Source organism: Brachionichthys hirsutus, chromosome 3 (genome assembly GCF_040956055.1).
Source record: "Brachionichthys hirsutus isolate HB-005 chromosome 3, CSIRO-AGI_Bhir_v1, whole genome shotgun sequence".
Classification (NCBI taxonomy): Eukaryota; Metazoa; Chordata; class Actinopteri; order Lophiiformes; family Brachionichthyidae; genus Brachionichthys; species Brachionichthys hirsutus.
The window spans coordinates 6042567-6164462 of NC_090899.1; the positions used below are offsets into that span (position 1 = coordinate 6042567).

Sequence of the window (121896 nt, forward strand, 5' to 3'; positions counted from 1 at the left end):
ACACACACATCCAGTGTGATACACACGAGTGTGACGATAAGGAGACCGCAGGGACTTGAAATGACCTTGTGGTGGAAGAGACCCCCAGTAATGTGAGCAACTTGGTCGAATATCGACCCCAGCTTTTATCTTTTTGCAGCCAATGTCTGATGAGACTCTGATACCTAATAGCAGTATTAATAAACCCTTCAGCATCAGTAGCCGCCGTTCTGTTAAATACAGAGCTGGGTCTGCACAAATGAGAGGAGATGCGTTCGCGTTGTGCTTTAAACATAGAAGGGGACATCCAAATAAGCTGTAAATGCTTTTCCATTTATGTCTGCTATAATGGACGGCCTCTTGTGAAGCCAGAAAGGCAATTTCCTGGATAATAGAGTTAATGCTCCTATTTCATGGTTTATGATCTCTTCTGATGACATGTTTGTCACTGTTGAGGCGTATTACAAACTGCCTTTGATTCTGACCTTCACCTAAACATTTCCAAAGCCCACGTTTTCGTTATTTTTCCATTGTAACCGCACTGAAATCAGTGGAAAGTGGGGTACACATTGAGGCTGGACTGAAAGGAAAAGGAGCCCGTGTCCAACTTTAGGGCTGGTTATTTCAGCAAACCCGCAGCTTTTATGTAACAGTATATCAAGTTTATCTTCTGTTTTATGTTTCATTCTGGAGAGGAAATGCTTGAACAATCCCAGCAAAATAAAAAAAACGTAATATTTTCAGAATGACTTTGTACTTGGACAGCCTTGATGTTTTGAACAAGTCTGCTGTGTACCAACGTGCTAAACCCTGAAACCGACCTCGTCCTCTAAAATAAACATCATTATGGACAGATGTTATATATTACCCAAATAGAGGTTTCCAGGAAAATTCCACGTCAAGCATTCCTCTGATTCTTTCTGGGGCGGTGTCTGTGATCATAAACAATTACTGGGTTACTTTTTTAAATATGACGGGAAAAGAATGCTACAGGCAAATTCTTGTTGCGGCTCTCATTTCAATGACACTGTAATTATAACTGATCAAACTTCAACACCGCAGGTTTTGTTGCTGGCTTATGTTTTTATGACTGTGCCGTGTTGATTACATCCTCGGAAACACAAAACTCTTGGCTATTAATAGGGAGGAGCCGTGTTCCTACATTCAAGGATTTAAATGTGGTTTACTTACAAGTTCTCTCCTTTTAAGAGTTAAAAGAAAAATAAGGAATTCTACAGTGTGACGCGTTTGCTTGCTAAATAAGTATTTTAGCTGCACAAAAGCTTTTTTAGTGTAAAACAACTAATAAAACTCTTCTTTCTCAAGCCCGTCCTTGGATTTCAGGAAGACGTTCTTCACACGTGGTGTTTCCTGCCTGTTATCACTGCAGTGATAAGTAGCACATCCTCACTGTGAATCCAGATCAGAGAATATTTCAAGCACTTCAGAAGGAAGGAGGGCAGGAACTAGGAAAGTGTTTGGGCCATGGGAAATGGGCTACAAAAAGTCACTAATATTGGTGCTTTGTGCAACTTCAACTATAAATGCCTCCTGCAGGGCACCACCGACGCCCCCAGAGACCCCTCTGGAGCCCCTCACAAAAAGAGAGCTATGGCAGAGCCCACGATTATGACTGAACAAAACTGCCTCAAAATAATGAAAAAAAAGATGCTTTTAAATGTTTAGAATTCATTTGTTTTAATTGTATTTAAGTAGTTCATACAGAAATGGCTTTTTCATCGTTTTAGGGCAGCGACATCATACAAAGTCAGTTCCGATGCCTGTTTCTCCAGACAGCCGTCATCTTAAGATGCTTTTATTTTCTTACGTGGAAAATGTTTAGCAGTCACATTTGGATTGATGATGGCCTTTAAATATTGATGGCTACCAGCGGTTCAGCCGGGAGTTCGATTCAACAGTAACTTGTGCTTTACTGAACTTCCCAGTTCATTATTTATGTATTCCTGCCTTAACTTCCTGCATCTCTCTACTTCACAAAACGTTTTGCATCAGGAAATATGACCAAATCCCTGTGAATTTTCCTGACCTTCCAAAGCTCACAGCTCCGGATGTTAAGGCCTTGCATCTTCTATGATGACAAAGCAAGAATCTGCACCACGGTGTTGGGTTTCATCGCTTCCACCCACCAGTAAGCAAGCGCTGAGTGTTATTAAAGTCTCAGGCTGAAAGCTCAGTTCTGGGTGCTGGATATCGTCCCACTGCAGCGCTCTCGAATAAAACCGTGTGTTAGTTCCCCGACAATCAGGAAAAAGATCGACATCTCTTACATATATTGCATCGATGTTTTCCAGCGAGTTGTAAATCGTATGCAGGATCCAAGTGATGTGAATATCTGATCCTTTAAAGGCAAAGTGTGAAGTGGAAACTGCAGATGTTAAATCAGTGAAGTGGGTTCTATCAAGCAGAGGCGCTGCTTAGACACCCGTAGATTTCCTCAGAATAAAAGGACCATCCTCTCTCGTTTATTGTGGGAGGTTTCATTTTCCCAGGGACACATTCGGGAGTCATTTTAACTTCGTGTTCAAAAAGTCACTTAAAAACCTTTCAGGAGAACACGGTGGAAGAGGTGAGTGTTAAAATATCACATTTTACTTTACACTTTATTTTACTTAAAATGCCACATTTCAACACACACAACTTTGATTTTTATTTTTTATTTTTTTATGGTATGTGCATTTATTAAATTATACTGCGTAAAGAGTTATGCTAGAAGCAAGGGAGACACCAGATTGCACGCATAGCTCGATGGTTTTATTTTAAGGGTAGGAGGGACGACTTCAGGTTGGAGACCATCTGAGAATTACAATTGATTAATTCTGCAGTAATATGTATTATATATACTTTCAGGTGATGCTTTTGTTTCCTTTTTGAGTGCAAGCGGAGTTTGTTTGTTCTAAATAAAGTCCGAACTAATGGTGGCTGCTTTCCGTGCTGCTATGCATACCCTTAACTCGTGTAATTATTGCAAAACAGCCGCTTCCAACGTGTCGCGTGAAACTGAGGTAAATGTGGATGGGCCACATTCTGCTTTGCTTAAAAGTCAGGAGAAATATAAAGTACAATGTGTGTGTTCTCATAAATGTTCAGTTGTTTCTCCTATACTTGTACATCACTGCAACCCAAGAGAAAGCATTAATTTAGGATTAACAGTAGATAACTGTCAGAATGTTGACACGCACATTTCATTTCTATGCCTCGTCTTGATAGTTAACAGTAATTCATAATATTATCCTCAGGAAAGTATTTGTAGGATGGACTGAACTCCTATCAACAAGTCCTTAAATGTTCCAAAGAGAACCCAGCCGATTGGCTGGACCCTTCTGAACATGTCTCAGACCTCGTCATTTTAACGCTGTATTATGTTCTAGCTGTTCTGTTCAGTGCAACTTATTCCCTCCCTTCACAGAACCGCATCCCTTTACGTTAAAGTGAACTTTGAATGCTTCCCGTGTGCAGCTATAAGCTGAGGGTCTGTGACCGATGAAGGACCAGGAACTATTTCATTTGTACACATAGCCCAATTTAATGAAACTTCACTTCAGCATCCTCTGTTCTCCGTCACGCCTTCGTTCGTTCTCTCTTCCTTTCATTCACTTTTAATGTGCGACACTTTGATACCAAACATCCCCCCCCCCCGTGTTCCGGCTTTACAGATGGGTTGGGTAATTTGCATAATCTCAAAGGTCTCCCTTCCCTCCTGATGCGCCCTGACAACCAAATGTCTTTTCATCCTCTGCGTTACGCATCCCTCTCAGGCCATTTCCTGAATTGCTTGTCTCACGCTGCTCAATTCTTGTTTTACACTACAGGAACTGCTGAGGAATTGGATTAGGAGCATCTATTCCTTTTGAGAAAAGCATCCCAGTCACCAAAGCCGACTCTGAAACGGGTAGTTCGCGTCAGCACCAAAGCCTTTCGTGTGTTTTTTTCAAGCGATGCTCAGCCACACTGAGTCCATCTCCCCAACACCGTTATCCGTGCCTTCTGATCCACCTCCAGAGACCTCCGCAGGGTTTATCAGCAGAGAAGTGAAGAGTTATGGAGCTAATGAAGAGGAGGTCACTCTGATCAACCCAGCTCTTCTTATCCTCACATCGCCTTAAGTGTCTTTGGTGGTCATCATACGTCAACCGGCCGAACCTAAAATCTGTCTTTGGAGGACCAATTAAGTTAAAATAAGAGGGAAATAACATCTACGCCTTTCTTTTTTTAGGCCAGCTTTTTCCACTTTGTCTCAATTGACTCAAAGGATTGTTCCGTTTGCAGTTTTGTAGATTTCAAACAGCTCAATTTCAAAGGCACAGCAGTGTGGAATGAAACAAATATATAAATGTGCAGCGGAGAAGAAAACAAATACTTGAGTCCTCCCCTGTCAATGCCCACATCCTTCTGTGATGTCACGCAGATGTTTTCACTGACTCGTTCTTCAGCATTAAAACCAGGATTCACAAGGACGAACGTCCAGTAATATAGACAGGGAAGCGAGGAAGGAAGCGGTGTGAAGCCTACAGTAGACGGTGAAGCAAAGGATGAAACAGGCGGGTGATAGCGATGGAGCGACAACCGAAAAGAGGATAAACTGTGGAATGCAATGGAACCAAAGGACAAAGGTAACAAACTAAGAGCTATCGTATAAATGTCCAAATTAATTTAGCATCCCTGGCAGTGGTGCAAGAGCTATCCTGATCCCTGTACCTTGTCTTAAGGCTCTCAGCGTGGATCTGATTCCAGAAACTCTGCATCAATTGTTTTGAGCAAGTACCTTAAAATAAAATAAAAAGTTCTGGTGATTAATAAAGTAGCATTTAATACAAGCAGCTTGGTGGAGCAGCAATAAGTAATAATAATTATTAAAGAGTAATCGAAGTATTAAGTGATGTACAAATACTCCAAATACTTCAAAATGTGGCTAATCTGAGTTAATGGCTCGAGGATGCACCTTTACTGCATGTCCCTTAATCTGCTGGATGAAAACCGCTGTGCGTGTTTTCTGCGCGTCTGGCCACGTCACAGGAAATCACGCAGTGGGCGCAGATATTATGCAGATACTAAAAGGTGCGCAGAGAGTTCCAATAAACAGTAACAACGCGTGATGTACTTAAGATGCTTGTCCCGTTATGAGGGGGAGTCCGCCTCGGAGACGCAGTCAATCTATTAGAACATAACCCCCCCGCACAAACATCATCATTGCAGCCAATGTCCCGGTGTTTGGATCACATCTCCGCCGTGATCACGGAGCGTCTGTTCAGCGTCTCCTTTATTACTGTTCTGATTAATAAATCAAGCGAGCCGTAAAGCCCGGACAGATTAGTTCGGGGGGGGGGGGGCTGGTGTAACACAGTGTGCAACCCTGCGGTGGCCTCGTAAGCGACCCGCTTTATTAGATCGGCGGGTATCGATCCTCTCTGAGTGGCGGTGACTAATCTCAAGACCGGGGCGGGGGGGGTGGATCGATGAGCCCGGATTCGGTCATGACTCCAAACAGAGGGATCTGTTGGGGGGGGGGGGGGGGGGGGGGTTACTGGAGTTTAAAGGAAAATAAAAAGTGAGGACGCCCCCGTGCGGCTAGGAAAGGGAACTACAACCCGAGGCGCTGTTCAACACGCCGCACTCCGGGACTGCGTGTCTTCAGCGTCTCCTGGATGACCTTCACGGGTCCGTCGTTGCTGCTGCTGCGGTCACATTCTGAAACATTGGTTTTTCTCATCTTGACAGAAAACCCCTTCCATTTTATTCACTAATGCGTTTTGATAGAGGCTGTCTCATCTGAGCAATCTGCTCTTATTGGATTCAGAACACAAGACAAATGGACTCAATAAGAGCAACAGAGAAAGGCGTGCACACGCCGCCGTCTGTAGGGGGTAAGAGGTTACTGCTAGAGAACAAAGGAAAGAGAAGGCCCGGGTCGATGTTTGATTCAGCAGCACAGGCAGCCGTTACTTCAGACTGAGAGTCATTTATAAACAAAGTGCACGCACACACACACAATCTCATTTTGCGTCTAAAACATCCTTGTTGTGTTTTTAACATGGAGGCGTCTGCCCAGGGAAGATGATCCGAGTTCTGTAAATCCGACTCCACCAACAGGCTCCATCAGGCGCGGGAGTTTCTCTCCTCTTCCTCATTTTCCAGGAGGTGGGCCGGCCCGTATCGCGTCACCCCTCTCCCATCGACCACCCGCAGGGCTGCATTTCTCCGCGTGTTGTCCATGCTGCCCAGAGACGTGTACCTGCAGTTTGACGGAAGGATTCAGGTGAACAATTCTCGACTTCAGCCGTGAACCTGAAGATGGTTCTACGCTTACCCTTTATCATACAGAATACAATAGGGCACGTATAACGTCCTCAAGAACATCCAGATGTCGTGATAGTTCCAGTCCTGCAGGACACGAGGAGACATCACAATTGGTTCAATTTGTTTCAGAGTTTTATTGGACACCATTATCTTGTGCAGGTGTAATTACTGTTTGTCTGTAAAATATAATGGCTTCTAAATATTCGCAACACTTTACAATATCAATTTAAAGCTTCATAGATGCAGTATTTACTGCAGGGCTGTTGATGTGCATTTAAAAGGTGCTGTGAGATTCACGCTGCTGCAGATCTGCACGATGAAACTTCAGTCAGGATGAAAAATAATGTCAAAAAAATATATAAAAAAATATATATAGCAAGGGGGGGAAATGTATTCGCTAGGGAAGTGAAATCAGATCAGGATTACCAGTCAACATTAAAATATGAGGAAGACTGAAGGACTGCTGGGGGGGGGTGGTTCTAACCAATGCCTGCAGGTGCTCGGCAGACAAAAACTGATGTAGCTGCTTTGATTTTCAACAGCTGCTCGAGTCTGGACTGATTTATTGCTCTTGTATTATAGGACAAGAACCCCCCCCCCCATTAGAATATGAATATCTTCGCAGTCTGTGTGTCTTACAAGTAACGGGTTGACCCTCATGTAGTCTGGCCAGCCGGGGTCGGTGGGACACATGGGGGTGAGAGTGAGAGAGTAAGGGTCACTCCTCCTGGTCCCCATCAGCACCGCCTTCAGCTCCGGCCTCCTCTCCTGCACCTCGTTCAGCGCCTGCCGTATACTGCCCTCCACAGAGAACACCTCCAGGTCATACCTGTCGGAGACAACGCTGCCAAATGGTGAGCCGCCCCGGCTGCGGCACTCAGGCCCGGGACACTTTCTGGCAAGGGAACCTAAAAGACGCCACTTTCCAGGGAGAGGGCGCCTGTTGAGTGTTTGCTGACGGCGTTCAATAAGACTGATTGGGTTTTTTTAACCTTTTTATTGTGTCCTGCAGGAATCTCTCCATTTCTGGGAATGGCGATACGATCCGGATGTAGAGAGCGTTCACCTTGCCTTTACTGTCTGGATAACGTCTGAGAAGGGTGGGGGAGGGTCGAGAGAGAGAGAGAGAGAGAGAAACTGCAGCTAAAAAGCAAAGACACGAAGTTCCTGATTATCCTCAGCACCGTTACCGTTTCAAGGCTGCGTAGTAGAGGTGCAGCAGCGCCGTGCAGTCTTTGCCTCCGTTGAACCCGATGCAGACCTGCTCTGTTGAATACCGAGTTAGTGCAGCCTCGACAGTTTCCAGGGCAGACATAACTTTCTCACCCAACGGCGTGCCTAAGGGAACAGGAAACCCGGGGCGAGTAGTCATTTTTATAGTGAACGTAGTTAAATTTAATGTTCTCATTCTTATATAAAATATCTGCTTGCACACGGTCTTATTTGATGGATTCTCAAATCTATCCTCTGTTTAGTCTCATGCCAGTTACAGCTTCTTCTTCTTTCTTTTGTTTTTTACAATCTACTTTGATTTTATTGTGATAATTACTTTCATCTTTTTGCTTCCATTGGTCCCAGTGCCCGTGTGAAGTGGAGCTGCCCGATATTAACTTCACATTACGTTGTCGCAGTTAAACGACCCTCTTCCCCCACTCACTCACCGCTGTGGGCCAGCCTGTACACTTCAGAATTGGCGATGGACACGGGGTCGGTCACTAAGGGCACCACGCTACCCTTGGGCAGCTCGTCCAGCAGCTGCGCCCGGGCTTGTTGCACCTCCTCTTGGCTGTCCGAGTCCAGGACCACTTTGACTTTGTGATAGTTGCTCAACCAGTCCGGGTAGGAGCCGAGGGACACCTTCCGGCCCCAGACAGCCTGCAGCTTGGTCAGCACGGGGGCAATCGCTGCTTCGTCCGCATCAACAAAAATCTGATGCAAAAATCTGTGGTTAGCTTTTAGCATAAAACGCAGAATTCAAGCGGGTTGTCCGCGGCGTTACCTCACGAGAGTAAAACGTGGTCCCAGATCCGGCAAACAGGTGCTCCAGCCCCTTGAAGGCTTTCTCCATCAGAGACGGAATCCCAGGAAAGAGGAAGACATTACGAACGCTGACCTGGCAAGACAAGATGGACACATCGTGTACTGCAAGAGAACGAAGCTGACGGTTCTAAACTTCTAAAATAACTACAATTCTCCTTTCTCTTCTGTTTTTTTTTTTAAAACAACCCATTAGAATGCAACTGTGCGTCCTCATCATCCCGACTGTCATGTCAGCTTGCATCTTCCCTCAAAAAGCTACTGAAAAGGTCAATACAAAGCACGGGGGGGGGGGGGGATTTAAGGGAATCCGTGTAAGGACAGACTACAGGAGTAGTGGAGCAGCGAGTAGGTGGACGGCACGAATCCCTTATCCAGGGGTGTCGAACCTGTGCCGTGGAGGGCCGAGACACTTTTCTTTCCAACCATCCCTCCAGCAGCTGATCTCACTAATGAGTTCGTTCTCTCAAACTGAAGGAGGCGTTATCTATTAAAATCACTTGCTTGAGTGACCGGCTGGAAGGAAAACCTGCAGCGTCGCGGCCCCCCAACGGCACAGGTTCGACACCCCTGCCTCATACCTTTGGTATAATTTGTTCTAATCCAGTGAACTCATGATCGCGAACATCTTAAAGACAGAACGAAGACGATCTCCCTCACGCTGTGCCCGCTCACCAGTGGGTAGCGGAGTCGTTGTCCAGTTCGATAATCAGTCCCGTAGTTGAGTTTAGCTGAGCGAGGCACCATGGCTAGCTTCATAGCGGCATTATTCGTATCCACCACCCCGTAGAACTCCTCGACCAGCCGGGCGAGCTCAGGGTGGGGGTGCAACTCTTCGTGGAAGGCCATGGCGACGCTGGCGAAGGTGACATCATCATGGGTGGGCCCAATGCCACCCGAGGTAATGACGTGTGTGTATTGAGGAGAAAGGAGAGCCACCTCGTTAGCGATCACTTCCTGTATGTCTGGTATCACGGTTATGCGCCGCACTGACACCCCCAGTTTCCGTAGCGCCCGCGTCAGGAAGGCGCTGTTAGTGTCGGCGGTGTGACCCTGGGAGATAAACGACAAGACAACGATCACTCCGAGGTCCCGCTTGACAACATTTGAGGCTCCGCGGTGATCGTGTAAAGAGGGAGAGGCGTGGAACAGGACATGTTAGAATATATATTAAAAAAAAAAATACATTGAATAAAAAGTGAGGATTTATCTTCACAATCCACAAAGAATTTCTAAGGATTCTCTTTGACTCGGCAAACAGCGAAGACAAAACACGAGTATCCATCAATATAAAAGGCTACCTTGAGAATCTCATCTCCAATAATGAGAATGGCTGCAGTGGAAGCTTCCTTGGTGGCTTCAGGGAGGGGACTGGAGCCCGGGGGGTTCGTGGACATGGTTGCTTTACAAAGATGAGCTGCCAGTGTCCTCAAACGCACCACTGCTCTGCTCAGCATGGGAAAAGCAAGCCTAGAAAACAAGATAAATGGTTGTGAGACTGGTCATTAGGCATTTCCCGTTCTGTATGTCCGTTTTACTTTCTAGTGGAAATTTTCTGGGAACTACAAATGTCTGTTTGTGGGGGGGTAGCAATGCTGTCATGATATACAGCAAAATGTGATTTCTTAAATGAATGTGTTCGTGTTCTGAGGGTGTGTGTGACACTTTTATAATTCCTAAGACAATTTGTAAACGTCCTTTTGAATCTTACATCAACAAGTGGAATCCATATTGAGTATCTCAAAATGTTTCATTACAGTAGAACCCATCTCCTTCTTAAGTTGTCTCCAGTCAGAGAGGGTATCTTGGAAAGGGACACATGAAGAGACAGATTAGGGAAAGAAATAAACAAAGGGTGAATTAAAAACATCCATATAATGAGCATTGCCATCAACAATCTTTAATGCGTCTTCATGGATTGCTTGATAACCAAACTATAAGCTACTCTCCTGTTGAACGCTCTCTATATTTAAGAGAAGACTTGAAATGCTCCTTATTGATAAACCTTGACATTAAGGCTACCTGAGGTTCCCTGTAGTTTTTATGGTTCCTCATTCCACAGGTTACCCTGGACTGGGATTAGACTAACTCCTGGGAACATGGAGGCAAACCACGAGCATCATCATTATCGTTCTTGTTGTTATTGAAAACTACATTGAATAGAATAAAAACACAAATATATACTAATTTGAAAATGAAAATTTAAGAAAAGCAGCGCAAAATCGACAAGCCACGCCCACTAGTTGTTGTCGCAAGGGTTAATTTAGTAAAGTGACACACCGGTCTGGCCAGACTGTCATCTCTTTGCGTTTACTATAACTGTCTATGTACGTTCATTTCCTTTATGCCATACATACGAATATTCCACGGAAATTACTCAGTTACGAAAAGAAACACGCTATTATTATTATTAGCGTGTCATTCCCACTTGACTGCACTTTGTCTAGTGCTTTAAATGCAAGTTAATGGGATCTAATCTGACGAAGATTAAGTGGACTATGTTATACATTCTCCATCGCATAGATTGCAAATAATTGATAAATGTCAACATATCAGGTACCCTTATAATAAAGCTTAGGAGCTATCGAATCGACCTCACCGGTAATGGCTCTAAACGAGACGCACTGTAAATGCACATAACGGTTTACGGAAAGTTAATCCCGTTACCGTATTCTGTGAAAACACACGCAACATAAAGTTTTAATAATTTGGTTACAACACGTTAAATCAGATAAATCTTACTTCTATGTTCTCTATGTCCGCGTTACGTACGCCACCGTCTGCGGCTACATGTCAATCAAAGATATGTCTTTGGTCCTCCAATCACATGTGATTACAAGCTTCGCGAGAGTTCATACAGCCAATCAAGTTAAAGGAAGGGTCCCCTCGTCACAAGCCTTTTGAAGAACACGGAAGTTCATAAAGCAATAGCGCTGCATCCGGCCGGAACAGTACGGTCTTGGAATAAACGGTGACTTTCCGGAGCAATATACGCCGCGTGTTCTAAGTAAACACGATAAAAGTTAGCGAAACGGATTTCGGCACGTATCTTTTGCATCAAGACTCGATTTCATTCTTCCTGTTTATTTCACAAGCGATATCCACATCACCGTATCTTGTCTGCCGCCTGCTGGCTGGAAGAGTACACAACGACAAAAGTTCCAAACTTCCGCCTTTTTAATAAACTGTTGCTGCTCCTCATTGACTAAAGGTGGCGCATAACTGCTTGTTGTGAAATGAAAAGGCGAAAAGCTTACTTTCCAACTTGATCGCTTGAGATGCAGGTGGTACATGACATAGGCATAGTTATGAGGTAGGATGTAAATATAGGAAAAAACAAAGATGTTTACTTGCTCCGCAATCTTGACAGTGGGGAATAAGTAATAAACAGTGAATAGTATCCATTTAAAGTGTATTTGTGCCTGGAAAAAGTAATTTAATCTGTGTCAAATGATACGTATATGAATAATGACAAAACCACATAAACATATGTGTAAAATTGCATTTTCATTTTTTTCCCAGAGCTATATCCTGAGAGCAACCTTTGAGTATTTAAATGTAAAATACCATTGGAAGTACCGTACAGTAATCCCTCCATTGTGTGTATTCTGGTCATATTGGCCTAAATCCAATAATTTTCAAGCAATGGAAAATAATTAACTTAAACTAATTTAGTGTGGTCAGTGTGCAATTGTATGCTTTACAAATAGGTCAGTATTAATGAATCAATCTATGTTTCTTTAGTAAAGACTACAGTGCTGCTACTCTACAGTATTAAATTTAGATAATTATAATAACTAAATTACTTGTTTTGACCTTTTGGTAACTAAATGTGCTATTTATCTTAGAAACGTCGATGAAAGTGTTCAAACCTTTATCTTAAGGTGTGGGGTTTCTGCTATCGCGCAATGTGTCCTGAATGAGCCAGGTGCGACGCAAGGCCAAACGCATTACGCACGCACGCGGCCAGATGACGTCGCCATTTGTTCGCGGAAGTGGCTTCTGCCGCGGCCCGGGAGGAAGGGAGGGGGGAGGAGGAGGCGGAGGAAGGGGGAGGAAGAGGAAGAGGAAAGAAGTTTAGCTCCTTTTTAGTTTAACAAACTGCGGTGTCCGTCGAACTAAAATAATTGTCTCCTGTCCGGTGACATTAATCTGAGCTTTGAGCAGCAGCAGCAGCAGCTCGGTGGGGAGGAGGGGCCGCTAGCGAACCGGGGGGGAGAGAGCTGGTAAGTTGCTCGTTAAAGTTGAACACACTTTTTATGGTTTTGGGTTCTGTTGTACATAAGAAGAAGAGGAACTAGTTAGCTTGCTATCACTGTAGCAGCCATGGGGAGACATTGCTCCTCCGTTGTGCAGTCTGAGGTATTTTAAGACACTGTAGAGTGTAAAGCATGCAGCTCAGGATCAGGACTGGGTCGTTCACATGCTGGATAAACTTGTACTCTTTCCGTTTGGGGTTTTCTTATTTGAATTTAAACTCTCTCTTTCTGTCTGTCGAATAAAGTCACTGCCAACGTTGATTTAAAATGGCTCATGATGAGAAGTAAAAACGAGTCTCTCCGTGATTAATGCTCCTTCCAGTAAAATGGATGGAGTAAGTAATTGGCATGATTTATTAGTACGCTTTAGTTACTCAAATGAAATCAGAGCTGCAATGATCGGGAGATTGAACGCTGAGTTAATTGTGAATTCGTGAGCAACTGTTTGATGTGACTTGTTTTTCTTGACCTTTTTTCTGTAAACTGAATATCTTTATATCATCAGCGGTTGGCTCGACAACGCAAGCATTCCAAATAACGAGGATTTGGGATCACCCTTGTTGTGTGTTTATCCCATTGTCTGTGATATATTTTAGAGAAAGTAAAGCATTAACTCATCATGTTCAGCACATATTATGATTATTAGATGCCCATTTTGCCACTAAAGAAGCAGTAATAGGTCGATCATAATACCAGTAGCCAGGCATCGACAACTCATAATGTTCCACCATAATGTGATTTGTATGATGGGTCACAGTGCAGTGAAGAAGAGGAGACGTTGTGCGGTCATCGATACGGAGCTGAGATGAGTTGGATGGATTTTTATCTTTCTGTGAAAGGCGATCGATGAAATGTGAAAAATCAGCTTCAACCATTATTTTTGTAGATTACTAATGAAAGTGATGATAATGATGACGTTAAAACAGGATTCAAAATGGAGCAGATTTCCAATGAATGAAGGACTGAGCAATTAAAATATACATACACATGTAAAGAATGTTAGAGGAACTTTTTTCAAAATAATTCTTCAATTTTTCCTTGTACCTATTTATCTATTTAGCCATTTTCCTCCTTGCCTGATGGTTAAAATGCAGCTCAGGCGTGTTTAGATGGCGTCAGTGTGACAGAGCTGCAGCGCACCCCTAGCAGGCGATGGACAGATAGACGATTATGGAGGCAGACTCGTGGGTATGTTGGTTGGTTGAAGCACCTGAGAGCAGGTGGACTCGGTGGTCTTATCAGGGTCAGCCACACTGCTCAGACCAGCAGCCCCTGACATGATATTATATAGTGGAAGTTATCTCTCCTGGTGAAATGTTGGGAAAGAGAGGGTCCAATCAACAACTGATCCAAAAAGTGTGTTTGACTCAGACACAAGTCAGAAACCACACGCACACACACACACACACACACACACACACACACACGCACACACACACGCACACACACACGCACACACACACTGTCTGAGGACAAAAACAGCTAAAAAAGGAAGGACAGCCAGATACAAAATCTGTCAATCAAAGCAAAGCATCTCGGCTGCCCTATCAGAGCATTGGCACGGTCCAAAATCCATGTGATTAGAATTGAGTCTGTCCAGTTGTCAAATGCGTCACGAGTGAAAGCTTTAGTCCTGATTGACGACCTAGTGACTGCTACAGCTCCATTTTGACAAGTGACCAGTTTGTGCGCTTTTGCATGTAGCCAGAGACTCCAGAACAGACATACAAATTACAAATCTAACCTCCACTGAGGTATATAAAATAAAACAAAACGGTGTATGCATTCGTTACAATGGAAGCGCTACTGAATGTACTTCTGAATGTACTTTGTGTCTGCAGACACATGAACTAGAAATCCTGACCCTGGCGTTCCGTACCTCGGTACCATGGGTTGTGGTTACAGACTCTCGGTTGGTCTAGTTCTCTAATCAGATGATGAGGACCTCTCAAACGGGTTGTCGCACTAGTTTGAAGATATTTGTAGCTAATTTCATTCTTCTTTAGTGTTAATTGCTGTTTCCTTCCTAGGTCATCCAGTTTGGTCTGCTTTATAACACATTGCCGTAGCACTTTTTCAGTCCGTTTACTTTGCGTTCACACAGATATTGGATTTGGCGATGTTACTCCCTCCACTGACATCGCAGTAGTGGAGTCAAACAGCCTCATCACGCCTTGATTGTGTTTACACAGAAAGCCACGGCAGGATAAGGGCGCACTAGTTCCGCCTTGAAAAAGACAGTGTAAACGGGGATGCGTTTTACTTTGGGGCTTGTGGACAGTTCCAATACTTCATGCTACAGATAGATTTAAGTTGGCGGTCAATGTTGACGAGTTTAACAGGGAACAAACGATTGAGGAAATAATACTGTCTGTTGCATAAACCTTAAGAAGAAGGGGGAAGTTGTGAGTGAACAGAGCCAACAAGTGGCAGCAGGAAGGGAATAATGGAAGGAGATAGAGATGTGGGAGTGTGGTTTTCGGGGTTGGTGGAGGGGGTTGACACAACCCAAAATAGCCTCGCATGTTTACTGTGTGGTGGGGAGCGATAAAACCAGTAGAAAGAACTCCTGCTTAATGTCTAGCTAATTTAATGTTCGTTCTCACCCCTAATTTGTTGATAATCAAATTTCCGTTTTGCCGTTTATATCTATGTGCGTGCTTCCACGTCTTTTGTAGCCTCTTTTGCGGTCTGCACTCACTCTCCCACCATTCCTGTGTGCTCATGCTCTTCATCATTGTCTCCCTCGTCTCTTTAATACCGTCTGATGTTGCAGTTATTTCAGGCCGGTCCTGTACGAAAAAGTCGGTGACTCTTGCACATTTATTCATCTGTGCTCGTTGTTTTTGGGCCCAGTTTAAGTGGAAGAGGAGTGAGGCAGGTCAAATCAGATTACACACACACACACACACACACACACACACACACACAGCAGAGTGGCCCTGCATTAGACTCAGACTCGGTCTCCTTCTCAGCCCGCCTGACTGTCATCTAATAAATACTGACTAGCTGCAGCGTCCACAGACGTTTATTCCATCTACTCCATGCATGGAAACGAATCCGAGCCCACGAACTTGTGTTGGACAAGCCAAGACACAATCCTACACATGCTGTCCTGTTCTGTTAATTCCTTTCATTCCACAGAGTGTGTTCCAACATGCAGACCGGATGATTCCCTCTCTCGTATCACTCTCGCTCTCTGTTGCTTTCTCTGTCTCGCTGTTTCTTCAGCTTATGTACATTCTGTGTTGCTGTGTGCATAATCAATTGAGTCGTTTACGTCAAAGAGGTCCAATGACCCCCCCCCCAGCCACAGCTGATTCCGATAGCAAAGCATGCTGGGAGTCAAGTAGCTGCAAGGGCAACAGTGAAGTGCACTGTGATTGGTTCCTCGAGATTGTGTGTGTGTGTCTGCTGGTGTGCGCTTTGGTGTTTTTAGGGTTACAGACCATAAAACAGCCTGTGTTGACCAATGGAATATATGGTGAGACATTCAAATGATTCAACCGGCTATTCAAAACGCACTGACACAGTGGCGAAAGGGTTTTCCTGCGACAACGGAGAGCTGCCTTAAGCACACAGAGCAGTACATGACAGTCAGTTCGTTGCCATGGTGTTTAGAGGTTGACGAGAGACTTGAATGTTTGGTAAAAGTAAGTCAAATTGAATTTGAAGTCGTCACATTTCTCACTAATTCTTGGGACAGTTGAATCATTCTTGTAGTTAACCTAGTTCAATTAAGGGTTGCATGATTCTGTCAAATGTTTTAACTTGTTTGTTTTATTATGAAGGTGGCTCTTGTTATTAGGGCTGTAATAATAAATTAGATGAATAGCTTTAGTTATTTTCAGCATATGATAGAATAAGGCCTCCTTGATATCGGTCCTCATTTTCTTTGTTAGATTTAATATATTTATGATGACCAAGACATCGTAATGAATACGTTTGTCTGACCTATTTATTGTAGTGTTTTAGCAGCAACCGAAAAGAGGATTTTGAGCAAAGCGTAGTCATAGAAGAAGCATTTCACGTTCACTGATTGAGTGGCTGCGCTTCGACCGATGATTTAATAATCGGTTATTTTTGCTGCACACTTAGCATCTCTCATAATTTCAGAGTGCAAGGATGGGCCTGGTACTTGGATCTAGACGTGATGAAGACAGAAACTAAAGCTGAAATGTCATGAACAGCTGCAGCCATGTAAAATGAATGCAGCCGTTGAAGTGAGTTAATGTCAACGGCACTTAGCATTTTTGCCGTACATTAGTATAAAAAGCATTCTGTCTGAAATGTGACGTGTTACATTTGTTACCCCTAAGCCATTGTGTCGTGTGTTTGAATGGTTACAGGCCGTGGTGCTGGCTTTGGAAGGAGGGGGGGGGGGGGGGGGGGGGGGGGGGGGCTTCCATCATTCTCATGCTAATCACTAGTCGTTTCACCTTGTCGCGTGCAGCGATTGTATGACTTTAGTTTTCTGCACATCCTTTTTTTTTTATGTTTTATGTCCCCGAGTGCCCTTTTTGGCTACTGAACAGCGGTGCAGTGGCCGAATGGAGAACTGCAGCGACTGTATTGGGGGGTGTTATTTGAGGACTCCCTGCTTTCCACTCTGCTGAGCTTCCCGTGTCACTTTATGGGTGGTTTCCTCCGCTCTCTGCTACACTGCTCTCTCATCAGATATGCTTGAATGTCAGGTCCAATCTGAGGTGTCTCTACTTTCTCTACAGAATCACTCAGTTGTTATTGCGCTAGCCTGACAATAACCTGTCCCATCTCTCTGCAGAGCTCTATTCATGTAGGAACACAGGGAGTATTTGTATTTCCATTTGAGTTTTTCCCCACTTTCATCAAGGTTATCTACAGTGACCTCATGTCACACTTAGCCCCGCAGTCCATAGAGGGAGGGAGAGCCCTCTTCCTCATTCTGTCTCCAAGCGCCTCGTCTCCCATTCTCCTCCGCTGTTACCGTTTCTCGGGTTACCGAGCATGAATAAGGAAGGAACCTTGGAATAGCCAAAATGGACAGCCTTTCCTCCCTGCACAGACACACACGGTCACCCCACAGCCATGTCTTCTCTTTTAAAGTCCTCCCATCTCCCACGTCTCTGGCTGCACTCGCCGTGTGCGCGTTGATGTGCAGTTGTGCGGCATCTAGCCGTGCATATACATGTACACTACTAAATGACTGGGGCTGCAGAGTGGAGGTGGGGGGGGTGGGGGGAGGAAACAGGAAGGAGGTAGAATGGGAGGCGGGGAGCTTAGAGGCAGCTGCCGCGAGTGTGTGTGTGTGTGTGTGTGTGTTTTAGAGAGAAAGAGAGAGAGAGACAGTAAGGGAGAAAATGGGAGGCAGCATCACCCACCCAGACGGCGTGATCGTCTTCCCAACTGTGGTGGAAGGAAAGTGGGAATGAGAGACAGACGACGAGAGGACCACAAAGAAGGAGTATCATAGTCCATCCTTTCAGCACTGCCTTTTTCACCATCTGCTGAAAAGGAGCGAACAGAAGAGGAGCCAGGAGAGGAGGGGATAGATGGAGAGGAGCTGCCGGCGTTGACTTTGTGAATTAATTGAGCAGAAGAGGAGATCAGAGGAGAAGCACATTTTCAGGGAGTGGATGGGTGAGAGAGAGAGAGAGAAAAAGGAAGAAGAGGACAGAAGACCGGACAGTCTGTAAACATTCATTTGGTTGTCATGTGAGCCCAGTTTTAGTTCAGTCACCATGGATTATCAACTGTATGCGTTTTAATCCTAAAACTATCGATGCTTTGACATTCACTTTAAAAAAAAAAAAAAAAACTTGGGGAGATTACAGTCACTTTATATAAAACAGTTTGAAATACTTCTTTTTGTTCTGTTTCCTTTTTGGTAACTATAGACTTGGTGATTTTTCTATTTCTGCGTGCATACGATCTACTCTGCAGGATGTTATACAACCTTTATCTTTGTTAGCTTCTGCTCAGAATATTCAGGTTGTCTTTATGCAAGTTTTCTAAACATCAGTGTTTTTATTTTTTATTTTTTTTACAACTGAAGCTGTAAGTGTTGTTTATGTTCAGAAAGCGGCCGTTGTCTGTTTGAAATAATATCCAGCATACAATTTAACATGCCCCAGTTGGAGTCGGTGCTTGCAGTCGTCATGAGACGTCAACATTGATTGGGCTTTATGGCTGGCGCGACGCCAGTCAAACTTTGATCATTTCCTGAAACCTATTGATCTGTCTGTCTGTAGGTTTCCCCTTCTGTTGGCTGAAAAAGCTCTAATGTGGAGCCTTTAATGCAGCGACTAAATGGTGCCGTCTGATTTGGCCAAGCGGTTGGCTCTTTGTCTTAAGATTTCTGCGTCTGTCGGGACTTCTCTGTATATACCCTCCGGAGGCATCACTTTTAATGTCTGTTGCCATAGCAACGGCTGGCAGCTGCAGACAGAATAAGATGTAAGGTTAATATTTCTTGTCTTTTACAACTGGTGCTGTTCGTTTAGCTAATTGTACGTATTTAACAGAAAAGAACAAGCAGGCCTGATTAGTGTGCATTTTTTAGATGTTTTCCTTAGACAAGCATTTTAAATTTGTTTTACTAGACAGTCTTTGTCTCGCGAAGCTTTGCTGGCTCGAGAATCAGGGTTGCTTCAGGTCTCCTGTCTCCCCATCCCTTTCTGTTTCTCTTCTACGTGTTGGCTGAGTCCCGTTTGTCCCGGACTCACCTTTTTCCTACGGCGCCTCCCATCTTCATCTGCCAAATGAAGTGTCGTTATCAGGACTGGATAAATGAGATTATCACACTGGCCTCACTTGTACATGTCACGTATTAGCCTTGAGGCCACTGATCATTAGCTGTGCTGTGTTTGTTCCTGCTACTGCCTGCTGGTGACTCATGTGGAGGGTCATCTCCTCTGCAGTCACCTGACCTACACTGTGTTCCGTGGACTGAAACATCCTCAGGTGGCGTGTGGGTTCACTCATAGGGCACGTCAGCACGCCCGTCTATGAGACACCTTAATTTATTTTCTCTCTAGTGTTACATGTTTACTCTAAAGCCATTTTTTCTGTTTATGTTGGATCTTCTAGCTTTATAATGTGATATTTCACGCGAGAGTAATTCTCTGGTTTTATTGGGATTGTTACAGACTGTTTTCTTTGTACTGCATGCTCTTTAATCATCCAAATACTGGCTGTCTTTTGTGACTTTTCCAGCCATTCTTCTTTACAGCTTTCTGAAGATTATTCCAGCCTGTCTGGTTGAACATGAGTGTTAGTTGCTTCTCTGCGGTGCTTTTTTTTTTTGGGCCAAAACCAGATGGACGACTAGCTAGAGTTGCTAGACAGTCTGTCTGTGGTGCTAGACTGCTCTAGGCATTTGCATAAGGCGCCCACTACAAGCTGCCCCACTTTGGTTCACGCTCGGTAAAAGTTCTGAGTAGTTGTGGAAAAAGCGCGTGGAAAAATCAGCCTTTTCATTTGGTGCCATTTATAGAACGTGCGAGTGGTCATGGAATGGTGTGGGTAAACATTTCCCTTCGCTGAGGGACTAAAGGTCGGCAGGTTGTAGATATGACTGGCGCCTCTATAGCACTAAGGTGGAGGCCAGCAAACCTGCTGCAGGACTGTAGGTGTAGCCTTGACTCCTGCTGAGCTGCAGACTGTTTTATAAGTGGGTGTACAACTGTTACCGTAAACAGACTGTTGTTTGCATTTTCGGTCAGTCTATGCGGTGCTCCTGTCTCAGGTACCTCTAATCCGGTGTGCAGTGGCACAGCAACAGGGTAAGAAGTGCAACATCACCACGTAGGCAGGTTTGACCGAGCCTTCCCGGCTGGGTGACTGAGTTTACTTTAGACTCTGATGAGCCCCCAGCACCATTCAGGGAACCCTGGGGTGGGAGTTCAAGCCAGACCGCTCAGGTTCCATTACCGTCACAACAAGCCCACCGGTGGGCGTCATCAGCCGATGACCTACATTCTCTGATGTTACATCACCGCCGCGCTGCTGCAGTGTGTACCGCGCTACCAGACGCAGACAATATCTCAGATTCTCCTTCCCACTCTCTAATGGTGCTCCAGAAACCATCGGAACTGAGGTGACCAGTTTAAGGGACCACACTTAAACCTCGGCAGCCTCGCTTGTTTTAGCCATATCAGGAACTTCAGTCAGGAATGGGCCCAACTCTGCTGGCCCAGTCTTAATTACTTGCTTTTTTCTTCTTCCTGTTTTCTACTTTTGTCTAAACAGGTGTGCATGCCTAGCCTCTAGTCGCCCTCAGTCCTAAAGCAGGGGAGGCAGAGAAACGGGGCTTACCATTAATACATTAGACAAGAGGGACTGTTAAACAAGGCAGCCTGGAGAACGGGCGAGCATACGAGGGAGGGGGCGAAGGGGGGGGAGAGATCATCTGGAAGAGGAGAGAGGAAGTGGTGGCGCGGGAGAGGGCGGAGGCATTGGAGAGGCAGAAGTTGGCGGAGTACATTGTGTGGAGGAAGCGCGAGGACTTTCAGGAGAAGAGGGCAGACAGGGAGAAGGGACGAAGGGCTGGAGAGAGAGGGAACGAGGCGCCGCCAGAAGTAATCTGGAAGAGGAGAGAAGAAGAAGAAGAAGGGGACGCAGGCAGCGAGAGGGCGGGGGCTGTTCAGAAAGGGCGTGAAATCACCTGGAGGAAGAGGGAGAGGGATTGAAAGAAATGCGTCGAGAGATTTCGGATTGTGATGCGCTTGAAAATGTAGGCGTTAAAGAAAGCGTGCCACATCAGTAAGCCTCCTCTTCTTCAGCTGCAGGTGCTGGCTGTAGTAATGACCAATAGGAACTGTGCGTTGCCTGTGTGTGTGTTGCTGTGCTGTGTTAGTGCACGCAGCCCCTTTGCGATCCCCTCGTCGGCTGCTAATAGCATTTTTATGGGCCTGTGTCAAACGGGATAGAGCAGCCAAAGGGAGAGTTGCATCACGCATGCGCTCACGTGCACATGCCAACGCATACCTACACAAACAATGTAAGAAGCATCGCGGCTTCACCCGCGTGAACTCTTCACGCCCGCTTGCAGCGCACGTGCAGGCGGGCGTTGAGAGACGATCGCTTCTGTCGGTTCTCCATGGTGCTGTTGACAACTGGCCTTCGGCGAGAGGCCGGGACGTGATGCTCGTGGATATCGTTTTACATCCTTGCAAAAAAAAAAAAAAAAAACGGGATGAACACTTTGTGGAGAGCTAAAATCATGTCATCAGTCTCTGGGAACAAAAGGAAAATGGATGCACGTTTAAAAGAGAAGTGGTGACAGCGAGATCTGCAGCTGTGCACTAAAAACCAACTTTTGTTCCGTCTGTATATACCGTTGACTCGGACGCCGTGCTTTCCCACTGCGCCTTTACCCGTTCTTCTTTCACCGAAGCTGCTTCTGAAGCGGTTTTTGGTTTTTGGCTGCCTGGCAATTAATCGAGGACGGACAGCCAGACGGACGGATGCGGCTCTGATGCTGAGGGAGACAGACAGACGGCCGCTTGTTCTTTAAATGCTGAGACAAAGAGACTTTGACCGCCTCACCAGAGCCTGTGTGGACTCGATATAAAAAGAAACTGGAGATTAATTATGGAGCTTGTCCCTAAAACCAAGTACACCCACTTCCGAAGTGAGTCGCTGAGCTCGACGGATGAATCCAACTCCAACCCGTCTTCGTTCCCTCCCTCCAGCCCTGCTACCCCGCTCACCCCCTCCCCTGGATTGCCGTCTTCTTTCTCCTCCTCGTCTCTCACTCCCATTTTGCCCCCCTCTTCTCCTCGGCCAGCTGAGAACAGCCCCACGACGCTCTGCTCCTTCTTCCCCAGGATGGGCTCTCTACGTCTGGGTGTCTCTGCCGCTCTTCTCCCAGGACTCAAGGCCTCGAGCAGGCCGCTGCGGCACCAGGCGCCTGTTGAGTCCCCTGGGGACGACGGGAGCGGCGCCGGCTCCTCCCCTCCACTTCGCCACCCACTGCCGCCTCTAACCGCTCCTTTCCCCCGCCCTCGACCTCCTTTGCAGGACATGAACCGGCTGGGAGGGGTGTCCAGGAGGGCGCGGGTGGAAGGAGGGCAGCTGGGAGGAGATGAGTGGACGCGCCACGGCTCCTTTGTAAACAAACCCACTCGTGGCTGGCTGCACTCTGACGGTGTGGTTAGCACCGCCGGTGTTTCCTACACCGTACGGGTGAGTTACCGGGCATGCTCACTAACTCCTTACTAACATGTACGCTTACACAATCCGGTTGCTTCCATAGAGAGAGGCCGACACACAAATCAGTCTCCCCGTGGCTTTCTTTATTTTCTCTGCTAAATCTATTCTGCCGGTCCACGGCGCGGGAAACATGGGATGCTAACGTGTTGCTTTCCTGTTTCCTGGGCAGTACATGGGATGCGTGGAGGTGCTCCAGTCAATGCGAGCGCTGGACTTCAACACCAGAACTCAGGTCACCAGGTGAGGTTGAACTCTCATCCATTTCCTGGTTGGGCTCGTGTCATTTCTCGTTTCCGTGTATGTAGTAGGATGTGTTCGAGAACGCGCACGCGCTCACACACAGCATGTATGCCTTTGTCTGTTGGCTTCCTGCTCTCTTCTGCTTGCATCTCGCAAAAACCCCTAAATTTGTGTATTCTGGAATCCCACTGGTTTCCGTGTGTTTTCCGTAATTCATTTGCCGGCAAGGACTTCTAATTTCATGACTCAACTTTTAATCGATGTACTTGTGATTCCTGGAAGGGGGGGGTGGTTGATAACATGTTATCACCACACTTACATGTTGTTAATGTTTCAGAGAGGCCATCTCTGTGGTTTGTGAGGCAGTGCCCGGAGCCAAAGGAGCCCAGCGCAGGAGAAAGGTACACACCACAAACACATCCACCCTTACAGGGCATTATTTATTCATGCAGCTTAAGTGGGCGGCAGTGGGAAGGTTTTTCTGGATTCTTTTTGATTGTCCACTCTGGGAACAGTCGCACACGTTTCCTTACGCATCACAAGCAGGTCTTGATAGACTACTCGCAGGTAATTAACCAATCACGCTCTAGTCTCTGGTTTCCATCCTTTTTTTGTCACAAGGGAGGCCAGAGAGATGGAGAAGTAGCATGTGTGGAGCCGTAGCCTGGCCAAAGAAGCAGATTAGCAGACACCGCTGGGCAGTCTGTGCATGTTTGTGCACAGTATTCCTGTAAAAATAACAACATCCACCCAAACGGGCCGTAAAAGCGGTGGCTAAATCTAGCAGACTGTTGCCGTGGCGAGGTTTGACCGAGGAATGTCTGGCAGTACGGCACACCGGACGAGACGGCCGTGGGATGTAAACCAGAATAGATTCACGTAGTCTGATCCCAGAGGTTAGAGTGGCTGGGCACTTGCATCCTGTCCTGATGCCGCTCCTCTTCACAGTGTGAGCCAAATGTTCCGAGGCAGAGATGGGAACCTGCAGAGCGGTGGGATGAACAGACTGGCGCATTAGCATTGGCTTCAGGTTGCGCCTGGCCGAGCCTGCAGTTTACAAATGGTCCCCGTCTCGTTCCCACTGCTCACAATTTGCCTTGGACACAGGATCAGTTTCACAATTGCAGCTGTTCCTTTGCTCCCACACACACACACACCCACACACACACACACACACATACCCACAGGCCCATGCACAGCCACAGAAAACGCAAAGGCCTTTTCCTGCCTTATCGAATTCGTTTTTTTTTTTTACTGTTCACGCACCTTGTGCATCATCCATGTTTCACGTGTCCCTCATTGGCAGCCGTCCTCTCGCTGTCTGACCTCGATCCTGGGGAAGAGCAACCTGCAGTTTGCCGGAATGACAATCAGCCTCACCATTTCAACCAGCAGCCTCAACCTGCTGGCCTCCGACTGCAAACAGGTCAGACTGCGACCAGCGTGCCGTGCGCTTCCCCAGAAACGCAGCGTGGGTTCGGTTTGAGTCGACACGTACCGCACATCTGTTCACAAACAGAGGTGGAGATATAGACTACACATGGTGGCAGGAAGAGTAGGAAGCATCTGTAGTATGTTGGTGTTATTGATCCGCCTGACACGCTTGTTGCGAGTGTTCCATCCATCGGCCCTACGGAGGTTCTGTCTCTTGTGCAGCTGATGGTGCTCAGTGGAGGGAAAAGCACTTTGACCAGTAACGATTCCACATTTGTCTCTCCATACATGCTTTCATCTCACTCCCCACGTACTTCATGTCACACACATGCTCTCTCTCTCTCTCTCTCTCTCTCTCTCTCTATCGCTCTTTCTTTTCTCCACAGATAATCGCCAATCATCACATGCAGTCCATCTCCTTTGCGTCTGGAGGAGACCCAGTGAGTCGACCATCTCTCTTTTCCTCTCTCAGCTTAAATCTCACCCTTTGCCTTTGTCCATCTTTTTCTTTTTTTTAAATCTTGCATATCCTTCCTTCCTGTCGTCCGTCATTGTCCAGCCCTATGAATACCACTCACTCCGATGCTGCCTGGCTGGTTTGAGCTTCAGCTCACCCCTTCCTGTCGATTGGTCTCGGTTCAGTCCTAGTTAGAAATCTAACTCGACTTGTGCAGAGTGCTGCTCTGTCTCTCTCTGCTTTATCTCTTTCTTCTTTTCCACCTCTCTTTCTCACACCGGTCGTCTGCCTTGTCCTTCTATAAATGTCCCCCTTCCCTCCTCCTAACTGCCTTGCTTTGTCTCTTTTAGGACACAGCTGAATACGTAGCGTATGTGGCCAAAGACCCAGTCAACCAGAGAGGTGAGCAAAGTCACATTTTCACTCGGGAAACATCTGATCGTTTAAAAACGTGGTTTTAGTTGAACTCTGACCATTTTTCTTTTGTATATGTGTTGCGAATGTTGTGTCTACATTAAGTATGCGAAACCCAATGTGCAGTGCAAAATAATGATTCACCTCTAAAGAATGAGAGCGGGTAACAGGACTGATTGTAACTGCTCGGTAGAATCGACTTTGTTCATGATCATGTGCTCAATGTGTCCTTCTGAATGTATTTTTCTTTCAATACAATGAAGGCAAAGAGAGAATAGCGTACTGTTGTCAGTTCAGTGATCATGAGCACCCGAATATTACGACAATCTCTGAGATTGCTTCAGGCTCCACCAACAGTCACTACCGCATTTTATGCTCGGTGTGCACTTCTGCAATTTGAGAGGAAATGGAGGAAAGTGGCTAAAGTGAATGTCCTCGTATACATGTTTATTTTCAGGTAAGCTTCTTTTTTATTTTTATAATTGTATAATTTCCTTTCTTTCAGCATGCCATATCCTGGAGTGTTCAGAGGGTTTAGCCCAGGAAGTCATCAGCACCATTGGGCAGGCCTTTGAACTGCGTTTTAAACAGTATTTAAAGAACCCCCCCAAACTGGTTACGCCACATGATAGGTATATGAAAAAAATGTCATTCAAATTAACAAAAACTGAGTTTATGTGTGCATTTTGTGACCCATTATGTTTTTTTTTTCCTTCTCCATTGACCCTTTGTCTCAGAATGGCTCCCTTTGACGGCTCTGCATGGGAGGAAGAAGAAGATGAGGCTGCTCCACCTCCTGACGTTCCTTACTATAATAATTTCCCTGGGAAACAGCCTCCCCCTGGTGGACTGATTGACATGAGGACCCGCCCTGGTGCCACACTGGTAAGACATTTTTATATTTAAGCCCAACACAATGTTATGAAGGGAATTTTATCACCGCATAGCATATGAATCAGAATTGCCTAGTTCTCAGCCTTGCAGTGTGAAAAGCAGCTGTAATCCAGCTGGGATTGCTTGTTCTGTGACCCATTGTAATCCTTTAAATAGGAATGTATTTTTTTTGCATGTACACCAGAGGATTACCACATTACTGTGACTCACTTGTTTGTGTGCCTCTGTGCTTGCAGCCTTATGGACAGCCAGGTCAGAATGATATTCATAAGCAGCCGCTGCCACCTCTCCCAGGTGAGCTGTCTCTTCATGTCTGCCTGTAAATCAGGAAAGACTCTGGTCGTTAGCCATTCACAGGGGGGATTTTTTTTTACTCTCTCTCTCTAGTGGGAGCCAAGGATGCGGGACGGGAGCTATTTGATGACCCTTCATATGTCAATGTGGATAAACCCCGCCCTCCAGTAGCATCAAATGGAAATACTCACTGGGATGCGTTCGACATGAGTAAGTGCCTTACACAGTCGGTCTGTGTTGTGTTAAGAATGACATGCACGCTTGATATCGGGTGCAAATGGCCTCCCATCTTAAAGACAAAGAAACGTGCGACGAATCAGCTGGCTGGCCAGCAACTCCAATCGCTAACAGAATGGCAGTCGGGTCGAGACCTGGTGAGGATAAGGAGGAAACGGATGAGTCTTCCTGAAATTCCTAACATCCAATGCCGAAGTCCTTTGAATTTACAAACCAATTATTGCGTCGGCTGATTGGGTCGTTAGTTTCAGATGCTGATGTATGTGAAGGAGCCAGATAATGGAGGTCCTTTTATCTCCATCTTTTAAGTCGACTCCTGAAAAATCTGAGCAAATACAAAAGAGTTTAAATTGCTACAAAAATGTATGATATAATTTTCCCGAGATGTATAGGCTGTTATTAAATTTACTGGTTCATTAAATTGCCAGTTGTTTTCTAGTGCAGGAAGCGAGTAGGAGTTAATTATTGACTGAAGAGAGGAGTGGAGTGTTCTAAACTGTGCCCTCAAAGTGAAAGGCTAATTGAAGAGAGGAACTGCCAATAGAAGGCAGTCGTCAGGGCAGATAAGGGAATGAGAGTGCCTTTGTCCATTCCAGGGGCGTTTTATGTAACATGGTTGGTAGCTGCAGAATCTTTCATATTAGAGACGCAGTCCACGCTCTGCCCTGTATAGCACACAACGGTCAGATTGTCATGTGATCCTGAGGTTTTCTGCAGAATAATGAAAGTGTGTCTATTCCTAAAGAGCCATTTGACGATGCCTTGGGGTCTCTGGACGCGGTGGCCCAAGCTCGGCGACGGCAGCCCCCCCTCTGGTGCAGCAGTTGCAGTCTGAGGCCTGGTTTCACGGCAGCTTGAGTCGTAGAGAAGCAGAGAGGCTCTTAACCGGCGACGGAGACTTCCTGGTGCGAGAGTCTGGGACCACACCCGGACAGTATGTCCTTACGGGACAGCAGGGGGGGCAGGCCAAACACCTGCTACTAGTTGATCCAGAAGGCGTGGTGAGTCAGAGTGGGGGGGAGATGGAGCCACGGCTAGGCAAGGGGTACTTTTCAGTGCTCTTGGTCTGGATGTCTTTAAGTTTTCTCTTTTAATATTTTTTCTTTTGTCTTTTAGGTGCGTACGAAAGACCATCGGTTTGAAAGCGTGAGCCACCTGATCAGCTACCACATGGACAACAGACTACCCATCGTATCAGCCGGCAGCGAAGTCTGCCTGCAACAGCCAGTCGAGCGTCGGGCCTGACGTCACACGCAGTGAAATACTCCACCAAAATACACACACATAATCACATGCTACAGTACACACAGTACACACAGAAACACTCTACATGCACACATGAACCTACCGTTGTAAAGAAAGCCAAAAAAAAAAGGAGAAATTTTTTTTCTACTTTCTCTGCTAAATCACTCGCTGCTGTTCCTTTCTGAAGGTCCAACTGTGACCCACCAACAGTCAGGTGCATCCCTCCACAGCGGAGAAGCACGGCTGAAGCTTCTCAGCAGCTTACTGTGAACCAGGAAGGAGCCCTTCGCCATTTTCAGAACGGGATAGAAAAAAAACCCGTTTTGTTTTGTTTTCTCCAAGAAAAAAAGCTAATCTGATTGTGTGATTATGTGAGGGGGGGGGGGGGACAGAACACTTGACTAATACGTGGACTTTGTTGAACTGAAAGCATAAAGGGAGCATAACGGGAACATTAAATACGATTTTCTGTTCTCTTTCATACATATTATCATTAAGGGAAACCGTTGCTGGAGGCTGTTAACAAAACGTGGCGATTGGTTTTCGTCTGAGTCTGAGAGTCTGAACCGGCTCCAAGAACTGTTCCTTCTAGTGTCACTGGAGCACTTCAGCAACAAGCGTGGCTTTGTAATAATTGTTTCTGGTGAATATGCATAAACAAGTTGGCTTCTCAAGCGTCTCAACCACTCCACTTTCCAGGACTGTTGAACTTTGACACCCTGAGGGGATATCTGAGGAACGCCTGTATGCAAAACTTGGGACTGCTACGCTAATGTGTCTGTCGTTTTGTTTCTGTCTTTTAACTTGGGACTCATTTCTTATTGGACATTCTAAGTTTAGGAAAATCCAAACAGCTGAATCTACCACATTTGATCTGCACCAAAGAACATGTATTTGCTCTTGAAGTTCTAGGAAGCCATGCTAATTAACAGTCATCTGTTTCGTTTGCTTACGACACTGGGAGCTAATTTAGACTAAGGGAAGAAGAATCTTTTAGAATGGATATGATGGGAAGAGTTGGAGTGATTGTATCTGAAGACATCAACAGGAAATAGATCTTTTAATCTCAATTGTGCATTAATGTCACCTGCAAACTTAATAACTTGTGCATTTTGAGAAGCGTCAGCCAGGTCATTTCTCACTGGTTGCTTGTCAGTGACTTCTTGGTATGTTTGCCTTGGATTCCATCTTCAGAGTATTCTGAAATCAAAAGTGTAAGATAAGGAGACTGCTTTACCTGGTGAGACATTGAACAGTCTAAGCAATGTATTCCCTCTGGAAAAAAATGATGCAAACCTTGTTGGAACTATTTTGCTTCTTGCGGTTGTGTCATTTCATTGTTAAATCACTTGAGTTATTCCTGTTATTGACTGGACTATGGTATAGAATGAGCTCCATTAATGATGTTTAAGCCAAAGTTTTTCCTCAGTGTGCTGTTTTCACCAAACTATTGAGGATGGGGCGAAGTCCACACTTGACTATTGTTTCTTCTTTCCTCTTCAGCCTTCTTCCGTTCACGACATTGTTTTTTTAAATCGTGCCTTGTTTCTTCATGTGTGTCACTTCAATGCAGCCACCATAAGTACTTGATTCAAATGTAGTCGAGAATCTTACACAAGCCTTTCAGTTAAACCAGGACACTGCAAAAAAAATGGCACTCCAATAAACACACAAACAAATACACAGGTGGCAATCTCCAGCTTATAGTCACAGATACTTGATGTCATCATTAGGGGGGGGGGGGGTATTTCTTGACCACCTGTAAATAACATTGATTTTTTTTTTATTGGTCATTTTAGTACTGGATTATTGTTTTCATTGTTGTATATTTAATGACTTCTTATTTGATAAGTAAGCAGAGAGCCAGGCGCCGCAGCACTGAGTTAGCCCTTAAGGCAGTTGAAGTTGCCAATGAGAAATACGAGATGGGATTTAACCCAAGAATGAATAGCTACTACTCAGACCATGAAGCGCACACACACACACACACACACACACACACACAGACACATGCTGGAAAGACAGCTGGTTCAGTCAGACACTCGAACACTCTTCAAGTGTTTGGAAAACCAGAGCTTCTTGTTCAGCTGTTTGTGTGCCTGTGTGTGTGTGTGTGTACATGCGCACGCTGAAACAGGCCACCTTCATTAGAGAACTTCTCCCGTGTCGTGGTTTCATCACAGCTGCCTCCGTTGCATGAAACTCTTCTTGTTTGTTGTTGGTGGTGATGATTGTGTTGATGATGCTGTTTTGGAAAGCCAAAGGTTACTTTTAAATTGTGTGCACAGATATTACTTTGTTTCTGTTTTAATACCTATTTTTGTTTTGTTTTTTAGGGAAACGTGTTGGTTGACAACTGTATCTGGAAAAAAATAGATCGCAAATATATAAATACATATATCATTCATCTCTTTGTGTGTTTGGATTTTTATGTACATGAGACTTTAGCCTATGTATTAGATGTTAAATGGAACAAAGCTCACACATTATTGTAAGTCACGTACTGTCTTGAACCAAGAATCTAATGTTGTGGGGACTGGAAATAGCTGGAATGGAGATTCTAGAACTCTCCTGTTAACAGATGAGCCTGTGACAGGTGTGTATGTGCGGGGGGGTGGGGGTGGGGGGGGGGGGGGGGGGGGGGGGGGGGGGGGGGGGGTGATACAATAGAGGAAAACAAAAAGGTTAACAGGAGCTTTAATCATTCAGCAGGTGTTTGAAAGGATGGAACGGTAGAGAAAAAACAGGAGATGAATGAGGCGTCCTGCGGTTTGTATCAAAGGTTATAAGTAGAGGAGTGTGACAGTGTAGCGCAGAACTCGGGTGTTGCATGGGCCCAATCCGATCCTATCTTTTGGACCCTACCTGTTATTTCTTTGCTCTGGAATCATGCATCCCCAGCGCCCTCTGCCCAGGCCATGCCCTCCTCCTCTCTGGGACAGCGCTTGCGGGACATGGCTATGGGTCTCGGACGGGGAAAGAACATCCTGGGTGGAAACGCCGCCTACGGTTTCATCCAGTCTGTTAAGGAGTGCCTCTATTTTCTTCTGTGCTGCTGGTGTATCAAAGAGATCCTGGACTAACTCCCTGAGTGGATCAAGTGGGCAAACATTGATTATTTGACCTCTTCTACACTGGCGCTTAAAGTGAAATTCCAACCATCTTTTATCTCATCAGGGATGGAGCGTTTGATCAGTGGTACAAACATTTGGCAAGTATGACTACCAAAGGATGACAGCAAAATAAAATGTCAGTTTTTATATATACATAAATATATAAATTGTGTAAAATGTTTCTTGGTTTTGTGAAACAAGTTGATGAGAAATAGTAGTACTGAATGCAAATATTATTCAATGTGTTAAAATATTTTCATGTCTGTTTTCATTGTTTACAGGATGTTCCTCTTGGATTCCAGGAAGAACACATTTCCAGATGCTGCGTATATTTGTTGTGAGACGGGATGACCAGTGCTGAGATCTGGTGCTCGCTGTACAACGCGGCCGAGCGTGCAAAGAATAAAGGAATTAAGGAATAGAAAATACTTTCATGTCTTCTTTTTTGTTTATTTTCTTCTGATAAAAAGGAATATTCAAATACACTGTACATCTCGCTTTTATTTTTTAAAGCCAATTTAGGACAGCTGTCAAATCCACCTGCTTTATGTTTGCTTTCCTACTGAATCAGACAATAATTTGCTTAATAATAAAAACATATTGATTCAGGTATTCAGCATAGTTTACATGGAGGATACATTTGCTGAAACACAACTTTGGCATTAACCCAAATCCATGGACAACCAACAAGGCGTGGGGTATGTAAATGTTAAACTTTACATTCTCGTCACCGGCGCGCCTGTCAGTCAACACGCAGGGAGGAACTATCACTCCAATACGCCATTGGCCGATCTGGAAGACAAAGAGGCGGTGCTTGAGTAAATCTTGTCTGCGATTGGACGAGAGGCGCGTGGCTCGTGCACATTGTGGAGCTACGTACCAAGTTTCTGACTTTTAGATGGAAAGACTCTAAAGCGGTGCCTTTGACTGTCGGTTCCGGATTCAGGTGCGGACTAAAGCAGGACGTAAGGAAATAACTTGCAATTGTTTTTTTTGCTAAAAGCGCAACGGCGTCTATTCTATTGTTCCTCCATGGCGTCGACAACTCACATTTTCCTGTTCACTTAAATGGCTGTTTCGGCTGCCAGGGTTGAATTTGTCATTTCTTTTTTTTTTCTCTTCTCTTAATCGACACCGTTTGTGAATTATCCAGCAGGTGCTAAACTTCGACACGAACACACCCTTTTTTTTTATTTTAGTTTATTTTTGTGCACATATGGCATCTCTTCTCTCTTCTCTCTTATACATTTATTGACCTGGAGTCTGCGTAATGATGCTGCGTACTGGTGTGGACCAGCTGGTGATGGCGCTTTGGCTGACAGCCTGTCCTCATGGCCTGTTCCGCGTTTATTCTCATGACCTTTTTTGGTCATTTCCTCCTGCTGAGACCAAGATAATAATAATAAAAGCTGCATTGGTACATTTGCCTGTCTTAAATATAAGCGTGGCTGCTGTTCATTTCAGTTTAAGGTGACACATCAACTAAATTGAAGGCAGACTGTTTGTTCTGAGGGTGTAAATATTTTCAAACGTGGAGGCTGCTAATATATGAAGTTCAAAATAAGATGTGAACCAGACTCCAAAGCGAGAGGTTTGGTGGTTAATTAAGATATTACTCAAAAAGATAAGAGAATAAGAGCCGTCTGTGCAGCAGTGAAAATATGTTTCTCTTAAAAGCCTTTGGCTTTGTCCACATTAAGAATAATCCTTTTGACACTGTCCTTGGAATACATTGTTACTGTTGGGCTCCCTCTCTCTGTCTTTAGTCAATCTCATGGTAGCTATATTTAGCTGCTATCTTTTCAAACCATTCCACCATGTGCTCCGCAGCGGCCTCGGCTAGATTCAGAAGGCTCCTCTTGGGAGGCGCTCAATTAGGAGAACTAAATTGTAGAGCTGGGAGAGAAGTGTGTCGTTACCCGGATGATGTGGAGTTAGCCTGAGTGGTGAGGATTGTCCAATCTGCAGTCGGTTTTATACGTAGAGCCCGAAATCACACGTCAGACTGCCTCAGTGGTTTGTGCTATCTGTGCAGTGTTTGGAATCCTGTCTTTGGGCCTTCTGTTTGAGGGGGGGGGTCTAGCAGGCTGATGAAGGCCAGGCAAGATCGGAAGTCTCTGTCATGGCTCCCCGAAATTTGAAAGGAGTCTCTTTTTTATTTTATTTTTTATTTTTTTTTACAGCTGAATTATCTGGGACCTGTAGTGGAATTGAAAATATTAGTCTTTGTTTCATCATAAATAATCTTGCGGTGTAACGGATTGAAAAATAACTGCACCAAGTGTTTATCGCATTGTAAAACGTGCAATTATTAAAGTGCACAAATCAAAATGACAAAATGAGAAGCATTATGCAGCAGATTATTTCATCTTTAAACCTCCGTTCTGCTGTGTGTACCTGGAATAGTGCCAGCCTTAGTTACCCATGTGTGTACCTGGAATAGTGCCAGCCTTAGCTACCCATGTGTGTACCTGGAATAGTGCCAGCCTTAGCTACCCATGTGTGTACCTGGAATAGTGCCAGCCTTAGTTACCCATGTGTGTACCTGGAATAGTGCCAGCCTTAGTTACCCATGTGTGTACCTGGAATAGTGCCAGCCTTAGCTACCCATGTGTGTACCTGGAATAGTGCCAGCCTTAGCTACCCATGTGTGTACCTGGAATAGTGCCAGCCTTAGTTACCCATGTGTGTACCTGGAATAGTGCCAGCCTTAGTTACCCATGTGTGTACCTAGAATAGTGCCAGCCTTAGCTACCCATGTGTGTACCTGGAATAGTGCCAGCCTTAGCTACCCATGTGTGTACCTGGAATAGTGCCAGCCTTAGCTACCCATGTGTGTACCTGGAATAGTGCCAGCCTTAGTTACCCATGTGTGTACCTGGAATAGTGCCAGCCTTAGTTACCCATGTGTGTACCTGGAATAGTGCCAGCCTTAGTTACCCATGTGTGTACCTGGAATAGTGCCAGCCTTAGTTACCCATGTGTGTACCTAGAATAGTGCCAGCCTTAGCTACCCATGTGTGTACCTGGAATAGTGCCAGCCTTAGCTACCCATGTGTGTACCTGGAATAGTGCCAGCCTTAGCTACCCATGTGTGTACCTGGAATAGTGCCAGCCTTAGTTACCCATGTGTGTACCTGGAATAGTGCCAGCCTTAGTTACCCATGTGTGTACCTGGAATAGTGCCAGCCTTAGTTACCCATGTGTGTACCTGGAATAGTGCCAGCCTTAGCTACCCATGTGTGTACCTGGAATAGTGCCAGCCTTAGCTACCCATGTGTGTACCTGGAATTGTGCCAGCCTTAGCTACCCATGTGTGTACCTGGAATAGTGCCAGCCTTAGCTACCCATGTGTGTACCTGGAATAGTGCCAGCCTTAGTTACCCATGTGTGTACCTGGAATAGTGCCAGCCTTAGCTACCCATGTGTGTACCTGGAATAGTGCCAGCCTTAGTTACCCATGTGTGTACCTAGAATAGTGCCAGCCTTAGCTACCCATGTGTGTACCTAGAATAGTGCCAGCCTTAGTTACCCATGTGTGTACCTAGGATAGTGCCAGCCTTAGTTACCCATGTGTGTATCTAGAATAGTGCCAGCCTTAGCTACCCATGTGTGTACCTAGAATAGTGCCAGCCTTAGCTACCCATGTGTGTACCTAGAATAGTGCCAGCCTTAGTTACCCATGTGTGTATCTAGAATAGTGCCAGCCTTAGCTACCCATGTGTGTACCTGGAATAGTGCCAGCCTTAGTTACCCATGTGTGTATCTAGAATAGTGCCAGCCTTAGTTACCCATGTGTGTACCTAGAATAGTGCCAGCCTTAGTTACCCATGTGTGTATCTAGAATAGTGCCAGCCTTAGTTACCCATGTGTGTATCTAGAATAGTGCCAGCCTTAGTTACCCATGTGTGTACCTAGAATAGTGCCAGCCTTAGCTACCCATGTGTGTACCTAGAATAGTGCCAGCCTTAGCTACCCATGTGTGTACCTAGAATAGTGCCAGCCTTAGTTACCCATGTGTGTATCTAGAATAGTGCCAGCCTTAGCTACCCATGTGTGTACCTGGAATAGTGCCAGCCTTAGTTACCCATGTGTGTATCTAGAATAGTGCCAGCCTTAGTTACCCATGTGTGTACCTAGAATAGTGCCAGCCTTAGTTACCCATGTGTGTATCTAGAATAGTGCCAGCCTTAGTTACCCATGTGTGTACCTAGAATAGTGCCAGCCTTAGTTACCCATGTGTGTACCTAGAATAGTGCCAGCCTTAGCTACCCATGTGTGTACCTGGAATAGTGCCAGCCTTAGTTACCCATGTGTGTACCTAGAATAGTGCCAGCCTTAGCTACCCATGTGTGTACCTAGAATAGTGCCAGCCTTAGTTACCCATGTGTGTACCTAGAATAGTGCCAGCCTTAGTTACCCATGTGTGTACCTAGAATAGTGCCAGCCTTAGCTACCCATGTGTGTACCTAGAATAGTGCCAGCCTTAGTTACCCATGTGTGTATCTAGAATAGTGCCAGCCTTAGCTACCCATGTGTGTACCTGGAATAGTGCCAGCCTTAGTTACCCATGTGTGTATCTAGAATAGTGCCAGCCTTAGTTACCCATGTGTGTACCTGGAATAGTGCCAGCCTTATTTACCCATGTGTGTATCTAGAATAGTGCCAGCCTTAGTTACCCATGTGTGTACCTAGAATAGTGCCAGCCTTAGTTACCCATGTGTGTATCTAGAATAGTGCCAGCCTTAGTTACCCATGTGTGTATCTAGAATAGTGCCAGCCTTAGTTACCCATGTGTGTACCTAGAATAGTGCCAGCCTTAGCTACCCATGTGTGTACCTAGAATAGTGCCAGCCTTAGCTACCCATGTGTGTACCTAGAATAGTGCCAGCCTTAGTTACCCATGTGTGTATCTAGAATAGTGCCAGCCTTAGCTACCCATGTGTGTACCTGGAATAGTGCCAGCCTTAGTTACCCATGTGTGTATCTAGAATAGTGCCAGCCTTAGTTACCCATGTGTGTACCTAGAATAGTGCCAGCCTTAGTTACCCATGTGTGTATCTAGAATAGTGCCAGCCTTAGTTACCCATGTGTGTACCTGGAATAGTGCCAGCCTTAGTTACCCATGTGTGTACCTAGAATAGTGCCAGCCTTAGCTACCCATGTGTGTACCTGGAATAGTGCCAGCCTTAGTTACCCATGTGTGTACCTAGAATAGTGCCAGCCTTAGCTACCCATGTGTGTACCTAGAATAGTGCCAGCCTTAGTTACCCATGTGTGTACCTAGAATAGTGCCAGCCTTAGTTACCCATGTGTGTACCTAGAATAGTGCCAGCCTTAGCTACCCATGTGTGTACCTAGAATAGTGCCAGCCTTAGTTACCCATGTGTGTATCTAGAATAGTGCCAGCCTTAGCTACCCATGTGTGTACCTGGAATAGTGCCAGCCTTAGTTACCCATGTGTGTATCTAGAATAGTGCCAGCCTTAGTTACCCATGTGTGTACCTAGAATAGTGCCAGCCTTAGTTACCCATGTGTGTACCTAGAATAGTGCCAGCCTTAGTTACCCATGTGTGTACCTAGAATAGTGCCAGCCTTAGCTACCCATGTGTGTACCTGGAATAGTGCCAGCCTTAGTTACCCATGTGTGTACCTAGAATAGTGCCAGCCTTAGCTACCCATGTGTGTACCTAGAATAGTGCCAGCCTTAGTTACCCATGTGTGTACCTAGAATAGTGCCAGCCTTAGTTACCCATGTGTGTACCTAGAATAGTGCCAGCCTTAGCTACCCATGTGTGTACCTAGAATAGTGCCAGCCTTAGTTACCCATGTGTGTATCTAGAATAGTGCCAGCCTTAGCTACCCATGTGTGCACCTAGAATAGTGCCAGCCTTAGCTACCCATGTGTGCACCTAGAATAGTGCCAGCCTTAGCTACCCATGTGTGCACCTAGAATAGTGCCAGCCTTAGCTACCCATGTGTGCACCTAGAATAGTGCCAGCCTTAGCTACCCATGTGTGCACCTAGAATAGTGCCAGCCTTAGCTACCCATGTGTGTACCTAGAATAGTGCCAGCCTTAGTTACCCATGTGTCTGCCAAAACGTTTCCCAAAGCAAGGGTGACCAAAGAGGCTCACAACATCGACAAACTACTAATGACTAACTGAATGGTACGAGGGAACTTAACTTCCTACACACATGAGCAACCCCCCCCCCCCCCCCCCCACACACACACACAGAGCAATGAGTTAACACCAGGTTGCAGTCGGTCCCTTATTTACAGAATGGGTGAGGCTGAAAAGAAGGCCTGTATTCAAATCTTGTACTCAAATCTTGTACTCAAATCTTGTACTCAAATCTTGTACGGAGCCGAACGGGAGTAAATTGTGTTCAAATTGATTCTCATACCAACTCTTGTGGTAGCTTGGGGGCTAGCCTAGCCTAGCCTAGCCTGGACAGGACTCTTAATAACTCTGCTCACTTGGTGTTAGCTATTCTAATATAACTACACTAAGAAATCCTCTTCTTAAAATTGTGATTTACCTTGTTGGAAAGTCAAAGACTGGTTCGATACAGAGCGGGAGGTTTAATCTGTTAATCAGTTTAATCTGAAATGACCTACTTTTATACGAGTGACCTGTTCTTTTGCAGGAGAAGCCTTTAAGCCTTTCGGAGGCCATGTCTGCTGGCAGTAGTTCAAACAGCTGGACCGTCGTCAGTCCTGAGGTATCGCTGCTCTGCAAACAATACAAGAGTCACTTTGTATGACATCAATGAAACAAATTCAATACTTCAAAGTAAAATCGTGTCCCAATTTTCTTTTGGGTCATCTGATTATGAAGTAGGTGTCTGGGATTAGACTGAGTTTTCCTTGGAAATATTATTTTAAGCCAGGTGATATATAACAGAGCCTCGGGGGCATGTCGTGTTCTGATGCAGTGGGGGGGGGGGGGGGGGTTGTCTTCAGACCATTCTTTATTTTTTTATATTTGAACTATCGTGTAGAAAGGTCAATAGATAAACTCTCTGTTCAGATTAGCCACAATAGCGTCATTCTAATCTCTGGATGTAGTGTCTGTGTATTTATTTATTTTAATTGATGCAGGAAACGGTCGCTGAAACCCTGAGGCCTTCGGCAGACGAGGTCGAGCGCCGTGAGGAAAGCCGTGCATCGGAATCAGGCGTTTGTCATGATAAAGGTGAAACAGTAATGCACCAAATGTTGTATGTAACATTAAGTTTAAATAAATTAAAGTAGTCCCCTAAAAGTTCCCCTTCTTGTATTTACTAGGTGAAGCAGGTTTTGGGGAGAACCAGCCAACAGGTGGTGCAGAGTCTGCAGAGAGGCTCTCTAGGGGGGGGCACCAGGTAAGAAAGTAATACTCACCACCTTTAAAGTCGGTTATCTCCGACCTGAGCTGAATGTGCTGCTTCATTTTGCTGTATTTTATTCTCTAATTATTCCGTGCTTTTTTCATAATATGCACAACCCAGTATAGAATGGAAATAAAGAAGCAGAAGGCAATGATTTACTAATTATTGTCAAGTTTTTGTTCAATTCTATGCATTACAATTGTGAGTTATTTATTGTTTACGCTGAAACTCAAATATGGATTAATTTAGAATTTGTTTAAAGCAACGTGTTTCAAAACGAGTTGTAGAACGGAGACTTGTGATTCCGTATGGAAGGGCGGCTTGAGAGACTCGTCCTCAAGCAGCGTCGGGATGAGTTTCAGCCATTTGAGAAGAAAAGCATCCGCAGACATCTAAAATAAGGGACACGGCGAAAAAGCCAGCTGTCTGAAAACACATCGTTTAAAGATATAAATATCCTCCTGGATTATTGTGGTCAGTTTCTGAACCACAGCTGGTATCTTCCTGGCGTCTTAGCTGGTTGCTTAGAAACCTGTCCAAGCCAAGGAAAATACATGGGTCCAGAAAATAACCCCAGTTTGTCAACAGATTGCTTTTCACATATTAAACTAAATCTTAAGAACATATCAAGTAGTGGGAATAGTCCCATCGGACACGGTTTGCTCTTCAACATGAAGTGTTTACATTTTTGAGGTGCTGGCGGGGAATCGGCTTCGTGCTCGACTGAGTCTGGCTGGTTTTAGCATTTATAATTAACGTGCAGACATAAGAATGGGTGGGAAGCTTCTCATCTACCTCCTGTGAGAATGAAATGGGTGAATCGTTAAAACCAAAAATGGTATATGGGAGAACGAGCCTTTCGATAATGACAGTAATCTTTTGACCTGCCGGTAGGTATCAGAGGGCAGAGCATCAGAGCTGAGTGGAGAAACGCCTGCAGAGCGAGACGCCCCCGCGCCCACTCAAGCATCTGAAGTGTCCAACATCAGCCAGTCCCGGGACCTACCAGAGTCCGGTCGTGACCCCGATTCAGTTTCTGACTCCTACACGCACATAAACCCCTCCTCTGATGCGCCTCCTGCCACACTGTTGAGCCCGGAGACCATTGGGGGAGTGGAGTTTACACAGCAAGAAGGAATACAGCATCCGCTGAGTGAGGAGGTGCCGCTAAAGGAGGTCGAGCCAGACCGGTCTCCGGAGATCGCTGAGGGAGCGAAGCAGACAGGTATCAGAAGTTCATTGTTGCATCCTGCTATGGATCACCACGGGGTATTCCTCTATCCTTTCCTTAAGATGTATACTATAGTACAACCTTTCCCTTCCGCTGCTCCAGACTCTCCTGCGGATTCAGAGGTTGGGGAGCAGAGGACTGACAAGGCAGGAGAGGAGTTGGAGCAGCAGGTGAGGAGAAGGAGGTCTCTCTTGGCCTCCCTGGAGCGGATCGGAAGGACAGAGGAGGTAGAAGAGGAGTTTCAGCTTCCTCGGCAGGAAGGAGACGGTGGCTTCTCACTAAACAAGTGCATTCTGGGTGCTTTGATTTTATTGGGTCTCGGCACCATCTTTTTCTCAGGTAGGCTTCTCCACATTACCTGTTGAGACAATAAAAAAGAACTTTGTTTTAATTCACAATAATTTTTAAATGTTAAAAGTGAACTCGGTAAAAATAATTTATGAGATTAGAAGCGTGCTGAGGTGTGTTATACCTGCAGGTGTCTTCCTGGACCTGGATGAAGGTAGGTTGTGTGTGTGTGTGTGTGTGTGTGAGCGAGTGAATTTATTTAAAAGCACATTTTTAACAAATTGCATGTTTTTAAATGTGAGGAGGAGAGAAACATTTTGCATTGCCGTTGGTAAATGAAAAGCAAACCAACACAATGTAAAGCAAAGCTTCTTTTTTTAGCTTGACCGCCCTAACCGTTCATTTAAAATGCCTGATTTTTAGATTTGTGCACATTAACCTTGGAATGATCGTTGCACAAACTGCAGCACAAATCAGAATAATCTTTCATTCTTGAGTGCATGCATACTAAATGTATAAAATATGATTGTTTATCTGTAGGTGCCTTCTTTCAATAGTATCTGTTATTGTTGACATGAACATGATTACGCTTTCTATGAAACCTTGGCAGAGGGTGATTTGGCTAAAAGGCTGCAGAGAGACACGGAGGTCCCAGAGAAACAGGTCAGTCTGAAGCCAGTTTGTCATGTTTATTTATTTATTTTACTTCTCTGCTTCTGTGCGTAAATTCTTTACTTTTATTATTGTTTTTCTGTAATAGCATTTTGTGTGTGGCCACTCCACAGCATGGTCAGTACCGCCATGTAGATGTTTAGTGACACAGACAACAAGCCAAAGATCTTACCTGATGAATGTTGCTGTCAGAGGGTCGTAAATGAAGCTCTGCAGACATGAGATGAGACGCCATGGTGGAATGAATGAGCCCTACAATTTGAAACTACATATATATTAAGCATGACTGATGATTTGATATTTAGATTTTTCCATGGACACATTTTATTTTATGTGACTTTGACGGCTGGTCATCTTCTCCTTAGCATACATCCAAAATGGCGCACCCTAGTGTAGACCCACCAGAAGAACGGAGCGTCATTCAGAGAGTACCACACAAGTTTGTAACATTCCAGTTGGTCATCCACATAAACTGAATAGAAGTTTACAGAAATGACCTCCAGAAGGAGAAGAGTCTGATTTTGTTAGCGACGTCAGACCAGCAGCTCCTTTTCACACGCATCCTGAGCCACACAGAAACCGAAGAAACAAACTGAACATAATACAGATGTGACGCTGGTAACATTCCTGCTACCGTTTTCCAGCTGTGCGTCTCTGGTCTTCTGTTCTCGTCTCTTTTCTCCATCCGCTGATGATACTTCTGACCTGGTTTCTTAAATCCTGTCATTGTGTCTCGTGTGCGGTGGCGTTATAGGAGTGGCTCCACCCAGAGGTTTCTCCAGGAGATGCAGAGCTTCAAAATAAGTTCAAGGAGAATGAGCAAATGTCTGTACTGGAAGCCCGACTCCAGGTGTGCCTCCATTCTGCCTTCTGTGTGTGTGTGTGTGGTGCATATAAACACAAGGACCAATGTGCATTTATCCATGAAACTGAGTCTGACTGCAATAGTCTCACGGTTTCTTTTTCAAACGGGCACAGATGGAAGCCTTAAACGAGGCCGAGGGAGCAAAGGAGCGCCTGCGGTGGGAGGAGGTGGAGAAGGAAAACAGTAGGTTGAAGAAAGAGAACGAGAAGCTGAAGAGAGAACTGGAGTCTGTCCTGGCCCTAAAGCAGGAACTAGAAACACTGAGATCCAGTTTGCCTGAATTAAAACCCTCCTCAGGTACAGGAAGGGGGCGGGAGGAGGGGGGGGCGGGGGGGTGCATGATGTGGATGGATGGTTCAAAGAAGCTCGAGTATTTCCTCTTTCATTTGCTTTAATGCTCTCCTCGTTGATTTATTTGTGAACTTGTGTTTCTGTCAGCAGCCCAGGAAGCTGTTCATGCACCTGTGAGCCCCACTGCAGCGCCTCCCAGTGGTCAGCCACAGGACAGCCCGACAGGCACAACGGAATTCACACAGAGTCCGCCTGGCAAACCGCAGAATACCCAGATTGAGAAAAAGAGAGATGTGAAGAAGGGCGGACACAACATCAGAGAGAAAGAAGGGAAAGAGAAAAAAAGGTCTGACGTGAAGGAAGGAGAAAAAAAGCACAAAGAGAGGGGAAAGTCAGAATGGAAAAATGGAAGGCATGAGCAAGGGAAGCTTGTCAAGGAGAAAGATAAGGAAGGCAAGCAAAACGGGCACAGCGGTGAGACGAAACACATGAAGGTGGAAGACTGGAAGGACAAGAGAGGTGATCAAGGGAAGTCATGGAAGGACAGGGAAGAAAAGAGTGATAGAATACGGCCGGATGAGAGAGACAGGAAAATAGCAAAGCATGAGGGTAAACACTGGACGGGTGAGGGTGACAAGAAGGTTTGGAAAGAAGGTAAAGAGCATGGAGAGGGGCACCAGAACAGGGAGGAATGGAAGGGAGAACGGGAACGGAAGAAGGGGAAAGATGGATACAAGGAAAGTGGCAAAGACAAAGGAGAGAGAAGAGAGTGGAAGAAAGACGATGACTGGAGGGGTGAAAACAGCAAAGAAGGGAAGTGGAAGGGCGACAGGAAACGGTGGGAAGAGAACAGAAACCATGGGAACGCAAATGAGGGGAAGGATGAGAGGAAACAGTGGAGTGAGAATGAGTGGGAAAGTAAAAGCGGTAACAATGACAAGGAATGGAAGCGGAAAGAGTGGGAAGAGAAGGAAGAGAGGCCGAGGAGAGGAGGAGAGAAAGAAAGGAAAGATTGGATCAAGGACAGGACGAGCTCCCACAAACACAAAGAGCACAAATCCAGGGACCGCGGCCATGAGGAAGAGCGTCCGTGGGGCGACAGGAAGCCCGTTCACGCTCGCGTTAAGCCCTCGCTGGAGCGGCCCGAGTACTGGATCCATCGGCGCCAGCGCTTCCAGCACAGCCCCAAACCGCCCCAGCAGTGCCCCTCAGCGGAGACCTGCGCTGAGGCGGAGGGGCTGCGCCCCGTCCCCCGCCCCGAGTTCGAGGCCATTCTCCAAGCGTACCTCGATGAGGCGGGGGTGGATGCCGCCGTGAGAGAGGAGCTCAGACATCTGGCAAGCGAATTCTTCAAGGATGGAGTCTTCGTTCATGACCAGATGAGCTTTCAGGATTTCGTTGAAGATCTGGGAGACGTCTTGGAAGATATGGTGGAAGGAGACGAAGACGAAGACGAGGAAGAAGAGGACAGCGACGTAGAAGAAGATGTAGAGGAGTTTGAGAGGGCCATCATGAAAAGGTTTTCAGTGCCGAGAGTTGGAGTGAAAGAGAAGAGGTCCAAAGGGGAGTGGAGGAAGGAGAGCGGGCGAGGACACGGCTGAGAACGGCCATAACTGCTGAGGGGTTATTTCAAGGGAACTTTTTCATGTTGGGTTCACTAATCCGCACACTTTTTGGGTATTTAAGTATTTTTGGGTCATGTTAGCTTAAATACATAAATAAATTGTGTTTGCTGTTAGTTTGCTTTGACTCTCATCCAAGGATAGACACTGTATAGTCTCTCTCTCTCTCTCTCTCTCTCACACGCCTCTTAAGGTCTAAGTTAGTTTCAGTGATCAGGCATGTACCGACGGCACTCCATTATCATCTGATAAGTATCTTAGCCTTACTTTTCTCAATCACCTCACATTTACTCGCTACTTGAACTGCTTAGAAAACATGTGGCGTGAAAATGACTGACTGAAGAGGTCTAAGAATGAATTGCTGTCGATTTATAGAAGCCTGCGTTTGGTTTTCGTTCATGTTGCGGGAGATTTAAGAACTTTGCTGAAATGCAGAAAGAACCATTTAACTTATTTTATAGAAACTGTCTTAATATTTGTTCGATGTTGAGCATGCATGTTTGTTTTCAGGTACAGAATTCAAGTTGTGCACTAAAACGCCTTTATTTCCCATGTTATTGATTATTTGTGATTATGCTGTCATGGCATGTTTTCCTTTGCTGCTTGTTTACACACTGACCTTTGACACGAGGGCCCACAGACATGCCTGTATTGTCTGAGATTGTTAAAAAAAAAAAACGTGATTAGGATGCTCATATTTGCCGTTATCACTGTTGTGAGAGCAGAAAAATAAAATTTGCTGTGACGAAATATGATTGATTCCTTTTTCCACACATCAATTCATAGATTTTTCTCATCTTCAAAGAATGCGATCTTGAATTAGATGCTGATACGGTCTCCGTGTTAATCCGATCTCGATTATTCAGTGATCTTTCATTGTGTATTAACCGGTTTACGGTTAATGTTCCTCATTTCTTTGGACTCTGAAGGTTACCCCTTTGATTCAACAGAAGTCGTCGTCTCCTAGATTAGCCAGACGGCTGAAAACTTTGTCTTCAGGGACATTGGACATTGTCCACATCTGTATGGGTGGAACGCTGGATGGCCGATTATATACTAGATGAGGGGAAAAGGAGAAGCCGATTGCCAAATGGTGAGATTTGCTTATATTATTCAGCCAATCATTGTGTTTTCTGTCCAATTATTCTCGGCTGGTTAAATATTCAACTTGTTGCATACCGGATCTCTTGAGTTCTGTGCAGGTTATTCGTGCTCAGCCGCTCGCAACAGAGGGAGACGCTGCACTTCCTGTTCCTGCTCATAATGTGGAACTACCACACTGAGTCCTTACTTCTGCCTCTGTTCAAACACGAGTTTGCATCCCAGAGAGAAATGTTGTGAAACGCTGCCCAAGGAGATGGATTGAGAAACCTGCTCTATAGAGCTTATCGATCACTGGATGAGCTTTAGACCCAAATGCACATCTCAGCATCACTCGCAATAAATCCATCTCGAGATAGCCAGCCGTTCTGAAGGTCCTGACGCTGTGCGACCCTGAAAGCCATTATGTTTCTCCTCCGCAGCAATCCTATGGGAATCCTGTGGAAGTGCTGCTGCTCGGGAATGGGAATAGCTGTTTGTGTCTCATGCAGTTGAGACACGATGATGCTCTAAGCGTCGGATGTTCGGATGATAAAGCCGATGTGCTTGTTAGCCCTAACTGTCTCCCAAATATGCCAATTGTGCAAATGCTGTCAGAGCTCGGGCTTAAATGGCACGACTTCTCCGAGGTGAAACCCTCGTGCCTCATCCTCAAAAGGTTTTTGTGACACAGACTGGATAATTAAACCTGATTTAGTGCTTTCTTGTTGCTCGCTGCAGCTTCTCGCTCCCATGAGACTTGCACTAGCCTGAGCTGCGTAGAACATTAAACAGCGACGCACTCGCATTGTAATGCTTTAGCTTTGACAGCCTGTTCTGAATTGGCGTGATCCATCCTGTAATATGTGACTCCTTCCTGAGACTATCCAGTCACATCATGGAAAAAGGGCCGGAGGTGTTTGGAAACGCAGTTTACACTTTTACTGGTTGGAATCGATGTTTGGCCGAAGCGCTATCTGTGAGTGCACGGAAAGGAGTGAATGATTGACCTTATCTCCAGGAGAGGTCGCTTAGAAATAGAGCAGGGTGCTTGCTGTCCTCACAACTGTCTCAGACACCCAGCTGAGTCGGTGAGTCTCAATGATTTGTGTTGTCAGATCAAATCGGGCTTTATTAGAAGTGCTGCTGTTTCCCTTTCGTCTGTCATACCTTAAATGTGTTTATTTTAGACAGAAATCGGTTTATAATCTGCAACATTTATTTTGATGTTTTATGAAATACAGGCTGAAGATCCTCCCTGTGTGCGAGTTCTCGTGATGGAGTCTGCTATTAAAGTCCTGGTGTCCCAGTTCAAGGCGTATGCTGGGATGGATGGTTCCTGTGACACGCTGAGCAAAGCTGAATTCCACAGATTGGTCAAATCAGAACTCCCTACATTTGTTGAGGTAAGGATTCGGTGATGCTTGAGAATCTGTAGTCACTTCCATATCAATAACATCTATTGGAATCTTTTTTTTTTTTCTTGGGTTCAGAAGTATGTCTCCAAACCAACAATGATTTGATTCAAGTGTTTGTAGCATCTTCATTTGCTCCGCTGCTGCAAAAAGTCTGTTTTTTTTATTTTATTTACCATGAACCTGGATCCTTTGAGTAGAACACATGCACATATAATTATTTATTCAAGATCGCACTACTGCATCAAACACGTTTTACCCTGTAGTTAAATATAGCCACAAAAGCCGTTTTTAAGGACTGACTTACATTAAAGGATCTTTAAAGGGTTAAAGATCGAGATCTGCAGGAATAAATGAGTTTGTTTCTGAGTGACAGGAAGGCCAGGGGGCTCAAAAATGACTTTTAGAACTGGACAACAGGTTGTTGTATATTTTCTATTTCCATGGTTGTACTCGATAGTGCCAGAAGACAATCAACAGTCTCGACTCTACAGATTAGTGATGAAGTTTTGCACATACTTTTCAGTTAAACCGACACAGGAATATTAAAAAAAGATATTCTACGTTTGCTGTGAACCTCTTTTTAAAAAAAGAAGCTTCCTGTGGTTTAGTTTTACTGAAAGGACACGCTGGCCCTTTTAGCTCTGACCATTGAACTTCCCTTCAAAGGACCACTTGTGGGTTTTCTTTTTACAGAGGGACTTTTCAACGCACGTGGTCTAGTTATATTTATTGGTAACGCCACAGCACTTAAAATAATTCACTTTTACCATTCCTCTCTGCTTGTAGCAGTTCTCACTTTGGAATGATACCCAACTGCATTTGACGTTTCCCCACAAATAGGGTTACCCTAAAGAAAGAATGACCTCCGCCCTTCAGAGACACAAATGCTACTCACTACTATCGGCATTCAATCCTCAGGCCTGACATGAAATACAGATCTCCCCCCTTTTCCACGTGTGGAAAATTCCATGTGTTTTCAGCCACCAGACGAACAGATGAAACACTAAATTTGGCCACCAGGTGGCAACAGAGCTGCATGCCCCCGTTCACCGAACCGCCCCTGCTGATGCTGCATGAATTATTTACCACTGGTGTCAGCTTGCGTCCAGCTCATCACCCCACGCCCACGCACACGCACACGCACGCACACACACACACACACAATAACATCCGTGTAAACTCTCTACTGATGCTGTGTCTTTCTTCTTCCCTGCAGAACGCGGGCGTCCCCGCAGCCACTGACCTGCTTCTGAGCTCATGCGACAAGAACAAGGATGGAGAGCTCAACTTCCTGGAGTTCTGGCAGCTGATTGGGCAGCTGGCATGCAAACAAGGGGGGTTCAGCCAATAAGAGATGCCCTCAGATTCTCTGCTACAGTTCCGTGTTGTTCTAAGCGACTGGACTGCGAGGCAGAAAAAGGGAAAGAAGCAAAACAATAAAATAAAATAAATAAAACAGTTAAATCGATTGTTTTATTTCTGCCAAACTGACAGAATAAGAATTCCACGTCAATCCAATTATCGACGCGCACGCGCACAGCTGCTCGCAGTTAAAGGGCGTTTGATCATGGGAACGCAGGAATTTGAGTTACTTTTGTGCACTCTTGGTTCTGTGTGTGCCGCGGCTCGTCGCCTCTTTGCTTTAAACTTTCCAGCAGTTTCTCGTTACATAAAGTAACGTCTCAGGGTGCGGCTCGAAGACATCTGTCTGTTGGGAGAAGCTTTGAACATGCGCGCAGCCGCGCACGCACTTCTCAGCGCGCGCCTGCTCTCATTGTTAAAAAGAAATGTCACAAACATGCGTAAATTAACATTTGGCTTCTGCTTAGACCCCCCCCTAAATTAGTTTGATCTCGCTCCGGGGGGGTCTGGGGGGGGTCACAAAGCTGCTGCAGCGTTGCCGAGGCTGCGCCTCTTTCCACATTCCTCCTCTCCACGGCTCCACGCCCTGTGACAAAGAAAAAAGGGGGAAAAAACTGAGTGGAGCGAGAAAGTAAAATCACGGAACAGATATGCGCTGCAGCTCATTCCTCTGAAGAGGAGGAGGATCTAGAGACGAGGAGCGTCCAGTGGAACATTTCTGACTTTATTTGTTGTTCTCCTGTCCTGAAAAGGTGAGTCTGGATTTTACGCGCAGTCTTTATCCAGGCTGCTGCTGCGCGTAATCTCGTTTGTTTGCGTTAAAGGCAGCAATGCTCCGTTTGTCTTGTTCCCTTCCTTCCGCTGTGTCATGCATTTTGCATCGCTACTGTATAACGTGGTCACGGGGAGTCGGGTTCTCTTTTGTAACTCAACACCCCCCCAGCCCCCCCCAGCACCTTTACACCTCCAGGGGAAACACGAGTCTCCAGTCGCGTTTACTTATTCATTTGCTCCGTGGGCCGCTCGACAAATTAGGGTTAGTTTAGGGCTCAATGTAAATGTGGGACACGGACACGGACACGCGCATCTCTGTGACGCACGGCGCGCGTTACTTTTGACGTATGCGCCGAATCCACCCCCCCCCCGGTGTAGATTCAACCCATATGGGTCTGCAGCACTTGATGAAGTATCTTTGATCTTTTCTGGCTCGTTACGCAGAAATGACGGCTCCAGGCCAGTGACTTCCACCAGGCGCGCAGAGGAAGCGCGGCAGAGACACACCTTAGCGCAAACAAGCCAGCCAGGGTGGAGCTGATCGTTCACTTCATGGCTTTAATCCAGGGGTGGGCAAACTTTTTGACTCACGGGCCACAATAGGTTCTAAAATTTGACAGAGGGGCCGGACCAAGAACAGATGGATGGAGTATTTGTGTGAGCGAATATAAATGACACATGAAAGCTATAGCATTAAAGGATTTGGCCTTTTACAGGTAGCATTACAGGGAAAAGGTCAAAAAATGAGGTTTAATTACAATACAATTATATTTAATGATATAATTTGGACAAGTTCGGCGGGCCGGATTAAAAAGACCAACGGGCCGCATATGGCCCCCGGGCCTGGGTTTGCCCATGTCTGCTTTAATCAATGATCGGGAGCTTATTGGTCACTCCAATCATGAAACATAAATGTTGAGCATTTTGGCCCATTTCGCTGGGTGCACTGGGTGCACTGGGTGGACTGGGTGGGCCACACCTGAACCACCTGTGAACTGGTTTGTACTTGCCTCAGTTTTACAACTGAAACTCTCACCGCTGAGAAACTGGCCTGTCTTATTTGATTTATTTGGGAGTAGCCGTATGTGTTGGGATGAGTCATGTGAACAGAGGTCGTCTTCTGCGCGGAGGGGGGGGGGGGGGCTTGCATCCATATGTTAGGAGACCCTCCTGACCAAACACAAATCACTGGATTTACTTTCGGCTCAATCGAGCAGATTTCACTAGAATGCTGGACAAAGGGATCCTGTAAGCACGGAGGCAGCAGATGGGTTTATTGGCTTGCTTTGTCATTCTGCCAGGTATCACATTCCTCAATTTGACATTCCATAACTTCATGCCAACCACGAACCTGTAAAAATGAAGCGCTGAAAACCAGCGACGGGACACACAGGACACGGATTATATGTATAAGAAACAGGATAGTCAAGGAAGAACTACCATTGCCGGATCCTTGTACCGTGAGGTAGGATTACTGCGTATAGTTTTACTACCGTGTGCTTCGAAAATATCCAAAAGCAGAGAGCAGCCTAGTTCTAATTGGGGGGGGCACAAACACACTGGTTTATTTTGAAGTGTCCCAGTGCCAGGGAGAATTGGAATCGCTGCAGCTTGTGTGGGGACGCCAGTAAAACAGCATGAAAACCACCCAAAGTGAAAACGAAATGGAACTCTGGACGTGGAGTGGCTGCGTAGAGAAAGGAGCTCTGAGCTGACTTCGGGCCAGCCCTTCCTCTTATCAAACAAACAGGCTGTGTGTTCCGTTCCAACCATTTGTAATTCCAGTTCTAACTGCCGCCTGGCCCGATGTCACGTTTATCTCATTACACCCAGGGGATGAGCCAATGGGCGGGGGGGCCTGTCGGGGCATTTTTGATTTTACGGCCCTGCTGTACGGCTATAGACCCCCCCCCCTCGTGCTGCCGTTTGTCGTACAGAGGAAGGCGTTGGGACTATTCTAGCAGCCCGTTAACTAATCGTGAACAGCTCGCCGATGACAGACGCTGGCTTGTACAGAGGAAAGAGTCGTGTGCTCGACCGCGGCGTCCACGCTGGCGTGCTGATGCAGGGAGACGTGAAACACAATCCGGGGGTTTGGATGGCTGCTCTCACTCACCCAGTAATCAGGTTAATGCAACAGAAGTCCTAATTGGTGCTGTGCTTCTTTAGCTATGTGCGTGTGTGTGTGCGTGTGTGTGTGCGTGTGTGTGTGTGTGTGCGCGCGCCAGAGCGGATGCACATTGAGGTGAGGCATCTGTGTCGGATGGAAGCTTCTCCAGCGTCTACCGTTACTCCAGTAACATCACCGCCGTCATCGTGACCCGTCATGCGCTTCCTCCTGGAAGCTGCCGACACTGGAAAACACGAAAGCAGGCCTTTTATTTTCTGAGTGGTTGCCTTGGAGATCTTGTTTATTGACACAACAGGGAATAAAAAACAAAATGGGAGTAGAAAAACAAAGACCACTGTGTTGGCTGAACTGTGTCAGAACCTGTTTTTTAATCTTTATCTGTAGGCAGAGCATGTTCCTTTATGATGTATGAAAGCTAACCGGCTCCCTTAAGAAGAAATAAAAAATAAAAGACGGTTTTATTTATCGAGCCGATGTGGGCACAACTTTGATATTTTAAACAAATGAAAATGGGCTTTTGATGGGTGTTCAAAGTGGAGTCAAATCAAAAAGGACACATTAGTTCTGTTAAAAAGGGTGTTAAAGAACAGCTTGGCAAAGTCTTCCAGTTGGTAAATGTGCTGCAAGTGGATATGGATTTCGAGTGGAGATGAATTAGAGTCGGTGTCACGAGACTCTTGCAGTTCCGTGAATGAACAAATCCAGTTCAACCCATTTAAATCAAAGGTCGGAACATATTAGACTTGTAATCACTCGATGCTGAGATTCAAGGCGGCTTTTTCACTCCCGACTTCACGTCTGAAGGAGCCAGATTTAGCCGACTGTTCATTTTGTGTTGCTACGACGACGTCTTTAGTATTGTGTCAACAGTTTACCACTTCTGAAATTATTACACATAAAACAAACTTCTTCTACAAGTTTTACTTCATCCTAACAATATACAGCATACCGTCTATATTAGTATAGTATTTGCAGTCATTGTACGGGGGGGGGTGTAACCAGGTATTTTTACTTTACTTTACTTCAGTTGTTCTCACGCTACTCCCTACTTCTACAAAACCTGTGAATTTCACATCCAATATATTTCATATAAAGATAAAACAGCCTGAACAAGTGTCTGATAATTGTTTCCGCTTTTGTCTTGAAGCATTTTAGTTCTAAATGTATTTATTCCACATTTTGATTCTGAGGTTTAGACTGGCATTGCAGTTGTGGAGAATGTTGTAGTGTTTGTCTCAATAATACATACACAATAGTAATGATAATAATAATAATAATATAGTAAGAATTCCACAGGATGTAACAGTATAACGGTGATAGTATTTCTGAGTAATCCCAAGAATGTGCCTCTTTAGGATCATTTGCACACGTTTACTTCAGTGACGTCACTTTAATAGTAGATCTGAATACTCCCTCCACCGATGTGTATTTGAGACAGCATACTGTATACGTATATGCCAGGACAGTCTGACTTAGCCAGAATATACAAAATACAACCCCTTTAAAGTGATTTTACACTAACAGGAATTCATCAACGTGCAAAGTTAGACCAAACTCTGGAATATTAATGTAATATCATTAATGGAACAGATGTCATTGAGGCTAGCTCTGAGCACGCTGTAGCTTCACGGCTTGCAGCGCTCTGCTTGTGTGAGGGGAGGGACGGACGGACGGACGGACATGCGCTGCAGCAGACGGGCAGCAAGCAGAAACCCGAACCTGTGGACTCCCACCGGCTTCTGGGGATCAGGTGTCCACTGCCAGAGATCACAGCTCCCATTGTGCTTAAGAGACCCTCCTTCCTCTTCAGCCCTTCATCACTCCCCTCTATGTCTGTCTCCAGGTTCTGTCCTGACGTCACTTGTGTCTCAGCTTTCTCACATGTTGACATTGGACGTGTCAAGACACGATTACAAGATGTGATGCCTCTGACTTACTTTTGTCTTTCTTCTTACACAATTTGTGTTACGTCATTGTGGCTCCGATCCGTGCAATGCCAACGAACGAAGTGAATGTAATAAGACTTGAGCTAAATAGGCACAGATTGTAAAGCCTGTGTCGTACATCCGTACAGAGAATCAGTCAGCAATAATGGAAGCAAACACACTCGAGTCTCGGATGTGGCCATGCGTGTTGCAACCTCCTCCATTCAGAGCTTTAAATCTTTTCCTCCTTTCTCTCCTTCTCTAGAGATGGAGGGCGCCATCAAGACATTGGTGACTACATTTCTTAGCAGTAGCAAAGGAGGGGAAAACCTCAGCAGCAAATGCTTCGAGAAACTAGTGTCCAAGCAGCTCGGTGGCATCATGGAGGTTAGGAACCGCGCCGGAGTCCATTAATCCATCGCTATTTATTTATTGGCTGTTTGATCGATGACTATATGATTTCTAACGGTGTTTCCATCCACCTCTGTGCATCCTGTGTATTCAGAATACCAACAGCACCACCGCCATTAAGGAGATGCAACGAGGCCTGGACGAGAACCATGACGGGAAAGTCAGCTTCACGGAGTATCTCAATCTGATTGGCTACTTGGCGAAATCCCTCAGTGACACGGAGGCCAATAAGAATAAGGGTGCAGGCGATGAAGAGGCTTCATAGGTGCCTTGTGATGCTGCAGTATTTTGGGGATCCCAAAAAAATGAATCATGTTTGGGGTTTTTGCGCTAATAACCTGAAATATAATTTCCAAATTGTCAAAAATCATGTAAACCTATTTTACCACAGCCCATAATACTTTGCATGTATAATGCTCTGAATTACAACTCACTGTCTGTCCAGACATCTTATTCAGCTCCTCTGTTAAGGACACATTGAAGGACTCTGAGCTGGGAGTATTCACCAATTACTTGTAAGATACGCTCTGTATTTTCAAAATAAAAGCTTCATACCATGAAACTATTTTCTGTGTCGGTTTTAAGAAACAACGCTGAAGAGGTTATTGTCGAACTTGCATCGGTTTGTTGTTTTATCTTAAAGTGTTTTTGTTTGTTTTTGTTGTCCAAGGGTCAAGGATCCATATCCAGCAGATAATGTTTTAAAATAAGGGCTTGTCTGCCTGTTAATGTGTGATATTGGATGAAGCTTGATTACCTCAAAGGGGATTACTGGACCTTGAAACAACACACTCCAAACAGTGTCATTATTTAAACTGCGTTCATGGCATCATTATCATCCATTAAAATTCTTCTGTGGTCCGAACCATGCAGCCTCGGTGTGCAGCAGGTTCCTGATATGAGCTGACTTTGTACCGCAGTGATGGCACCTTCTCACTTCCATTGTTACCAGCGACACGTCCCAAATATAGCTGTGACATCCTTGCCTGATCAAACCCAACAGCCTTTATATGCATCTACTCCTGCAACAAGATCCTGTCATGCATGTATACGCTCCCCATTGTGCTCCTCCGTTCGCGCTGCAACACTAGACACACACACACACACACATATGGTACACACACACTGTGCCACCCCACCCCAGGGAAAAGCTGCTGACTGAACCGGGATGGCGGATTGTGCGACTGTGTCGTCTCCCCCAGCTCGTCTATTCAAGAGTTTTCTCATTAATTCTCGTTTCGCCTTTACTTTTCGTGCAAATCTTACACCCCTCCTAAACGCTTCCTTTTGTTTTTATCTGCAGGATAAAATTGTTGTCCAAAAACGTTGACTGAATCCACCGTAAAGAGCAGCGAGCTGCAGCCAAGCGCTGAAAGCAATATTCCATTCTCACTTGTCGTCCCATCACAGAAGTTGCTCCAACTTTTCACACACTGCAATATTTATATTTGAGAATGTGAACAGCACAGTATACGTCAGTGTATTCCTGTAGTAATATTAGGAACTTGGTGTGTGTGTTTTTTTATTTTTATTTTTTTTAATCAATAGGCCACCTTTTTCATTCTGTCGGGGATCCTTCAAGTGCATTAAGAGGAGAGGGAGGCGGAGAAAAGGGGGATGGAAAGGAGGTGAGGTGCAACATGTGGAAGTAAGCAGTGAAGAAGAACCGAGTGGGTGGAGTAAGAGCTGTATTTAAGGAGTCGCTCTCCTCATCCTCCCCATCAGTCGTTTTCGCCTTCTCTCTCTCCGCATCTCACCAGCAGACCACTCGTCATCGACTCAGGTAAGAGACGAAGATGGAGGATGACAGGGGAAGCGTACTTTTGAGAGGAGATATTTAGGTTATGCAGCGATGTGAGGGTGTAAATCAACAACATAGACAGGGAAGATGTTCCTCCTGATGAATTGCCCTGATAAGTCATATAGAACCTTCATTGATCTCATATTGCCACTGATGCAGGAGGATTTTAAAAACATTTTGTTCACGACGGGTGGATGCGTGGCGTGACTATGGGATACGTCTTCACAGTTCAAAGGTGGTGCAGGATCAAGAAAGTCACAGACTTTCACCTGTCTCCGGTGTTTCCTGCCATCCGGTTCAGCTGAATAAAGTAGAAGCCAGATCGGATTGCCTTCGTGCGTTCTAGTTACCTTTCCTTCCTCTGGTTGGGCTGCTCACACGCTCAGAGTTTCTTTCTTATCAGCCCGGCTCATATTTCCAGCTGCCGACTATCTAAACAGATTTAGTTTTCAGTGTATCTGTAGGATAATCTTATCAGGCCCACTGGCCGAGAGGAAATACTCCTGATTAGGAAACAGAGTGAACTGTGCAGGGTTTTGCAACTCTGCCAAATAGCTCCTGTCGCTAGGTAAAAATGCTCAGGCGCCACATAGATCAGCCCGAAGCCATTGTACCCACTTTTCTATTCATGCTTTTCCATGCATCGGCCAGCCGCTCTTGCAAGCGGGTCAAATATTAAAAATAAATAAAATAAAAACCACTGTCTTTCACCAGTATTGATTTGCAGACTTCTGCACCAGATCGGCAAGAGCAGAACTTGGAACTTTGAACTTTGAGTACTGACACTGACAACTTTTGCTGTCTTTATTGCCGCCTCTTCCTGCAGAATGTCTTTGCCCAACTCAGAAAATGCCTCCACCCTGGAGAATGCCATGCAGCTCATGATAAAAACCTTCCACAAGTACTCTGGAAACGAGGGGGATAAATACACGCTGAACAGGGGTGAGCTCAAAGAGATGCTCACCACCGAGCTCGGCAGCTACCTGGGGGTAAGGATATTCTGCAAGATTAGAGTCACATTAGAGTCCGCTTGTAAACCCGTTTATATCCTCCACACTTGCAGAATGCTCAGGATAAGGAGGCAGTGGAAAAGGTGATGGGGGACCTGGATTCCAACAATGACGGGGAGGTAGATTTCACTGAGTTCATCATACTGGTCGGAGCGCTTACTGTGGCTTGTAATGACTTCTTCCTGGAGTACAATGACAAGCAAGAGAAGAAGAAATGAAAATTCCTTCGGAACAGATGCCTTCTTTGCATTCCCACAAGCTCCACGGAGACCAGGAGAGAAGACACGCACAAAGATGTGTGTGTGTGTTTGTGTATTTGTCTGAAATGTTCATGCTTTCCTGACTCACTGCTAATTGAAATTCTGGAGAATTTAAATAAGTTTCAACAGCTGTTGCTATTGAATATGTGAATATGTCTCTCTTTCTTTTCCTTCACATGCAAAGAAAATAATATCCAAGGAAGAAAATAATAAATGGGACTTTTACTCTAACGTTGGCTGTCGTTTTTAAAAAGACGTGTTATACAGGTGATGACCATTAGGGGGCAGCAAGAGGCCTGAAATTCAGTCCAGCAGGTCTGACAGAGCAACATTCATTTTACCTTTAAGTAATTAATTCCAGCAGTGGATATTGTTTATAGTTTATCTATAAAATATACTGTGTTAAATGTTGTCATTTAGATAATGAGAAACTCTTTGAAGTATAAGCGATGCTTACACCCAATAATAAGATTAAGATAAGATCTTACTTTTAGGCAGCACAAAGAGAACTTCGGTTAGGTCCTACACCCATGATTGTTAAAAGCTGGGTGTCCTAGAATAAAAACAATAACATTGCTGGTGTGAAGTTTTGTGTGTGTGTGTGTGTGTGCGTGTGTGTGTGTGAAAAGGAAGCTACCGGCCTCTATACTAGAAAGCCAGGAATCACGTTTTTCTTTCCTTCTATCATTGGGTGTGAGATTAATGGGAAGTTTGTGCAACAGTGATTTATAGACATGTTCTGTATGTGTGTGCGTGTGAGAGTGAAATTACGCCACACCGACACACACTTTGATTAATCTGAACCTACAACCTTTATTGGATGGGTTAAGGTGTGCACAGGAGCAGATTTCAGAGTCAGGATGGAGAAGGTGACTGATGGAGGGAGGCGTAACGAGAGAGGAAGTGATAAGACAGGAAGGAAAGTGGACAGATCAAAGAGAGAGCGAGAGAGAGAGAGAGAGTAGCAGACGGCAGCACTTTGTGGAGCCGAGCGGCCTACAGTCTCCACACGTCTCTGATGTCCGCCTTTCACACTTGCCTGGGATCTGTCGGGGAGCCCTCTGGGTAAAGCCGCCCTCCGGACACAGAGGAAGAGAGTGGGAAGCAGCTCACAGCACAGGATGTGAACAAGCCAGGGAAACTGACAGTGACTGAGGATCAGACATCATCTCTGCAGAGTTTCATAGCGGCTTTCCACTGCAGTAACAACACCAACAGCCGCTTGTCTCTGCCGCTGGATTGTGCTTGTTATGGTCGGATGAGTCTGTTTATTCCGGTCTGTCGTCCATCAGCCACATCATGCGTCCCCTTAACAGTCGTGTCCTGCCCCTTATGCACCTTGGTCTTTCCTGATTCTAGTTTTTTTTTATTAGATTCAATGACTTCAGTGTTTCTCACTCACTCTTCCTGCACACTTTCTTGGCATCTTAATTCTTTGGAAAGTAAGTAAGAACCAGTCCTTGAATAAAATGAAGAAACATCTGAAATGAGCAGATATGTTTAGATTATGTGGGTAACCATGGTAATAACAGGATGTCAGCGGTGTGTTTGACCATGGAATACTACAGGAAAGGGAGGGGGGGGGGGGGGGGGGGGGGTTGTAGAGAGGATCCCAGAGATTGAGAGAAGAAACGGGGAGATGCTCATCTTTGCATCAGATGGATGTGATGATGCGTCGGGTTAAGGGGCACGCACACACACACACACACACACACGCATACATGTTTTAAACATTACATACTGAAATATGAAATGACATATTAATACACATAACTTAATTTCCATGATATATTACCCATCCCCTCCATCAACAAAATTGGTATTTACGTGGCATTTTTCTGAACGTTGCTCCAGCTCAGCTGCACTTCAAATCCTCCATCTGAGAGGAATCGTGTTCCACCGTCCACAATCTAGTAAATCCTATCGGCTATCTTGGCTCAGATTCCTCGTCTCTCTCTGCAGCTGTGCACTCTGGCACAGCCGGCGGCTGCTGTTCTGGACTAAATCTGAACAACTTTAAGTAAGAAAACTCCCCATGCATAATCTATTACTTTATCCATTTACTTATCTAATAATGCATCCGGGCTCTTTCTTTAATTCTATCCCATCTATGTATTTTCCATCACAATCTGTTGCTTGTACACATAACGCGTTTGTGTACAAGTCACATTCTGGTTTGATCTATACAATCATACAATATACCACAGCCTCTGTATCTGCAGCAGACCCCTGGATGAGCTAACACATAGAGAAATCTTAATAATATACTACTAATGCTATACTGTGGCATGTTGCTATGCTATCATAAAGTACTGTATGTTGACTCGACTCACTGACGCAGTGGATTTCTGATCAAATGAATCAAAATGTGAACGTCTCTTCCCTTTCTGATTGGCTCCTGCTGACATCAGTCAATGTTATGAATGTGTAGTTGAAGGCGGGCATGTCAGAAAGCAGAAAGCGTCAATTCCAAAGCGTTGATTGTCGGAATCAGAATGCCAAAGAGTTCAATAGGGAGTAAATCAGATCGTCTTCGCTCTGTGAGCGGCTGAAGAACAGAGCAGGGACCTATTCACCAGAAAAGGGAGGCCAGTCCTTAAACAACTGGACAAAAAGAAAACATACGCAGGGAGGAGTACGATGCGTCCTTTGTCTCAAATGTTCGTTTCAAAAAACATCACTATAAAGGTAATGGATGTGATCGCTGTTTAGCTCCAGTTCTGGTTCCTGTCCAGTTGACACACTTTAACCCAGACCCCCCCCACACCCCCACACCTCCAGCGTTTGTCCTGCTGTGCTGATTGGTTGGGGGGGGGGGGGCTGTCCCTCATCCTGTTGGTAGCCTGTGATCGGTCAGCCCGGTGGGCTGGTGATGGTCTTGACTGTGTAATTCTGGAAGAGTGGCTGCAGAAACATGCCCATTGTGCCGAACACGCACACAAACACAAAGATCCACAGGAAGAGGCGGTCAATCACCATGGCAACGTACTTCCAATCCTCACTCACCTGTGGATTGGGGGAGGGGGTGAGAGAGAGAGAGAGAGAGAGAGGTTAAGGTTATCACAGTCAAACTGTTTTATAGTAATCCCCTATCTCCTCTTCAGCCTTTCCCGATGCTCTGAATTAATGGAGGTGAAGGGTTAATGGGAACGGGGACTCGCTCTGCCTCACAGCTCTGATGAGGTCCGACAGGAGTCAAGGAGGAGGAGGACAGTGGGAGACGAGCAAACAGAGGTGGGATCAGGAGGGGACGGGTTGACACGCCGTCCACTGAGCAGGGAGGGGGAGGACTTTACAGCGGGGCGGCGTGAAGGCCGGTAACTAGGGTGATGACGGAAGGGATCACAGAGGGTTGCTATTTCCTGTGTCTGTTTCTTTCATTCCAGGAGAGAGAGAGAGCTGCTCTCCGGAAACGCCTGGAGGAGACACAATAAACCATCCTAATCCTGATACCAGCGCAGGTCTGTGCAGAATATTCAGAGGGTTAGGAGGAGCGCGTCATCAGATCTGTCTTCTCTTCTTGTGTTCGTGCATTTCAAAAGGCAGAGTTTAACGACACTTGGTAAGAGATCAGCGCTACTCAGGATGCGTTCTGCTTTATCCTATTGGCCCACGCAGAGCAATGAAGATCAGAATTCCTGTTTGTAGACAGAGGAGCCTCCAGACCAGTAAGCCTGAGTCAAAGCAAACATATTTATTTTATATTGTACTGGTCACGGTGCTCAAAACCAAGGTCAGGTGAGGTTTCTCTTTAGACACACCCAGTCATCGCGGAGCAGCCTTTGCATTCCTGCCTCGGGCTAACTGATGAGTAAAAGTCCAATATTTACTCTTCGTTCAGCACCTCCCTTTTTCAGTTTTCAACCAATCAGAAGAAGCCAACTCTTTAGCTGCTAAGCGATCCCAACAAAGTTCTGCAGCGAGTCGTTAACTGTGCTTATCTTGATGTTTAGTCCCGGGAATGTAGCTTCCGAGGGTTTACTGGTGGATTTACATTCTGAAAGCATGCCTTAGTGACGCTGATGAGAACGAGTGAAACAAACTGTTAGCAAGATGACTCAAAGCTTGATTACATATTCAGGAAATGTTGGGAATGATCCAGAAGAGATCCTGGATTATGGATCAGTTTGACATTTTTGTTAACATTGCAGTCAATGGAGCTTCAAAATTAGTTCCTCAATATCTTGGTTGATTATTGACTGATGTGTATGAAATTTGACACAGTCATGTACAGTGGGGACGTCTATATTTAAACTGGATCGGATCCAGAATGAGGTCAAGACAAAATATTTAATTTTAACATTGAAAACTCACATTTTTACGGATTCAAAAATCAATAAAATGTATAAAGATACCAAAAGTGACGTGTCGGTTGTGCTCTGCTAAGCACGTCGGCACGCCTGTGATGCTGCTGATTGAACATCGGGACATTATCATACTCACGCTCTGATCGTCATCCTCACTCTTCATGTGGTTGGCGATGAAACGCACTCCCTCCACAGCCTCCTCAAACCCGGGGCAGGCTTGAGCCAGCAGGGCCTGAGTCAGAGCAGGACCTGCTGCTGCTTGCTTCCCCCGTGGAAGGCTACTGGAGCCTCCTTCCCGGCCCTCCCTCACCCTGTTAAGACCGTCCGTGGATCCCCCTCCTGCACCTCCTAGATCCCCTCCAAACTGTTTAACAGATGCCCGGTTCACATAGCAGGTACAGGGCTCACTGTCCTCCTTGCTGAACACCCCTGTGGAGTTCCCCCCTCCATTCCCGCTAGCGTTGGCTAGCCCGAGTCCAACCATCAAGGCCCCGGCCTCCCCGCCGCGCCCACCATCCTTCTGTTCCTGGGCCCTCCTTCTTTGGCGCAGCCGTTGGCGCTCGCAGCTGTTCCTGGGCTGCCGCATGAAGAGCAAGGCAGGGAGCTTGTTGAGGAACACCAGCTTGACCCACGGGGGCATGGTGTGCGTGGTGGGCGAGCGGTGGTGTACGTTAAGCACGCAGACGCTGGTGACGATGGAGAACGTGACCAGGACCATGGTGAACATCAGGTACTTCCCCACGAGAGGGACGTCTAGGGAGGTGGGCGGGACGATCTTGGAGATCAGCAGCAGGAAGACGGTGAGCGCCAGCAGCACGGAGATGCAGAGGGTCATCTTCTCGCCGCAGTCCGACGGCAGGTAGAAGACAAGGATCGCCAGGGAAGTGATGAGCACGCAGGGAATGATGAGGTTGATGGTGTAGAACAGGGGCTTCCTGCGAATGATGAAGTCGTACGTGATGTCCACGTAGGTGGGATCGGCCGGGTTCTCGTTCCGTCGGCCCGGCAGCGCGATGATGTCCCATTCCCCGCTGGGCGTGAAGTCGTCCATGCTGGCCACGTCGGCGCGCAGCACCAGGTCGATCTCGGTGCGGTCGTAGGTCCAGGAGCGGAAGCGAAGTGTGCAGTTCTGCTGGTCGAAGGGGAAGTGCTTGACCTCGATCTTACACGCCGACTTGTAGATGGCCGGGGGCAACCAGAAGATGCTTCCATCGTACGAGACCACCGCGTTGGAGTAGAATGAAACCTCGTACACCCCATCAGCACTGAGCAGGGCGAGAGACGCGATAAAGAGACGGGGCTATCAGATCTAAACAGAATCTTTATGGCGTTTCATTCAATATGACACTGGCATAAACGTCGAATGTGGCTTCAAAACACAATCTGGGATTAACATGATCATTTTATCCTGATCTGATGATCTGATTTGCATCGAGCAGAACGGTAGAATTTCCTCTAAAACGGAACTAGTGGTCTACGGCTCATGTATTAGAGTACGACACAGTTTTTATGGCACTGCCTTAAGCTTGATTTTAAAGTGGGCTGAGTAAAATGAAAAGTATATTTACAGTATATTGTGCTCTCACGTTGCATATTCCTTTAACTTGGCTTTTGATTAAATTATTGAAAACTATTCCAGGCAGCACCAGAGCACTAGTCTCTCTCTCTCTCTCTCTCGTTTCCTTATTTCTGGAGGCAGAACACACAAGCATCACATATTTTACACCTCACAACAGGAAAAAAGTGTCTCTTATCCACCGAGGAGGCCCTGTGTTTTTTTTTGTCTGTGCCTGACTGTTAGCAGGATTGCATGAAAACTATTTAACAGATTATTTTTTTTACTTATTTTAACAGAACCCTGAGAGGAGCCATCAATGATGCACACGTCTCGGTGGATTGTGGTGTAATAATTGGATTATGATTTCATCCATTCTAGTTAGGTATCTGTATGCATCTACTGCGACTGGATATGCATTGACTTGCACAATACAAGCGTCCCAATCCACCAACAATAACAAAGATGAACTGAAATAACAGCATTTATTTGTGTTCATCTCTCCCTGTGTGTGTGTGTGTGTGTGTGTGTGGCAGGCCTGCATTTTAAGTATGACATGACAAATGACCACAGGCTGACACCTAACTGATGCTCAAAACCAAAGTGGCTTCCATTGCTGGTGGTTGTCGTTTGACTATTCTGCATGCAGTATTAATGAGACGGCGCACATTTTCGGTGGAGGTGTTCGATTGAGAGGCTCACTTGTTGTAGAGCACCACATCAGGCAGCCAGATGTGTTTAGAGGGCAGTCTGACCTTCAGCATTCCATCAAACTCCTCAGGGACCCAAGTCAGGCGATAATCCTGCCACTCCTGAGGGCCGATAAAAAGAAAAAAACAGTGATTTATCGCTAATCTGCAGCAGGACGACGTTTCGGGAGCAGCGGAGCAGAGGAGGTGCTTCTATCCATCTTCTTCTGTCTATCCACATAATATGACACATGAGCTACCGGCCTCTCAACATTTGCATGATTATTAGATCCCTGAATGGTTTTCAACCACATCAAGAACAAGTACAAGGACCAGTACAAGGACCAGTACAAGGACCAGTACAGGGACCAGTACAATACTTCCTTGAGAGACGGCTGATCTAAACTCTAAACTCAACATGCAGTATGTTTCTGTGATTTGTTCTAACACCTGCTCTCAAAAGCAAGCCGATGTCGTGTGTGTGGGTGAACGCGCCCGTGTAACCAGCGTGTGTAAATGTGCACACCTACGTATCCTACCATGTTCGAGGCCTCAGCTGTAAGCGTACAGTGCCAGCCATGTAGGAGAGGTTCCCAGGTCAGTCACAGTCACAGCATGAGTTCAGGTTGGGGTTTAGTCAGGTTTCATCAGTTACTGTACGTCTGACACTTCACTAGTGTGGAATAGAATCGGACGGCCTCAACCGTAGAACCGCACGGACGCCTCTTTGGGCCACTGCTCATGCGGTCTCCTGGTGCAACAACATAATCTGCCCTGATTATATAATGTCAAGTGTGGTTACCCTCGCCGAAGCGGAAGCGAGGGTATTGCAATTGGGTGCGTTTGTCTGTCTGTTTGTCTGTTTGTCTGTCCGAGCGCATAACTCAAAAACTAGGAACCCAATCGACTTGACATTTTTACACAAGCAAGGTTCTGTCCGTGGCTCAGTCCTCCCCGAGAATGGCGTTGATCCGGATCTGGATCCAGATTCTGGAATTATTTTTACATCTGGAATCATGCCTCTGCTGTAAACTGCCACTTTAAGAGGGAGGGACACGAATGGCATGATGGGAAAAGAGTCCAGAAGGAGTCTTGTAGTACGTTCCGGAGCAGCAAGCTAGAGCAGGTTTGGCTCCTCTGATCCGGAAGTCCTGTTTACTGTCTCACAAGATCCAATAGTCTTTTGGAGGCGAAGGTCTGCAATCTCTGATTGTCGTTTTCTAGTTTAGAATAGTTCACAGAGAAAAGGAACTATTCATATAAGTTCTACCCGCCACCGGATCAGAAACGGTGAAGGTGAAATCTGAGATCAAAGCAAATGTTTGCTCTCCGTGTTTGTAATATTTCGGCTTTGTTTTTGCTGTTTACTTTGTTAGGACAAGAGGACAAGAAGAAGAGCAGGAAGCCTCACCTGTGTTAGCCAGACATTGGTGGTCATCACCTGTTCCCTTTCATGCTGTGGAAGAAGGGGACACGCATTACACACTGTGGTTGTAGCGCGGATCCAGTAGAGCTTTATGGACACCTTGAAGTGTGTGTTCAGCATCAAAAGGTGAGATATGCTGACTTTAAGAACAGCAGACTTTACACTTCGATGAACAATCCGACAGGATCTTTCATCAAACGTGTTTAAGAACACATTATTGTAAATATAACAAACAAATATAATATAACAACGTTTTTGTTTTTATTATCTTCTGGAAACCCAAAAAATTGTGCACAGATGGATCGCTAGATTGACAGACATTTTGAAACGATCACTTTAATGTCCCAGATTGCATGCTGGGGGATAACAATTGCCTCTCCCACTCAGCTGCAGCATGGTCGATTAACATGCATGTCCTGCATCAGTAACACGCTGTGACAGTTCCATCCATCAACAGAACGAAGGCGGCGAGGCGTAAGACAGGACGGGAAGTGACATTTTAATGGCGTGCTGCGGGTGGCAGCCACACCTGGAGCTTTAAACAGCCGCTAGTAGCAGCTAAAGGCTAACATAGAGAGGAGGAAAATCAATGGCTATAAATTGGAAACACGAGTTCCCGGAACTCCTCACCCTCCGAGGGGAGGAAGAAAGCTTTCTACCATGTTGTTTACAAAGTGATGCTGTATGCTGCTTTGTTATACGCCTCGTCTCTATTGGTTGCCGTTGCGATTTCCATTACCAGTCTTTGTGAAACAGATTGGTTCACGGCCAAATGATAATTAGACTTCGAATGTCCTCGGGTTCCCACCGTTAGACAACTTCATTTTCTTTAACTGTAAAATGACGTTACAATTGAAGGAGATTTATACGATGGCGATCGTCAGCGTTGGTGCTCCACACTTTTACTAAATGAAATCGTAAATAACATCTTGGTTTATGAATATATATATATATATATAGTGATCCCTGATTGAAACCCAGAATCCCAGGCGTGCGCGTTCACACTCACCACACTAATGAGCTGGGCCAAAGACACCATCAGCTGCACGGTAACCAGCTCTGAGCCATTAGTGGCAGGACGGATCAGTTTGTTGTAGTACGTGGGATTCAGGAGACGCTCCACCAACCGCTCCTCTGTGTCTGCCCCGAGGCCGCCTGCAACGGGAACACATTATCAGCATCAGCATCATCAGCTGCCTCTATCATGAGACAAAAAAAAAAAAAAAAGTTGCAGCCATCTGCGTCTCTCTGCATTTTTTTTTTTAAAGAGAGATTTTCATCACATCAGATGAAATCTTACAAGAGCAGGAAATGAGTGATGCTGCTGTGTTTTTTTGTGTTTGGCCCTCTCTGCTAGCTCCGAGGGCTTGGCTATCCATGTGTGCTGGGAATGCAAAGCCTCTGAAGCATGGAATTACTCATCACTGCCGGCTGGAGCACGTCAGCGCAGCTCGGCACACACTTCACAAGGACTGACGTCACATGAGTGAGTCAACCAGTCTCCATCCCTTCTCCTCGGCTGCACCTTCCCTTCCTCTCTCCTGCCATGCACCCCTGGTCTCTCTGACATCTGCTTGCTCCTGTGCGGCGTCTTTTCCATCTCAGAGATCCCTCACAGGTTCCCCCCCCCCAAAGATAAACACAGGCTGATGGCTGCTAAACGCTGCATCAGTGTTGTCATATTTGAACCTGCTGTTTCAGAGGTTATTAATGGTGCGGAAAAACAAACACGACATTCGGAGAAATGAGTCAGCCTTAAAGGTGGTTTTTATACACATCAATCAGCCTTAAATTGGAATGAAACTTGATTTAGGAGTATATAATCATTCCCCCTGTTACGAGAGAGCCGCACTTTGTGCTGATGTGATGGGTGTGACGATTTAAGACCCTGTTTGGAAAGATCAAAGTGACTGATGTTCTTAATGGATTATAACCTTGCAAACATCAGAGACGTTGTGTGGAAAAGAACAAACATGACACAAGATGCACGTAAAAACCCGAAACGCCTGTGGGCAGTTTATTAAAACACTGTCAACAGAAAAAGTGAGCACGAGGATGGTCATCTGTAGCTGCTGTATGCTACATTTATTAACATGGATTTATTTCCTCTTGCTCTTTTTTGTGTGCACTTTGTTTTATTACGTGTTTTATTTCTTTTGGAAACACGAAGTTATCCGATAATAAAAATCCAATTTTCGATCTGAGCTTTTCTGCTCCACTTCTCCGCTCCCTGAATAACTCTGGTTCGGTTCACTGGTTGGTGAAGGCATGACCTTGTCGGCCTTTGGAATGTTGTGATGAGAATTTCATTGAATTAAATACAATTGTAGCAGATTAATAAAAAAAAAATGACACAAATTAATCAATGACTAAGAAATCCTTGGCTGCAGATGAAATATGGATTTATAGTTGTTTATAGAGACCTCACTTTTCCAGACATCATCGCTGCCTGGATGTCTCTGATCTTTATTACCTCGCTGATCCCCCCTCCCCATTTTACTCCGTAGCCGCTGAGCTATCCGACCAGGAATGATAACATCAGACTCAGGATCAACGAGGACTCCAGTCGTGCTCCCAAAATTGAACACCCACTCCTCATTCCTCCTTTATTAATCCCCTGATTTTGTCTTTTATTGTGTCTCTTCCATCTCCATCTCTCTCTCTCCATCATACAAGCTGCGCCCCCCCCCCCCCCCCCGACACCCTCCCTCGCTCTCTCTTCCCCGCTCTCTCCATCTTCCCATCGCTGACAGCCACTGTCCATTTATTGCCCCTTCTCTCGCTAACCCAGTCAACACACGTGTGTAGCGTTCAGGTTGTTCATTGTACGCCACTGCTTTTTACATTTCTATACAGCATGTGTGTGTGTGTGTCTTCTCGTGTGCACGCATTCATGAGGGAAATAAGCATTACAGTCTGCGTCTGAAGCATATGAGTAATGTATATTGTTCCCAGAAGCACAAGGCAATAACACTGTCGGACGAGACAGAAGGCTAACGCAGTTCACTTAAACAATGATGGAGCGGGGAAGAGCTACGTTTCCATCAGGCCTGCTCATAAAGCAAGCAGCATGCTAAAACTAGCCTGAGGCTAACTTAATGCCTTGTTTTTCTAATTGATATTTGGCTGTCCTCCTTTGTAAACAGCGTATTAGGAGGGCCACTAGTTAGTGAGCTGCTTCTTTCAGCAGTTTGAATACCTTCCCATTAATCGGCGGACTCACTAACCACTGCATGGATGCTGATGCAAACCTTATTGGAGATACAAAATCCTAATTATTTTGCATCACGAACATAAAATGCCAGAAATAGATGATGCTGGATGATGATGATGATGATGATGATGATGATGATGATGGATTACGTAAAGCCTTTAGTTTCATTTGACTAAAATGTGTTGCTTGCATGAGCCTCAGGATGAGAAGCTAGACTACAGCATCTTATGGCATCAGTCTATTCTGGTTGTCTTCAAGCCGGCAGAAAATATCCACACACTCCAGCCTAATCATTGCACAAACATGGTCATCTTCTTTTTTTTCTTCATCGCTGCTTGGTAATGCTCCTAATCAAACGGCAGTGTGTCGCGCTAAAGGCTAAAACTGAGCGGCTGTGATGTTTCTGGTTGTTTTCCAGTGCAATGATTGAAAACTTAATGTGACACTATGAATATTTCAGCAGGGCTCCCCCATTAGACTCCTTTAGCTGGGATAGTTACACACCACAATGCACGTGCAAACACACACGCATACACACACATTCAGTGAAACATTAAAGGTAAAAAAATAACAAATCTGAGATGGTAGCTGTGTTGGGATTTACGTCCGCGGCGGTCTTTCATCCTATTATGACTGACAAACATCAGAAAGTCCGTCTCACTTTGCACAGCAAAGACTAAAAATTAGGGACCTAAATTGAATCGTCCTGCGAAGCCTCTGACAGTGATGATCTCTACACGCGGCTGACTCGGAGGAGAAGCGATTGGAAGGAAGGACGGGTCAGGCTTTGGCCTCTTTTCTACCCGCCCTGCACTTGGGACCATTTATGCTGAAATATTCTTAAATCGGTAATGGAGAGATCCATTGATCGACTGGGGCTGTAGCGTCCGTTCTGCTGTTCCGTTGTTACGGGGGGGGGGGGGGGGGGGGGGGGGCTGAAGTGTCGAGCAACAACAAAGCAAAGCATATTTGCACCATCTTTAATGTTGGCTGAACATCTAAGGACACTGAAGGTGGCAGCTGTCAGCGCCTCGCTGCGTCATCCACTCAAGAGTAGAGCAGATACTTTTGAACTCATTCATGTTTAGCTATAATTCATCAAGGTACTGACCTTGAACTCCAAAACTCCTCTGAGGCTTTTGAATAGTATCATGTTCTTTTTTTAGTCAGCATCATGAAATCTTACAAAACTAAAAATACATTTTATTCTTAGCGCAGTCAAAAATGTGGTTTGGTCTGAATGTTTTTTTTTGATGTATAAATATAATCAAACGTGTCACGTCATCGGTTTTAGACTACAAAAGGATTGACAGTATGAAAGCAGCACGGTCTGACTTAAAATGTCCACTAATCCTCATATTGGGGGAATAAAAGACGGGTTATTTGTGTTATTTACAGCCCGAGGAGCTCAGCTGCTGGGTGATGGATGGTCTGGTTTTCTAGTGGTGCATATTTCAAGGATTGTAATAAAATACATCCTTTGAATGGCCTAATGTCTCTCACAGCAGCTATTATTTGAGCTATTATTCAGATGCCCGTAAATCTCCAGGCCGTCTGTTTTAACAGAAATAAAAGTATATTTATGTCACGTCTGCGCTCACATCTTGTCTCGAGGAAGAAATTAAGAAATGATCCAAATCGGACCACATTTCTTTTTGTTTCTGCTGCTTTCTGCTTGCTTTTCCACACCTGAGCACTTTTAGATGTACACAAGCCTTTTGTGTCTTAAATATTCCTAACCAAACGTCTCCTACATCCGACTCTTCTCCTCCATTGCCGTTAAAGCTCTGAGCGCCCGCTCTGCCTCCCTCTGATCTCCAGGGCCACACACTGCTGTGCCTTCCTACTGTTGCGCATCCGTTGACATGCGCAAATCACACATGAGAGCTCACAGTTTTACACACGGCATCTCACACACGACTTGCGGGCCTCTGCGGTACGACCGCTGTGCCTTTCTAACCGCAGATGCAGCCCCTCCGTGCCAATCGGATCCTGTTGCTGCCGTTTTTGGGGAGTCAGTCCAAAAGCCAGAGCAAAACAGGGATAGCGGGATGCAGACAGGAAGCGACAGAAAGACGGCGATGGCGAGAAAGAGAGGTTTTGATGTGCAGAAGACGAGTGACGTCTGCACTGCATTGAAAATGGTTAGCTGATATCCAGAGAGCGCAGCACAAAGGTCACGGGCACGAGCAGAGAGCACATGACAGGATGCATCACGTATGTCTGTTTTGAGATGCAGCTGATGGAGGCGCCGCTGCAGAGCGAATACAAGCTTCATATCCAGTAGCCTCCTCCGTGAGGTCAGCTCAGCACCACAGACCTGTTTATTATGCATGGCCTGCAGGGGGGAGATGACAAGAGACATCCTCCTCACACAGCAGGGCCGCTACATCCTCACGGCCATGTGTACGACAGGTGGGGGGGGGGGGGGGGCGCCCTTGGACGTCCTTGCACGTTGCAGGGAGGGATAGAGATGCTGTTCGTTTCTCTGCATGTTAAAGTCTGTAATGAGAAAAGTTCCTGTTTGTTGTTTTTTGCGTGTTGAGTCGCCTATTTGTCAGGGATTTCTTTACTCCCACACTCCGGGGGGGGGGGGGGGGGGGGCATCCACGTTGGACATTTCTTCCATGTTTTTTTTGTGTGTTGATAATCTCTGACGATGATGCAAATAAGAATTCTCTTCCCTTAAGGGAAACATGACTCATTTGTATAGTCCCCTGCTTTAAGTGATATTTAATGCTGGTAGCATTGAACTCTAACCCCAATGATACGTATTTTTACACTGTGAGCTGGTGCCTGAAATGACAAGTGGAAGGTCAAAGGAGGTCAAAGCATCGCTGGGTGGATTCTGATGAACAGCATTACGGACATAAATCCTAAGAATGTTTGTGTGACAGGAAGAACGCAGGAGCATGTTGTCGCCATGGGTGATGAAGAAGAGTCAGTCAAAGTGAAGCAGATGGTCAGGCGTGTGTGTGTGAGCTGAGGGGGGGGGGGGGGGGGGGGGCTGTGGGGTTATGTGCGTTACACAGGCTGTGACAAACAGCCTTTTTGCTTGGAGCCACTGAGCTGGCCTCTTCCCTGTCACTGCTATGGATTTGGCTGCAAATATTAAGGCGGCTATAAATCAAGCAGTCAGTTGTTGCGTTTTAATCCGCTCTGTCTGGGACAAATCCTCACCATCTACACCAAATTAAACCCATAGAGATGAAATACGTCCGAACACGTGCCTCATTTGCTCTGAATGCAGGCAGCAACAGCGTCGTAATAAAGACGACACAATCTCTCCATGTCCAAAACAAAAAGAAAAGAGACCATAGTAACCATAGTAACTATAGTAACTAGTCCATCCGCTGCAGGATGACACTTTAAGGACAGGATGTCATTTTTCTCATTAACCTGCCCACTCAAAGGAAGGCCTCGGGGTTAATGAGCTGGGGGGGGGGGGGGGGGGGGGGGGGGTAGAGATTTATCTGTGTCCGACAAATAAATCATGTAAAAGGTTTCAAAAGTGAAAGCAAAGACTCTGAACGAACTATTCGGAGCATTTCTCGGTGACGCGCTCCGTGGAATGTTTTCATCCATCATTCCGCCGCGCGCGCGCTGCCGTTCTGGAAGAAACACCTCCGCCTCTCCTCAGCATCTCGCTTCTGCGTCCATCCCGTGATTTCTTTGTGTTTGCGGCGCTATAAGTGTGACGATGCGCCCACGAGCGCGCGTCGATGGAGCCCGGATTAGACGCAGCTACTCACCTCCCGCGATGACGAGGAGCCCCAGCGGCAGCAGCAGCAGCGGCGTCCGCCCGCCGTCCATCGTCTCAGGCGCGTCCGCGTGCCCTCTGAGCCAGAAAGGTGTTCACCGGGATGGAGGGGCCGCCCCGTAGCGTGACACACCCCCCCCCCCGGTCAGTCACTACCTGGCATCGTGACGTCACGTCTTCGCTCTTCTCCCTCAAAGGGAGGTAAAAAAAAAAAAAAAAAAGTCTCTCGGTTGGGCCAGGTGAGCTCGGCGCTGGATGGTGCGATGCTGGCTGTCGGTGGCGGACACGCTCAGCGCTGCGTCGCGCTGGGGGGGGCTGGGAGCGCGGAGGCGCAGGTTGGTGGGGGGGGGGGGGGGGGGGGCACGGAGTCACGCAGCGGCCCCGGCCATGCAGCTTCACGTCGCTCCGCTTCAGCTTCAGCTTTAACTTCAGGACAAACATAATCTTATACCTGAAATGTTCATGAAGCAGTCACGAGGAAAGGCTCTAAATATGATAACATCTGCGCTGACTTCTTCATGCCTCTTGAGATGTTTATTTCAAACAAATTCAGTCCTTGTTGTGTAATAGTTCACATGGATCAATAGATGTTTCAGCACTCTGCATGAATCCTTTCAATAGGTCAGTATGACAGCGATTCAGTGTCTAACACAAATTGCTCGATTTACTGCACAAAAGCGCCAAAATGCTCCAAACCAACATGCAGGAGCCGGATAGAAAGGATGGAGACGGAAGAATGAAGAGGACAGGAAGGGGGAGGAGCTAAGTAAAAGTATGGATGAGCGTATATTCTGCAACATCGTTCCAGCATGTCATCAATAGAAATATATAAACTGAGCTGGTTGGTGATGGCAGGGGGAGGGCGAAGAGCAGAATAAAAGGCGTGTGGGTGGCAGGCAGGAAGAGATGGGAGTCAACTAAGTAACCAGGAGGGCATGATGGAGGGAGGATGCAGTTGCCATGGCGACTAAGAGAAACCAGAAAGCTCCAGGAGGAAACGACCTGTTTCTCCTTCATTTTGTCTATTTTCATCACTGACACGCAAGAAAATAGTGCGCACGGCTCACGGTACAGACACACACACACACACACAAATGTGCATATGCATGCAAACAGTCAAACATTCTCTCTTCTGCTATCTTTATACATGCCTCCCCTCTCCCCCTCTCTTTCTCTCTCTCTCTGTCTTTCTCTCTTTCTCTCTGTCACTCCTCCCAACTCACTCTGTCTTTCTCTCACTCTCTCACTCCTCCTCTCTCTCTTTCTCTTTCTCTCTGTCACTCCTCCCAACTCTCTCTGTCTTTCTCTCACTCTCTCACTCCTCTTTCTCTCTCTCTCTCTCGCTCTCTCTCCCTCCCTACAGTTCTTTCTATCTCTCCTCTGCAGTGAATGAGATGACCTGACAGTGCTCCTCCTCTGCTCTGAGTGCTGTGAGTCTCTCGCTGAATTATTTAAAAGCTGGGACCCCCACAAGTGCTTGTCTTCCCTTAACCCCCCCCCCCCCACACACACACACACACACACACACATTCTTCTTCACTTCTTTCCTCTTTGTCTGTCGTTATTCTGTCTCATGCTGACTCCAAGTACTTCCTGTTTTTCTGACATACATATTATATCTGAGAAACAGACTGGTTAAGTACAAATGAGTTGATGTGTTGAAGTATTAATGTTATTAATTTATTTGTTGTAATTATTTACTACATTTTCTGGGGTTTTACACATCAAACATGTCATCACTTTGTAGTTGAAGTAATCCTATGGTATGACAGGTAATTGAAATTACTTCTACCTCTCACAAATCACTTCCTACATGTGAAGACAGCAACAATAATAATCGACAAATACGTTTGATAAAATAGTAATTTTGTTCCATCTTCCATCTGTTTTTCTGAAAATCTAAATCCTCCACCACTGATGCACCGGAAGTTCATCTAGAATGCAAGTGATACAAATTATGCATTGAAGTTTGATTATGCACATCATCACTCTTCTGTAAAACAATTAAACAGTTAAATGTGTTGAGGTATGAAAACCAGCGCTATTGACAGCTATGTGTGGATTCCACTTTCAGATCTCCCGATGGGTTCTTAAAGAAATAGGATTACTTTCCTCACGCATATTTGAACAAACAATGCTTCATATTATAATCGGCATTAAAAACGAGAAACAAATTCTTCACCACACAGAGATATGTACCCAGTAAACATTGCAGGCTAGACGGTTAAATGAAGCATTCCCAAAAGAACCGACTGACAAGCACCGAAAGAATGATGTGTCCAGCACCTCAGGCCTCTTGTTTGTTCTGACCTATTTTGTGATTTAATTAAGAGAACAAAGAGGACTAACCACAACAGATCGCATGGAGGGAGCGAGGGAGGGAGGGAGGGGTGATAGTTGGCGCTTTCTGCTGTTGTGTAACATTACCACTTGTGACACTCTGGGTAGCAGGATGAGTAAGACTAGGAAAGGCTCTTCAACCAGAAACGTTGGGTTCAAGCTCATGGAAAAGTACACAAATGTGTATTCCTTGATGAAGAGTGTTTGAGAAAAAAGCTGCACATTCCTGTACACTGACCCTTCGATGAGATGTTACATGTCCACACAAACTCTACTGTTAGCAGACTGTAGGAAGGAATCGCTTTAAATCTGAGGTTTGTGCAATTACATGTCGCTGCTCTCCATTCACAAACCATTTAGCATTGCTGCTATAGCTCTATGGCCGCAGTTATTCATAGCTCCTTTAATATTGCAGCCTCTCTCTCTCTCTCTCTCTCTCCTTCCTTTCCCCCTTGCCCACAGAAATGGCCCCACCTCTCTCTAACTAATCACCATGGCAACCTGGAAATCCCTGAACAGGAACATTCTGACTCCTCTCTCTCTCTCTCTCTCTCTCTCTCACACACACACTCACCTAAAATAACAGGACTGCATGCACGCACATAAATGCAGGCATGGCTGCATTCTCCTGCTTGCACACACACACACACACACACAGACACACACAGACACACACACCAATTTACTGGTGTTAACTGGAAAGATATCTCTTACCACACTCTTCCAACGAATAAATCCACTTGATATGTGTTGGTTAGGATTTTAAATATACCACTTTTAAGGTTGTGTGTAATTGCTATTGGTGTGTATACTATTCATGTATGTGTGCACATGCATGTGTTTGCTCATGCATTTATTTGTTGACTACAAGTAGGTGAGTGTGTTACATGCATGAGTGTGTTACATGTATGCATGTGTGTGAAAACGTAATTGATTTCACACTCAGGTCACTGGTTTTATAGCTACAAGAGAAACACACACAAATTAATTTCGGTAAACTTCTCATCTCTGTTTCACTTTTTCATTTTGAATTCTGCTTTCATTTTATTTTTGGATATTATGATTTTATTTTTTTGCTGATGTTCTGTCTGATTAAGAACACTGTGAACCGTTAATATGAGTTTTATTTTATTTACTGAATAAAACAGTCTTGAAACAATAATAAAAATCCATATAATTTTGTAGTTGGTGGAAAACTGACAATATCCAACATTTCATACATACATTTGAATGAACAGGTACATATTAGGGTAAAAGCAAGTCATTTGTTGAAAATAAATATGCCCTCCCACTTACACTACTCCTAAACAATAATGCCCTTTCTATTGACAGAAACAGAGATTGGCAAATTTTCAGGACAGATCGATAGGCTGACTGCCATGTCCGATAGATAAATTGGTATTCTCCAATCATGTGCATTGATTTAGACAACACCTAACTAGATGGCATGGTAATAATTGAAGATGTCAGCACATTTATCTGAGGTCATCCGCTAAAGGTGATTATAAATACCTATACTTGCTTGAAATATCTGATTGGATTTAATAAATTCAATGGATTGCATGATGCCCTGTGATAAACTGGCGACTTATCCAGGGTATACTCGGCCTCCGCCAGCTGGGATAAGTTCCTGCGTAAACCAGGACCAGGCCCAGGATCCGGATGAGTGACTAAAGACGAGACAATTAATGATTGTCTGACCTTCAAGAAAATGAATGGTTTGCATGATCTCAATTATGGTCTGAAGAGACACTGGACAAGACAGGGGACAAAATATATCAGAGTGTGAAATAAGGACCCCTCCCCCTTATCTATCAGTACAGCCAGAAGGGCTCTAATGGTGTCTAATCAGTATTTATTATAATGTACGTATAACTTCAACCACTAGAGGGCGCATGGAAGAGAAACAAGCATACAATTATTAGCATAGTACACATGACAAATCCAAAGCAGCATATCTTTGTGTGTGTGTGTGTGTGTGTGTGTGTATCTGTGTGTGTATTCATACATAACAAGATCATGTCTGTGTGTGTATTTGTGCACAAGTGTTAAATAGATGCATTTGGGCATGTGTATTTATGTGCCAGTTTCTTTGTCCTTTTGGCATGTTCAATGTGGCCTGGGCACAGGATGCTGCAGGGTCATGTGCTCCGCTCCAGTGAAAGGCAGCCGGTGTGTGCAGTAGTGGTGGATCAGGTCGGAGATGCTAGAGAAGACACAGCTGCTCTGATCCAGGGTGAAGCCCAAGCCCTTTACGCTCTTGGTCTGGGCCACAATGATGTGCACACAACTCTGACTGGTCCTAATAGAATGAGACAAAAAGCTACGGTCAGAAGGGGCAGCGTTATAACAGTTGCATTTGTGAGTCTGTAGAACTGAAATTCAAACTTGTGTTGTGACTAAAAATTCTCTGTTATATCCCAAAATTATGATATGCGTGTGCCAAAATATCATCATAATCATACAGCGTCGTGTATCAGAAAATATTATATTCCGGAAAGGACATTTCGTTAACAAGCACAATGTTCCCATTCAGAGACTGAACTGAATTATCCTCATTCAGCAGCAAAACAGAAGTGAATAATAATGTCAGCATAAATAAATATGCAGGTGTTGCAGCATATAGTGCACGTATTTTGTTCCACACACACACACACACACACAAAGGAAACGCAGCCTTTCTACTCACTTCAGTGCGATGGAGTATTTGCTGGTTCCTGATTCGCTGTCTCTCACCAGGAAGCTGGCTTCCCTGCAGCGCTGCAGCTGAGCCTCAGCCTGCTGCCGACTCACACTGCCATGATACCAGCTTGGAGAGGCGAGGGAGGGAGTCAGAGGGAGGGGGGAGACATCGGTGATGAAGATAAGTCAGATACCAAGATAAAGATTGGTGAGAGACAGATGAAGGAGACAGATGCTGATGTGAGGAACAAACTCTCTGATGCCAGCAAATGTTCACGCTGCCATAAATAGGTCAGATAATCTGCGTATTATGGACTGGATGAACGAACAGCATCAAATGTGAACTCGGGAGAGCAAAGAGACAAACAGTCTGCACTGCGGAGCATCGAGGGACACTGAGACACAATACCCTGAGCATGTTTACCACATGTTCCCTTTGCAGAAGAAAGGCCTTGCTCGCCGCCGTTCAAAAAGAGTCTCTGTTCCAGCTTCACCTCAAGGGTGAACCAAGGTTTTTATTCAGCACCTCATCAGGAGGGCGTCGCATAAAGAGTTTTACTAAAAGGCTTTGAAAATTACATTTTCTGTCAAATACAAGTGACATTTTTACCGAGCAAATCAAACGTTCAAGGAATTACAATTCAACTGAAGAGGGCGCTGTTTCTCCAGAGTTTCTCACACAAAAATAAAATAATTTTATTGTCATTATTATAACATTTGGTAGCTGTTATCCATTTGTCTTGTCTTATCCTTACGGAAGTGTTTAAACATACGCAGCATTTCTTCTCTCCCTTCTGTGGAGAAGTCGGTGAAGTTAGCTCTCCTTACCTCTGCTTCTCGAGGGGCAAGCCGGGGTCCACTTTAGCTGCCTCCCCATCCAGTGGGGCACTGGGGGAGGTTGGAGAAGGGGGAGAAGGTTTGTTGGGACTGGAGGACGGTGAATGGGGTGAGAGTTTGCGGGTGGGGAAAGAGGGAGACGGGGGTGTGAGAGGGGAAAGTTTTAGAATAGGAGATGAGGGAAAGGAGGGTGAAGAAGAGGAAGATGAAGACGATGCTACGAGTGTTTTATGGTTCCAGGTCTTCTGCCTCAGAGTGTTTTGTTGTTGTTGTTGTTGTTGCTGTTGTTGTTGCTGCTGCTGGCGGCCAGCAGTTGAACTGTTCTCCTTACTGGGGGAACAATCCACTGCCTCAAACTGAGCTGAAGGAAGCAGGACAGACTATATGTCAACGTTTCAAAATAAAAGTCTATCAAAGCATCTCTGGAAATGGTTTCAGCAGGGTTGTTTGGTTTCCTCTCTAAAGCAAACACACACTTATTATGGCATTACTGTACAAATAAATCCCATGGCATCCTTCCTCCACACCCTGAACCCTTTCCCATGGCACCACCGCCTCTCCCTTTCTCTACCTGACAGCGTTCGAACAATGTCCTCCTTTCTCCACTCCCAGGGCAGTTCGTACTCTCCAGCCGGACGGACATCGGACTCTGGTCGTGTGACAGGGATCCACACACCCTCGCGGTCGCCTTCCAGCCCGGCCTCATACGGGGTGTCATAGATATTTGGAGGCGTGGGCCTCAGCTCCTCCCCCTTCCCCTCTCTCTGGCCTCGGTCCAGCAGAACACACACCTTCAGCAGGTCTTTGGAGCCACGCCTGCGAACCTCTAGAAGCGGGAAGGCCATGCGATTAGTTTATTGTGTTGAGATTAGTGTCATCACATTATGCTACTAAATAAGTTGTTGTTTTTTACATTTCTCCCTGTTTTCAGACAGTTGGAATGTTTGGAGTATCATATCACGGATCGCCATCAGTTCAAAACCAGATGTGGTCTTTAAATCCAGCCATCTTCAAACTATGCCATGATGGTGTTGAGCATCTTTTGTGGGACAGAATTCACTGTAAAATATTTTTTGACTCTGACAATATTGTGACTGCACGTACTTTTGCACAAAATAATATAATTATTATTATTATTATTCATTTAGTTAGGGTTATGGTGTAGCAATGTATAATATTTGGTGTTAAAATATGGCCCTAGTTAGGTACTCATGTCTGAAGACTGAACTACACAACATAAAAATTAGAATGTTAACCCGGTACAATACCAATAAATACGTTTTAAGTAGACATACAGTGCATGAGATTGACAGATTTTTCTCTGCGTAAAGCTGAGCGGATAATTTGATTTACATGGGCGTTAATTAATTATCAGGAACACAGGAAGTTAATGGCCGGTATCTCGCAGCCTTTTAAAATGTCTAATGGGGGCGCAATTTGTCCTCTGAAATGTGTTTGTTATGACATGTCGTTAATTTTTGTTGGAATTTCACTTGTTGTGTTTCTTTGCTTTCTGACAGGTAGCCTGTGTGTCTGCACTATTGTGCGACCAAACAATGGAGCTACAGGAAGTAAAGGTCAACACAGCCACTGATTGGCTGGCTGACGGGGCCACTTCCTGGCTGCTGGGAAGTGATTGGGGAGATCGGGAGGGGGGGTCGGAGGGTGGACTCGAGGGAGTCTTTCGATTCTTTTCACACGTAAGGGACCATAAAGTAGGCTCTGAATGTGTGCCTGTTGGGGGGCCACGGAGGCCAACTTCCTATAAAGAGAATGGGACGAAGGAAACAGAGGCAGGAGACAGGAAGCTGGAAGAGGAAGCTGCACCCATTGTCCCTGCACAACACTATTCCTATGGTTACCGCCAGCGGGGTGGGACGTCAGACTAAGTGTCTAGTTTGGCTCTACGTTCCTTTAAAACGGCACTTTAGCAAGAATGTCAAAAACGTGATGTAAATAAATGTAGTTGTGTTGTCAACAGACAATTGTAGTCCAGTAACTCCAGATCAATCACATGCTGAAGTACTGAACTGCTTTCATAAAGACGAGAACGAGCCGGAGCTCACCTGTGATGATGACCTGGGCATCGTAGGGCTCCATGTACCCATCGTTCACACCCGCTCTCTCAGCCTCTCTCTGCCCTTTGGTTTTCTCGGCATCAAAAGGATCTGCATAGTCCTCCAAAATGATCAGCTGCACGTGAGAAGGAAAATAACTCATCAGAATGCCAAGCTGGGTGCTAAACCTACACAAAAAAGGTGAAATACACCTGCATGGAAACAACAGAGCAGGCATGGGATACCGTCGAGTGCGAGTGAATCTGTGAGTGGCAGGTAAAGGAAGGGAAAGGCAGAAATAGTTGTGCTAAGAGGTCTTTGTGTTTGGCTGTTTGATCTGACGCTGCATTGTGTTCTCTGGAGAGTGGTGGGAACTGGCTATATGGTGATGAACAGAAAACAAAGGAGCGAGGTGACCTCAACCTTTTTGTGCACTTTACAATAATATTAATTTCATGCTATAGTTGCTTCTGTCGTGGATTGATTCATTCGAATACGTAGAAAGGAAAATGGTGTATTTTGTTGGTATTAGCTGTAGGTGGATCTACAGAAGATACTCACCGTGGCTTTAATGTCAGATCTGAACTTTTCGTTCTCGGGTTGTTTCTGCTCAGTCATTCCATTGAGTTTGGGCGTCTTGTCTTGTTTGTTAACTTTGATCAACCTGCTAATGTAGGCTTGAGCCAAACTCGAGGTCCTCATCTGGCGATTCTCTTCCGAATTCCCAGTCTCGACCTTGGAGTTCTTGCGACCTTTTCCAGTTGTGAGACTATCCCAGACTGTCCCACCAGAACCCGCGTTGCGACCCAATTCTGAAGCGGAATTTTTCCGATTTCGCCCTACCGATAAAGCCCCCACCCCACCATCTTTGCGATGATTTCCCTTAAGACTGTCTCGAGAAAACGAGGGTTTGGCTCGAGTTTGTGGACCCGATTCAGAGGCCGAGCGCGCCCTCTCGTTCCCGTTCTTCAGGTTGATGGGGAAATCTCTGAACCATTTCGCCATGGTGGTCAATTTATCAAGTGGTCTTTAATAAAATAATTTAAAAAAAGATAATTTGTATTGAACACGTTCTCACAGTAGACTAAAACTGACCTGTGCGACAGAACTCCAAACTTTACGCACAGAGATTTTACGCACGCCTTCAGTGACTGTCAAATCTCTCCAACTCACCACTCCATGGTGCCGAATTGACTTTTTTTTTCTCCTCAGAAACTAGCCGACAGCTTCTGGCGCGTCTCGGAAGACATTGGTCCCTGACTCCGTGTGGTCGCCACCCTGCTGCCTGCAGTAACAACTATCCCTGCAACTTGAAAAGTAGCTTCTCCAGAGGGTAAACTCGAAAGAAATAGAAGTTTTTCTTCGCACCCAATAGAGATCCCATTCCCGGAGCGTGAGTTGACTCGTCCAGCCTGCCGACCAGATGAAGGGATGATGAGATGAAGAGTGAAGATGTGTGCGCACAGATTGTGGGATGTCGCTGGAGAATGGGAGGCGCTGTATGTGTGTGTGTGACGGGAAGGCGTTTCCTTCCAAGAGATGCACTGAATCGTCATAATATCCAAGACGCCTTTGGAAAGATAAGTATAAGCTTCAAAGATGTGACCGACAACTTGTGGCATGATTTTAAGAATGAATTAAACTTCATATTTATCTCAACAAAGCGGAAAAGCAGTAGAAAATGGATGGAGGGACAGTCATCACAAAGAATGCGTTATCTTTTGAATTATTGGATTATTAATGCACTTACTTTTTGGTTTTGCAAATTCTACCTTAAACCTTAAATACAATGCAATAACAAATATGTACATGTAACAATTAGAACCGATGTAAATTATATTATAATAATATAAATGCAGTATAACAGTACTTCAATCCGAAGTATTAAATTGCCTGTACTTTCAACTGAACTCCGCGTTTTACTGTTACTGGAATTCCAAGTCTTTGTTGCGGATTAGAGTTTCGAGCTGGAAGATGCGGCTAAACTGCGCCATCTGTTGGCGAATTGGAGGAAATTAACGCGCAACGACGCGCTCGACCGATAGCAGGAGTTCCCTCGAGCGTTCGCGCATCCAAAGAAAACGCCATAAAGTTTTCAGAAATAAATGACGGATTTATGGAATGCACCAATGGAAAACGTGGACGGACATTTTAAATCCCGCCTATACCGTCCTCGTGGTCCAATCACAGCGCTGTGTCTGGGAGCGACTGGGCGGGGCGGGTCCATCCCAGACGGAGGTAACAGGTTGCAGTCGCTGCGGGATGTTCTGTTCTCGCTGTGGCCGAGTTGTTTTTCCACCCACTTTCCTCCGCGTCTGCCTGAATGAAGGCCCGCGGAAGTGTCTCGACATTAAGGAGGCGAAGTTTTCTAATAAAGGCGCACCGGAATAATTCCAGAGAAAGAGGTAACTTTGAAGCGAACTCCATAGCGCCTGACAGCTAAACTAACCCCGCAGACGCGTCCCTTTCTTCTCCCGTATCATGTTTATTCATTCGGTTAAGTTGCTTGTCTTGTGATTTCCTCCAGTGTTTTGTCTCTTTAGGCTTCCCATGAGCCCGTTTCGCTCCATAGCCGACGTTAGCTAAAGGGATATGAAGGGGCAGAGCTGATATGAACTCATAGTTGTAATGAATAACCTTTGAATACTCCAGTTAGCGTAAATAACATTAGAGCCGTGCCAGACAATGTCAAATTGTGTCGGTCATCTCTGCAAGTAGAGAAAGTCACATTTCTCTGTTGCGTACTACCAGGGGTGTTTGTCACCTGAAAGACTAAACTCTGGGAAAAGCATTTACCTCAGAACCTCTGACACTACATGCAGTGACGTTTGTGGTTCTTAAATGTGTTCTGCATAATAATCCAAGACCTAAGTGTGTATATGTATGTATATGTATATATATATATATATGTATATATATATTTATACATGTATATACTGAAGAGCAGCTCTTAAAAGGAGACACGCTTAAAGATTAAATTGGTGTCTGATGAAAGTAATGCCAGCAAAGGATTGATTTTGAAGTTCAATAATTGTAAACACTTCACTGACACACACACACACACACACACTGTGTAATGCACGTTTATGTACTCATGTACTGTACTATATGTTGTCTTTTGAGTTGTGTTTGGTGACGCTGAGCTTCTCTTTGTGACCTCAGTGCCAGTCCTCTGGAATAAATGGCTGTTTGTTTGGGTGGAAACGAGCAGCAGTGTCAGGTTGTGGCCAGATATTGACCCGCAGAGGGACGAAGAGGAGCTGCTTTTATGTAGAGAATATAATGGACTGGGAAAATACCCCGAGGACCGAGTTGCTGCCCGGCCTCAAACAATACAGGAAGCTGTGTTGGTTTGGACCAGCACTGATGTGTGTACATCTCCAGATTCCAGATTTTACTTCTTAATGATTGGCCTCTCAGGAAATGAGACGAGCTCCTGCGAGGTGTTTAATCCTTCAGTCTTTACTTGGTTAAACTTCAGCGTTTGCTGTTTGCTCCAGTCGTGTCGCGTTGTTAAAAGTCACATCCTAGAAAATTAACCTTGTCTTTATGTTAACCATTTCATATAATGTAAGCAACAACTCCCAATAGAGAAGCTTAATCTAGATTGATTACTTGTTGATTGAACATTTCATCTTTAGAGAATTAAAGAAATCAAAAACAGCAGGCGCCGTAGCAACGCCTAGATTTACAGAAGCACTCTTTCTGTGTCCTACTTTTTATACGAGGATGTTTATTACACTCTGCACAAACACAATGAGGATGGGGGGGGGGGGGGGTGTAGGGATAGGTTCTGTCTCCCATCCGTCCGTCTGTCCATCGCATTTCGGAGAGATGTGTGTTTCACACTTGTTTTCTAGAAGTCCACTAAGAAATCGGCGAGGAAGAGAGTTTAGTGAGAACAACATCACGCTTGCTGCAATAAGATAAACGGCGCAATGGGGGGAGCGAGGATCCTTCTGACAGCCTCAGAATTTCTGCCCTCGTTTTCCGCCCCACATCACCTGGACAATAGGATGGGTTGCCCCCCCCACCCCCCGACCCTTGTTCATAGAAAAATGAAACAAAGTGAAATTGTATTCACAAACATCTTGTTGCTGTTTCTTTTATTTATCCGTTAGTCCGCTTCGCACTCTCCGGAGTGGCAGATCGGCTTTTCCCAGGGCAGCGTTTCACCTGAAATCGATGGATTCCCTTCGTCACGGGGTGAAACTGTAGCACATTCTTCAGCGTGCGGCGTGTTTGAGCGACCTTGCTGTGGAGGTCGTGTGACTGCAGGCCTCATGCCAGGCTACACAAATGCGTTGCGACATGATGCTTCCTCTGTGGTGAACTAAAGAATTGAATGACTGTGCGTCTGATGAGCAGGTCCGGCATCCAAGTGATGGAGCTTTGCTCAATGCCGGACCTTTACTTTTACGTGTTGCTGCAATAAAGCAAGAACATTTAAGGTCATCCATCTTGGCTCGTTTTACTAATTGTTTTCTACGCTTCTTAAATGTAAAAAACGAAGAAATGTGTTCAAAACTGTGTGGGTGCAAAGCAGAGTTTTGGTGTTTACTTTTGCCGTTAATCCTTGCGCGTGTCGGAGACGAGGCTGTGCACAGGAACGGCTCCGACTTCGGATTTTTTATCACAGGGGTGCTGATAAGAGAAGAACAAACTGGGCTCTCCCTCCCAGTTCCACAAGCCTCTTTCCGTCTCTCCGTCTCTCACCTTGGAGAACTGAGAAAGGCAAGTACAAGGTGCAGAGTTCATGAGAAAGAGGAGCTAGTTTAGTGAGCCGTGTAATTACGCAGAGAGCACGTTGCTCCGTTATCCAACACCCGGTGTGATCAATAGCACAACGCTGTACCAGAAATGTTCAATTCCAGTGCCTTGGATTGTTGGCAGTGGCCTTGACTTAGTGACTAAAGCGTGACACACATTAGGTGAGTCTCAGAATTACTCAACAGGAGCGTTTAGATTAGAGGAAAAGGTGCAGAAGGGAAAAAAGAAATGGCAGATGTTGAGAATTTAACTTGCTAGCTACCAAATCACCCGTCTCCGTTCACGCTGCCACAGGCCAGCCGAGCGAAGCAGGTAAAGTATCTGCTTTGGTAAACTTCCAAACGTTGGGCAAGGTGTGTCTGAGCGGAGCGCGGAGAAAGTGATGTCTGGGTGTGTGCGTTCAGGTTAATGACTAATCAAGTGCACGGAGGCCAAAGTCCACACAAACAGTCCAAACCCAGGCAGGGAGGCTTCATTCTAAATCTATAATAGTTCAAGGTAAAGAGTGTAGACGCTGAACCGACACTGGATTTACTACGTTGATGTGAATATAAGTGAGTCTGAAAAAAGGAAACGATATAAAAAAATAAAGAAACCAAATGACAATAAAAGTCCTGTAAAGTTGTTGTCAGTGCTGTCTCCATAATGGCGCGAGGTTTCTTTTTCGCTATGTGTCACGCTGAACCTTGTCATGTGGGTGGGGGAAATGTGAGTGTGTGGTTGGAAGCATCTCACAGATTAATCTGGATCTGAAATTATTACAATGCAGCAAATGGATTTGTTTTTGTGTCTGAAAAGGACAATGGGTCAAAAGTAAACGGTATCCTTGCTTTGTTCTTCTCTGCCTTTTCCCCAGCATGAACACACCGTCTTTAGGTCACAAGACCCCGCTGGACCACGGGGTCCAGATCCGCTTCATCGACGACCTCTGTGACACCGGTGGGGGCCAGTCAGGGCCCCACCCCAAGACAAAGCCTCCAAACGCCTCCAAATATGGCGTGGCAGTCAGGGTGCAAGGCATTGCTGGCCAGCCGTACGTTGTTCTGAAGGACGGGCAGAAAGGAGACTCTTACGGGGTCCAACTCAAAAGCGAGTGCCACTCTGGCTACAGTAGCCTTCCCCGGAGGAGAGAGAAGGCAGAACCGGGGTCACAAGGGGCAGATGCAGGAGGACAGGGAGGCGCGTTACGACGAGCCCAATCCCATGGCTCGCTGCTGGATAGGGACGGAGAGCGAGGAGCGAGCAATGAGGATTTCCATCTGTCTCGGCCGCCAGGAGACGGGAAGTCTGGTAGTTATGGGAATCTCGACGGAGGACTCGGAGTGAGCGGGGACAGAGAGCATGTCTGGGACGCTTCATACAAGGCGGGGCTCAATGGCTCTGGGAGGAGCAACCAGTCCTACGCTGACTCTCCTCATCAAACTGCACATCTCTCCAATCAGAGGCCGACTCCTGTCAACAGACCGATGAGCAGGTTCGATGGTGTCGCCAGCGAAGGCCCTCAGAGAGGATTCCCTCCTGCGTATCGCGAGCCCAGAGCTGCATCGCCCCTCCTCACCCCAAACCCCTACACCTCGCCCCCGTCTTCAACGCACAGCAGCGTGGGAAGAAGCCAGGGTGCTGTCACTCACTTTCCTGGACCCTCCGCCAATCAGTGGCCCCCACCCCAGAAGTATGCCGCTGTGGAGACCCCTCAAGCCAATCTGTCCGAGGCACACGTAAGGAGCAAACGTCTCACAGGTGGACATTGCATCTGCCGGACAGTGACCACCACATGTTGCGTCGCATTCAACATTGCAAGAGCAGTTTTCTAATCTGTGTCTCAAGGTGACCCCTGACCTTTTGCTGGACCAGGGTCCGAGTGCAGAGACCAGCAGTGAGAAGGAGCAGGTCATGCAGCATGTGTACAACATCCTGAGACGAGGGTAAGGATGCATGCGGCAGAATGCGACTTTGTTTTCCGATCATAATCCCAGGGTTACATTGGTCGGAGTGTCTGGCGTTCCTCCCTGCAGGACCAATGAGAGTGACGTCGTCACTAAGCACAAAGTCAAGGTCATCTGTCAGAAGATACAGAGTCTGCAGGTTTGTTCACGGAGAGAATTTAGAATGGTGAAAAGCACTAAATATAAAAAATAAAGGGCAAACGGAAGAAAACAGTCTATCCTGTCATTTTGTCCTTCAGCCCAAGGAAAGACCTCGTGAAGAGTGGATGAGAGAAAAGAGGCAACTGGAAAGAGAAGTGGCCGATCTGCAAAGTGCACTGCAGGTGAAGCGAAGGGTAAGAGAAACCGATCAGGTTTATTCGTATTCGAAGCGTGTGCTTCAGATTAATCCTCAGATTAATCCTTAAAGCCCCTAGGAACACACAGAATACTCCAACTTCAATAATAACTCATTATATGTCGGTTAGCAAGGTGGGCAGCTAATGGCTAAACTAATCCCTTCTGCCTATTGATTGAGTGGCAAATGCACGACAATGACATTTTCCAAAGGGCCTCTTCCGATGTCTGCCTGATGTCTAATGTTTCACGGCGCTCATTTATTCATCGTGTCTGCTTTTCGTGTAGGACTCTGTCAGCGACTGCGTTCCCACTCTGAAAGCTGAGCTGGAGTCCTGTCTGGAAGAAAACCTGCAGCTCAGAGCGACGCTGGACCGGAAGAAGCAGGAGTTGAGCGGGACGCAATCGGAGTGAGGAGGCCCCCCCCCCCCGAGAGCATGCACATATTGTCGCTGCCCTGACTGTCTGGCATCACTTCAGCATTTCTGTTGGTGTCGCGAATGCAAGCAGAAACTAGAACAGATTCCAGTGTTTAGAGGAGCAGGAGAAGAGCTGCAATGGTAAAGTGGCGAGTCATTTGAATTGAAATCATTTCAGCTCTACTGTGTGTGTGTGTGTGTGTGTGTGTGTGTGTGTGTCCTCTTTTCCTGACAGGCTGATTCAGTTACGAATGGATAGAGAGAATGCGGAGGCACGGGTCAGAGGAATGGAGGACCAGCTGGCCGAGCTTCAGGATGAACTGAGAAGAGAGACTGTCAACAAGACGGTATCACAGAAATATGCTCCAGACGGGACCCACCTCGCACCTACGATCTTAAATCTAGATCAACTTGCAATCTCAAGAGCTTTTTTTTTTTTTTTTTACAGCGGAATACTCGAAAGTATAAAGTCAATACTTTTTTAAATTTTTTTTTGCAGGACCTAATGTCTTTTCAGGCACAGCTGATGGAGGTTTTCCAGCTGAAGCAGAAGCTGGAGGAGGTGCTGAGGCACAAAGAGAGGGAGCTGACGGCCCTCAAAGGAGCTCTGAAGGAGGAGGTGACCAGCCACGACAAAGAGATCGAGCTGCTTCGAGAGCAGTACAGCGTTGACATGGAGAAGCTCCGTGGCAGCATGGAGCAGGTGTCTCAGGTGTGTGCTCAGACACAGTAGTTAGTAGTAGTAGTATCATACCCGATCATCCGTAAACAAAAGTACCTCATTCACGTTTTCATCCGTTCATTCGCTTGCTGTTTTATTCCTCTTTCGAGGGTCATATCCGTTCATTGGCTTTTCAAAGACATTTCGTGCAGAGGGGGGGGGGGTAGTTCTCATTCCTTCTTCTCCTGTTTTAGTCCCATGCGGGGATTGAGGCAGAGCGGTTGCGTGTAAATGCGTCGATGCGGTCCCTCCAACAGCAGCTGGAGGACTGTAGGGACGAGAGCAGCCATTGGATGGAGCAGTTTCACGCCACCAGAGACGAACTTCGAATGACGAAGCAGGAGTGAGTCTTCAAAATGTGTTTATTGTGCCCGACCTGGGCTTGTGGATCCCAAGGCTCACTAGCCACATGGTTGATGCTTTATTTCCTGTTGTTTGAACGTTAAATTGTGACTTATTGGATCATCAGTGAATGAAACTGTGACGATTCACCTCCACAATCCAAAAGCTGCTGATCAGATCATCAAGCAATACTTTTTTTATATGTTGCTGTTTGGGTTAAATGTGTTTAAATAATTATTGTCAGCATCTTGCAAGCTCGTCTGGAAAAGGAGGAGGCGGAGGACGAAGTAAAGGAGCTTCAGGAGAAAACGAGAAGCATGAAACAACAGATCCCAGATCCGAGCCACACTCAGACTCTAAAGCAGGTGTAGTACACAGATACTCAGCCCAGCGTGTCGTCCAGGGCACGGATGGATACATATAATGAATACATCTGACCTTCTTTTAGGACCTTCAGCGATGCAGTGCTGATCTACAGAAGGCCAAGACAGAGTTGGAGAAACACAGGACAGAGTTGGACAAGAAGGTCATGGAGGGCATCGCCATAAAGAAAGCTCACCAGACTCAGGAGGCAGAACTGAAGTATGAGATCAACCGGCTGAAGGACCAAATGCAGCGAGTCAAAGAAGACGTCGCCAAGGCGCAGGAGAAAAGCAAACGGGTTGGTGCCATCATGTGGTGCTGGTACACAAGAGACAACTGATAGTAATGCGTTTTACACAAATCACCTGTTTAATACTGTATGTATAATCATCATTCATCTCCAGCAACATCAGTCATTTTTCATCAAAGTCATTTCTTTGTCTTTCTGCTCGTAGCTCCCGGACCCGGCTGTTGTCTCAGAGCTGGAACAGAAGCTTGAAGCGGCGCGGAGGGAAGTTAGTCAGCTCAAGGAGAAGCTCTCAGTCGCTGAGGGCGACCTGGGGGCGAGTAACGCTCGCCTCGGTAGAGCTCAGGCAGACTTTAAGTCACTCCAAGATACTCAGCAGGAGCAGACGGAGGCCAATGCGCGCCTCAAAGAGAAACTCTCGCGGTTGGAGGTTGGTCCTGTTAATCGTGATCTGCTGTGGTTTCCCAGAAAGCCGTAGATCATTGTCCTTCATGGCTTCACCAGGCCCAGCTGCAGACCAACGCCACGGAGAGTTCTGAGGCCGAGCTCGCCCTCCACACTGAGGCGAGAGCGCTGAGATCTGAGCTGGAGGAGAGCAAGCGAAAAGCTTCTAGACTGAGCCAGGAGCAACGGGAATTCAATCTGCGTCTGGACGACACGGAGAAAGAGAAGGACGTGCTCAAACAGACCGTCGACCAGCTGGGGGAGGCCAAACGGCAGCAGGAGAGCGCTTTGGAGAAACTTAACAAAGACGTGAGATGGAGATCCTTTTTTTATCTTCACCGACAGATGGAGGCTTCTACAGCTCGCAGCGTCCGATATAGGAATCAACGTTTATCCTCTCTCTCATCCGGTCTCCTCTCTCAGTACGAGTCTCTGTCAGTGAGCTCCAGAGAGGAGGCGCAGGCTTTCAGGCATCAGCTGGAGGAGCATAAAGAGAGGGCACGCAAGGAAATGCAGGAGGCGCAACGACACGGGAGCGACGCTCAGAGTGAACTGGAAAGAAATCACGTAAATCTCAGAAGACTGGAGGAAGAGGTGTGTGGTGTCGTGCAGAGGGCCGATGACACACAAAGACATTTCACAACATTCACCCTCACATTACTGACTAAAATAAACGCAACAATTCTTTAACTAGATGTCACGACAGAAGAAGGAGTTTATTCTTGCATGTGAGGAGAGGGACAACCACCAGCTGGATAAAGAACTCCTGACCAACAGAATACGCCACCTCGAGGGAGAGTCGGAGACCAGCAGAAGCAGCTGTAACGAGAGAGGCCGGGAGATTCGCATCCTAGAGGTAACCATGACGACAGCTCTGGGCTGTGCGTAGTTCTGCTTCGCATGCATCAGTAGTATAACTAAAGATAAAGATTCTATTCCGCGATTGGTGTAGAGACCTGTTTAATGTACATTTTACTTGCTTGCATGTTTAAACTCGGCGCCATCGACGCTCATCCAGGCTCCTTCCTAAGCGTCCGATTTAAATACGGTCTCGTCTTGTTGCTGTCAGGACAAACTGAAGCGCGTGGAGCTGGAGCTGGATGAGGAGAAGAGCAGCGTGGAGATGATGACGGATCGAGTGACCAGGAGCAGGGAGCAGATCGATCAGCTGCGGGCCGAACTCATGCAGGAGAGATCCTCCAAGCAGGACCTGGAGCTGGACAAGAACGCCATGGAGAGACAGGTAGACACGCACACACACACACACACACACACGCACGCACGCCCCTCTTCTGTTCTATTGCTGACCTGCCGGTTGTCCGTCCCTGCAGCTGAAGGAGCTGAGGGGTCGTGTCGTTGATATGGAGGGTCAGTCTCGCTCCACGGCAGGGATCTCCCAGCTGGAGAACAAGATCCACGATCTGGAAGAACGTCTTCGGAGTGAGGAAAGGTACAGTGCAGCAGATGGACGACTTCTGTTCTCCTTGTTTGATGTTCAGCTGCGTGTCAGAAATGTAAATTATGACCTAGAATTCATGCTTTTGTTTTCTAAGCAAATATTTTAAAACTGATTCTAGAAACCGTGTTTTAGGTTCCATCTTCAAAACGTTTCTATCATCATTTTACTTCCCTTTAGTTCAGCCGGGCCTGAATGGCTACAAAGCTGCTTTGTGTAAATGCCTTGCTCAAGGGCATTTTACTTATCAGCATCGTGTCGTGGCGCATGCGCTGTTCCTTTCTTGTTTACGTGAAGGGAGAAGAACGCCGTGCTGGCGGCTCAGCGGCGTCTGGAGAGGAAACTGAAAGAACACGCCATGACTCTGGATGAGGAGAGACTTGCGCACAACGAGCAAAGAGACCAGGTATTCGTGCTTTCCAACATTTCAACATGGAACTCAGTCGGCACTAAACTTGTATAACCTTATTCTGTGCCTGCAGCTCACTCTGAGAGTGAAAGCTCTGAAGAGACAGGTGGACGAAGGCGAGACGGAGCTGGAGAGGGTAGATGGAGCGAGGAGAAAGGTTCAGAGAGACATGGAGGAACAGATGGAGCTCAAGGAGGCCTTGGAGACCCGAGTCGCAGTATTAGAAACTGAGCTCAAGTAAGTGTTTCCTTCTCTTCCTGTCCGAGTTGTGACAGCCGGATTATCTGGATGTGTGTGTGTGAGAGTCAGACAGTGAATTGTTACAACACTTACCGGGTGGAGACTTATAATGACTCCCTGAAGGAGAGTATTTCACAGGGTGATGTTTGTACAGTTGTCAAAGTGTGAGAAGTTATATTAAACCAAACTGCAGCAGATGACCAATATGCCTAAAAAGGGAATGTGTGTTGTTCCCCTTTTGTGCCTGTAGAGGGAGCACTACAACCGAGTGTTGGCTTTCTGGAGAAGTGTGTCTCAACTTGTTGGGTGACAAGGATTGTTTATTGATAATATATTATGATTTTATGTCACAGGAGAAAAACCAGTGCAGCGATGCGCCCAATTTTGGACTCGTCTGCCCTCAGCTCCGATGAAGACTGCGATTATGACCCCAACACCATCACCTCCATCCTCACCGAGAGCAACCTGCAGACGAGCTCGTGTTAAGGCGACATCTCGGGTGAGGGTGGGAAAATGTAAGCAAGAGGGTAGGTCTGCTGCAGGACGATGTGCGTCACGGATCATACGAAGACCTCTGAGGTAAAGGGAGCTTGGACTGAAGGAAACGAAACAGCTCTTGTGTTTTTGTCTCTCCACATTTCCTTCTGTCATGATGTCTAGTGACGTACTCCATTGCATTCACGCAGCGCACTAGTAAAACGCACCACACAAAGTATTTAGCTGCATTTCCATGGAGCTAGTTGCACAGTGAAATAGAACTAGAAAATACCTCTCACATTTTAGTTTATATTCAGTATGTCGATCCATTTCTGGATTCTGATTCTGATATAGTTTGACTTTCACTGAATGATCCATAATATGCCTTCTTCATTTCATTACTGCTCTTTGTTTAACAGTCACCAGCTCAACGAATCCACAAACGTCCTACCCTAGGATGTAGAAATACTTGATAGCACTTCTGAAATCGAAGATCAAATTCCGCGATTGCATTCATAATCGTTGGGGATTTAAAGAGAACCTATTAGTTGTGTAACGCTGTAATTATTACACTAATTTTCTACCAAATCTGACGGTTAAATTGCTGCAAACTAATCATATTAATAGATTTCTTCAGTTGGTTTGCTTTATTCTGTTTTTTCATGAATACACTAAATGTATCTGTCAGGGACAATTTGTATGGACCCACAGTGCACCCTCCGGTAATCCCTAATTATAGTATGGCACTAATAATATTTGAATTGGACAGAGACTAGATGTCGCATGAAGATTTAAATTGCCATAGTTGCTGTTGAGTCTTTTTTTCACTGAGAGCGTTTCTTTGTAAAAGTACAGCAGACGTTTGGTTTTGTTTATAACTGGGATCCTTCGCACATTTAAGACGAACTAATGGCCAAAATGTATTCCTGTCGTCTAACAAGTTTATTTGAAGCTGCACAAAGTCTATGCATTCCTTTATAAAAGGTATTGGTACATTTCATTTAAGTTCAGTCCCTTAAGATATTTTGATTTGTATTTCTTGATTTTTTTTTCTTTTCTAAATGTGTTAAATTAAACATTTGTAGATTTTTGTACACTCTTTCAATGAAGATGCTATAATTGTCTTGCGGTTCAATGTAATGTTTCTGTCTTTTCAGTCACACTGGTTGTTAATTATTGTTAGATATTTGACACCCTGTTTGAGAATGTCGGTTTGTCTTTGTAACAATTACCAATTGGTAATCAATCACTTTATTCATGGTTCTATTTCTGTAATGGCACCCTCTGGGGGTTCTTAGGATGGTCACATGTATACTTGAGAAAAGATCACTGTTGAAGGAAATAAAAAATGTCTTCAAATCAGATTAAAGTTTGTGTGTAGTAATACGTGCAGCATTTACACATCGGATGTATATAAGAATTGATTGATTACCTGATCATGTGATAAAGTCAGATTATTTTTCTCATTATTTTTCAATTGTGGTTAAGGTCTTGGCTCGACAGTTACAGAATAAAAAGACAATATTTAAAGTAGCTTTAATTAATTTTTAAAATAACTAGCAGATTATTAATAAATCAAAAATAATGGTGTGAAAGGTTTCAGAAAAGCTTCAGCTCATTGTTCACGTTTCCTGCCTGCAGCTTTACTGTTTTGGTTCTCTGCCACCTCGCTTGTGTTCTGACACAGCAGGAAGTTGTCGAGTGTAGAAGAACGTTCAGCAGCTGTAGAGCAAGATAAAGAGCAGGAATTAGTAGCAAACAAACAAATGCATAAATCCAGAAGAGAGCAAATCGACTTTAGAAACTTAGATTTGCCACAGCAGTAACTCCACACGTCTTCTTCATTCTGAAGCATCTTTCAGCGTCTCATGTCACAGTCATGCTACAGTATCCCCTCAAACACATTACTATTGTTAGTTTTCATGAAAGAATGTGCTGACCCATCGTTCACTGAGTGCAGAGGCCACGGCTGAGTGCCAGTGTTGTTGATTTGTCCTCTTATCTCTTGTTGCAGAGTTGTTTGTTTGCATCTGTTATAAGGATCATGCAGGGAAGGCTAATCTGTTGATGAACGTGTACTCTGTTCCTGCTTATTCATGCATGAGTATTGTTTTCACAGGCCTGGAGAAATAAAATAGTGCAGATTTTAGCTGTCAAATAACACATTTGTCCATAATACAGAAAACTAAAAGCAGAACTAAAGCTGTGGTTCTTCTATATATTGATCCAAATTCAGTTAATTTGTTCCAGAATCATATTCTGATTCCAGATTTCCAATTGAATTGCGCTGATGTTCTTTTCACACACGCACACCTCATCCATGTCTGTGTGAACATTACAATCACGTTTCTGTAAATATCAACAATCAAATACTGTGTAGGAGCTGAGTTGGATCACCTTGACCGAAACTATACGGCCCACACCCTCGAAGCTTCAAAGATTTGTTTGTTGAAGCGTAAACCTTACAAAGCCTGCATTTCAGAGTTGTCTGTAAGAAATGAATTATAGGATCACCACGGGGTGAGGCACAAGCGGAATGCGTGGGGTCAACCCGAGATCAGTGTGGAAAAGAAAACCTTCAACAGAAGTGTAAGCTATTTCTGAACCAAAGCCTGATGCCAGAAGATAAGCCCCCTGATAATACCTGCAGCTCCTCTGTAAATCTGAGAAAAGTCTCTCCATGGCAATGAAAAGAAATCCACACCTTTATACTTCATGCCAAAGCGTTTTGAGAATTTTGGACATTTTTTTCCCCTTCTTTTGGGACAGAGATGAAAGTCCAGCACCCTAAAAGGAGACTTTGACTCTGGTTATTTATGTACACGTGTTGCGTTCCATCCTGTTGGACATTGTAAGATACTTTTTTATTTATTTATTAAATGTTTTGAGACGCTGCCATGGTGTCTGGCCCTCAGAAGTGCACTGGCCTCCTGCTGATCCTGACAGATTTTACTGCACCCCCTGTGGTGCTATTGTGTTATTGATCTTCAAAAACCTTAAAAGACCTTTTCCTCTCCTGGTTGCTGGGATTTTAATGTGAAAATCCTTTAAACTATTTATCTTTTTGATAAGATATCTCACATTGAATTTTTTCTGGAAAACCAGAGACGTATCCATGACATAGCACGTCCTTCCAGAGTAGCCAAACCCGCACAGCGTCACCATTGTCACCGCCACTTGTTTGGCTTGACTTCAAAATACCAGCGTGCATACTTTCTACGGGCAGGAATGGGTTTTCATATCATTTTCATTTCCTCATGAAGTTCACTGTCCTCAATAAGGTAATAATGACTGCTTAGAGTGCCGTCACTGTTTTTAAGAGGAGTATTTTTATATCGCCACGCGCTGTGTCACACTGTTGCACCATAATAATAAAAAATCATGCATCACTTTAGTTTCATGTTTAGTTTGTTATGATGTGTGCCTTAAGCCGTGGGCCTTCTCACGATTTTATTATGCTCGCATAATGACAATAAAGAATCTTGAATCTTGAATCACTCAGAATCTCTCCGTTCTTTGGGCACAACATTATCCCTCTATTCTCACGCAACATGCGTTGCAGCTTTTCTTTAACTTGATCAGACCTGCTCTTTCAGTTGATGTTGAAATCCTTTTTTGTTTTGTGGATTATTCTCTCCTTGTTGTACATCAGGAAACACAATAAGAAAGATTTAAGGCCCATGACGCTCTTCCAAAAGTAGTTTTTTTTTTTTTTTTCCTGACTCACTGTGTGTCCCTGTTCAGGAGCAGTGTTGGTGTAAACACAGGTGAACAGCAGGATTCAGATTCCCAGACAGGGATGCATGTAAACAAACAGACCTTCATGAACTGTCTGGTCTGTGGGTTCTTCTGGCTGCTTGTGGTCAGCTGTGTGAAGCAAACACATAGTTTTGTTCCCGCGCCCAGGAAACACACCGTATAGGAAGGTGTCAGATGTTTGTTGGTGATCCGGCTCCATGGAAACGATCTCACGCAGCCTTCATGCCACACTGATGATTAAAATGTCTGAATTACAGTTACCTTGAACTATTTCCTCGTCAACTGTATTTGTGTGTGTTGTAGTTTCTGCTTCTGGTGTAAATTAATTCTGCATCATTCATTATGTACCGACATGAGCTGTTGTTTGTCCTCAGCAGCCATTAAAGCAATTAAAGTCCTGATCCAATTTGAGGCCGGGTCAGCTGCCGCTGGACTCTGAACGGACGAGTGCCAGCAGAGAAACGTTCCCTCTGTCTCTTGTGTTTTCTTTGCATGTTTCTGTTGTGTGTCAGCTGTAGAAATATGTTGTCTACAGAGATTCATGCTGTAGAAACACATAAAATGTATTAAAAGAATGCCATTTATTTAGCACGACTTGTTGCACATGTTTAATCGCTGCTTGTTGTGTTTGTGGTCATTTTTCATTTCTTTGTGTTTCCTTTCAGTACGATTTCATTCAGTTTCCAATCTGTTCTCTGATTACTGTATTGCCAAATAAATGTGTTCTTATGAATGCAGGAATATTGACCTAAATGTTTCAAAAACATTCAGCCGGACTGATTTTATTTAAATGCATCATCTTTTATGTATTCCTATAATTTAAAGCAGAAACTAAAGTGGAAAATCATGATATGCAACAACATCGTTGGTCTCAAGTTAAGACAAAGTCTGTAAAATTATTTTTGATCTAGTAAGGGAATTAATACATGGAACTTTTTGAGGTAGATCCAGGGATGGATGCCTGATAATATATATATATATTTAACATTATGAAGACCCTGAGGGTGGTTTAAATTTGGATATTCTAGTTGTGCATTTATTTTGGTGGAAAAAATAGTGATTTAAATCATCAGTCTAAGAGTTGTAATGATCTCTTGCTTTGAAAGCTCAGAGGAGATTCTCAAACTGGTTCAGTGATGCGTCAAACCCACTGAATGAATAATGAATAACTGACCCAAGCTCTGCAGCCTTAGACGCTCAATATCATTGATCATAAGGACTGATCAAAATGAACAGGCCAGGATAATCAATGCGTGACTAACCATCAGTCCTTCAGATCCCTATTTGGGTGTTTCGGTCGGGATATGGGGGCGTTGCGCGTCAGACACGCCCCATCGTGACGTCATGAGACAAGTTCCTACCGGGGGCGGGGCGGGGGCGCACATGAACACACACACACACGCACGCACACGCACACACAGGTCTGCTCACCGGTGTGAGGGATTGAAACGGCAGCTGCTACCGGGGAGAATCTCCGCTGCGCTCCGTCACCGGTCCGAGTGTTTTGCTTATTTATTCCTTTACTTATTCGCGTTGATTGAAGATGAGCGGAGTGACGAGAAGTCTGTGCACGTTTGAGGACGTCCGACAACAAGAACATGTGAGTTAGAAAAGGTTATTTGTCCATTTGCGTCTTCATCAGATCAAATGTGCTATTTTATTTACTTTACTCTATTTCCTTTGGCGTGCCTGCTCGGGCTTGTGTATCCGGTGGGAGACCCTGAGACCGGCACATTTCCAGCTTTCACCTGCTCTGTGTTCTAAAAGTTCCCATTTAGCTCTCTGACTGTTGGCAGCATAACTCAAAAGGTTACAGACAAATCTTGATGACATTTTCAAGAAATGTTGGAAATGATACGATTTAATACGTTTTAATTTTGGGGGATGATCCAGAAAGGGATCCTAGATTCTGGGTCACTTTGAGATTTTCATTAACATTGCAGTAAATGGAGCAAAATGTGTTCCTCAATATCTCGGGTTGATTAAGGACTGATTTTTATGGAATCTGACACAATCATTTAGGGTGGGGGCCCTCTACCTTACCACCGAACTTCATCTGATCCAGATTGCGGATATTATCACGATTTGTAAAAAAAGAAAAAGAAAAACGGGGCTACACTTGTGGTTTGGGCTACTGTGCATTTAATATTAAAGACTATTTCTAACAAGCGTCGTCTTATAGCTGAGTCAATTCCACATCAGAGCAGGTCAACGGATTTGTTCTGTCTTTAATATCCGAGGAAACAGATCCAGTTGAAATCGGGGTAAATTTTCACAACAAAACAATTTTGTTTTTGGACACTTATTATATATATTATAATTATATTATTTACGTCCACAAAGGAGGTTCTGTTTTTGCTGGCCTTTACCAAGACGCTGTGGAATTAGGAGTGGGCAAACGGATTTGTTGTATCTTCAAAAGCTCTGGATCTACATCCAGAAGAATCCAGCATTACTGAAAGTGTGCTTTTAGTGAATAACTTCTAAACTAATAATGCTATCAATGTTTTCATATTCAAATAATTTAAAACTATAAAAACAAAATCACAATATAGGGGGGGGGGGGGACTGCGCTCTGAGTGCCTTTCCACCAAAAGCGTTAGTTCCTATCCCCAGTTAGTCCCAACAACATCTGTGCCTGTCAGAGGCGCCTTCTGCCCAATCACCGGAGGGCTTACATTTAAAGTTGTGACAGCGGAGGCGGCTCAGGAGCCTGTAAGAGCCTTGCTTGTGCAGCATGTGCACCAGCTGCCCATGTGTGGAGCTTTAAACGGGATTAATTCCCCCGATTCCTGCGTTTACGCTGCCACATAAAGCAGCGATCAGCAGCTCTCTCACGCACACTAGATGGGCTTTACTCTCCGTCTCTGGCAGCAAAGGTTTAATCATTTACTTCACCTGAATAAGCAAATGGTTTAACCTGCCCTGCGGTTTACGAGGTTGCGAAGCAACAGGACACTTTCACCTTATCGGCAGACGCCTGCAGTGACAGTTCTACTGATCTCATTTCAGGCAATATTCCCTGAAGGGGCTGTAGAACATAAAACTTGAATGTGGTGAGAATGTATATTTATTGTGTGTGTGTACCATGTTAAATGTAAAATAGGGCTATGTGACTGTTAACAACTGACAAAACAGGTTAATGCGAACTCGCACACCTGATTAAGCGACTCTCGTCTCTGAGGAAATGTGAGAGTCCGTATTTGTTCAGCGTTGGTGACTGATAACACATTCACACCAGTCTCATAAATACACAAACAAATCCTTATCATCTACTTCTCTGATATGATTTTTGGGTCAGACTAAAGTCGGGCCTCAGAGGCGTTTCACCTCCAGCATTCCTGGGTGAGCGAGCAGGAAGATAATGAACACAGAAGCCTTGTTGTGATGGTCGATCAGCTCCACGGGGACCCACGAGGAGGAGGAGGAATGTGTCTGATGTAACAGAGGAAGGCGCCCAGCGGTGGTTCCGTGATACATGTATCTGCTAGAACTGAGATTAGGAGGGGGACGTCCAGGACAAGGCCTTTCTTATTTCATGATCATTTGAAACGTAGGGCAACGTTTCTTATTTCCAAATCCCGAGAACATTGTCTCCGCCCCCCCCCCACGCACATTAACTCACACCACACATTTGCTTGTCTTGCGTCGTTATCTGAGTCAGGAGTGTCTGACGTTTGACGGCTGGGACTGAGCCAAACGTGACGTATTTATTATTGATTTATCTATGTAGAGGAGTGACGCCTGGTTTGCACAAAGCAGGAAAGAGATCCAGAGCATGATGGATAAATGATTATTAGCTGTTGCTGTTCTCACTGGATGATTCAGTCAGTTTGTGCAAGTGTACGGAGGACTTAAAAAGCTGATTAGCATGATGACCCGGAGGTTACGTGATCGCCGGCGTCTGTCTGTCTGTCCGTTAGCAAGATAACTCAAAACTTTCTGGATGGATCTGGATAACATTTTCAGGAAATGTTGGGAATGTTACCAGGAACAGATGATTACATTTTGGTGATGATCCAGAAGAGATCCTGGATTCTGGATCACTTTGAAAGTTTTGGTAACATTGCAGTCAATGGAGCTTTGAAATGTATCTCGGTTGATTATTGAACAAAGTTTACGGAATTTGACACAGTCATGTAGGATGGGGATCTCTATCTTAACACTGAATTTAATCCGGATCGGATCCAGAATGACATTAGGAAAAAGTATTACATTTTAAAATTAAAACCCACATTTTACGGATTCAAGAATCTCAACTCCGATTCATTTTTATTTTTCATGGATGGTGTATAAAGACATCAAGAACAATTTAGGACCTTGTGATAATAATCCAGATCATCATGTGGATGGTGTAAATCTAATATTTAGGGAAATGAGCTGCTCGGCGGAGTGCTTTTCTAGGTCCTTTTTATTTTACTCGCATTGACATCCTAACGACACGCAGCAGTTTGAAGGAGGACAGAAGTGACGTCTGAGCGACAGGTATGGGTACGATGCCCTTGAGAGGGACAGGATGATTTAATTTAATCTGTCATGTTTAGATCAGGCAGTCCTCTGCTCTAAAGGGCTTGGTTCTCTGTTCACAAACAACATTCCAGGGTTTGTCATCACTTCTCAGGTAATTTAACTCGGGCCTGCCGATGCCAAAGTCCGAAACAAAAGCATCCTCCCAGCCTTAAAGCCTTTCAGTCTGGCCGGACCCCGTGAGCCTTTGTCAGCATTGTCGGTGCACCCAGCAGTGTGCACGCCATGTGTGTGTGTGTCTGTGTGTGTGAGTGCGTGACACTTTAGTTTCAGGTTTCTGCCCTTTTTAAATGGAATGTGTGTTTTGTGTTGTGTGTATTTTCCCATGTGTACACGCGTTGGCATTCGTCACCGTCCATGAGCACACCGAACCGGTCCTTTTGTGTGTGTTCCCAGGAGGTCTGGTATTTCAGGTTGTCCTCTATGGCGGTTCAGGCCGCATATTTATGTGCCTGTCTGGATATAAAAGAGAACGTCATGAATAGTCGATGGTAGAGCGAGGATTAGTCGTGTCATTGCTTGGTATCGATGAGGAGTCGGACAAGTTTTAAAATGATTGGCTCCTTCTCACAAACCCTGTTGGAGTTCTCCTCTCTTTCTGTCCGCCTCCTGGCCTCCGTAATCTCTGAGCCTTACTAGAGCTTTAAGGTGTAATCTGAGAGAAAACCAGGCTGAACAAGAGAATTGTTGGCTTTGTTTGTTTGTTTGTTTTTGCAGGCTGCGTCTTCACTTTTATTGGTCTTATTTGACCTCTTTTCTGATTTGTCCTACATTCTTCAGTCCCTCTCTGTCTTCCTCCACGCCTGTACTTGATAACCAGATGGTCTTTCTGCAGGATGTGTAACGTGGGTTGTTTCTCTGTAAACTGACATGCTCTTTTATCCTTTCAACTCTGTCCGTGATGTCCCCTGACTACCTGATATGACGTGCTGACATTGAGTAGAGGTCCTTTCATTGAATTTGACTGTGTTGCTTTAAACCACAAATACAATGGAAATGCAACTAATGATTATTGACCAGATGACAAATGTTTTTTTTTATCAATTTATTCTTCATATCATGAAATCGACAATTGTCTAAAGCCAATCGTATCATTAAAGTATCTTTATTAGTCCGTCAGCAAAACACTGAACATATTCACTTAAAGTACAGAGCAAATACAAATATACAACTCCTCACACCTGGAATCTAAAAATGTTAAATTGTTTTCTATGAAACTACTCAAAGTTTTAATGATTTACCTCCAACAGGGTTCGGTTCTGTCTGTTTGTCCACCTGTTCACAAGATTATACAAAACCTAGTTAGCAGAGTTTCAAGCAACTTGATTGGCATATTTAGATCTTCTTCTGCATAAACGTCAGGGTTTGTTTGCAGGAATGTTGAACACTGAGCAAAGAATCATACAGATATGCACTTTCAGTTATTCAATTATTTGTGCGTTATTTCTGTGATTAATTAATCAATGCATTTTGTCGTGCTGCAACTAAACAGCGGACGTTGAGGTTATGTGCTGACTCTTCTACATCCGTGTGCTACAGTTCAAACAGGACGTGCACATGAATGTACAGCATACAAACATGCATACACGCTGTCCCCTGTCTGAGTGTTTGTGCTTTGTGGTTGTGGACAGCGTTGCTGCCTGTTTTACTGCAGGCCTGCTGCATGTCTCAGAACTGAACAGTGAAGACAAAGGAAGTAAACAGAACAACTCAGTTACATAATGTCTCTGACCTCCTCCCTCACACGCACACACAGACACACACACATTGGGTGTCACTAGAGGGGGTTCCCTGAGCTGGAGGACACACACCCAGTCGTTTCCTGTTAAATTGCCGTCTCTCCTGTGAGATAAAGAAAATGACGAGGTTTGTCTATTTATAAAGTGTTTATTTTATTTTATTTTACCGGTATTTAATTTGGTACGTTTTTGTTGCCTCCCTCTGATATTGTTGGTTTGCCAGACTGTGTGTGTCTGCTGTGGGGTTTTGTTGCCATGGAAATGTTCCGTCTTGCATGACATTACATTTTCTTCCCACTTTCCCAGAAATCCAGCCTCTTCTTCTAATTGGCTGGGATCGCCAGGAGGGTTTCCGCCTAAAGCCCCTCTGACGTGCATAGCACACATTTTAAATAACACAATCTGTCTCTGTGCAGCTGTGAAAAACCTTTTGGTTTCACTCTGACGCTCGCGCCCCTCCGTCTCTCCCTCCTTCCCCGTCACATTCAGTGACTGTGAGTCAGTCTCTCCTCCTCTTTTTCCACCTCTCCTCCCTCAAAAATAGTCTTCGACTGTCTCCCCATCACATAACGGTCTCTTTGTGGAGTCACTTCATCGTCTTCTTTGTTCATTGCTTTTTCCTTCAGGACGGGTGCAGGCGGCTGCGACTCACGCTGCACAACCAGAGCCAGGCAGGTCGGAGCTCAGAGCAGCACAGGGATAAGGTAAGAACCTCCTTGACCCGATAAATTAGGATCTAATCCGGGCTGCGACAGCAGCGTGGAGGACAGACCAATTTGCAGGACTCTAGAACTATTATAGATGGAGTAAAGATGTGACTGAAAGATGCAATAGGATTGTTTAAGTGCATGATTTTGGGATGAAAGAATAAATCGGGTTGAGGATGCTGTGCTGTGTCCACACACACACACACGCACACACAACGTCTTCTTCATATTTAATGGTTCCAAATTGCTTTTGAGATATGGAGGAGGACATTTCACACGGACATTTCGGCAGTGGAACAACTTCCTTTTAAAGATGAAGGTGTTCATCGCTGTCTGTGTTCGGATCTGAATGTTAATACTGTCAAGGATCCTGGTGAATTGTCTCAGAGATACTGCACACATGCATCAGGCCACATTCTTCTCCATAAACTGTATATTTAAAATATAAAATAAAATATCTCCAGTCATGTAGATTAATGCAGAGTTTTCCACCCAGGAGTGCGAGATAACCTTTTAGCGGGTGCAAAACCTTGGATTATGCAATTTAGCAAAAACAACAAATAAATGCATTTAAATTTATTTATTTGTTGTTTTTTCTAATACGTATATGTAGCTTAGTAAATAAATCTGTTTTGCAAATTTAGTATAAATTGCTTTCTTCATCTTCATGTGAGACATTAGAAGTGTGGAACCCCTGGATTAATGGAACAGCAGAAAGTTACATGATGTTCCCCTGAATTCTTTGGCTTCCAAAGAAGCAGCATATGTTCATGGGTGCATGAGGACCGGCATGTTTATGGAAAAATGTGTTTCCTGTGTGTGAAGTTAGTCACATTCACACAGGAATATTTCTCTGAGACACGGATAATAAAAATAAAAATGTCCATGATGAATTAATTCGTGCCTTTTTAAAAGTTTAATTTAATCGTCCTGTTATCACGTTGCTCTGAGAAAAGCTCCGACATCCTTATTCACTGTGACTGTCGCACCCTTTTCTCCTCTGCTCGCTCATCTCCAGCCGATCGGACGAGCGTTTGCGCTGGTGCAGCCCGCCAGTGACAGGACGAGCCTGACCCCGGAACCAGTCAAAGGCACAGAGGAGCAGGTGGAGATTATCAAGGTGGGTGTGGCACATTAAACGAATGAATGGTGTGAGTTGCTCCTCTGGTGGTCACGTTGTTCTCCTTCATCACTCCAGGTTTATCTAGATGCACATAAGCAAGAGCAGCAGAAACAGCAGCAGAGCCTGAAGATGTTGTCGGATGAAGTTTCACAAATACAGGAGGTCAGTCTGGACAGAATCCACTGCGGCTGTTCCACTCGTGCTCGAACACACACTGGCTTCTTTGTAGCAGTTGCATTCTTTACCAGACTGGTTTCTGTTTATCACTTTAAAAAAACAACTTCCATTGGGCTTGGATGTCAAAACATTAAGAACCCGTGACAATACCTAAGTAGATCCTGTCTGCCTTTCACACAGGTGAGATATTGCCTGAAGACACTGAGGGAGCAAATGGCAGCCAAAAACAAGGTCGGTGTATTTTGAGCTGCTTTGTTGTGCACTTGCTGTTGTCCGCCGTGCATCCTGTACGCTTCACGCCATTTCCTCACATTCTTCCTGCTCTCATTCCAGCCAATTGTGAACGGATGGAAAGTTGGTCTTCCCTTTAAAAAGAGCTCCTCTTCACCCAAAGGAGGAGCCAAAGCTCAGGTACAGGAGAGCTCTTTCTCAGGGCGCGTTGTTTTTATTCCCAGTTGTGTACGTGAATGGTATCAGAGTCGCACTCGGCCGGTTGTGCTTTCCTCTGAACAATGCATACCAATGTGATGACTGTAAAACGATCATGTCCCAGGGGGCGCAGATAAGAAGGAGGTGTAAAGTGAAAGAGAGAGAGAGAGAGACGGGCATGTGATACATCTGAAGAAAGTAATAACTTCAGTTATAACTGAAAATATGTGTGAATTGTTCCAGCACATGCTGAACCACTCCCTCCAGGGCTTTCCGTGTCCAGACCCTCCTCGTTATTCCCAGCATTCCACAGATTTCTCTCATGTCCTATTTGTGTGCCGGCATTGAACCAAACAGTGTCGACTACAGCTGGTCAACCTCGGTCCGTCATGTTTTAATGTTTTGGTGTGTTTTGTGTTTTGCCATGAATTTACAGCATTTCTATGTGAGCCATTTTATGGCTCATGAACAGAAGTGCTGCTTCAGGGATGTCTGCTGACACGCCCGTTTATAACAGCCCAGCCCAAGTGGCCTCAAAAAGAAAGAAAAACAAGATTTTGCATTATGTCACCATAACGATATTCCCCCATCTCCAAATTTAGATTGCCTCATTAGAATTAGCGAGGCTTTTCTGACAGAAAATACGACTTTTAAAACGGGTCTTCACGTAATCACATACATTCATTACAAATACTATATTCTACCTCCAAGACAGTGCCAGGTATTTGGCAGACGAGGCCTTGGCAGCAAATGGAGCCTATCAGCTTTACATATCTGGATAGTTTCTCCCCCCAAATTAGGCTTAAGCTCAGTCAGGAGTGCACCTTCTTCAAGTTCAATCATGCGTTGTTGATTGGATGAGAAGATATTTAACTTTAAGACTGTACCATAAGAAACACTTCAACCTTTCCCTAATAGGAGGCAGATGAAGAGGCAGAGAGAACCAAGCTGAGGGAGGTCAGTAAGCGCTTGTATGCACAACTCCAGGAAGCAGAAAGGAAGCACCAAGAGGAGAAAGAGAGGCTGCAGGTAAAAAGAAAATGCATTTTATTTATTTTTTACCTCTACTATGCATCATTACACATTTCAAACAAAGGTCGTCTTGTTTCTCCCCATCTCTTCCAGGCTGAAGGGAACAAACTGAGAGAGCATCTGAGTGAACGGGGGGAGAAGCTGAAAAGCACAGAAGCAGCCGGCGAGAAGAAAGACAAGCGCATAGAGGAGCTCCAGAGGCTGCTGGGTGGGATGGAGCAGGAGAGTTCCTCCCTACGGGAGACTATCCGCGGCCGTGAAGAAGAACTCTGCGAACTGCGAAAGATCAAGGAGGAGGGCCACAAAGGGGACCATAGGTCAGCTAACACGCACACACACACACACACTGGCAACCAGAAGAAATGATGCTCAAATCAAGAGTTGTGTCTCCACTCTGTGTGGAATAGGGCTGAGCAGTTGGAGAAGGAGGTGGCTGTACTCAAAGAGAAGATCCACCATCTGGATGACATGCTGAAAAGCCAACAAAGAAAAGTCAGACACATGATAGAGCAGGTGAAGCCCACGTGTGAGACGAGAGCAAGCAGCTTGTTCATATTTGAGCAGGATTTTCTCACCGAGCGACTGTTTGTTTGCTCGTCTGTAGCTCCAGAACTCCCGCATGGTAATCCAGGAGAGAGACCGGGTAATCAAAGAGCTGGAGGAGAAAGTGTCTTTCTTGGAGGCTGAGGTGAGTGAAGTTTAGTTTCTGTAAAGATAAAAGCCAGAGCAAACACTTGCATGACATTTCGGTCGACTTTAGAATGGAAGGTCAGGGTTAAGTGGGAGTGAGTGACGGGAGAAAGGAAGGCAATCCTTCTCTGCCTGCTTTCTGTCTCTGACTCAACCACTATCTTCACTTGACATTTAATGACTTGGGTTTATGTGAGCTGACCCGTGACATCCTGTATGTGCAGAACCGAGAGATGCATGACCAAATGGACTACTATCTTGGAGGTCAAAGGTCAAATGCCTACCTTTCTTCAGAACGCAACCCCCAGATCGTCTACAGGTAGCTTATTTTATATAGTAAATTTCACCTTGGGACGCTAACTGTGAAACGGGCCTCCAACCATCGCAGTGGTCCTGAATATACGGATTATTTGTCACACGCTGTTTCCTTTTTATAGAAACGTCTCTTCTCTTGTCCCCTCAGCAAACCCATCAAACCTTCCACCTCGTCTAACAAACCACTCCCTTTCATTAAAGTCATTGAGATCCGGTCATGAAGCAACAGCGGCGAAGGAAGGCAAGGTCTCTATATAGAAACCACCAAACAGCACAGATCTGCTGCCATGAATATTTAGGATGTCAGGGCTGAGCAACAACACGAAGACTTTCAACTTTGAACCACAATCACTCATGAAGGAAACTGCCTGGTATTTTGGTGACACGCAAGCATTGCTGTGTTTGTTCGTGTGCATGCGTCAGCTCGACTGTAGAATCATTATGTACCGAATCAGCTGATGTATCGAGGCCCTGCTCTGTTTTGATCACTTTAACCTTTGAGTCGATGACTTGGACCGAGTTGTAAAACAGATGTTGAGCGAGGACCTTTCTGCCTATGTGGGTGATGACATCATATATACAGCAGTGTAGCAGAGACCGCTAACCAAACTAATAGTTCATTGTAAAAGCCTGCTATTGTACCCATTGATGACTCTGTTCTCCGTTCTGAGTGAATAGTGTAATGTTTTAAGCATTTGAATATTGACTGTAGCCTCTGTAAAGACAATGCCAAGAGTGTAATTCTTTACGCAGTTCTTGTAAATCATTTCAGTTTCCTGCCAGTGTCACCTTGTTTAGCAGAAAATATAAATTGTGATTTGATTTGTGCTTAATGACTTTATATTTATTTATATTAATAAAGCCACTAGATAGATGGTTTGATATTTTTATTGAGTATATTATCTTTGTGGCGCTCATTAAAAACATACAAAAAATTAACACAAAGAAAACTTGGACTTTTCACTGGCCCACTGAACAGGATGAGTGTGTAGAGCCCGCCCCCTACTGGACATTACATAGAACGAACGACACTATTTTACTGACGTGCAAGAATTATATACAATATTTCAAGTTCAATTTGTTTAGCAACTTGTGCAAGAAGCAGAGGTAATAAGAGTAGTGGAAAATAAAATAATTAAAACAAGAAAACTTCACTGAGTATCCTGAAAAACAAAAGGTCAGACACAGAAATATCAAGAGAGTCCAGACGTGACAGCTCACATTCAGTTAAATTACATTGCACTTAAAAATGTCACTCAATCAAAATTAAATCAAGTTTGGCATCTGTAAAACAACTGACTGAGGCTCAAACAGGTTGACTAACATTCATAGTGTTAAGTGTCTGTTTTTTGTCGTGTGAGGCAACCATTAATACTATCTTTATCCACCATTGCTAAATATTAGCATGTTTAAATGCAGTTGATTAATTGTAACAGCTTCTGCATAAACCTTTTACATTGTGCAATAAATACTGATCGTCTTGAGCATTTGCATAGCGCCAGAGCGGCTTCTGCTTCGGTCAAACCAACCTACTCAGATTAACTCATTTTAAGACTGCAACATGCATTAACACTTATAAACTACACTTGGGTAGATAGCATTACAGTCTGATGTGCACGTTATTGTAAATATGTTAGAATATGAAGGCAGTAACCCGTTGCTGACTGTAGGCACTTCCACAACTGGCAGCACCACCTTGTCCTAAAGCTTCCTTTGGAAAGAGCATCGCGGATTATTCAGAAGGAACTCTCCAGTGTGTTGTAGTTGTCTTTGAAATTCTTCAGTTCCAGGAAGTGTCGGGACCGTTTGCTGCATTGCTGCATCGTAGATGTGAGATAGGTGGTTTGGGTGGGGGAAGAGGAGCAGCTCGCGGCCTCCGTGGTGCTGGTCAGGTCTTTGGCTGCGGAAAGGTGCCGTTGACTTGGGGAGCTGCCACTGCTGCTGTTGGACTTGATGCTAAAGACAAAGAAAGGGGGGAAAGGATTGTTCTCAGTGCATAATTAACATTCTGGGATAGGATTAGCATCAGCAGAACGCTGCAACGTGACTGCTGGGAGGAAAGGTTGAGCTTACTCACAGGGTGGCCAGCTCAGTTAAAGCTTTGTGGTAGTTCAGAAATTCTGCTTCCCCGAAAGCCTGGTGGAAAAAAAACAGGAGCTCAGTCATTTTTTCTCAGTAAATTTGAGGAAACTGATTTTTCTTGATATTGAATGCAGACTTGTGGAGCACAATATCATAATATCCTCATGTGTTTGAGAGATAATAAATCTCAGACCACAAAAAAAGAAATAGAAGCACAGACCTCTGCACCGTGTCGCGCTTTATTGTACCCATCCAGCACTGTGTCGATGAGGGAGTTCAAGCCATCCTGGAATGTGCAGTGGGAACTTCGGAGATGTAGAAGCCAGCTCCGAAGTCTTCTCCCTGTCACAGCAGAGGAGGTCCCTCCCAGATCATGAAAAGGGAGATCTAGGAATAGAGTAGACATTTACAGCGTGAAAGGATTCAATGACAAATGAAAAAAGATGGGTGGAAGGAAAGTTTACCCGTTTCTCTGATGGCATCTAATGCTTTCATCCTGTACAGGTAGTCATAGGAACCTACGACACACACAAACAATCAAAAACGACTCATGTCCATATATCAGAACTGGTGTGTCTGTTTTCCTCTAACCAGGCTGGACTCCGTCCTTTAAACGATCATCATCTGGGGACAGTAGACGAGGCTCAAAGTGGATCTTCTGGACCTCGCTCAGTTTAGCTTCAATTTCCTGTCTCAGCTCCTGCAACACATACAAAAGAAACGCTAGCTCCAATATCATATAGTTCATCAGCAATAAGCACACTTATGGTTCAATGTGACGTGTACCTTAGGGGCATTGTGTCCAAGGGGAACATGTGGTCCTCTCCGGGACTTCATGGCAAATCGCATTATTTGTCTTTTCACAAAGATGAAGAGCAAAACAAACACCTAGAAGACAGTAAAGAGTCAGTTCTGGTACCGGCACCAGTTCCAGCTCTGGATTATTGCCTGAGCCTGAATGAACTGCTCCAAACTGCTGTAAAACCTGATGAGTTAGTGTATTTAAAACAGTTTGAGGAATTGGAATACCTTAAATCACTAAAGAGTATTAACTCAAATAATTCAAACATTTAAAAAGAGTTGCTTTGAGAAGTCAATATATTAGCTTGGTGATATTATATTGCTCCATAATGACTTTTTGTATTATTGATTTGTTCATTACCTTAAAGATAAGCACTTCCTTACTTACTTTTAATCAAAACAAACATACATTTCAAGTATTTAACATACAATAGTTGGTTTTTTTCACTGTAGTTGAACTCAATTCTACATATTTTTTAGTGTAGTTGAAAGTAATCCTGTTACTAAACTGAAAACATCATACAATAACATTTCCATTTAATGAATAAAAAACTATATGCAACAATCTGAAAGACAACTAAAGAAATATACGTGTAATAGTGGTGGAGAAGGGATCAGCAGCTTTGCTGTCACTATAATTGAATGAACGAAGGTGTTAAACTGTTACAATGCTATTGTGAACCAAGAAGGTTTTACCTGTATTTAAAATCATAAGTTGGTATTTTGAAGGAACTTTTGTTCTTTTGCTCTCGTGGATATCTGTCAGTTCGTTTCTCAAATGGAGAATTGTTTAATTATTATTTTTTACCATTGTATGATAAAAAAATTACATGATTTCTTTTGCTTCTAACTTCATCAAAGATTGCACAGTGGCACTCCAAGATCTAGTACAAATTAAAGTCTGATGAGGTGACGCACAACATTTAAATATATCAGCCTCATGGGACTCAAGTTTCCTACAACGAGATAACAAAAGACAATAGTGCCGCATACTTGCAAATAAGGTCACATTGTAATAAAAATAGAAAAGAAATGACTGATGCTAGGAATAGGTTTTCATGAGCAAGCAGTAATGTTATGAGGGTTAAAAATCAGAGAGGCTTCTGCTTTTTTGGTGCAGTGGAAAAAAGGGGAACCAAGAATTCCCTTGGTGGAGGTCTAGATAATTATATTATTCATATCATTGCTCTTGTCGTTGCAATTATTGATGGTTATATAACTAGATAGTGCATTATATATTATAGATAGTTATATATATAACTAGTATTAGTCTGCCTGCACTAACTAGTTCATTATATATAACTCGTATTAAGCTGTGTTCTGTGCCTCGCTTGTCGTCCAACAGGAGCCAGGCTCCGTCTGTAGAATTGACTTACCAGGCTTCCGTAGGCCATGACGAGCACCACGTTGACGCTTGACAGCAGAGAGTCATTCCGCATTTTGAAGCCACCAGGGCGGTGCCAAGTGTCAACGCGCTAAATGACGCCCGAACAGCGGATAATTCAGACGTATAGACGAGGACTTAATTGATCGTTCTTAAAAACACGCGAAAGCAACATTAAACGCATGAGGACTTCTGTGAAGTGGACGTATTTTCGCTGTGCCGCCCGGCACTTTGACTTCCGTGGTTGTCACGTGTCCAGAGCACGGAGGATCTGTGTCAGGTGACTTTTCTATAGACCTCTTCCGCCATCTGCTGCTGAAGGTGGCTTCACGTGGACAGGCCCATCAAACAAATCAAATATACGTTAGTGATAAATTGATCTACAATGACCTAACAATTTGTAAAATTGTGTCATTTTCAAGATTACATTTCTCAGTGCTCCCAACATTCTTGCAGATTATTCTGTGATTTTTTAAAAACAATCCTGAATATTTAAATTACTAAACTATTGAAAACTAAAATAAGATACCATTTCACGTGACGCTTCAGTAAAACCCTCCGGCCCAAAGAATAGAATTAAAGAACCAGCGTGTCTGTGTGAGTACGAGAACCATTTCCATCCTCCTGCAGGAGGAACAAGGGTGAGTGTCACACTGGAGCCTACTCAGACAGAGAAACCCTGCAAACTACCAACCCGCCAACCCAGACTGTAAGTACAGTACTGCTGTTTTATTTTATATATTACCTGCTCCTTGTACAGCTGTGATACTTCTACTACTACCGTACTTTCGGCTCGTCCCGTGAGGGGTCGCCACAGCAAATCAACTGTCTCCACTTCTCCCTGTCCTTTGCATCGTCCTCCTCAACACCAGCCACTCTCATGTCCTCCCTCACTACGTCAACATCATTGTACCAAAATCAATAAAAAAAAAATCTCAGATACTTTTGTTTACATGCATGTACGTATATCATGTGGGAACAAATGCTAATGTTTCTCTCTTCTGCTGTTTCTTGTCCTGATTAAAATTGTTCAAAGATACTCTGCTAATAATTTTGATGTCGGAAAGGTCATCTGTATTTAAAGTTATATCTCCTCAATATCTCCTCCCCTTGCAGACAGGACATGGTAGAGTAGTGTGTGTGTGTGTGTGTGTGTGTGTGTGTGTGTGCGTGCACTCCTTGATGAACCATGTAGTGGGCGACACGTTGAACTGCAGTTAGGAATGCTATCCGTGTGGCAAGAAAAAGAGGGAGAAAACAACAATAGGAGGGGGAGGAGAGAGAACAGAGAAAGAGGACAAACCAGTGAGGCAGGTTATTGTCACTGTACACAATCCATCATGCAAAGCTGGTGGTAAGACAGGAACACTTAAAGCGAGGAGTAAGCAGCTGATATCATTTCAGAGCGCTGCCTTCATTATGAGTCCGTGCCAACACAGTGGTCTGAGCACAGAGGCCATGCTGACGGAAGGTAAGGTGAATATGTATTGGGATTAGTAAACTAATTTGTAATGATATGATTTCACTTTATTCGGGCGACTTTGGCGCTTAAAGGGTTACTGTGCACTAGTGTTAACCTGGTTACCCAGGAAGGCTTTTGGCCTTGAAGAACAGGTGTTTCTGTAAACCGACACTCAGACGCGCTCGCAGTGGATTCCCGTCTCCTTTATGAAAGAAACAGCTCACTGTATTTGCTTTTAAATGTCAATAGATGATTGGACGTTGATGGTGATCAAAGATTATTTCACTGTCGCACTAATAATGTGTTGCTGTACGTGGCTGTGAACTCGCACGTCCCTGCAGATGTCCAGGAGTAATGCCATCTATGTTTCAATACGCCGTGCGTAAATCAAATGGACGTGCTCCTCTTTCGTCCTCCTTGATTGATCATTTTGCCTAATTCAACAGCGACAGTAAAGCTACAACCAGTTGCTGTCTTTGGCTTAATTAAAGGGATCGATTCAAGCGACACAGAAACGGATTGTGTCACTTTGATCGCGCTGCTTTGCAGAGCGGATTGCTGTTCGGGGAGTTTTTCCAGTTTTTGGTTTAGTTTTAGCTGACGATGACAGGTCTTCATAACTATGCAGCTCGTGTAAACAGATGTTATAAACTATGTCTATCTACATCTCCCAACGTTCTGTGAATGGGTTTGTTGCATCATTGTGAGAGGAGCTTTAGGAAGGCTGAGAGGTTTTGTTAAATGACGTAACCTAAAGGAATTTTAAGTGCTTTTGGTTCTCTTTTCTCTCTCTTTATTTTCTTTCTCTTATGAAATCTATGTCATCCTCCAGCATGCAATTCACACTCGTATGTAGCATGTTATGTTGACTGTCTCTATAGACCATTTCAAGGTGCCCTAGCAACCACGGTACACACATCACACCATTCCTCTCAGTCCATTCTGAGGGTGGAAATGTCTGCTTTCTATACTTTTCAGATAATGGCGGCTGTTTGCTGATACTGTGCTTGAGAATTGATAGCCACAAGTCAAAGAGGGGACCCTGGAGGAGTTGATTCTTTTAGAACACCAAGCTCATCAGGAGTTCCAATGAAATGTTAAGCTTTTTATTGCTTTTTAAAAGTATTTGTGTTTTGTGCAAGACAATAATGAGTGAGTTCTGCTGCTGTCTACGCTCTCAAAACACCAGAATTCACAGAACCTGCTTACAGATTGCAGTCTGAAAGAACAACTAGTTGGAACCAATCTTACACGCCTTTGGGATTTGGCACTTTACAGGTCGTTGCCTACTCTAAGACTATGGACTTTTCCTTGCTCCCTACTCCAAGTGAGCACAATCAGCAGAGGACAGAAGTGTATTTCACTGTCCAATCAACTAACTCTTCCCCAAACGGTCTCGCTCGAAGGCGAGGCTTTCGTAAACCAAACAATTACTTGGAAGAGAAGCAGCAGAGCACTGACAAAGTTGGAGAAAGGGAAAGAAATGGGACACACATTGGCACCAATGGTACAATCGATCTGGAGGATCACACATTCTCTGGACATCAGGCCTCTGGTGGGAGTCGCAGTGGCATCAAAGGTCAGTGCGAGGATATAGAAATGTCTGCCAATAGAATGTCTGCCGAGCTGAACCAGAATGGCGCAGAGTTTGTCACTGATAGAAGTGGCAGCTCTAACCCTTCATCAGAGGCCCGTGGTAGAACAGAATGGAGAAGATACAACCTACCCAGTAGAAGTAAGAGTTTAGATTTGAGATCGAGGGAAAGAAGTCCTGATTGTAGCGGAAAGACTGATATCGTCATCTTGTCAAGCAGAAGAGGAAGGGACAGCAAAGAGGGTGGATGCTTTGAGGAAAGGAGGACAGGCGTTGAAGGCTCTAGGGGCACTGTGATTTCTTCCGTACTGGCCTTGAACTCTACAGGTACAAGTAACGATGTTCAAGACAAGGCCCCATTGAGTCAGTCTTTGAACAGAGTCAGTAGGGGACAGTCCTTCCCCTCAAGGCTGAGGTGCAGGTCTGGACCTGTCTCCGATTCCAGGTCAGATTCTTCACTAGGGTCTAAAGGAGGCCAGAGTATATTGGAGCGAATTGAGAAGCTCTATGGGTCAGTTGGCTTTGGTAAGGATTGCAGCAACAGTAGAGACTTCTCCCCCGGTTTGTCTCTCCACAAAGTAATGACAGAGAGGTCATATGCTGGGGGGTCCTTCCCCAGGAATTTCTCAACAGGGTGGAAAACCAGCTTTACTCCAGAGAAAAAACGAGAATCATTCACAGAGACAAAAAAAGACACTTCTGACAGTTTTCGTTCTCTGGCGATGAGCAACTCCAGGGAACGGCTGATGGGGTTGTGGCAAGGACAGTCAAAGGACAGGTGTGCTGAGGAAAGGGGCGTGTCATGGAGTAAGGGGTTTGAGGATGTTGGCACAAGGTCTTTGGATAGAGCAAGAAGCAGGTGCACTTTAGCAGCACGGATACGATCTGAGAGGGCTGCAGGACAAATTACTGCAGTTTCAGAGACAAATACTTTCTTAGAAGAAGGGAGCTCAGTTTCTTTGACAGATTTGTCTGGAACAAGTGGCAGTAAGCTTATAGGAAGGGTAAACCATGGAGAGGAAAGTTTTGGGATAAACAGAGTAAACAAGTCAGTGAAAGAAAGAACTGGTTGGTTTAAAGTGCAGGAGAGAGAGAAAGGGATAGATGATGGCGCAAAATCTGAACTGAAGAGTAGCATTCCTGATGAAGATGTGTTTGACTCGAGCCCACAGAAAACCCCAATGAAGAGAAAGCCATTCCCTGAGATGCTGTCGATCCCGCCAACAGCCAGTGTTAAAAATAAGATCAGCCAGTTTGAGGCTCTAACACAGAGATCCCAGGGTTTGGCCACGGGACAGATCCTGTTGCAGAGACGGGCTTTTTCGGTGCCGACGCCACCCAACAGCAGCCATAATAGTATCAGAAGGAGTGGTTCTGCGAAATCAACGAGTGATTTGAAAGGCAAGTGGGCGAGATCAAAAGAGAGCGGGGAGGCAGGTGCGAAAACGGGAACGAAAGCAACATTGCCAGATAAGAACATTGAATCAAAAAGATCTTTATCGATGGACGAGGTTGGATTAAGTTTAAGGATGGAGCAAGAGGAGAAGGAGTTGGTGGACAATGAGGTCAAAAATATAAATAGTGGTAATGATTCTGCTGAAGATTTGTATAGATATCACAGAGTAGTTAAGAGTACACTGGAAGTACCATTGCACAAAGGAGCCCAAAGATCGCAAAGAAACGTTCACATGGTGGAAGCAGAGAAGCTTCGCAACAGACCGCCATCGTTGCTATTAACCAGTCGTGATGACACTTCAGCTGACGTGTTGGACGCAACGCCTTCACCTGTTAGTGATGAAGACAAGACTCCAACAAACACGCCAAGCAGCTCTCCCCTCATGTTTACGGATCACCTCGACGGCTTCACGTCCAGCACAGACAATAAAAATGAAAATGCATCTACACCAGCACAAGCAGTCAAGACTCCAGTGGGAGAATCTCCGCCTCTCCCTCGTCCCCACGCTGCTTTGTCCCACAACAACCTCTCAGATGGCATCTCTCCAGAGATCAACCCTTCCCATTCCAGTAGGAAGAAGCTGGACCTGGATGCTTGGGTCGCTGGCTTGAACACAATGATTAGAGTTGTGAACAGTGATGAATCGGACTGTGAGGACGACGACGACAGTACACAGAAAGACGAAGATTCAAACTATGACTCAGATTCTGGAGAGTCCTCGGTGACCATCACGAGCCACATGAGCCAGTCAGACCGAAAGAGCTTCAGTGTCAGGTGGGTAATATTTATCGACTTTCTGGTTTGATTGAGGTATTTCGATCAAAAGTTTGTTTTAGTGTTTTTAACCCCACACATCTTGTCTTTCCTCTTTGCAGTCTTTCAGACTTGTGTAACTTTGCCGGAGTGGAATATGAGCCACAGAATGACAGTGATGAGTGGCAATCTACAGGCGGGCGATCTGTCTCGATGAGCTCTGAAATGTCAGCCTTTTCCTATGTGTCTGTGCTCCCCACTGAGGAGCTGGACAAGCTGCTGGAGGAGGTCAGGGGCCTGGGAGACAACAATCTGCAGGTGCAAACTGCTGTAACTTCTTATATGCATTGAAGTTGCCTCATTTACGCTTCAACTGCCCTGTTTTTGCTTGGTATTAATCTATCCTTGATGTAGATACGACCTAACAAGAGTGTATTTCACCTGCTATTGATATTACTACAGATATTGCAAATGATACAGGCCTGCTACTGTTAATAATAATAATGTATGCTCCCAAAGCAAACTCCCTAGGGGGCTCATACAGCACAAAAAGCATTTACGTGACTTTTTTCCTGCTTTCACTGTTTATAGGACTACAATGATGTACAGGTGGTGGTTCTCCATAAAGAGGTTGGAGTGGGACTGGGCTTCAGCCTGGCAGGAGGCCGGGACCAGAAGAAACCAGTTACTGTGAGGAAATTTCCATTTTGTCCTAAAGAAATCTCAACCCATCATTCAGTGTATTCATTCACTTACATCTCAATGTCTGTCCTCAGGTTCATAAGGTGTTTCCTTCAGGTACCGCAGGTCAGGAAGGCTCCATAAAGGCAGGGGACGTGGTCCTGTCAATCAATGGCACATCGCTGTGTGACCACGCCCACTGGGAGGCCCTGAGGGTCCTGAGGAGAGCAAAGGCTCGGGATATGGGGGTAGTGGTGCTGCAGAGGGGAGAGATTAGTAGTGCTTGTAAAGGGACAGCAAATGCAAATTCTCAACCTTTACCAACTCGGCTCACTGCTGCAGGTTTGAAATCATAACTGTCACAAGTTCCGATACGCATCACTGTATCTGCAGCAGCTGAAAGGGATCAATTATATCTTTATTTTGCTGCTTTTGCTGCAGTCTCAGGCCAGCGTGTCTGTGTGCATCTGGTGAAGAACAACAGGGATCTGGGCTTCAGCCTGGAGGGGGGTGCAGGCTCCAGTCCAGAGGACAGACCAGTCACTGTGCAGAGGATCTTCCAGGGTTAGTATTTAATATCTCCACCTGAATATCTTTTAATAGGAAAATAAATATACTAAACTTTACAATAACTAACGTTCTAGAATAGATCTTCTATTTCAAATTCACAAGTATTGAAGGCTAATGTTTCTGCAAACATGTTTAAAACATGTTTCTAATGGTGTTCAAATCAGAAAACAATGTTTGGGAACCTCAATTTGGGAACGTATAGTTGAAAACATCTAACTAAAACCTTGTTTCTCTCGATCTGCTCAAAGTAAAATAATATAAATAATGAATTAACATTTGAACTTTAAGAACTATAATAATGAACATGTCCTAAAGTTGTCTGTTGGATGCTCCCCTTCAGGAGGTCCGGTTGACAAAGTGTTTCCTGGTGATGAGCTTCTAGAGATCGAGGGTGTGAGCGTTGTGGGGATGAGACGCCTGGAGGCCTGGACTTTAATCAGAGAACTTCCCGACGGGCCCGTGAACGTGGTGTTGCATCGTCCTCTTTGAAATGATAAAACACGAGTGTTGCTGAGGCACACGTGACATTTCTGTGACTGATTATTAGACATGGGAAGGTCATCCATGAACGGTGGCTCAGAATCTGACAGCATTTTAATAAGTAGTTTGATCTTAACGCCAGTCAGATTTAATGGCCACTGTGACGAACCTCTCCCAGCCACCGAGCGGGTCAAAAGTGTGTACGTATTAGTATTCATTTATCTACAGGGCATTATTTATCTCAAGGCTGGGGGGATATTTTTGCACTAGCTGTAATTAAAATGCACTGATGGCTCATGCTTTTGTGAAGTGAACCAACACTTCTTAGGGAGTTTGGTCTGTATTTTGTTTTTTATATGTTTTTTTGTACTATATTGTGAATAGAAATTAACATTTTGATTTACATCGCTTTTGAATAAATCTTAACTGGAAGTGTTGTCTCTTATTCTTATGTCCAGAAGAGCGCGATAGAGCAACATAATCAGATTATCTTTTGAAGAGTCCTCTGAAAACACCCGGTGGAAGGTGTAGTTTCTACAATCTCCACACATCATGTCAATGTTAATGATATGGAAAGTCGTTCTTTCATATACACTACCAGTCCGACACGTGCTAAATATTATTTGATGTGAACACATTTTTCATATATCATTGTCAAATCATACGTCAGCAATAATACACTTAATTACTCCGACTCAGCAATTATAAGGATTACATAATCCTTCCAGAGTTTATTGAGGGGGTTATTAGGGCATTTTGATCTTGAATCATGAGAAGGTCTTCCAAACAACCATCTGACCGCCACGGGGGTTTTACAGTACAGACAGTAATAGCATGTGTACATTTATATCTATACCTTTAGCATGGAATTAATTTACCGATTTTATATTGTGGATTTAAAAACAAGGCTTTAGTCGCTGCAGCTGCTGAGTATATGAATTGTGAAGGGATGAGTCCAAGTATGAATGTCTGAAAGGATAAATGTTCATAGATGTAATTTATGTAAGCCTTTCCTGTGCCAAATTGTGTCACATTGACCTCACTATGACCCTGGGTTGATGATTTATTAAGTAGAACATGGAAAATATTAGATTCCAACTTGTTATAAATCGCTCTAACAGGTTTAATGAAACCAATAGATAAGACTTTTGCTGTGTGTGTAATCTGTGGGTTTATTGCCCTCCGTCGGTGCTCTCAAAGTATAATCTGACTGTTTTATGGCATCTGCATATGAGCCACCTCCGACAGCTGAGGCACATTGCGTCGTCTGCGTCAGCCAATCCGGAGGGGTGTGGCAACCCAATAAAAGGAAGTCAAAGCGCCAGCCCAGTGGCCGAGGAAAAAGACAGAAGTCCACAGATGTGCATGTGGAAGCTGTGACATCAGCACTGGAGTCACCTTCTGGTCTGTTAAACAGACAGATTTAGCCACTTATCTCCAGAGAGATGAAAGGCGCTCTGAGAGTGAGGAACGCTCTGGTGCGAGAGTGCATGGCTGAGGTCTTGGGAACGTTCGTTTTGATGGTAAGTGACAGCGTTTGATTGAACTGCTTGAAGTTTATTACAAACGCACAGGTATATTTTTGTTCCAATTTCCTGAACGAAATTTAGAAAATACAATTATTATTATTATTATTGCTGTTGATTAACACATGAAAGCCACACAGAACAGCGAAACGGGTTGTCTTTATTACATTTAATGTCATACATTCTGTACGGTGGCGCGGCGGGTTCAAATCCGGCAGGGTCTTCCCTGTGTGGAGTCCTCTACCTGCCACACAGAGTGGGATGTGTGAAGATTCACTTCCTTGACTTCTGGAGTTCCTCCTGCATCATCCAGCCCCGGCCTTATGCTTCAGGAGAACCTGGACAGGATGCGAGGGGCAAGGGTTTATGTCTATTTTAGAGGAGTCAGCTTGCAATGTTAATTTTGTTATTCCTGAGAAGGATGTTTAAGAATCATTACTTTACTACTAGCATTTCTATTGTTTTGAAGAGGTTACATGATGCATGTTGACTTTATCAATATATTCATGCAGCTGCATGAATATATTGATGAAGTCAACATGCAGCTACATGAATATATTGTCATAACTTTACTTGAACATGTGCTGCAATGACCAGGATGCAGAACTCCCAGTAATGTTATTTCTATGACTATTTAGATAAGAGGACGGATACAAAGTCAAACTTCATAGGGTTATTAAATTAATGACATTTTAACAAGCTCAGATCTGTTCGATAAGATTGTTTAACCATTAAATTATGAACAAGAAAGCAGTAAATAAACTTTGCACGTTTTTTTTGCCATTTTGTCTTTTTTTTTTAGTTTTTAAATCTCTGAATTTTTGGTTTTCTGTCACCTTTACCTTTCAGGTCTTTGGCTGCTCTGCTGCAGCACAGGTAAAGACGAGCAGAGAGACTAAAGGACAGTTCCTGTCGGTCAACATGGCCTTCTCTGTGGGCGTGATGTCGGCTATGTATCTCACCAAGGGCATCTCGGGTAAAGAATCGTTTGACATGGATGATACTTTGAACAGCAGTATACGCTCTCGGAGATCAACACACTGCAGTATTAGCATGTTTCTTTCACACTCTGGGTTCTAGTATTACAGTACTGATGTGCGCACGCTAGATTTGCAACATGAGGGGGCCTTGTCCAGCGTTTCAGGGTCTTCACTCAAACTTTATTAAACACAACACTTTGTCATCTTCCTCACCCGGCATGTCTATCTCTTCTCTATAGGAGCTCATCTGAACCCAGCTCTGACGCTGAGTTTCTGTGTGTCCGGCCATGCATCTTGGGGACGGCTGCTGCCCTACTGCCTCTCGCAGGTGTTGGGCGCTTACCTGGCATCGGGACTTGTTTTCCTGGTCTATTATGGTATGTCTTTCTGACTCGTTTTAAGACTTTTAATAAGGCATGTAGCACAAGTTAAGATGAAAATCTACTTGGAAGATGACGCGTCATTACCGTGGACTGGTGCAATAAAGAGGCTTGGCTTCACTTTTGTGCCAAAATATGGTCAAATCTGGCTGCAACATAAAAAAAGGCATGCCAGCATTTACACTTAATTGATGATGAGGACATGTTAAAATCCAAGAAAGTAAAGTCTTTAAATTCCTTGTCAGATATGAGCATTGCTGGAGGTTAACTAGCATCAACTGAGCGTCTGTCGCTAGTTAACCTCTTCACCTGTGTGATGTTCCAAAATTGGATAACAGTTAACCTTCACATAGTTGGTGTTGGTGTTAACTAATTTAATCTAGTGTGCTTGTTTCTGTCTCAGATGCTATAATGGACTTTAGTGGAGGAGTATTAACTGTATATGGCCCAAATGAGACGGCGTCCATATTTGCCACGTATCCCTCAGAGTATCTGACTGTGGGCAGAGGTTTCCTGGACCAGGTCAGTAGGAGCCCATGTGGAACCGTTCGTGGGTACTTTAACAGCTGCTGCCTCAATCAAACCCATTTTTTCTTTTATTAGGTTGTGGGAACTGCCATGTTGTTGTTGTGCATCATGGGTTTGGATGAAAAGAGAAACACTCCTGCTCCCCGAGAGCTGATTCCTGCCATTGTAGCAGCAATAGTTCTGGGGATCTCCGTGTCGATGTCGGGTAACTGCGGCGCAGCAATAAATCCTGCTCGCGATCTGGGGCCTCGGCTCTTTACGTTGACTGCAGGCTGGGGCACCGAGGTCTTCACGTAAGTGCCTCGTATTACAGTACACATACAGCACTGCAAATAACTTCATTTCCAAACAGGCATATTTCATTCTTGCTTCTTTCCACCACAAAAAAGTTGCAGTTTGGACTGCTGAAACTAAATCGACTCAAAACAGGATAAATGGTTGCAGGAACGAACACATTTTTCAAGGAATTTCTGATGCTGCACAATCAAGTCAAACTCTTATAATACCTGATATTGGGCACTTCTACAGGTCTGACCCCGTGTGTGTCTCACCTATCGCCTACCTCGGGTGTTGTCAGACATTAGGGCTGTATACAGGATCAGAGGAATGTGATGTAACCTGTTCTTATAAGATCTTAGAATTTTTCTCCTGGTTTTTCTTCCACTGTTCAAATGACAGAATATTATTTGGATGATGGTCAACTTGCAAAATATTTGACTTTCAATATCTTATGAGCCACAGGTTGTTTGTGTGTGTTTGTAGGAACAGAGTGGATAGATATTTTAATTACAAATATATTTTCACCTCTTTTATACAAAGTCATCATAAAGGGTCAAATGTATTGTACTGTTTTTTTTTAGCATGTTGAGTCAATGTGAGTTTGGAGGTGAAAAATAAATGATTTCTTTAATTACAACACTCGACTTAAAAACACTTGATTTTGATTTTGTAATCATTGACAAGTTTCCTTTAATTTTACATTAAACTGACTTAAGAAAACTATTTTTCTTAACTTTTATTATAAACTGAGTTGAATCAATCTAATTTACCGGTGTTTGATATCTTCATATTGATAAAATCAACGGGTAAATCTTTTTCCTAATTTTGGAGCCTAAATAAAATTTGCTGGATGTGTACGTTGTTTCAAAATAACTTGCAGGGGCTGGAAGATGTGCATATGACCGACAAATAAAGGCTCTGGTAAACTGTTAATGTTGGCGTCTGCTCTCCAGGTGTTACAACTACTGGTTCTGGGTTCCCCTGGTGGCCCCGCCTATTGGAGGCGTCATAGGTACTGTTTTGTATTTAAGTGTCATTGACTGGCAGCTGCCTGACCCGGAGCAACCAGAGAGTTCATCCATCTTTACCATCGGTGAGAAAATCAAGCAGCCCAGCATCCCCTGGGACAATGAAGGAGAATTAAAAGCTGCACATTTCTAAGTGATACAGTTGGGGAAACATGACAAAGTTGATCTTTAGCCTTACAGACAGTGGGGTTTTAAATGCTGTTTGAGACTTTAGTGTGCATCTGAATTTAGTCCCTGTGAAGACTCAAGCGATACGATCTGTGACTGACGCGCAGACAGTGGAGGTGGAGGCAGCTGAAAGGGACATAGATTGTGTGATAACGCTGTTTACGCTCCTCTTTATGATCCTTAGTGAATATTACTGCGTTACATTAACTTTTTATGAAATGTCATAAATACTAAGGACATGTTCTGCTGATGTAACAAGTTCTGTTTTCAGCACTGTGTGGCAACAGAACCCAGTCAGAGCAAATGTTGAGCTGAGGACCGTGAAAACATTTTCTTTCTCTTTAGACACACTTCTTAATCAAACAGACAGATGGCAGCCTTTCCAATATCCCCCGTTGACTCTGTGGATGATTACACTTTACTGAGATGAATAAAATAATGTCTGTCAGTCAGATTATGAAAGTTATTACTTGCCAATTCATTCACCCTGAGGGACTTATTCATGTTATATATGTTCTCAAGGGTGAGTCTGAGCTGGTCTGGGGAACCTATGGAGCAGGTAGAATGACTCAACTTAACTTT

General features: G+C 44.9%; 14 protein-coding genes and 1 long non-coding RNA gene across 15 annotated transcripts; 11 read left to right on the forward strand and 4 right to left on the reverse strand.

The window, feature by feature from the left end:
• Nucleotides 1-5772: 5772 nt before the first annotated feature.
• On the reverse strand, nt 5773-10175 carry flad1 (flavin adenine dinucleotide synthetase 1). Its single transcript, XM_068760316.1, has 10 exons — nt 10043-10175; nt 9633-9801; nt 9007-9384; nt 8294-8407; nt 7956-8223; nt 7485-7632; nt 7287-7385; nt 6934-7123; nt 6305-6378; nt 5773-6229 (listed from the first exon to the last, which is right to left on the reverse strand). Coding segments are annotated over exons 1-10 (1578 nt in total). The 5' UTR covers nt 10045-10175; the 3' UTR covers nt 5773-6093.
• An 11988-nt stretch (nt 10176-22163) lies between these two features.
• shc1 (SHC (Src homology 2 domain containing) transforming protein 1) lies at nt 22164-28347 on the forward strand. The gene is given in 13 exon segments (XM_068756388.1): nt 22164-22757; nt 22954-23024; nt 23362-23425; nt 24331-24450; nt 24845-24898; nt 25266-25317; nt 25835-25961; nt 26067-26214; nt 26460-26517; nt 26611-26727; nt 27500-27517; nt 27520-27755; nt 27871-28347. Coding segments are annotated over 13 exon segments (1788 nt in total). The 3' UTR covers nt 28000-28347.
• A 2541-nt stretch (nt 28348-30888) lies between these two features.
• On the forward strand, nt 30889-31410 carry lenep (lens epithelial protein). The gene is given in 2 exon segments (XM_068760548.1): nt 30889-30910; nt 30913-31410. Coding segments are annotated over 2 exon segments (192 nt in total). The 3' UTR covers nt 31083-31410.
• Nucleotides 31411-37790: 6380 nt separating this feature from the next.
• pbxip1b (pre-B-cell leukemia homeobox interacting protein 1b) lies at nt 37791-44199 on the forward strand. Its single transcript, XM_068758090.1, has 9 exons — nt 37791-37838; nt 38218-38295; nt 39381-39711; nt 39820-40056; nt 40196-40219; nt 40616-40668; nt 41432-41527; nt 41626-41839; nt 41984-44199. The coding sequence occupies exons 1-9, from the start codon at nt 37791-37793 to the stop codon at nt 43432-43434; spliced, it is 2532 nt and encodes an 843-aa protein (XP_068614191.1). The 3' UTR covers nt 43435-44199.
• Nucleotides 44200-45812: 1613 nt separating this feature from the next.
• On the forward strand, nt 45813-47304 carry LOC137917741 (protein S100-A11-like). The gene is made up of 2 exons (XM_068760466.1): nt 45813-45941; nt 47170-47304. Exons 1-2 carry the CDS (start codon nt 45813-45815, stop codon nt 47302-47304), a joined length of 264 nt encoding a protein of 87 aa, XP_068616567.1.
• A 567-nt stretch (nt 47305-47871) lies between these two features.
• si:ch211-105c13.3 (uncharacterized protein LOC325758 homolog) lies at nt 47872-53112 on the forward strand. Its single transcript, XM_068760433.1, has 3 exons — nt 47872-48067; nt 52411-52532; nt 52651-53112. The coding sequence occupies exons 2-3, from the start codon at nt 52413-52415 to the stop codon at nt 52819-52821; spliced, it is 291 nt and encodes a 96-aa protein (XP_068616534.1). The 5' UTR covers nt 47872-48067; nt 52411-52412; the 3' UTR covers nt 52822-53112.
• A 2072-nt stretch (nt 53113-55184) lies between these two features.
• s100t (S100 calcium binding protein T) lies at nt 55185-55686 on the forward strand. Its single transcript, XM_068757116.1, has 2 exons — nt 55185-55346; nt 55421-55686. Exons 1-2 carry the CDS (start codon nt 55185-55187, stop codon nt 55583-55585), a joined length of 327 nt encoding a protein of 108 aa, XP_068613217.1. The 3' UTR covers nt 55586-55686.
• Nucleotides 55687-58480: 2794 nt separating this feature from the next.
• On the reverse strand, nt 58481-70631 carry chrnb2 (cholinergic receptor, nicotinic, beta 2). The gene is made up of 6 exons (XM_068760457.1): nt 70571-70631; nt 64614-64759; nt 63590-63634; nt 62192-62301; nt 60071-61199; nt 58481-58633 (listed from the first exon to the last, which is right to left on the reverse strand). The coding sequence occupies exons 1-6, from the start codon at nt 70629-70631 to the stop codon at nt 58481-58483; spliced, it is 1644 nt and encodes a 547-aa protein (XP_068616558.1).
• Nucleotides 63662-79926, forward strand: LOC137917735 (uncharacterized). The gene is made up of 4 exons (XR_011106671.1): nt 63662-63730; nt 64962-65090; nt 79707-79784; nt 79870-79926. It is a non-coding gene; the product is annotated as an uncharacterized lncRNA (long non-coding RNA).
• On the reverse strand, nt 74042-79499 carry she (Src homology 2 domain containing E). The gene is made up of 6 exons (XM_068760376.1): nt 79056-79499; nt 78504-78630; nt 77009-77263; nt 76429-76798; nt 75608-75727; nt 74042-75220 (listed from the first exon to the last, which is right to left on the reverse strand). The coding sequence occupies exons 1-6, from the start codon at nt 79497-79499 to the stop codon at nt 75028-75030; spliced, it is 1509 nt and encodes a 502-aa protein (XP_068616477.1). The 3' UTR covers nt 74042-75027.
• Nucleotides 79927-84121: 4195 nt separating the features above from the next.
• LOC137914912 (cingulin) lies at nt 84122-92014 on the forward strand. The gene is made up of 19 exons (XM_068758402.1): nt 84122-84982; nt 85092-85189; nt 85280-85349; nt 85450-85545; nt 85835-85956; nt 86201-86312; nt 86465-86677; nt 86881-87029; nt 87273-87393; nt 87477-87689; nt 87847-88068; nt 88143-88391; nt 88506-88676; nt 88777-88938; nt 89152-89325; nt 89414-89532; nt 89836-89944; nt 90021-90184; nt 90541-92014. Exons 1-19 carry the CDS (start codon nt 84122-84124, stop codon nt 90671-90673), a joined length of 3558 nt encoding a protein of 1185 aa, XP_068614503.1. The 3' UTR covers nt 90674-92014.
• A 3947-nt stretch (nt 92015-95961) lies between these two features.
• tuft1a (tuftelin 1a) lies at nt 95962-106037 on the forward strand. The gene is made up of 12 exons (XM_068758731.1): nt 95962-96023; nt 101316-101393; nt 102415-102516; nt 102595-102681; nt 102877-102927; nt 103030-103107; nt 104044-104154; nt 104251-104474; nt 104565-104670; nt 104762-104845; nt 105072-105166; nt 105311-106037. The coding sequence occupies exons 1-12, from the start codon at nt 95967-95969 to the stop codon at nt 105381-105383; spliced, it is 1146 nt and encodes a 381-aa protein (XP_068614832.1). The 5' UTR covers nt 95962-95966; the 3' UTR covers nt 105384-106037.
• Nucleotides 106038-106898: 861 nt separating this feature from the next.
• c3h1orf43 (chromosome 3 C1orf43 homolog) lies at nt 106899-109484 on the reverse strand. Its single transcript, XM_068760048.1, has 7 exons — nt 109422-109484; nt 108031-108132; nt 107836-107944; nt 107709-107762; nt 107465-107631; nt 107240-107298; nt 106899-107118 (listed from the first exon to the last, which is right to left on the reverse strand). The coding sequence occupies exons 1-7, from the start codon at nt 109482-109484 to the stop codon at nt 106899-106901; spliced, it is 774 nt and encodes a 257-aa protein (XP_068616149.1).
• Nucleotides 109485-112190: 2706 nt separating this feature from the next.
• Nucleotides 112191-116857, forward strand: si:dkey-92i15.4 (uncharacterized). Its single transcript, XM_068758938.1, has 7 exons — nt 112191-113092; nt 114008-114715; nt 114817-115012; nt 115286-115384; nt 115471-115717; nt 115823-115939; nt 116286-116857. The coding sequence occupies exons 1-7, from the start codon at nt 112191-112193 to the stop codon at nt 116432-116434; spliced, it is 2418 nt and encodes an 805-aa protein (XP_068615039.1). The 3' UTR covers nt 116435-116857.
• A 1004-nt stretch (nt 116858-117861) lies between these two features.
• Nucleotides 117862-121279, forward strand: aqp10a (aquaporin 10a). Its single transcript, XM_068758960.1, has 6 exons — nt 117862-117948; nt 118801-118927; nt 119171-119308; nt 119715-119833; nt 119915-120132; nt 121072-121279. The coding sequence occupies exons 1-6, from the start codon at nt 117871-117873 to the stop codon at nt 121277-121279; spliced, it is 888 nt and encodes a 295-aa protein (XP_068615061.1). The 5' UTR covers nt 117862-117870.
• The last annotated feature ends 617 nt before the right edge of the window (nt 121280-121896 follow it).

Coding starts and splice junctions, on each gene's coding strand:
- flad1 (XM_068760316.1), bottom strand. Junction 9,385..9,632: donor TTGGAGATGAGATTCTCAAG/GTAGCCTTTTAT, acceptor TTTATCTCCCAG/GGTCACACCGCCGACACTAA. Junction 6,379..6,933: donor TGAGGGTCAACCCGTTACTT/GTAAGACACACA, acceptor CGTGTCCTGCAG/GACTGGAACTATCACGACAT.
- pbxip1b (XM_068758090.1), top strand. CDS start 37,791: ATGTCTGCTGGCAGTAGTTCAAACAGCTGGACCGTCGTCAGTCCTGAG. Junction 40,220..40,615: donor CTTCCTGGACCTGGATGAAG/GTAGGTTGTGTG, acceptor AAACCTTGGCAG/AGGGTGATTTGGCTAAAAGG. Junction 41,528..41,625: donor TACTGGAAGCCCGACTCCAG/GTGTGCCTCCAT, acceptor TGACTGCAATAG/TCTCACGGTTTCTTTTTCAA.
- LOC137917741 (XM_068760466.1), top strand. CDS start 45,813: ATGGAGTCTGCTATTAAAGTCCTGGTGTCCCAGTTCAAGGCGTATGCT. Junction 45,942..47,169: donor AACTCCCTACATTTGTTGAG/GTAAGGATTCGG, acceptor TCTTCCCTGCAG/AACGCGGGCGTCCCCGCAGC.
- si:ch211-105c13.3 (XM_068760433.1), top strand. CDS start 52,413: ATGGAGGGCGCCATCAAGACATTGGTGACTACATTTCTTAGCAGTAGC. Junction 52,533..52,650: donor AGCTCGGTGGCATCATGGAG/GTTAGGAACCGC, acceptor CTGTGTATTCAG/AATACCAACAGCACCACCGC.
- s100t (XM_068757116.1), top strand. CDS start 55,185: ATGTCTTTGCCCAACTCAGAAAATGCCTCCACCCTGGAGAATGCCATG. Junction 55,347..55,420: donor AGCTCGGCAGCTACCTGGGG/GTAAGGATATTC, acceptor CCACACTTGCAG/AATGCTCAGGATAAGGAGGC.
- chrnb2 (XM_068760457.1), bottom strand. CDS start 70,631: ATGGACGGCGGGCGGACGCCGCTGCTGCTGCTGCCGCTGGGGCTCCTC. Junction 64,760..70,570: donor GCTCCTCGTCATCGCGGGAG/GTGAGTAGCTGC, acceptor TTCCCGTTGCAG/GCGGCCTCGGGGCAGACACA. Junction 63,635..64,613: donor TGGCCCAGCTCATTAGTGTG/GTGAGTGTGAAC, acceptor CTTCTTCCACAG/CATGAAAGGGAACAGGTGAT.
- she (XM_068760376.1), bottom strand. CDS start 79,499: ATGGCGAAATGGTTCAGAGATTTCCCCATCAACCTGAAGAACGGGAAC. Junction 76,799..77,008: donor CATTGTTCGAACGCTGTCAG/GTAGAGAAAGGG, acceptor TGCTTCCTTCAG/CTCAGTTTGAGGCAGTGGAT. Junction 75,221..75,607: donor AAATACTCCATCGCACTGAA/GTGAGTAGAAAG, acceptor TCATTCTATTAG/GACCAGTCAGAGTTGTGTGC.
- LOC137914912 (XM_068758402.1), top strand. CDS start 84,122: ATGAACACACCGTCTTTAGGTCACAAGACCCCGCTGGACCACGGGGTC. Junction 86,313..86,464: donor GAGAGACTGTCAACAAGACG/GTATCACAGAAA, acceptor TTTTTTTTGCAG/GACCTAATGTCTTTTCAGGC. Junction 86,678..86,880: donor GCATGGAGCAGGTGTCTCAG/GTGTGTGCTCAG, acceptor CTCCTGTTTTAG/TCCCATGCGGGGATTGAGGC.
- tuft1a (XM_068758731.1), top strand. CDS start 95,967: ATGAGCGGAGTGACGAGAAGTCTGTGCACGTTTGAGGACGTCCGACAA. Junction 96,024..101,315: donor ACGTCCGACAACAAGAACAT/GTGAGTTAGAAA, acceptor TTTTTCCTTCAG/GACGGGTGCAGGCGGCTGCG. Junction 102,517..102,594: donor AGCAGGTGGAGATTATCAAG/GTGGGTGTGGCA, acceptor TCATCACTCCAG/GTTTATCTAGATGCACATAA.
- c3h1orf43 (XM_068760048.1), bottom strand. CDS start 109,484: ATGCGGAATGACTCTCTGCTGTCAAGCGTCAACGTGGTGCTCGTCATG. Junction 107,632..107,708: donor AGATGCCATCAGAGAAACGG/GTAAACTTTCCT, acceptor CTCTATTCCTAG/ATCTCCCTTTTCATGATCTG. Junction 107,119..107,239: donor TTAACTGAGCTGGCCACCCT/GTGAGTAAGCTC, acceptor CTTTGTCTTTAG/CATCAAGTCCAACAGCAGCA.
- si:dkey-92i15.4 (XM_068758938.1), top strand. CDS start 112,191: ATGGACTTTTCCTTGCTCCCTACTCCAAGTGAGCACAATCAGCAGAGG. Junction 113,093..114,007: donor GAGAGGTCATATGCTGGGGG/GTCCTTCCCCAG, acceptor GGTTGGATTAAG/TTTAAGGATGGAGCAAGAGG. Junction 115,385..115,470: donor ACCAGAAGAAACCAGTTACT/GTGAGGAAATTT, acceptor GTCTGTCCTCAG/GTTCATAAGGTGTTTCCTTC.
- aqp10a (XM_068758960.1), top strand. CDS start 117,871: ATGAAAGGCGCTCTGAGAGTGAGGAACGCTCTGGTGCGAGAGTGCATG. Junction 117,949..118,800: donor TGGGAACGTTCGTTTTGATG/GTAAGTGACAGC, acceptor TTTACCTTTCAG/GTCTTTGGCTGCTCTGCTGC. Junction 119,834..119,914: donor GCAGAGGTTTCCTGGACCAG/GTCAGTAGGAGC, acceptor TTCTTTTATTAG/GTTGTGGGAACTGCCATGTT.